General features: G+C 44.6%; 1 protein-coding gene across 5 annotated transcripts; it reads right to left on the reverse strand.

Moving 5' to 3' along the window:
• Positions 1-50,492: 50,492 nt before the first annotated feature.
• On the reverse strand, positions 50,493-117,681 carry KCNH2 (potassium voltage-gated channel subfamily H member 2). Of its 5 annotated transcripts, none has more exons than XM_027841128.1 (15): positions 117,606-117,681; positions 113,493-113,723; positions 89,234-89,398; positions 87,436-87,873; positions 86,407-86,618; positions 78,642-79,064; positions 77,328-77,715; positions 76,446-76,645; positions 73,868-74,120; positions 69,486-69,679; positions 68,245-68,344; positions 66,920-67,195; positions 66,608-66,800; positions 65,602-65,779; positions 50,493-50,634 (listed from the first exon to the last, which is right to left on the reverse strand). In XM_027841128.1, the coding sequence occupies exons 1-15, from the start codon at positions 117,679-117,681 to the stop codon at positions 50,557-50,559; spliced, it is 3,405 nt and encodes a 1,134-aa protein (XP_027696929.1). In that variant the 3' UTR covers positions 50,493-50,556. The 5 variants fall into 5 exon arrangements, 4 of the variants coding, with proteins under 4 accessions (XP_027696929.1, XP_027696928.1, XP_027696930.1 ...); XM_027841127.1 differs by lacking the exon at positions 50,493-50,634 and adding an exon at positions 62,827-63,177; XM_027841129.1 differs by lacking the exons at positions 50,493-50,634; positions 113,493-113,723; positions 117,606-117,681 and adding exons at positions 62,827-63,177; positions 100,749-100,795.
• Between the last annotated feature and the right edge of the window lie 12,495 nt (positions 117,682-130,176).

Below are 130,176 nucleotides of genomic sequence, written 5' to 3' on the forward strand. Positions count from 1 at the left end.
ACTTGGAAAAATCATGGAGCTTTTAATTACCAAAAAAAAAGCAGTTGAGAGAATATCAGTTTATACTGAACCATATGCTTATTTTGCTGTCACTACCAAATCTTCAGGAAAATTATCTTTAAAAGCATGTAAGTCATCCTTGTTGAAGAGAACTGTCAGACTGACATGATGATAGTCTACATCAGACAATGTCTTCACAGTCACTGAAGGGTATAGAGAATACAAAAACCCAGCCTTAAAATCTCTCCTCCAACAAGAAATTTCCCATGCACACATTCAAAATCATAAAATTCTTATTAAGAGATGACAACAGAGATAACTTTGGTTAACTGTCTGATCATCAATATCAAGCAAGACATAAAACAGGGAAACATGTGCTTGTCAAAGATATTTGCCACTATTAGGGAGGGTGTCTAGCAGAGAATCCAAGTCAAAGATGGATTCTTTATCAATCAACCAATCAAGAAAGAAACATTTATTAAGTGCCTACCATATGCCAGGCATTGTGCTAAGAGTTGAGGATACAAAAACAAAAAAACAAAAAAAACAGCAAAATATAATCCCTATCCTCAAGGAGCTCACAATCTAATGGGGGAGATAACATGGAAACAAAAATATACAAAGCAAGCTATATACAGGATAAATAGGAAATAGTTAAGAAAGAGGCAGGACTAGAATTGAGAGGTTGGGGAAAGCTTCCAGTAAAAGATGGGATTGAAATTCGGACTTAAAGGAAGCAAGGGATGTCAGTAGGCAGGAAGAGGAGGAAGAATATTGTAGGCATGAGGAATAATTAAGAAGAATTCCCAGAGTTGAGGGATGAGGTGTCTTGTGCATGTAACAGCCAGGAGGGGGCAGCTAAGTGGCACAGTGGATAGAGCTCCTGCCTTAGAGTCAGGAGGACCTGAGTTCAAATCCAGCCTCAGACATTTGACACTTACTAGCTATGTTACTCTGGACAAGTCACTTAACCCCAATTGCCTCACCAAAAAGAAAAAAGAAAAAAAAATTAAACAGCCAAGAGGCCAGTGTCACTGAATCAAAAAGTACATGTCAGAAAGTAAGGTGTAAGAAAATGGGAAAGTAGGAAGGGGCTAGGTTATGAAGGGCTATGAATGTCAAACAGAGCATCTTGAGATGTCTGAAAGGCAATTGGAAGTCAGCAGAGAGTTTGGAGCAGGATAAGCAAATTTGAGAATTCTTAGCATAGAGATGATAATTAAATCGATGGAAGCTGACAGGATCACCATGTGAAGTGGTGTGGAGGGAGAAGAAAAGAGGACACAGGACTGAACCCCAGGGGACATCTATGATTAGAGATCATGCTCAGGAAAATAATCCAACAACAGATACAGAGAATACAAATAAGAAAAAGAAAGATGGTCCCTGCCCTCAAGGAGCTTACAATCTAATGGGGGAAGACAATACATAAAAGGAAGCTAAAAAACCAGAGGAGGCCACAAGAGAGAACTTGGCGCAGGGGTATGATAATCAAGGAGTCAAAACTAAACACAGCAGCTGGTGGGAAATGAAGAGTTGGCTGGAAATTCTGAGTCCTCTATAAAAAGAGGTTTTGGGAGGTGTTTTTACTCTGCCCTTCAGCCCTCCAATCAGAGGAGAGAGGCAATTGAGGGTACTGAGGAGGTGTTGAGTGCCAAAACTGAAGCAATCTTGTTGATATTTCTGGTGATTACCTCATCCTGGGGGAAGTATGATGTTCGAGAAGTCAAAACCAAGCGGAGCAGCTGGATACAGATACATTTTGTAGATGAACAATAAACTGGGACCAGAATTAAAAAGGAAGAGGAGAAGAGTGGGTCAAATTGCATTTTTCAAATTGCAATTTGCCCAGAATTGAAGAAAAGGAGATGGGTCAAGTGCATTTGAGGAATTTTGAACTGTTTTTATCAGGCCCAAACTGGGCCTGATATCAAGCTGATCTTTTTAACATCAATGATATATATAACAACAATATTATATATGTGTGTGTGTTTAACATCAATGTTATCGTGCGTGTGCATATATAGCATGGAATACCATAAGTTCCAAAGAATCAAAGTCTTAAGTCACCCAAAAGGTACCAAAATTTGAGATGCATGATAAATGTTTTGGTTATAATGTATCACAAAGAATTTCATAGAAGAGTTATAAAGAATATAATCAGAGAGCTACATGACTGAATAACAATGTATGTCAGGTATCTATTGAGAATGAAGAATAATAATGGACAATTCATATTTTCCACTGGTATCCATACAAAGTCAAGATCACTAGAGAGAGATTCCCAGAATGTCAGGCAGAACTCAAATGGAGGATTTATGATACCAGATGGATAAGAATTGCACATAATAAGAAGTGTTAATGTATTGTGATCTGTTTGATTGAAGGAAGTGCTCATGCCAATGAACAAATCTGCCAAATCAAAGCAATAAATTATCATAATCTATTGTTTCTATTTTTTATTACAAACAACATAATACACAAGTTAAGGAATGACTTAAAGCATTATCACCCCTAAATACCTTTCTCTCTCTCTCTCTCTCTCTCTCTCACCCTCAAAAAATAGAGAGATACACTTCCTCATATACTCTCCAGGGCCAAGAATGGTCAATATATGGAACACTTCTTTTTGTCTTTGACCTCCTCAGAAGTATATGCCCAATAGTGGAGTCTCTGGGTCGAAGAGTATAAATGGTTTAGTTACTTTTGGGGCATAATTCCAAACTGCTTTCCAAAATAGTTTAACCAATTCACTGCTCCAACAACATATTAATGTTTCTTCTTGCAACCTAACGTTGACCACTTCCATCTTTTCTTATCTTTGCCAATTTCATAAGCTCATATTATGATCAGAGATATCTGATCCAGCTCCCTTTTAAGCTGGAAGAGACTTTAGGGACAGCTAGATTGCATAGTGGATAGAGCACCGGCCCTGAAGTCAAGAGGACCTGAGTTCAAAGACAGCCTCAGACCAAACACTTGACACTTACTAGCTGCGTGACCCTGGGCAAGTCACTTAACCCTAATTGTCTAAAAAAAAGAGAGAGACTTTAGAGACCATCTAGGTCCTCATTTTACAGGTAATAAAACTGAGGCCAAACAATATTAAGTGACTTGCCTAACGTCTCAATAGTAATAAGTATCAGAGGCAGGATTTGAACATGGGTCCTCTAACTATAGAGCCAATGCTCTCCCCTGGATTTGATAAATAGGAGAAGAACCTCAGAGCTATTTTAGTTTGCAATATTCTTGTTTAGTGATTTGGAGCATGTTTTCAAATGATCGTTGATTATAATTCTTTCTTTCAAAATTGCTTATTCACAGAACCAGACCTCAAACTACAAAGCTGTAGTTGTCAAAAACAATTTGATACTGGATAAGAAATAGATAGGTTGATCAATGAAACAGATTGAGTTTATATACAGAAGGAAATGAACACAGTAATCTACTGTTTGATAAACCCAAAGATCCCAGCTATTGGGGCAAGTACTTACTATCTGACAAAACCTAGTAGGAAAGCTGGAAAGTGGTCTGGAAAAAACTAACGTAGACTAACATCTCACACCATATACCAAGATAAACTCAAAATGGGTACATGATTTAGACATAAAGAGTGATTTCACAAGCAGATTAGTGGAGCATGGAAGATCTATTGATAAGCGAAGAAAAAATTCATGACCAAAGAGATAAAGAGGTTCATGGGAGGTAAAATGGATAATTTTGATCATATCAATTAAAAAGTTTTTGAATGCTTTTCTTCTAGTGTTATCTCTGACATCACAATTCAGTAACAAGAATTTCTTAAACATAAATCTGATTAGAGAGAGGGAAGAGAATTTTTAAGTGAGAAGTGTTTTTGGTTTGGGGTTTTTTTCATATACTGATTTAAAGATGTAGTATCTTAAATTAGTAGTCTGAAGAGATATAATATTCTCCATTTCTGCCCTTAAGTTTACAATGTTGAAGCAAAATGATGACATAGAACATGCCTTTTTCCACAATAAGCTACATAGTAATTTTTTTTAATTTGTAGTTAAATTCAGAATAATATTTCTTTTTCTTTTCTTTTTTAAGGCTGCATTCTATGGCTCCATAATCCTTGAATATTGAAGTATTTTTTTTCCTCCCCTGACTTTGACATTGTAGTTTTAATGGTTTAATTTTACAAATCCTTCGGTCTGTGAGCCTACCTATAGCACTGGACTCAAACATCTGCATTATTTCTTTGATTATCCAGCTAACTTACATCTGTTGTCAAAATGTAAACCAGTCCAAGACAGTTTTTTTTTTTTTTACTTGTTAAAGGACTTTTATTCAGTATTCATGATTATTGTCTAAGGAAGACTGGTAGAGATGTTCTGTACTGTCCTGGACCATGTAAATTATACTTGGGATGTATTTTGCTTCTACATCATAATGAATTGCTTCCCAATTCCTGCTCCCCCCCCACCCCTCTGAGACATATTTTTCTGTTGCAGTTTCCTTTTGCATTGTATTGTATTGTTTTGACAATTGTAATTTGACTCAGATCTGAAAGAGGTCCAGAATAAAATATATTTTGATATTGAAAAAAAGAAGTTTCAGTACAAACAAAACCAATGCAACCAAAATTAGAAGAAAATCAGGAAACTGGAGTGGGGGGGAATCTTTGCAGCATGTTTTTCTGACAAATGTTTCATTTCTCCACTATCTAGGGAACTGAGCCAAATTTATAAACATAAGAGCCATTCCCCAATTGATCAATAGTCAAAGGATATACACAGGTGTTTTTGGAAGAAGTAATCAAAGTTATCAATAATCATGTGAAAAAATGCTCTAAATCATTAATAATTAGAGAAATGAAATTGAAACAACTCATCAGATTGGCTAAAATGACACTAAAAAAAACATGCTGGAGGGGATGTGGGGAAATGGTACACTAATGCACTGCAGGTAGACTTATGAACTAGTCTAACCATTCTGGAAAATAATTTGGAACTATGCCCCCCAAGCTATTGAACTGTGCATACTCTTTGACCCAGCAATACAACTACTAAGTCTATATCCCAAAGAGATTAAATAAAGAAGAAAAGGACCTATATGTACAAAAATATTTATAGTAGCTCCTTTTGTGGTGAAAAAGAATTGGAAACTGAGGGGCTGCCTATCAGTTGGGGAATGGTTGAGCAAGTTATGATACATGAATGTATGCAGTCCCTGAATAATTGAGAGCTGTTTATTCAGAATGAAGTTGGCCTTGGGGTTTCTACTGGCCAGACTACTCTAGACATAAAATCCTGTCTGCACTCTGTGCACTGCCCACTCAAAAAACTACCTCCTGGGATCTCTTCTTCCTACTGCTATCCTCTGCAACCTGACCTAACACCGTTTCTACTCCCTCTCCTGTATTTCTATTCCTTCCTGTCTGCATAACATGTTTGCCTTTCTTTTTCCTATCTCTAACGTCCTTCTCTTCCAGCTTCATTTTAGGCAGTTACAGCAGCACAGTGGATAGAGTTCTTGCCCAGCATTCAAATTTAACTTTAGCCACTGACTCGCTACGTGACACCGTGCAAGTCCTTTAATTGCCACCTGCTTCAGTTTCCTCAACTGTAAAATGGGGATAATAATAGCATCTATCTCCTGTAGCACTACTAAATGAAACTCTAGTGCACATCATTCTTCCCACTTGTAATGTATACATAATTTATGAGAGCACCTGGAAATCTTCAGGCAAAAAATTAGGGAGGGTTGTTGTGAGGATCAATTGAAATGACTTTTGTAAAATGCATGACACTGCACCTGCTTCATGGTAAACACTTACTAAATGATTATTTCCTTTCTTCACTCTATGCTATGACCTCAGCCCATCCTGGGCCAGCCATCAATCACACCACTTCTCCTTTCCCTTCTGAGTTCTGACAGGGTCCTACAGACATAGGACAAGACCTCTGTCACTTTGCTAGTGTCAATTACTCCTGGGAAAAGCTCTCTCTCTTTTTACCACTTCGTGTCTCTCTCCAACTCCTCATGTCTTTTTATCTGTCTTTTTCATGGCCTCTTTCAGTCCTTGTTTATGTCTGTGTGCTTTAGGCACACAGTTTTGCTGAGTTATCACTCAGCAAGTCTGATTAACAATTAACTTACATAGTTAATGTATTAATTAATTTAGTTTATTTAGCTAACTTATTAATTTAGCTTATTTCATTAATTTAGTTAGTGCCTAGACTGCAGGGGTGGGGAACCTGTGGCCTCAAGGCCATATGTGACCCTCTAGGTCCTCAAGGGTTGAATCCAAATCCTTAAGGGGATTTGTTCTGTGAAGTTTGGATTCAGTCAAAGGGCCACACTTGAGGACCTAGAGGGCCACATATAGCCTCGAGGCCACAGGTTCCCCACCCCTGGCTCAGTTTCCCTAATTTTTTGCTTGAAGATCTCCAGGTGCTCCCACAAATTATAGGTGTGTGTTACGGGTGGTGTGGGATGAATGGCATGTGGTAGAGATGTGCTTAGTAGGGCTCCAAAAGCAGTATCCACCCACATCTGCTTATTCCCTCTGCCTTCTGCTATTACTTAGAGCAGGGGACAGGCTCATTCATTCATGATTGCTTAGCTAAATAAGTAATGACCTGAGAGTAATCTATTATTTGGCCACCAGATGGCACTCTGAATACCTGCAAGTAAACTACTCTTCCTCTCTTGAGACCTTGAGGACTGAGCAGCTTCCCAGGTTGATAGCATCATAGATGTAGAGCTGAAAAGAACCCAAGAGGTCATCTATCCAACCTTCTTGATTTATAGGTGTGGAACGGAGTCTAAAAGAGGGGAAGTGACTTGCCCAAGGTCACACAGCTGCTAAGTGCTTGAGTGGGGATTTGAACCCAGCTTCTTTTATTCCAGATCTAGAACTCTTTCCATTATTTAGTGGAGGTCTAGAGATATGATCTGGACTATATCCCCAAATATCAGTTATGTTCTTAAAGCCCCCATCCTATGTTTGGATTTTTCTTTCCTCATTCACAACCCACCTGAAGGGAAGAATTCCTGAACATACAGTTAGAGTAAAACATCCCTTCACCCCTCTTGCTAAAGGATCAGCCCAGGCCCTCCAGTCCTGTCCTCACCACCTTCATCTCTGATATGATCTCCAGGGATAATAGCCCTTCAGAGGTCTTGCTAATCCATGTTTAGTCCTACTTGTACTGATAGCAACAATCATATCTTTCCATGTGGGTCCTGGTTTTCTGCCTTCAGCCGTCTCTGGCATTTTCCCCTGAGCATTCTCTAGGTCAGTGGTGGCAAACTCAAATAGAAATGGAGGTCACTAAACCATATGTAAGGATCTCTGCAAGCTGCATATTGACTCAAAAAACAACAAATTAGCATTATCTATGTTTTATTATGTGGGCAGCTAGGTGGCACAGTGGATAAAGTACTGGGCCTGGAGTTATGAAGACTCCTCTTCCTGAACTCAAATCTGGCTTCAGACATTTACTGGCTGTGTGACCCTGGGCAAGTCACCTAATCCTGTTTGCCTCAGTTTCCTCATTTGTAAAATAAGTTAGAGAAGGAAATGGCAAACTACTCCAAGAAAACCCCAATAGGGATCATGAAGAGCCAAACACAAATGAAAAATTAAACACAAGAACTTTTACAAAGGAATGTTTACTTCTGAGAGAAATGATTATTAATAACCAATGATCTGGGGAGATCCAAAGTTCCCCCTTTTTCTATAGTCCTCATTTCAAAGTTCAGTCTCTTGAAGGACATTGAATTAACTCTCCTCAATCTCCTCAAGACCTCACCCAACCTTGCAAGGAATCTCTGATCTAAGGTGAAGTCCACTCAATCAAGCTTAGGTGGAGATAGGTCCTTGTGTATAGATTGCCCAAGACTGGGTAACTTAGAAGTAAATGATATAATTAAAGTTCAATAGAATAAGCCCAGACCCTCATTGTAATATTCTTTCTCTCATTAATTGTTAACCAATCAGAGTCGATTGCCACTCTCAGAAATGCCCCTCTTCCAAGGGCATATAAGCCATTATTGTTGGCATTCAAGAGAGCCAGTGACCTCTTTTTATTAAAATGCTATTATTATTAATAAAATGACTACCCAAAAATTATGTTTCTTGAACTTTTAAAATATAAAACTTTTTAAATTTCAAAAGTATAATCACAAATATACAAACATACTCCCCCCACAGTGGGAGGCATCATTCCCTTCCCCTTTTTTCTACCTTGGTCTCTGGGGAGGGAAAGGGGATTAAGTTCATAGCTCAGCTCCATTTCCATAAAGCAAAGTCCCAGTTCCAAGCCCAGAAACTGTTCTCAGGCTCAAATCCAGGCACCCTCATTTCTAAGAGCTTCTATGACAGGCTGGCTCACAGCACCACTCTATCTGCAATCCAGGCTCCATGGTCACCAAGGTGAAAACTCCTGGGTCCCATGGAGATCACCCCCAACACTTGAAACCGAGGACAAACAACACACAATAGAAACAAATACTGCCAGCGTCATTCCTCTGAGCCAAGGGCAAAAGAGAGGGAAACAGAGGGAGGCAAATCTCTCTCCTCTCATGGTTCAATTCATGGCATCCATGATGGGCAAAGTAGATAAAAGTCACCATGAAGAGTCCAGCCAAAAAAAGATGGCAGAGGGAAAAAGCAAATGCCTCAGTCTCACCAGTTTTAAAGACACAGGCAGCCAAAGAAAGAAGGCTACCCCCACCCATATGGTAGGGAACACTGAAAGCACCATGTTAGGCAAACTGGGCATGCTCAAAAGGCCCCTAGAGAAGCCTGGGTTACACTTCCTTCTTTTCTTATTTTCCTGGGCTTCTTTTTTGAGCCCGTTGGCCAAGGATATGCTAGAGCTAGCTCCAGTCTTTGAAAGCTAGTTGTTGAATTTTCGGTGTAAGCATCTACACTTTGGAAATCAACAAATGCTACAAATCAAGGCTTAGTTCATTGTTATGTTGATTCTCTAGACTTAAGAAAGTGCTGGAGAAAATGTTAATAACAGATTACTCTTTAAATTGTGTCCTGTATGAATTTTTTGTTTGTTTGGTTTTTTTGGCTAGGAAACGGGGTTAAATGATTTGCCCAGGGTCACACAGCTAGTAAGTGTTAAGTGTCTGAGGCTGGATTTGAACTTGGGTCCTCCTGACTCCAGGGTCAGTGCTTTATCCACTATGCTGAATTTTTTTTTTTTTTTAGAGACAATTAAATATTTACTAACACACCCCTGTCCCTTGACCTTCTGGAACAGCCCAGCATTATAAACGGAGGCTGTGTGGAATCAGTGGCAGTAACTTAAATATGAAGACTTTTCTTCCTAGGAAGAAAAATTACACCAGTGCCACATCCCTTTATGGTTTTAGGACTAAGCTAAACACATAGCTTTATTTCCATATTCCTTGAGACTTTGGGGGAGAGAACTCTCTTGGATAAATGAAGAAGTAAATGAATGATAGAATGAATGATTTTTTTAAAAAATTCAATTATTCAGACCTGCAGGTCATACCTCCCCTCTCTCACCAGAATGGTGAAGGACCTTGAGTTCAGACTCTATGAGGATCTATTTTAAAAACTGGGGACGTTTAGCCCAGGAAAGAGGAGACTCAGAGGGGATGTGATTTATAGCAGTCTTCAAGTCCTTGAAAGACTGTCATATGGATGAGAGATTAGATTTGTTCTATTAGGCCCTCTTCAGCAGAACTAGGAACAGCAGGAGTGTAGCAATGAGGCAAGTCTAGGTTTCATATGGGGGGGGGGGGGATTCCTAAAAATATGGGGTTTTTTTTAAGCCTCCTGTCTTTTTCCTTGTAGCTGCTGGAAATGATAGCTTTACAGGAGCATGTTCATAATTTTATGGAGGATATTTGCTTGAGGAAAAGAAGGTTCAAAGAAAAACCAGTAAGAGTGGTTGCCTTCTTCCTCTTTCGTAGAGGACCAAGGAGGAGAAAAACTCTGGGCAAGAGCTGGAAAGATATTTGCAACCAAAGCAGATGCCCAAATAGGTTTGGATCCTTAAGTCAGTTTTCCTGAAGCCATACAAGATTTTACTAAAGTCTTTACTAAAAATCCCTACTAAATTATTTTGTGTTAGATTTGTCACAGTGTTCTGGTCTATCAAGATCTGAGAGGATAAAGAACTAACTTTGGAGGCAGAAGACTTGAGTTAGAATCCTGCCTCTGATACTTACTAACCTTGCAATCAAGGGTGAGTCTCTCAGCTTCCCAAAGCCTCAGTTTCCTCTTCTATAAAATGGGCACAATAATACTAGTTCTACCCACTTCACAAAGTTGTTACAAGGGTAGTATTTTACAGATCTTAAAATTTGTATAGATGAGAGTTATTATTCTACAGTAAAAGTTTTGCCTGATGTTCATTAGAATGAAAATGAAGTTAGACCTGTTCTTTTTTTTTTTCCCTAGGCAATGGGGATTAAGTGACTTGCCCAGGGTTACACAACTAGTGTCAAGTGTCCGAGGCCTCATTTGACTGAGCCGGTGCTCTATCCACTGCGCCACCTAGCTGCTCCTAGACCTATTCTTAATACTTCTCTTGGCTCTTTCAGTTCTTTATCTTGTTCTTGAAAAGAATCCGTGTTCAACTCCCCTACTCACAGTTATAACAAGCAGGGGGCAGTCAGGGCTTTGTCCCAGAGTGATGACATGGGGAGGGTTGGAAGGAGGTGCCCTCTTTCCAAGGTAACTGCTGTTCCCTTGCCTTTCCTCAGGATCCTCTGTCAGCCTGTACCACTACGCTGTGTGCCAGTTCACAGGCCGCCAGTCCCAGGGTCCCATTGCCATGATGCCCTTCTCCTAAGGTCTATCTTCTCCCTCTACCCTGGAGTGGATATGGGCCAGACCCTAAGAAACCCTTCCCCTCTCCTAGCTTAAGCTCACCTGTAGTCAAGTACAAAGGCTCCTAGCTGCAGCTCCACCCTGCACTGCTCTTTTATCATCTGGACTGAGGCTCCTGATTTCTTTTTGTTGTTGTTCAGTAATGTTCCACTCTTTGTGACCCCCAAATGTACTAGAACGTTTGCCATTTCCTTTTCTGCTCATTTTACAGATGAAGAAACTGAGGTAAACAGCCTTAAGTGACTTGCCTAGGGTCACCCAGCTAGTAACTGCCTGAGGTCGTATTTGAACTCAGATCTTCCTGCGTCAAGGCCCTTTGCTCTAGCCCGCTGTGCTACCTAGTAAGGTCTTACCCACCTTGAGTAATTAGGTTTCTATCCTAGGTTACCTCTCCCTGCCCCGGCTCACTCCCATTCGAATTATACTCTGTGGATATGGATGCTACTAGTGGGTCTTTGGGTGCACTAAAGACTCAAGTGAGAATTGTTTCTATCTCGGAAGAAACTCCAGATAGTCTTTCTCTAACTAAGTCATCTTCCTGCTTCACTGGGAAAAGTCATCTTAGGTCATTGCCTGACAATAGCTTTTCTCTTCATTTAAAAATAAAGCCTCACCACTGAGTTTATTTTTAACCTTCTCTCCCTCAAAGTCAGTAGACAAAGGTCTGGAAGAGTTCTGGAAGAGGCTGCCTGGGACCACAGTGGTTGTTTAAGCACATCTTCAATATCTGTGCCCAACTCCCACAAATACCATTTCTGCAGCATAGACTCTTGCTAGAGTTCACCCAGGTCACAGTTCTGCAATCTTTTCTGAGAAGGAAACACGGGCCCCACAGAGAAGGCTCAGATTTGTCCGAGGCTCAGATAAACAACAAACCATGGCTCTTGCACTGTGGCCAAATTTGCTCTCCTCTGGGTAGCAATTTCCTCCTAAGCAACTAAGGGAAATTTCTGTCTATTTTCTCTCTCCTTCATCAGCAGACCCCCTGAGGCTCTGCTCTAAGGCATCTGTGGCTACACAGATCACTGTGTTATAATCAGGTACCCTCAGAACATTGCCTCCTGGCAAGCTGGCTTTTAATTGAGCAGAACCCTCCTGGCTCTGGAGAGTCCAGAGTTACTTTATGTGGCTTCCCTCAACCGAAAGGTCAATTTGAAGAGAGGCCAGCTTGCTTAAATGTTTGAGCAAGTCACTTCACCACTTTTTGCCTCAGTTTCCTCACCTCCAAACTAGGGATAAGAATAAATGTCGGGTTGTCATGAGGTTCAAGTGAGATGATGCATACAAAAGAGTTTTATAGATTTTTAAAATGCTATATAAATGTTAGTTATTATTCATCAAATTGAACTAAAGTGAGTATAGCAGCTGTGGTATACACCACTCCAGCCAAGGAAGCCCCACCCCTACTTTTCCATCCCTGAGGTTCCTCACATTCAAATGGCCTTGATTTTATCCCAAAGGCAGACGATTTTCCTCTTCCTTACTCTGACTCTCAGACATTGCCATTGCTGGTCTCAGCCAGCTTGCAACGCTGCCTGGCGAGCATCCTGTAATTGTCCCAGATGTGATTCCATATCTGGGCTAAAAATAGCCATGGCGTCAGCAGTCACCATTGCAGAGAATTCAATCCCAGTCTACAAACTATTGACCAGATGCTGGAAGAATGGCAGCCCTTTAAATTGGTATCATCTCTGGGAGGGGTAAAGAAGTTGGCTATCTCTGTCCGGTCTTCTGGGGCTATCTTGACTTCCCAATTCCCTTTGCAGAAGTCTCCAGTAGTCTCCAGAGTTCTTGATATGGGCCAAGTGTCTAGCTTGAGAACAATATTGTTGGGTTCCCCCCCATAATCTGAATTTGGAATCAGTAAAGGTTATTGTTGTTATTCATTGTGTCTGACTCTTCATGACCGCTTTTTTTGTGTGTGATGGTGGGGGTGGTTCTTAGCAAAGATACTGGGATGGTTTGCCATTTCTTTCTCCAGTCTTTACAGATGGCTGGAGAAAGGCAATCAGGATTAAGTGACTTGCCCAGGGTCGTACAGCTAGTAAGTATCTGAGGCCAGATTTGAACTCAGGTCTTCTAACTCCAGGCCCAACACTGTATCCACTACACCACCCTGCTGCCTTTCAGAGGAGATAGGTTCAAATCCTGTCTCCAACATTTAGTTATGTGACCATGACCAAGTCACAAGATCATAGATTTAGAGCTGAAAGGGATCTCATTTTGCAGAAGAGAAAACTGGGGCTCACGGAGGTTAAATGACTCACCCAAGATCACACAGGGAGTTAGTGATAGAAGCAGAAATTAAACCCAGGTCCATTGACTCCAAATTCAATGCTTTTTCCATTACACCAAATCACCTCCTTCTCTGAGCCTGAGTTTTCTCATCTGCAAAATGGGAGGTCACAATACCTGGAATGCCTCCTTCATAATATTATTGTGAAAATAAAATGGGATAATGAATATGTAAAGGTCTTTGCCATACTTAAAGCAGTATCTATGTATCACCAATAATAATGATTATGATGATCCACATGAAATCTTATTATCCCATATGGATTGAGTACCCAAGGTTATGCAACTTACTCCCTATGAGACAGCTAGATGGGGCAGAGGATAGATGACATATGGTCAAAAAGGTCTTCCTCAGGCACTTCTCTCAGCCTCAGTTTCTTCATCTGTAAAATCTGCCTCCCAGAATCGTTGTGAGGATCAAACAATATATATTATGTAAATTTTATGTATATATTATGTAAATTTTAAAGTGCTATATAAATGCTAGTTATTCTTATTAACTTCTCTGAACCTCAATTTCCTCATCTATAAAAAGAAAGGATTATAAAAAGCTCAAGTTCCTGTGAACTACTGGTGACATATGATTGTCATGGCATGAATAACGTGGCAATTCACCCAAAATGGAAGTGCCTTAATCAGGGAGTCTCTAGCATATGAAAGACCAAATCTGTTTTTCCTTGTTTTCCCTGAAAAACATGTTGGAAATGGGTTGGCCCAGTCATTAACTCTCTTCTTTATCTGCAAAAATTAAAAGGGACAATAGCTTAGACATAGGACAGTGCCCAGGCCTCCCTCTCTTCCCAGTGCTTTTCTAACGAGCGACACTCCCAAAGCCTTCCAGTAGACTTCAGATCGTCTCCCACTCACCATATTTGCCTCCCCTAGACAGGATTTCCTCTCCTTCTCTTGAGTCACCTGAGACAGAGATTGGATTTAAAAAAAAAAAAAAAGAACTTTACTAGCGACTAAGAATAACAAATTAAAAATAAAACTACTTTCATGGGGCAGAGCTGAAGAGTTACAGAGCCCAGACAGGAATCTCATCCTAAGATATCTCTAAACTAACCATATATGGCCAACAGAGATTCTCAGGGCTCACTAACCCCACTCCCACCCACCATCTAGGCCTGGTCTCTGTGAACAGTTAAATGCCATGCTGCTTTGGGGAGAAGGTCTGGAGTATGGTCGTCACTGCCAGCCTTCCAACCTAAGTCTTCTTCACTTTCACTTCCAACCTAGTGCCCCTTTTTATTGTTCCCATAAGTCTTAGCTTCAGGGCACTTCTTGCTCTCGGTCCATTTGCTGGGACTAACTAATAGGCCCAATTAAACCTTTCACTCTGGCTCCAGCCCAGTTTCCAACGTCACCTAAATCTTTGCAACAGATGACTCATTTGTCCCCAGGAAAGTAGCCACCCATAGACAGACTTGACAATTTGTCCAAATCTATAAATGCTTATAACAACATTCACAGCAACAAAGGAGTCATTCTGTATTGCTTTACCATCACCTTTTCCATCCACTTCACTTGATCAAAACCATTTTCCTCCTTAACTTTGGAAATCACGTCTGATCCCAATTCCTCATCCCTCCTTTCCCAGGCAAGATGCCACTAAGACATGAATCTCTCCCTCCTGCCCAGAAAGTTAACAATGCATCAATAGTCCTGGGGATGTCTGCATCTGAGGGCTTCAAAACCCATGCAATTTAAGGAATCTTTCTGAACATCACTTAGAACTGGGCTGCAGTGTATAGGCGAGGGTAGTCTTCAAAGCCTCCTCAATATAAATTCAAGGGCTCAGTATATCAAGTTCAGAGTCATTCTGAGCATGAGTTGTTCCTGAACTTTCCCCGGGGGCTGGAAGATTATACTCATACATCTTCTCAGCAAGGAATTTCTTGAAGAAACTCTCTCCTTGTATTGCAAGATTCCCTAGCAATTGAGACAAGGCTAGACTTACTTCTCCCTGTGGAAGAAGGGCCTTTGGTTGTGTGAGCCAGTTTAGGTAGTATATAGAGTCCTGGATTTGGAGTCAGAAGACCCTGATACAAATCCTACCTCCAGCTAGAGGCATCCCCATGAGCAGGTCACGTAACCACTGTAAATCTCTGTAAAATGGGAACAGAGGTACTTCACAGGATTGCTGTGCGGATCAGATAAGATATGTATGTAAAGCTAAAAGTACTACATGAATTGTTTATTATTATAACTGGATGGGCACATGGGTTGGTTGGGTTAGGTAGGACCTAAAATCAGTCAAGCAGCTCTCCGCATCTTATCACTTAGATGCTTGTCATCAAAGCTCTTACTCAATAGACTCAGGGGAGTAATCCAGTTTGAAGCTCTTGCCTGGTTGTTTCTGTACTTCCCAGTTTTTTGGTCTTGAAAGCAAAAGACTTAGTCTCCAGATGATTCTAGACACTCCCATACACTATCCTCTTCTCTCCTAGCAGATATGTCACTTAGTGATGGAGTAGGAACAATACTGGCTCACAGGCAAAGTGAAGGTGTTCAAAGATAAGTTTTCAGAGGGCAAGGTACTACTTCTGTTCCATATTCAGGGTTCTTGGGGGACCTGGGCAGAGCATGTCCAGATATTGAGGTTCCTACTTCATTGTCAACTGTGGTTTTCCTCTGTCACATCCTTGATGACGGAGCTGGAAAAGGCTGCCAGGGTTTTGGCCTCATTCAAGTTTTACTTCCTACCCCAGTTTCATTCAAGCCTAGACCTAAAATCTTGGGCAGCATTGACCCATCTACACTGCCTCCAAGCCCTTCTTTCTCACCTGCCTAATAGTTAAGGTGAGCAGTTTTAGGTGTGGCCAAACCCATTTCTCAGTTTGCTTCCCTCTTCCCACCTCCCATCCCACAGGATAATTTCTTTAGGCTGCACCAAGCTTTTTCAAATCATGATACTCGCTGTTTGGTGTCACTGTTAAAAACGCTAAAGTTCAGGTCTTCTGGATATTGTGAAGGGGTATCTTCATTATATCATAAAGTTTCCCCCTTTCTCTTTTCTCTCTCCTCTTTTTCAGTGGTTCTCATGATATGGAATGGCTGAGGTTAAGAAGACTAAGTTAGTTTTACCAGTCATGGTCTCTGCATGACATTTATCTAGATAGCACAGTGGAATAGAGAGACAGGCTTGGAGTCAGGAAGAGCTGAGTTCAAATCTGGCCAGTTGTGTGAACTTCAGCAAGTCACTTAAGTTCTGTTTGCCTCAGTTGCTTCATCTGTAAAATGGGGATAATAGCACCTACCTCCCAGAGTTGTTGGGAAGATAAATGAGATAATAATCATAAAGCACTTAGGACAGTGCCTGGCACATAGTAAGCTTTATATAAATGCTAATTATTGTCATTAGCTATTATCATTGCAAATGTCTGGTTTCCCATAATCATAACATAAATACCCCCTTTGAATGCCCAATTGTCTCCCTCCCAGCTTTCACTACTGGTGTTCCTGATTCGCTATTCTCAAGGGATAGACCTCCCTTAATAATGAGTGGCCCATTTCCTCCCTCTCTCTTAGGAGACTGAGTTTAGGGGCAGCTAGGTGGTGCAGTGGATAGAGCACTGGCCCTGAAGTCAGGAGGACCTGAGTTCAAATCCAGCCTCAGACCAAACACTTGACACTTACTAGCTGTGTGACCCTGGGCAAGTCACTTAACCCCAATTGCCTTTAAAAAAAAGTTCCTTTTTAAAAAAAAGAAGAAGACTGAGTTCACTTTGAACCTCTTCTGCCTCTAAAAATACATGCCGAATCCTCTCCCAGCAAGCCAGGATTGAGTTTCTGGTCAATTGTCAAATGATGCAGCTCTCAGGAGAAAAGTTACAGATGTCAATAGTCATTTAGTCCAAAGCTTCGACCAAAGGGTACTGCATCATTGGCACACCGTCTCTTGCTTTTAATACCATTGATCCCCCTCAGGGCATAGTGAGCAGCCTGCTCCAGAAATATACCTGGTTAAATGTAACCCTCATGCAAGCAGCTGTTTGGGGGTTCGTCCACTTTCTGGAAGGAGGGTTGGAATTTTAATTCTCATGATAAGTGAGAGTTACTGCATATATTCTTGGATATTTTCCAAAATTCCATCTGTTCAAAGCATAGTGATACATATGGATCATTTAAAATACATGTGAAGACATGCACTGTGGATGAATTTGCAGCTCTTGGTTAATTTCAGATAATCTGTGGTCAGACTCCTTCTACAACTCTATTTGTCTAGTTGTATCTTCCATCTTTTCTTTTTCCCTTCCAAAGGTTTTTAATTGTGATCAGAAAGCTATTAATTTAAGAGAATGAATGAATGAAGGAATGAATGAATGAAAAAGCGTTTATGAAGCATTCACTCTGTGCCAGGTACTGTGCTAAGTGCTAGGGATACAAATACAAAAATAAAGTCTCTTATCTCAAGGAACTTATGTTCTTACAGAAGACAACATATGTAAGAAAATGGTGGGGGCAGCTAGGTGGTACAGTGGATGGAGCTCCAGCCTTGGAGTCGGGAGGACCTGAGTTCAAATCTGGCCTCGGATCAAACGCTTGACATTTACTAGCTGTGTGACCCTGGGCAAGTCACTTAACCCTGAATTGCCTTTAAAAAAAAAAAAAGAATCCTGGGGTACGATTTAAACTCAGGTCCTTCCTAGCTCCAGGTCTAGCCCCTCTGTCTACTATACCAACTAGCTGCCTCAGTGTCAAAAAAAAAAAAAAATGGTGACCAAAGGGAGTTGTTTGGTCAGAGAAGTCATAAAACACTTGATTGAAAACAAAAACAAAAAAAAAACAAACCACAATTGATTGGCATGTCCTTTCCCAGAATGGAAGTGTTAATTTGATTATTATACCCAGAGTTAAAGATGGAAAACAGAATAAAGAGGGGGGAGGGAAGGAGCTGGGGAAGGAGGAAAGAAGTTCATAGGGTTAGAAAGGAAATACTAAGGGCCAAGGCATGGCATTAAATGGCCAGAGAGCAGGAGCATGGTATCAGTCAAGCTTTTGTTATATTTGTCATTGTTTTATTCAGTTGTTTCAGTCATGTCCAACTCTTCGTCTTGGCAAAGATACTGGAATGATTTGCTATTTTCTTCTCTAGCTCATTTTACAGATGAGGAAACTGAGACAAACAGCGTTAAGTGACTTGTCCAGGGTCACACAGCTGGTAAGTATCTGAGGCCAAATTTGAACTCAGGAAGAGTCTTCCTGACTCCAGGCCTGACATTCTGTCCACTGTGCCACCTAGCTGCTCTTTGAGTCAAGCTAGAAATGACAAAGTCTCACCATTCAGAAGCCCAGGTCCCCTCCATCTAGACCGAGGCTACCTTGTTAGGACATGATCTTCTTTCAGCTAAGCTTTTAGAACTTGTTGCCTATTAGCTGACAGCTACCCTCCAACTGTGTTCTCCCTAATAGCCAGCCTGTTATCAAAAGGTCCCCATTTCTCCCCAATCTGAGGACCCCTCTGTACCTGATCTCCATAGCAGAGTAGACTTTGCTATCCATTCCATCCCATCCTTAAGTGTGGATGGATGGATCTCCAGACCTTCATGGTCTTCCTTACCAAATTCTACCTGAAAATGTCCCTCTGAAGTAGTTAGGTATTTACTGGTCCTCAAATTCCTAGCAAAGGCATTCTCACATGTTTTTCCACTCCAGCTGCACCTTTGACTACACTGACCCCCAGTCACATTCACCTCTGGTTTCAGCATGCTTAAGGCATCATCATGATGACCATTGTAACCATAACTTGTTCAAGTATGTGGGGCAATTTACCTATGCAATATCTATGTGATCTCATTTGACCCACACAACAACCTGCGAAGTAGATACTATACAAGTGGATATTACTTAGACTCAGACTCAGTGGTTAAATGACCTGCCCAGTGTCACAGGGTCAGTAAGTGAAGAAAGCCAAATCTGAACCAAGATCTTCCTGATGCCAATCTAGTTCTCTAATCACTATTCCTCTGTTCTGTCCTGCATATCTGCTCTCCCATCCTCTGAAGCTCCAGATACCTCCCAGAATTCAAGTATCTCTGTTGTCTTCACCCTATGCTCCTCAGTTCACATATGCACTCAAGTCTGCATCAAAGCAGTTTCACATCCCACAGTCAGAGCATATTTCTCAGTATTTTCTTTGTTGCCCCTTTCTTTCCCCCATCCTCATCCCACGTTGGGCCATATCTACTATTTTAGAGCTTCAACTTGCTTCTGAAAAAGATTGTTCTCCTCCCTGGCCTACTAGGACTCAGCCTTTCCTTTACCATACTGTCTTTGAAGCATATACAACTGGTGTATCACTTTTCTATTTCTGTGGAGACTCAAAGATCCAGCAAGTTTCCACAGAGGAAGATAGATGGAGCAGAATTTGTGAGACTTTCTATTACAAGTGAGACTGCTCCAACCCTTTCTAGGACAGAGAGAGGAGAACAGAAACTATCCGACTCTGAGTGAACTTTGAGGCAGGAAACAATGTGAGAGGAGGAAGGGAACACAATCTATCTACTGCAGCATCCAGGTCTGGCTCCCTCTCTTCCTTCCACTGACCTTAGATCACACTTTTCAGGCCACCATGAGGGTAATAGATGCAAGGAGCATCTCCCATTGGGTTTGGGCTTTTAGGTTTCTGTCATAGAGATGGGAGAGGCCAGAGATATGACTGCAGTGACCAGCCACCCATGCTGCTGTTGCAACCCAGAGATACCAGCAGCCAGAAGGCAGCGGCAGCAATGAGGTCTAGAGGTTTAGGAGTGCTGGGACCCTGAGATCATGACATGCGGATCCTGCCTGAAAGAATTCGACCCAAGCCTTCTTTCAGCCCAAGACAAGGTTTATTAAAGATCCATCACATTAGCCAGCCGCTTAAGGAATCTGAGCATCTATGAGCTATCGGCTAGATTGTAAAAATATGAGCAGTGACTAGATTATAAGAATCTGAGTATCTTAATGGAGACAAGATGGACCTTATATACAGAAAGACTACGGGAAGGATCTAGGAGTGGCCAAGTAGTCTATGAGGTATTAGACTACTGGGATCTGGACCACATGGCCAAGGGAGAATGGAGCCTAGGTAGGGTGGGAAGTGGCCTGGGACCATAGGGAGGTAACACAATGGAGGGCTAGGCTAGGTCAAGGGTAACAGAATTAGGAGATTGGGCATAGCCACAATGAAAGGCCAATTGATGGAATCATGGCCTCAGGGAATGCCAGAGATTTCCTTGATCAAGTGAGAGAATTCAAGGAGAATCCCTTAGACAAATGGGATCCAAATTCTTTTTGGGGTAAGGCGCAAAGGTAACAGGAGAGAAGAGAGAAGAGTCTAACTAGCCAATACTGCTTGCTATTACAAATCCCACTGGACAGGAGAACTGTGAAGGAACAACTGCTTTATACCATCGTATCATCTCACTCACTTTCCTTTGTTTATAGTCAATGATCCTGAGGTGGGACGTGGGCACCCCCTTCCATCATTCCTTTCAACGAGCTGGAATATAAAGGGTAAGGAATCCCCAACACCACCCCTAAATGGCTTTGATGACCAAAAGGAGAAGGTTTAGAAGATGGCTAGAGACAGATGTCACCACGCAAGAGAATTTGGCCTGTTTCCTTTCATGTTATGCTCTGTATAATAAGCTATATAATCACAACATGCCAAGCCTTTGAATATATAAATGTAGGGAAGGTCACAAGCTGAGGAAGGAGAACCCAAATGGGTACTGACCATGAATTTTACATTTTAAGATTGTGGGTAATATTCTGTTTCATGCTCCATATTAATTCTAGATCTGACCAATGAAGGCTGAACCAAATTGCTTAGCACAACCAATTTATTAAGCGCTTCCTGTTCAACTGCCATTCAATTGTGAGTTCCCTGAGAGTAGGGACTGTCTTTTGTCTTTCTTTGTCTCCCCAGAACTTAGCATAGTGGCTACTATCATTGCTTAATAAATGCTTATTGACTGACTAAACTACTAGATACTCAGCATCCCGCTCTGCACGCTACAAATATTATCTCATTTGATTCTCACAAGGACCATGAGAGGTAAGTGCTATTATTCTCCCCATTTTAGAGGAAAATGAAACCAACATAGGTTAAGTGACTTGCTAACCTTCACACTGCTACTAAATGTCTAAGGCTGGATTTGAACTCGGGCCTCCCTGAACCCCAGGTTCAGCACTTTAGCCACTGCGCCACCCTAGGCATCTTATCCCTCTGAGATGCCAAAGAGAAACTGACAAGATGATTGGGGTGGTGGTTCAAGTAGAGAGCCACCTGGTGAGCAAGTCAGATATTTTTACTCCTTTGCTAGATAATTAATGCAGTGACATGCTATCTTTTTATAATATGTACTATAATAACATAATCATATATGTTACATATGATTATAATAATACACTCACACCTCCTCAGATCATTTCCTACCCCAGCTGCAGGTAACCTCCCTCCTCCTTTTCAACTTCCTTTTATCTGTTTTCTCCCCCATTGGATAGATTGTGAGCTCCAGGAGAGCAGGGACCTTCTTGGTATTATCAGTGCTTAGCACAGTGCTTGGCACATAGTAGTGAGAGAAATGATTATTTCTCTCTTATATTAATAATCAATTAATATGAGGGGGAGGGGAATCCAAGTTTTTTTTTCCCCTTTTCTATTTCCTCATTCAAAGTCCAGCCATTCAAAGGGTATTTCTGACCCTGCCCAAAGAATTCACCACACCCAGATCATCTTATCTAGGTGGAATACTTACCCCACCATAGTTCATTCTTCATGAACTGAGTGGAGGACAGATTCTTTTATATAGATTTCCCTTCCCTCTCAACCCCAGATGTGAGTGGTCTGGCTTGAGATAAGTCTCTCTTTGTCCATGAGTGACCCAATCAGAGTCACATACCCAGTCCCTCATTAGAATAGGCCCACCTCTCATTATAATATTCATTCTCTCATTAAGTTTTAACCAATCAGAGTCAATTTCTGCCTGTGGGGAACATTTACTCTTCCAAAGGCATTTAAGCATTGAGTAGCCTCCATGATTCATCTTTGGTTTACAAGAGAAAGCTAAATGACCATCATTTTATTAATTATATGCTAGCCATAGTTAATAAAACTGATTATTAATTACCCAGAAATTATTTCTCTGACTTTTTTTTTTGTAACTATAAGCATAAGGAAGACAGCACTCAAGTCACATAATCAGGTGAGGACACTCACCCTATACTCACAGTATCACAGATGTGACCAAAGCATGAGGTGTTTGTGATGTTTTCCAAGGGCTTTTACTGCCCATGAGCACGGGAAAACAAAGTGGATAGCAATAAGCAGAAAGTGAAAAACTTTAAGAATTCTGAAAAGTTATGCAAAAAAGTTTTCAGGAGTGTTCATTCAAATCTTAATAGATGTAAGCTGGCACACCCTGGGTCCATCCTTCATGCACAAGTAGGTCTTATTTTATCACTGGGACTCATACTTCTGAGATTCATTTATATCTCAAGGGAAACCCCAAGCTGTTTGTCTCTATCTATAAGTCTTTTCAAAAGGAAGGACATTTCCTGACAAAAGAGTAAAGGGAATCACATTTCATGTTCTGCTCATGCAGAAATTCTCCAACCTCCAAATGACCCTTTTCTCTTCTTGCTCACTTTTCTTTTCCCTCTTTCCTCCCTCTATTACACCCCCACCTCCAGACTTATCCAATCCATCTGACAGGAGAATGAGGTCAAATTAGGGGACATAGGTCACAAGATCCTAGCTCTAGAGCTGATTTCAACTCAGGCCTCCCTGAGCCCCAGGTTCAGCACTTTAGCCACTGCATCATCCTAGGCATTTTATCCCTCTCAGATGCCAAAGAGAAACTGATAAGATGATTGGGTTGGTGATTTGATTCAACCACCTTATTGAGCAGATGAAATGCAGAGAGATTAAGTTTTTAAGTACTTTTGAGTACTTGAGGTCACTACGGTAGCAAAGAACAGTTCTGGGGCTAGAGCCCAGGTGCCTTGACTTTAAATGTAGTGCTCTTTTCCACTGTCCCATGCTGCAGGTTAAATGGAACAGGTGGGACACACATCTGGTGCTGTTCCCCATCCACTCCCCCCCACCTCCATCTGGCAAAGTAACGTGGCATGATTTTTAGGACCCTGCCTACCCAAAACTGTCTGCTTCACAAGTCATTAGGTAAGGAGAAGATAATATTGTTTGTAGAAGGCCCCAAGGTTTTCACAGTTTGACAAAGTCCCCTCCTCCTATTATTGGGAGGAACCTCCATTTTAAGGAAGTTCCCTGCCCAGCCATCCTTCACTCCTCTCCTGACATTGCTCCTAACTCTGTAGGCTTCACCTCCTCCCTCCTACCCAAATTTTCATCACTCTTTTATATGTCGTCTTCCCCTATTGGAATTTAAACTCTTGAGGGCAGAAACCATCCTTCTTTTTGTTTGCTAGTGTATTCTTAGAGCTTAGCACAATACCTGACACATATGAAGTGCTTAATAAATGTTTGTTAACTTGTTGACCTGCTGCTGCTGCTGCTGCCAACAAATGGCAAGAAATAAGTCCCACCTCCAAGAAGATTAGAAATCATATGATCATAAATGTATGGTTAGAAGGGACTTTATACCCAACTCTATCATTTTACAGAGTAAGAAACTGTAACCAAAAACCATTGTGATTCATTCAAGGTCACACAGCACTAAGTAGCAAAGCTAGGATTTGAACCAATTTCCTCTGATCTAGCACTCTTTCCACCGCACCACAATGTCTCTCAATACCTAGACTATAAGTGGTGCAAGATTTCCTGCGGGTGCAGGAAGAACCGTAGCTAGTACCATCCCACAAAGCATCATGAGGCAAAAACTCCCACATTCTTCATTGAGATGTTGGTGTCCTGGAAGCCACAGATGCTGAAATTTTTGAAAGATCAAGGGAAAATGCCCAGTGGGATGGGCTTGAGCTGCCATCTTCTTTGGCGTCCAGCAAGAGCCCAACATCACAGAGTCTGTTCCCTAAACTCTCCTACCCTTGGGTGCTATCCCCCCACATAGTCCTCAGTACAACACTTCCATAGGGAACAAAACCGGTTCAATTGCCAAGTGTTACCTCCAGAATTACATCGTGTAGGAGGCCATAGAACCAGTGTGACTTCCTCCTTGACATCAAGGATTTCTGGTTCCACAATTGAGCAGTTAGTCTCCAACTGCCACATCCAAAATGCCTCCCCCACCACAGGGCAGAGCCACTCCTGGTTCATCATATGATACTTTGTAGAAAGCTTCTTCTTATACATATTCCACAAGACTGGAGATCCTCAAGGACCATGGGGGTTCAAATCCCCAGGAATGGCAAGATGGTATAAAGGGAAAGTCAGGGAGAACATAGAGGGCTTGGCAGAGTTAGCTGGTTGGTCAGTCAACATGCAGCACGTACTATAGGACCACAGGCCCACAAGCCTACAGACCAAATATGCAGATGTGGGCTAGAGTCTGGGCAGCGTCACTTCTGACCTGTTGCCTGGTATAGACTGCCCCTGACCACCAGTTCTGTGACACTGATGCCTCCCATTCAGTATCCCCTGGCCCTCTGCTTATTTGAGATGTCCACAGGCACCACTTCCAATTTCATTGGTAGTTTCAACCTCTAGTAGAGGCTAGATGGCCAAGTGCTGGTGCTGTGGACAACAAGCCATGTCTGTGCCGCTTTCTTCATATCCAGGGGCTTTGTCATATGCTGGCAAATGCACCATCGCCTGGAGCATTACTAAGTGGATGTGAGCATGACAGTCAGGATCTAGAAATAGAAACAGGGAGATACAATGTATGGCAGGTCACAACAATATAGTTTGGCAATATGCATTGTTCTATCACACGCAGTCACCGTAGGGTGTTAGTACAGGGATGGGCCGCTTCAGTGGAGGACACGCCAATATAGGCACAAGGCAGACTCCAAGCTATGGCATAAGGATGGGAGTATGGCACCAGGGTCACAATTTCTAGAGCTAGAAGGGACATTCTAGCCCAGCCACTTCATTTTTCAGATGAGGGAACTGAAGTCCAGAAAGGAAAAGTTTGGACACATGTAAAAAGTAGCAGAGCTGGAATTTGAACCCAGGTCCAGTGACTTTAATTCCAGAGTTCTTTCCATTGGTTACCACATAGTTCTGGTAGCATCACCATCATCAAATATTTATAGAGCCACCCCTTCGCTGTCATAGAGTTTCCAGACAGACAAAGGGGTGTCCCTGGCACCCATTACTTCCCCCCACCCCACCCATCCACATTAATAAATGTTGGTTAACTTGTTGACCTGCTGCTGCTGCTGCTGCCAACAAATGGCAAGAAATAAGTCCCACCCCCAAGAAGATTAGAAATCATATGATCATAAATGTATGGTTAGAAGGGACTTTATACCCAACTCTATCATTTTACAGAGTAAGAAACTGTAACCAAGAACCATTGTGATTCATTCAAGGTCACACAGCATTAAGTAGCAAAGCTAGGATTTGAACCAATTTCCTCTGATCTAGCACTCTTTCCACCGTACCACAATGTTTCTCAATACCTAGATACCTCAATACCTCTTGCCCACTCCAAAGTTTCTTATCTCTTCCGTATTCCTCTGGCTCCATTAGCTGTAGCATTTACAAATTCATTACTATCCCTGTACTCAGCCAATAGGGACACCCTGGCTCCTTCACACACTCACTTTGAACTTTGTAAAAATAATTTTTATTAAAAAGTAAAGCTTTGGGGCAGCTAGGTGGCATAGTGGATAGAGCACTGGCACTGGAGTCAGGAGAACCTGAGTTCAAATCTGGCCTCAGACACATAATACTTCCTAGATGTGTGACTCTGGGCAAGTCACTTAACCCCAATTGCCTCATTAAAAAAAAAAAAAAAGTAAAGCTTCAACTTAGGAACTCTGGTCAACATAATAATCAATCACAATTCCAGAGGACTGATGATGAACCATGTTACCCACCAAGATGATGGACTCAGAGAACACATTGAGGCATATGGGATGAGGAGAAAAGACAGGACATGGCTAACATAGGAATTTATTTCTTCGACATGTTTTAATGGATTTTGTTTTTTGTGCTTTCTCAATGGGGGAAGGAGAAGTGAGAGGGAAAGAATTCAAAGCTGAAAAAAAATAAAATTAAAAAAATAAAGAGAGAAAAGTAAGGCTTAAAAACATTAAATATTAAATATATTAAATATATTTTAAATAATATATTTTTAAAGGAAGTAATTAAGAAAAAACAAATATTTTCAAGCTATTTGGATAAAAAAAAATTTTCTTTTTTAACTCCTGAGCGTAGTTTTGCTATCTCTAGCCTTCTATCTGAAAAGTTAGGATGAGGTTTGGAGCTCTGATCCAAATGGGTAAACAAAAGGCTGCTTAATTTGCCAAGTTATTACCCTAGCCCATAAAAGATAACAACACACTTACATAACATCTCATTATTCTAGTTGTCTTTACATCCCCCACACCATGGTGTATTTCTTTCCCCTCAACAGCCCTTTCTTGCCTGTGGGTAAAGTTCAGAGGGGATGTATCTCAACATCCCTCCAGAGCTCTCCCTCTCCAACTTACCAAGTGAAGAAAAATGTCTTTCTGTTCTTCCCTTTCCCTGCAAATTCCTTGGTTATCAAGGCTTGGTGGCTTCTGGAGAGGGCATCCAGCAGACCAGGAATGTGCCCCACCTCCAGTGTGAATTCCTGAAGGTTCCAGGCTTATCTCTATGGCCTGGAGTTCAAGTTCCCCACGATGTTTAACCATTTCAATGCTCTCAATCAGTTAGCAAAATGAACAATTATCCCCTTACATATAAAAGCAATTTTCCCAGGACTGAGACCACTCTGAAAGTACTTTTTTTCCATACTACCATTAAGTTGGATAGCTTGTGGTCCCTAGTTATTCAATCCCTTATCAAGAGAAGAATGAGACATTCTCTCCCTTATTCTCCCATATAATGTGCCAAGAAGAGGTGCTGAGGCACCAGTGGTCAGACAGAACTTTTTCATATGATCTGAAGCTCTTGGAACAGTGTTTCCCAAGGGACTGGTTTTCAGCCAGTCACGGAATCATCAATGTAGAGCTGGAAGTCATGTTGGAGGTCATCTAGTCCCAATGTCTTACTTTACAGATGAAGATACCAAAGGGACAATGACTTGCCCAAGGTGACACAGGTAAGTGGCTGTTGTTTAGTCTTTTTCAGTCATATTGATTCTCCATGCCCCTATTTGGAGTTTTCTTGGCAAAGATACTGGAGTGGTTTGTTATTTCTTTCTCCAGCTCATTTTATGGATGAGAAAACACAGCTAGTAAGTGTCTGAGGTCAGATCTGAACTCAGAAAAACGTGTCTTCCTGACCCCAGGCCCAGCCCTCTATCCACTGCGTCCAGGTTCTCTCTGATCCTAAAGCCAGTTCAGGACACTTTAGCCAGTTTAATTTTAGATTAAAGACAACTTAGGTGTGAAGCCAAAGTTACTACTGGGAGTCCAAGTGGCAATAACTACATATTCTATGACAATTCTGCGGTACTAGCTCATCGAATCCCAAAGAGGTATAAATGTGTTCTTCAGACATGGGCAGATGTCAAAGACTGCTTTATGCCGTAAGCATGTTATTTTTCCACTCCCCACTAGGTGGCCGAATTACAACACTTAGGGTAATTCAAACTGTTCCAGCAGCTGCAGCCATCAGCCTCTTGCTTAATGGCATTGAGAACAGATTGCAAATGCCCGGGCTGTGATTTCATAACCAGACTAAATATAGCAAAACCAGCAATATATGCAACCAAAGATTCCCCCATACCAGCCAACAGATCATTCCCAACTGCAGTAAAGAGGCCAGGGCATTTCTCAGTCAAAAGGAAGGATGGTCAAGTTCAATACAAGTTCTCAGGGGTAAAAAAAAAAACAAAAACAAAAACAAAAAAACTCTTTTGAGGCTTCATCCAAGGTGCCAGTTCCATTTGCTAGTATCCCTCATATTAAACTAGGGTCAATATTACCATGGCACTTCACTGAAATTCCCAAAGTGAGTTCATTCTGAACCATGGGTACAAATTTAATTTAGTAACCCCACCCAGAACACATATAAAATCTCATAATGATTAGATTTTGAGGACTAGTGTCTCAGGGCAAATTAGATGGGATGAATAGAATACTCCTAGTCCTAGAATTTCCTGAAATTTTGTGTTAGCCTGAAGAATTTAATTTGTCTCTGGCAGGGAGAAGTCCTGACAGGAGTTTCTTCTCTAGTATCATCCTTCCGGATGCTCAGACAATCAAGCAGTCACCAAATATTTATTAAGCACCAACTGTTTGATGGTACATAATACATTTTGTATTCACAAGTTGAAATGGAGTTATCACTTACATGATCCTGATTTCAACTGTACATGCAAGGTGCTCTAACAGCAAGCAAGTATGGTAAGATAGCAAGAGTAACTCTGGGATTCAGAAGACCTGGATGCAAAGCTTGACTTTAATGCTTACTACCTGAGTGACCTTATCCCAACATCCCTGGACCTTGGTTTTCTTTGCTGCACAATGAGGGGCTGGACCAGATAGTCTCTGATGTCCCCTTAAGCCCTGGGTCAATGATCTATATAGTGAGGGGGTGGTATTCAAGGACCTCTAAGATTCCTTCACTTATCTCCCCCTGCCAGAATGTAAGCTCCTGAAGGAATATGCATTCATTAATGAACATTTATTAGGTACCTTTTGCGTACAAAGCCCTGTGCTAGGCACTGAGGTACTATTATCATTAGCAACAATAATGCTCAACCACAGTATCTTTATTCAAGGAGCAAAATATATAATAATATATGTACTATTATATTATATATATAAAACATATAAGGCCAAACAAAGATAATAAAAAGCAGAATAACTGCATGAGAGGTGCAAATAAGGTGCCCTGAGTGGTTCCAAGGAGACAAGCCTTCTTGGAAGAGTTGGCATTGAATCAGAGTTTAAAAGATGGGTAGTGCTTCTTTCTTATATACCAGTCCCAAATTCTTCTCCCTTCCCTTACTCAGAGCAGGAGATTGCCAATGCATGCCCCTTTCTTTTATGGTATCCAAAGAGAAGTTGAATGACCATCTGTCAGAAATTCTAGAGATTTGATAAAGAAGATTCACATCCTTTGGCCCAGAGATCCCACTTCCTACAATGCACACCAAAGAGGTCAAAGTCAGAAAGAAAGATTGCAATATAAACCAAAATATCCGAAGCATCACTTTTTGTGGTTGCAAAAAACCAGAAGCAAAGTAAATACCCATCAACTGGGGAATGGCTAAACAAATTGTGGTACATAAATGTAGTGAAATGTTACCACACTATAAGAAACAATGAATATTTTAAAAAATCAAAGAAGCAATAGAAGACTTATATGAACTGATGCAGAGTGAAGAAAGTATAACCAGAAAACCATACATACAATGACTGCAACAAAAATGGAAAGAGCAAAGAAAGAAATTGAACACTATGTAATTAAAATGACCAGGAGCAGTTGGTGACATAGTGGATAGAGTACTGGCCCTGAAGTCAGAAGGACTTGAGTTCAAATCCAGTCTCAGACATTTACTAGCTGTGTGACCCTGGGCAAGTCACTTAACCAATATTGTCCCTGGAAAAGAATTAAGAAAATAACTCATTTCTTCTCAAGTTGCAGGGGTGGGGAACTATGGGTATGGAATATTGCCTGATGGGTATGATATATTGTCTGATGTAGTTGACATGTTGGTTGATTTTGCTGACCTGATTTTTTTTGTTGTTCTCCTTTTTAATCTTCCTTACAAAAATGGCTCGTTAACATGCAAAGGTTGGAGAAGAAATAATGTGTTGTGTGGGAGTGTAGGGTGAAATCAGAAGTCTGGAAAGTAGGAGAGGATTCAACAATTCAATACAAGTATTTGTCAAGCACTGACTATGTGTAAGGCAGTATGCTAGGCACTGGGAATAGAAAGACAGAAAGGAAAAATAATACCTGTTCTCAAGGAGCTTGCACTCTATGAGTTTTAATGCTAGTTTTGCTACAACTTTTCACGGTTTTTTCAATTTTTTGGGGGGAGGGGGAATAGGCACTCAGGGCTAAGTGACTTGCCCATGGTCACACAGCTATAAGTATCTGAGGTTGGATTTGAATTCTGGTCCTCCTGACTCCAAGGCTGGTGCTCTATCCACTGTGCCACCTAGCTGCTCCTGCTATTAACTTTCTATGTCACCCTAGACAAATCATTGGCTTCTCTGGGTCTTGTTTGTGGTTAGGTATAAAAATCCTGATTCTTTCCAAATGCTTTTTCAATTTGCTCTTGGAGGCAGCTATGCTATCATTCAATATCCTGACTGGAATTTCCCGAATTTGACTGATTTATCATATCAAGGCTTTTGTTTCTCCTGGCTGCAGGCTTAATTTTCCTCTACAGATTCCATCACTTTTGCCAAATTATGTCTGATTGCCAGAACATAACCAACTACCCAGATTTTAACTGCTTTGAAAATGTTCCCTGAACAGCAAGAGCAAGTACCTTACAGCATATCAGTATAAAAGGGAGAAAAGCTTAAGGGTTCTGGACTGATTCTAAATATTCAAACATCAAAGAGAAGTACTTGTCTCCCAATTGATTAAATTGATTGTTTCCATAAGCCTTAATTTTATCCTGAAAATCCCATTGAAACTTTTCACCCATCCTTTGATTTAGGGATGAGAGGCTGTGATTGTAAGAATTGTAATTTTTTAAAAATTCTACAGATATCCCATTATTTCAGTCAATCAACCAACAAGCATTTCTTAAGTGCCTACTGCATTCCACGTATTGTCCTAGGCACTGAGGATACAAAGACAAAAGTTCAAAAGCTCCTGCTCTTTTTTTAATTGTATTTTATTTTTTCCCAATTACATATAAAGACAATTTTTAGCATTAGTTTTTACAAGATTTTGAGTTCTAAAGTTTTCTCCTTCCCTCCCCCACCTCCCCTCTTCCAAAAATGGTAAGTAATTTGATATAGGTTATATATGTGCAATCATGTAAAACATTTTCATATTAGTCACAGTTGTGAAAAAAGAAACAGACCAAGAGGGAAGACTCATGCAAAAAATAAAGTAAATGAAGAAAGTATGCTTCAATCTATATTCAAAGTCTATCAGTTCTTTATCTGGATACGGACAGCATTTTCCATCATGAGTCTTTTATTATTGTATTGGATCACTGTGTTGCTGAGAAAAACTGAGTCATTCATAGTTGACTATCACACAACGTTGCTGTTACTGTGTACAATGTTTTACTGGTTCCACTCGTTTCACTTTGTATCAGTTCATACAAGTCTTTCCAGTTTTGTTTTGTTTTTTCTGAAATCTACCTGCTAATTATTGCACAATAGCATTCCATTACATTCACACCACAACTTGTTCAGTCATTCTCCAATTGAGGGCATCCCCTCAGTTACCAATATTTTACCACCACGAAAAGGACTGTTACAAATAGTTTTGCACATGTAGGTCCTTTTCCCTTTTTTATGATCTCCTTGGAATACAGGCCTAGTAGTGGTATTGCTGGATCAAAGGGTATGCACAGTTTGGTTGCCCTTTGGGCATAGTTTCAAGTTGTTCTCCAGAATGGCTCACAACTCTACCAACAATGCATTAGTGTCTCAATTTTCTCATATCGTCTCCATTTATCATTTTCCTTTTTGGTCATATTGGCCAATCTGATAGGTGTGAAGTGGTACTTCAGAGTTATTTTAATTTGCATTTCTCTAACCAAAAGTGATTTAGAGCACTTCACATAAATAGCTTTGATGTCCTCATCTGAAAACTGCCTGTTAATATCCTTTGACTATCCATCAATTGGGAAATGGCTTATATTCTTACATATTTGACTCAGTTCTCTACATATGTGAGAAATGAGGCCTTTGTCAGAGATACTTGCTGTAAAGATTATTTCCCAGCTTTTTAATTTCAAACCCCTGCTCTTAAGGAGTTTGTATCCAACAGGGGAAATAATCTGCTTATGTATTGTTGCTGCAGCTGCTCAGTCATTTCAGTTGCGTCTGACTCTTCATAACCCTATCTGGGGTTTTCTTGGCAAAGATGTGGAGTGGTTTGCCATTTCCTTTTCCAGTTCATTTTACAGATGAGGAAACTGAGGCAAATAAGGTAAAGTGACTTGCCCGGGGTCACACAGCTTGTAAGTGTCTGAGGTCAGATTGAACTCAGGAAGATGAGTTTTCCTGACTCCAGGCCTGGTACTCTATCCATTGACCCACATAGTTGCCCATTATAGTAGTAGGAAATACAAATAAAAGAAAAAATGCCTTCAAGGAGCTTACTTTTTTTGGGGGGGGGGGGGGGGGGCAATTGGAGTTAAGTGACTTGCCCAGAGCCACATAGCTAGCAAGTGTTATATGTCTGAGGCTGCATTTGAACTCAGGACCTCCTGACTCCAGGACTGCTCTATCCACTACACCACCTAGCTGGCCCTAGGAATTTACTTTGTAATGGGGGATGATAACACATAAAAGGAAACTGAAAAAGGGAAGGGAGTGGGGTAAGGAGGGGAAGGTATCCACCGCAGAGCATGGCCAATCTAGACCCTCCCTCAAAATGGAAGTTCCAAGAGGAACTCTCCAGTTGGAGAAGGGTGTCTCAAGGGGTGGAGGGAGAAAGCAACTGAAGCATGCTGTCTAGTCAGCATGACTTTCTGGTTATTGTTTACTTGGATAAATGTGTTACTCAATATCTGAAATGTCTTTGTGACCAGCGTTTGATAGGGAGGAGCTAAGCTGATTGAGTAAGCTACCTGTTATCCTTCCTCCCTGTTAGAGCAACCAGGAAAATCAAGCCCCCTAAAAAAGAACACTGAACCCGTAGGCTGTGAATATCTGATCTGCAGCTGCTTTTGTTTTCTTCCGTGAACACAGGTCAGCAGTTAGCAACCCTGAGAAATGGAGATCTCTGAGGCTACCTTATGAACTCAAGACATCCTAAAGGCAGAGGCTGGCTGCCTACAGGGAAGTAAATTCCATAAAAGCACATTTCTCAGTTGAGATATCACCATCAGGAGGATCTTACCTGGCTAGCTAGGAGATCTGGATCCTTGGTCAGGTACTGCAGATCCCTGACAGATGTAAAATATCTGTTCAGCAAAGCAGCTTTTACCTTCCAGGATTGGTGGGGGAGGGGAGAGGAAGTGATAACAATGAATATAATGTACTGTTTTAAATGTCTGATGTTTTTCTGTATGTGTTCATGCATGTCTGTGACTCATTCATGTTTTAAGTATTTTCCCTGGTGAAGAAAAGAATTGTCCAATATCACACATTTAGTACCTTTTCTAGGGGCAGCTAGATGGTACAATGAATAGAGTACCAGGCCTGAAGTCAGGAAGGCTCATCTTTGTGAATTCAGTTCTGACCTCAGATACTTACTAGCTATGTGACCATGAGTAAGTCACTTCATTCTGTTTGCCTCAGTTCCCTCTGCTGTAAAATGAGCTGGAGAAGGAAATGGCAAACCACTCCAGTATCTTTGCAAAGAAAACCCAAAAGATTGGGGTCAACAATAAAAACCTTTTCTAGAATGAACCCTGTTACCATATTTTCAGAAGATGAACGAGCTATTTCTAAGTTTGGTTTTACAAATTTCCCCAGAAGGGGAATGAGCAGAGCCAAAGAAATGAGAACCTGAGGGGAGGATGGAGGGGGTGGTCCCTTCATGTGAACATATCATTCCTCTCCTTGTAGAGAGGCCCCTTGGACCCAGGACAATGGTTAACCAAAACTGGAGAAGAGCACAGAGTTCATCCACCTTCCACTAAAGACTCTTTTCAAGGAGGGCTTATCAATCCATTAATCACCACTCTTAGGGTGTGATTGTGCAACCAATTCAGAATCAATGTAACTGTAGTACCATCCAGCCCACATTTCTCCATTTTATCCACAAGAATCAAGTGAGAAACTATCAAATTCCTTTCCCAAATCTAAATGCAACTAACCCTGATTGCAGTGATCTTTTGCAAGCCACAAATACTCAGCATTTTCCTTTCATTTTCAGCTACCTCTAAGGTGTCAAAGAAATACAGGGGAATGGAAATTGAATAACCAGGGTCTTTTAACCTAAAAAAGAGTTACTTAAGGTCATTTAATGTTATGATGTAGCCAAGCACTTAAAGAACAATCAGCTGCTTTATAGGAAACAAACCAGGGTGATGACATGGGAGAAACACACTAGGCACACATGCCCAAGAAAGTGAACATGTTCCATGAACCTGCAGCATAACTTCTTAAGAGTGTGAGATCAGTAGCAATGGCCCCTAGAGAGGACAGAAATTTGGCCTTGCAACCTCCTGTGGCTATCCTGTTGATCATCAGACTCCAGGTTTCATGTGGTGGTGGGCCAGAAAGCGAATGTCCTCCCTACAGCAGTCAGAGTGGAATACTGTCATACACCATGTTGCCAGATAGTTCCCTTCCATCCTTCACCCTTCTTAGTTTGATGCTGGGGTAGGGGTGGGGAGAAATGATTGATGGGCTTTCTTCATAGGGCATTTGTTCCCTTGACTAAAGTGAAACATGCAGATATTAACAACAGTGGCTGCAGCTGATGGGAAGTTGGGATGTCAGACCTCTTTAGGAGTGTTTGGGGCTTGGCCACTTAAGAATTTTAATGACAAACTTTTTTTTTTTTATTCCATGTGCTAAAGAGTCCATTTAACCTATGTGTGTGAGTAATCCCCTTCTGAGTCACATACGGTTGATAAAAGATAACAGTCCTAAAAGAATGGGAGAGGAAGCCATTTTGATAAAAATACAAATTGTTTCTGGATAGCTTTATGTTTTGTCCCCTAGTTTAGATGAGTCAAAAAAGACCCTGGGCTTTGATAAAGTATTAACAGGAGTCTGGGAACCATGGGACTCAGGCAAGCCATGTCTGTGCCTGAAGAAAGAGACTTGGGCAGGCAACTCAGGGTTTGGAGCACCACCTGGTAGCTTACTCAAAGATCGTTTTGTGAAAAGCCCTACCCACTTATCTGACTTGCTACCTCTAATGAGACTGCCAAGTCTCCTGCGGAGAGGAAAAACATCTGTTGCTATATAAGTATACTAGCTATAGCAGTGTATGATCTCCCAAACTAGAAATACAGTCAAAAAAGTAAATGAAATTAGACTCCATGACTTGTTTTGTGGGATCGCATACTGGTTCCTAGTGATCACTGCTTTCCTTTCTAAGTGCTCAAAAACTATCCATTTAATAATTTGTTCTAGGATTTTGCTGGGATTAATGTCAGATTCACGGGTCTAAATAGTTGGTGAAATCTCTTTTCTTCTCTTTTTTGAAAATCAGAATATTTGTTCATCTCCAGTCTTTCAGCACCTGTCTCACTCTCTACAATTCCTTGAAGATTATTGAGAGTGGTTCAATAATTACATCTGAAAATTATTTTAGGATCATGAGGTGTAATTCATGCAAACCAGGAAATCTGAACTAGTTTCCAGTCTTTCTATAATTGTGTAATTTTCTGGCAGATTTTTTTTATTTGGTTTTGTGTGTGTGTGTGTGTGTGTGTGTGTGTTCCTTATTTATTTCTTCCTGACCTCTACTGAAACAATTCTGTTCTTCATTGAATCCTTAGTTCTATTTCTATTAGATATTCTTTGTTTCATGGATATTCTTAATGGATGAGTTTCTTCATCATCATCTTCATCATCTTGTTCTTTTTTTTATTTCATCTCGTATTTTTGCTAATTAGATTTTTTCTTATTAAAAAATCTTGCTCAATTTGAATTGATATTATTTGATATGTGATACTTTGCTTCCTTGTCTGCTTGTAAAACTCTTTGTTATTATTGTCTTAATATTTGAGGGTGTGTGTGTGGGTGAGTGGGTGGGTGTGTCCAGGTGAGTTGAATTTACTGTCTGCCCTAATTAGCATATTGTAAATTTTACCAGTTTGCCATACACCCCTTTTTTTCAATATTTCTAAGTAATTTCCTTGTACATCTGAAAATACAATGGTCTAATTATTCTCTTCTTCAGTTTTGGAGAAAGCAAACAAATCTTAAATTTTCTCTCCTTGACCTTATCTCCAGATTAATCGCTTTTGTTTGTATAAATTTTCAATCTTTCTATATTTGTGTGATTTTTCTGGGACTTTTTTTTTTTGCTTTTTTTCTCTCATTTCTTTCATCTTGACCTTCAATGAACCAATTCTGTTTTTCATTAAGTCTATAATTTTGTTTCTATTTCTTATGGATATTTTAATGGATCAATTTCTTTATCATCTTGAACAGAGATTTCTCAGTCATATTCAATTCCTTCTTTATTTCATCTCATAACACTTTTGCTAATTAAATTTCTTTAATTCCTTCTGTGAGTTTCTTATCCATTTTACTATCTTGAGAAAATTCTGATTTTACTTCTGGTGCTTCTGTTGATATTGTTTAAGTATACTTTCCTCCTAAAATTTCTGCCTCTGCTTCTTTTTAATCCATAATATTTTTGTAATGGCAAAACTCTTCTGTTTGCTCGTTTTTTTTCTCTTTAGCCCCAGAAGGCAGAACTAAGAGCATTAGGTAGAAGTAGTAGAGAAACAAGAACTTTCTAACAATTAAAAGCACCCAAAAGTGAGGTAGGCTACCTTCAGAGATAAGAAGTTTCCCTTACTAGAGATCTTTAAGCCAAAGTTAGGTAATATTACTGAACAGGTAGAGGTTGGGTCTCTGAAGTCCCTTCCAACTGAGAAATTCTGTGTCTGTGTTTTGTCATGTGTAAAACATCATGTTCAGCATGCTAGGCAAAGAATTAAGATATAGGGCCTCCTTCATGGATCTTACAATCTGTCAAAGTGGGGCAATACAATAGCAAGGAAGAAAATGAAATAAAAATCAATTAGTAGTGGCAGTCTTGAAAAAATAAAGAAGCTATGAAGGTTTCAGAGTCCTGATGGGTAATTTCATAAAAGCATAAAATTTTGAAGCTAAAAAGGACCTTATAAGATTATTTTATTCAAACCTCTCACTATAAAGGTGAAGAAACTATAGTTTAAGTTAAGAAATTTACTTAAAGTCATTCGGCCATTTAACGGTAGAGCCAGATCTAGAACTCAGCACTTAGAAGAAAAGTAACTTTGCAGTGACTTCCTCTATCAAGCTGCTGTTGGAATTATCACTTTAACTATTTCAATCATCTGTGGATTGACAAACACAAGTCTCAGCTGCAACTTTACCATTATGGAAGTTAGGGAACACTATGGCTCTTTTTTAAGTGGAGCTTTCTGATGGAGTCAATAATGGTTGGCCAATTGTTTTTTGAAGAATTCATGTTTAAAATGATTAGAACAACCTACACTGGAGGCAGGTGTAGCCCTCCACCCCCACTCCAATTTTCCCATTGAGACTTCAGATTCCACCCTTATCAATGAAGGTTACATGGAAGTATGGCATCAGATCTGCCCAAAGTGGTTGGAGAGGTAGATTTTCCAGGACAGAGAAAGAGAAATACATGGGTAACATCACACCAGGAAGCAGATAAAGCACACACATCTGAAGCCATCTATATTTGCCACTATGACTTCTCAAGAAGGTAAAATGCTGAGGAAAAAAAGGGGGGAGGGAAAAGCACCATCTGATTTCATCTGGCATCTCACAGCTTTAGTGGGACAGATATCACAGTAATTAATTTCCTACAAATTCACTCTACTAGCCTAGAAAGACTATCCACCTTTCAAGAACTCAATTCATAATTTAATTTGGGGGTGTGTAAAGGAAGGGAGAAAAGTCAGAAGTTGCACTCTATCCCTAGACAAAAGCCCATTATCCAGATATCTTAAGCCCCAATCCAGAAAACCAAGCACTATCTATGTAATCCACTCTTGCTTGTTCTGATGTCCTAAACTTTAGTTGGAAAGATTTATAAAAATGCTACCTCCACTACTGTCCTCAACTTAACCCAAACCCATCAATTTCCTCACAAGAAGGACTCACAGTCTCTTATAGATCCTTTCCAGGATTATTCTGATGACTTAATTTATCCCTATAAAGGATTGTGGATTTAGACCTGGAAAGGATCTCACAAGGTCATCTAGTCCAACACTTTCATTTTATGAATGAGGAAACTGAGTGTGAATTGCTAGAAGTGTATAGTGAGTCAGAGGTTTGATGAATTTCAGTAGGCTCCCTGTCCTGTTTTGTGTACCTGCCACAGAAAGACAACATATATTGACCATGTCAGATCTTCCAAAGGGACTTCATCAGCCATGATAATAGCACTCTTCCTCCTGGGACTAGTAACTCTCATTCAGTGCAAGACAATTTAATTCAACAAATATGTATTAAATATACACTGTGTCAATGTACTATGTTAGACTCTAAGTCATTTAAGTTGCAATATGATATTGGTAGTTGCTCTATAGCGATATATAGCGTAGGTTAGAATTAAATGTTACATGGCAGTGAACTTACAAAAAATGTAGGTGTTCACTAACCTTATCCCACTCCCATTCTCTAACATCAGACACTGAGAACAGGTTCAAGTCTCAGAAATGAAATTAGAGATTACAATCAGTCTCTTACTATGGTTATGACCTAGTGTAAAGAAAATACCACTCAGCCTAGAGTGTCAGTCAGTCTTGAGCTTTACCCAGAAGTTGTCTGGGTTCCCACTATTCACTAGCCCAAAGGAGAACCACTAGAGTGAAAGCTACCATATGCAGCTCAGCTCCATGACTGACCAAATGATACCCTTCTCCTCCCAGCTCCAGTGTGTTGCAGGATTAGGCTATCACTCTGGACAGATGAGGGGTGGGTTTTAAGGCATGCTGGCAGTAGGGAAATTTTCCTTGAGAGAAAAAAAGTTGCCAAGGACCCTAAACCTCTGATATAGGCATACCTGAGAGGATAAAGAGAATTCCAAAGATACTGTCCAGAAAACAATTGTCATTGACCTTGTAACAGTGTCATCATAGCCTAGCTTTTAGGTATTCTGTCTGCCCAAGACCTCAGGCAGCTTATAGCACAACCCAATGTACCAAATTGCTCCAGGAACATATGCATGACAAGATAACACAGGTTCAGGCCCACAGGAAAAGTCACCAGGGGACATCGGACCTCCACGAGTCATCCTTCTCTGCCGCAACGATCTTGTTCTTCCTCCCTCCAACACACAACCCTACCACCCCAGTATAACAGGCCAGCCTAAACACTAGTTCAGAGGCTTTATCTCCCCATGCTTTTACAGGTAACTTCAGAACTAGAGAAAAGCTGATCTCTTAAATAGGGCCATTGGCAACAGTCACTGCATTTCTGCCCCCACAGATCAACTTCCTTCTTTCTATGACTAGTAGCATAAATTATTATGAGTTCTTGAATTTATTTAATTTAATGGATAATTATGGCTTGGCCCCTCCTCCCATCTGAGCAAGAGATTCCTATTCTTTCCTAAGAGTCCATAACCTAGCAACAGGCTAAGAGAGAAATAATATCTTGCTAGAGTGGTCAGGGAAGGCTTTATAGAAGAGGAAGGATTTTAATAGAGCTTTGAATGATGTATAGGATTTAGCTAGATGGAAAGGGGAGGGCATGGCATTCAAGGAGAAAGAGGACGAGCAACAGCAGGCGGGTGAAAAAGCATAAGGCATATTTTTGGGGAAATGGGTAGATCGATTTGGCCTGAGGTTAGGTTATACATAATGTAGTAAATGTTAAAGCTGTAAAGTTAGATTGGGGCACCCAGAACTATGCAGAGATTTCAACGTAAGACTAGGTCATTTGGACTTTACTTTGCAGGCAATAGGGAGCCTTTGAGTTTTCAAGCAAGGCAAAGAATGTATCCGAGTTATATTTTAGAAAGATGAAATAGGTACCAATATATGGGATGGATCTGAGTGATCAGAGACTAGAAATAGGACACCCACATAGGAGACTTTTGAAGCAGTCCAGGCACGAGGTGATGGAACCTGTTCTAGAGTGGTAGCAAGGGGAATGGGACCATGACCCGTGTTGTTGAAGCAATTTGAATTTCTCACCACTGTGATTTCCTGTATCTTTTAAGCACCAAACAAGGATGGGAAATTTGGGGATAGAAATTGAATTGCCTGAATCATCAACCTAAAGGGACTTGCACAAGATTGCTAATGTCCCTCTATAATGGGATATTTAAAATAGAGGCAATCAGATGCTTTACAGTAACCATGCCAGACACACCAATGGGAAGTGTAGCATGGGCAGTGCGTTAGTGAGGCTGTCACACAGTGCAGTGTGGGAGTCACTCTGTAGAGCATTCACACACACACACACACACACACACACACACGCACACCCAACCCTTCACATCATTACTTTGCACTGACTGTAGCTCTCTGCAGCCTCTTTATAGTGGTTGGCAGGCCCTGGAAGTTTTCATAGCTATTCTGGCTTGTTTCCTCATTGCTCAGCCAGCAGCCTCCTCAGCAAGCTTATCAACAGCTCTGTTCCTGCTTGGCTCCATTAGTCAGGACCCCTTGCTGTCTCTGCTATGTGGTTTAGCTTCTATTTCTCTCTCCCAGCCTTCTCTATTATCGTCCTAATGGAATTACTCTGTAGCACAGGGGCACAGTCACACAAGAACTGAAGTCCTAGAAACCTATATCAAGCTTGTCCTGGAGGTCCTGAGCCACATGAGAGGTATAGTCCTCTCCTTTAGACTTGCCCCAATTATAGGAGATTGGTGATTGGGAGATATTAGGCAAGGGGAGAAAGTTTGGAAAAAATGTTTTCAGGAATATGCAAGGCAATCCACACAAGATGAATAGAAGCAATTTCCAACTGTGGGGATGGAGTTGAAATTAAATGGCATAAATTCCTAGTAGGTCAAGCCACTATGGACAGCTAGGTGGTACGGTGGATAGAAAAACAGTCCTGGAGTCAGAAAGACTTATTTTTCTGAGTTCAAATCTGGCCTCAGACACTTATTAGCCATGTGACCCTGGGCAAGTCGCTTTACCCTGTTTGCCTCAGTTTCCTCATCTGTAAAATGAGCTAGAGAAAGAAATAGCAAATCAGTCCAGTATCTTTGCCAAGAAAACTCCAAAGGGGGTCACAAAGAGTTGAACACAACTGAAAGGACTAAACAACAATAGGTCACCATGGTTCTGTGACTTCCCCCAGCAACACTTTGTACCTTGAGAATAGGAACAGAGAAACACAATGGAGATGAACTAGAGCTAGAAACTGATACGAGGTACCCCCAGTAGATGGTCAAGGGTCAAGGGAGTCTGAAGTAAGGGCGATAATACCTGAGTTAAGTGATAAAGTCATCCAGGAAAGTGAACATGAGGCCTGGGTAGCAGTAGTGATCTAAAGAGAGGGGTACAGATAAATGTGTACTTCAAACAATAGTGTTTCAATTGTCCAAAATTGACTTTGGGTTACAAAGGAGGTTAACCTTCCCCTTCTATTTCCATTGAGTGATGAGGCCATTGAAAAGAACAGCATATAATGTCTTCAGGAGAGAGCCAGGTTTCCTTTGGAGTAGATTGAAGGAGAAAAAATATGAGGAAAATATGTTTAGAATGAAGGGAATTTTGCTCACCTTAGATGGTAGGTGAGGGGGGAGCAATCAGAGAATAATGGGGGACAGCTAGGTGGTGCAGTGGATAGAGCACCAGCCCTGGAGTCAGGAGGACCTGAGTTCAAATCCGGCCTCAGACACATGACACTTACCAGCTTTGTGACCCTGGGCAAGTCACTTAACCCCGACTGCCTCACCAAAAAGAGAGAGAGAGAGAGAGAGACAGAGAGACAGAGAGAAAGAAAGAATAATGGAAAAAAGCAATAGTGGGAAGTGGGGAGTGTAGCGTAGAGTGGAGTGAGAGTTTGGAGATTGTATGATTGGAGGTTTGTGGCCAGAGTAGCCAAGGACCTACCACTAATTAATAATTGTAAAGAGGTGGAGATGAAAGGGACTAAATTATCTACTAGCCCCTTGTTGACAGCCTGCTTTGAACAAGAATGAATTATGATAAGGCTCTGAGGGTGGAAATGAGGCACCGGAAGGAAAGAGGGTGGTGCCTAGAGGATCTGATAGAAATTATGGAAGGAAAGAGTGAAAGCTTAATTAAGTGCCTCTCTTTCCAGTGTCTAATGCTCTAAGTATAGATAGTCCAAAACCTGTCATCTTTGCCATACTTAAATAGTATACCTAAAGTTAACAACTTGTACATACACGTATCATAGCCACTGACTGTCTGGCCCTTCTTCCTTCTTCTATCCCAATTAGATGTCCCATTCAACATTGCTAAAACTGGATGGAGGCAGCAAAGAGAAAGACAGCTGGGTGGCTGGCCAAGACCAAGCAAGGAAGAGTAGAGAGAATTGGTAGTTTCTGTGGAATAAATTGATAAAAAGTTCATGTGAGACTAATATGCTGTTAAACTAGATGTGAAATTGGGTGAGGTATCATACCTATCAGATTGGCCAACATGACAAAACAGGAAAATGATAAATGTTGGAGAAGATGTGGGAAAATTGGAACACTAATGCATTGTTAGTGGAATTGTGAAGTGATCCAACCATTTTGGAGTGCAATTTTAACTATACCTAAAGGGCTATAAAAATGATCATACCCTTTGACCCAGCAATACCACTTCTAGGTCTGTATCCCAAAGAGATCATAAAAATGGGGAAAAGACTCACATATTCAAAAATATTTATAGCAGCTCTTTTGTGGTGGCAAAGAACTGGAAATTGAGGGGATGCCCATCAATTGGGGAATGGCTGAACAAGTTGTGGTATATGAATGTAATGGAATACTATTGTGCTATAAGAAATGATGAGCAAGTGGACTTCAGAAAAAGCTGGAAAGACTTGTATGGACTGATGCTGAGTGAAGTGAGGAGAATGTAGTATACAGTAACAGCCACATTTTGTGCAATGACTAACTTTATTAGACTTAGCTCTTCTCAGCAATGCAAGGATCTAAGACATCTCCAAAAGTTTCATGATGGAAAATTCTATCCATATCCAGAGAAAGAACTATGGAGTTTGAATGCAAATCGAAGCACACTATTTGCTCTTTTTTTTTTTAACTTCCATTTTGTTTAGTTTTCTCTTTCTTGTGATTCCTCCTATTGGTTCTAATTCTTCTTTACAACATGACTAATGTGAAAATATGTTTACCAGGAATGTATATGTAGAGCCTATATCAGATTGCACACCATCTTGGAGATGGAAGCGTGGAGGGAGGGGGAGAAAATTTAAAATTCAAAAGCTTATGGAAGTGATTATTGAAAACTAAAAATAAATTAATTAATTTTAAAAATAAAAAATGAAATTGGGTAAGTTTAATAGGCAACTGATCTAATGTTGAGGGAAAATTGGTCCTGAATGGAGAGGGCACTGGTATAATGTTGGCTTTGCTAAGGATAGAGACAGAGATAGAGAAAGAGAGAAAGCATGCAAAACAGTCATATATGTGATCCTGGGGATAGCCCCAAAGAAGAACCTGGGAGTGGGGAGCAGGGACTCCTGTGCAAAAGCTAGGTACTCTAATTGAGAACTGTAATTGTTGTTGTTCATCATTTCAATTGGACATCTTCATGACCCCATTTAGGGTTTTCTTGGCAAAGATACTGGAGTGATTTGCCATTTCCTTCTCCAGCTCATTTTACAGATGAGGAAACCAAGGCAAACAGGATTAAGTGACTTCCCAAGGGTCACACAGCTAGTAAGTGTCTGAGGCCAGATTTGAACTTAGGAAGATGAGTCTTCCCAACTCCAGGCCTGGTACTCTATCCACTGCACTACCTAGCTGCCTACATGTGCTAGGCACTTTACAATCATTTTCTCATCCTCACAACAACCCTAGAAGGTAGGTCATTTTATTGACACTTTATAGATGAGGAAACTGAGGCAGACAGAAATTAAGTGACTTGCCCAAGTTCACACAACTAGTAAGTATCTGAGGCTAGATTTGAACCCAGGAAGATGAGTCTTCCTGACTTCAGGCCCAGCACTCAATCCACTCTATCCCCTTCACCAGCATTAACCTCTGGGTCAGACTCCTCAGACAACAAAATAAACACAACTTCCCCTCAAGCTCTCTCTCTTAGACTCCTATTTTCTACCCAGTCCCTCAGCTTTCTCTATACAAAGCTTCAAGAAGGCCACCTCCATCAGGATTGACCAGTAGGCAAGCATATACCTCTCATCTCAATGGATTTCTAGAAACCAGTTCCCCTTAGCTCACAATGTAACTAGTTTGGGGCCATACCTAAAAGGGCAATGTCTCAAGAACCTTGGGAATTCTGGGTAAACACCCCACCCCTCAGCCTAAAGGTCTAATACCCTCCCCCCCACCCAAAGCTCTTACTTCATTGGCCCTGTAGGCAGGACCAAAGACAGATTATAACAGGATGATGGTAGTCTTTTTTTAAGTTACATGAGAGATATGAGGAGAAGGCAGAGACAACTGGAGCACAGTAAGGAAACTTCTACAGAGTATAACATTCTGGACCATCTAGATCCTTATCCTAAATGATTCAAATCCAACCAAAAATTACTTTTTAACCTGCCTGGATTTTTGGTTCTGCATAGATTCCTCAGTTTATCCTAGAGGCTCTGTCTCTTTCCTTATTCTGTCCTCTCTGCATCCCCCACTAAAAAAAAATTAACCAATCAATAAGAGAAGCATCGTGATACAGTAGAAAAAATGCTGGCTATGCAGCAATGGGGCAGCTTCCTAGCATTATTGTCTCAATCCACAAAAACATCAGAGAATAGTCCATCCATCAGGGAAATAGGCCAAGAAGAAACTCTGACCTACAGAAGGAATTAGGAAAAAGACATGGTGATAGAAAGTTGATAAAGGCACACAGATAAAACCTGAATAAGTGGTTGTCTGGGGGAAGGAGTAGAAGAAAGAACTGAGGGAGTGAGTGACTTGGAAAGAGGGAGAATAACCAGAAGAAATTGGTTGTAGGGTCTAACATGAAGGAGATTTGGTTTCCCCCACCCAGTTGATGTGGTCATGGTATATAATCACATATTACCAGGTGTTAACATAGTAATGGAAAGATTAACATCCAATAATCTTTTTCCAAAATATGAACACTTTTCTCTGATAGAATTAAAGGATGTTGAGCTATTGGACAAATAAAAAAATTTGTTCATGTCCATAGTGACTTTAAATAGTCAAACCCTGGAAATAGTGTGTCAGGCTGCTTGGAAATTGGAGGCACTATGGAGAAATTGTGAAATGTGACCCTTGTACCTATGCCAGAGCCAATAGTGGGAGAAGGGAGTTTCTCTCCCATCCCCCCATCATCCATTGTGTCTAATACTAGTCCTACCAGGAACCTAGTAGCCTCCTCATATTGGAGCTGGAGAAGCAGTTCAAAAGTGTTTGAGGCACAGTTAAATGAACAGTGGTATATTCTCTAAACAAAAATGGATACAGAAAGGCAGTCACTTAAGTGAGGACTAGTGGGACTTCTGGCAGCAGAGAAGAGAGCAGGCTATTGGCTGAAAAGAAAGCTAACCCTGACAATCAAGATTCAAGCTATGGAGAAGAGTGGACCCTGGAAGCCCAATTAAATTATCTGCCTAGCAAAGATGTTTAATCCATCTTTATAAGGACTCTACAAGAAGAGAAAGGACTTGAAGGCCTTTCAGTTCCAGAGGTGTGAATTGCCTTGACTACATATGTTCCCTACATCTATGCCTCACTACCATTGTATTCTAAGTATTAAGGAGTATCATTGTACTCCTGATTCCTTCATTTTAATATGCCTTTGCTTTGAGCTAATTGTATCTACTGGTTGACTATTAATAGGAAACACACTGATTGGGGCTCAAGAGTTATAGTTTGGGAAGTAGGTACCCTCAGGGAACTCCCATAGTGCTAAGGGGCAATCACTGTCTGGGGACCCAACCTGTGAGTAGGTGTGAAAGTTAGGAGAACACCACAGAAAGGATTCCTAACTGAGAAAAGGGAGAACTTTGGGGAAGAGAGATAGGTTAAATATATTTCCTTAACTCTGATCACAACCCTAATGAAGTCTCTTGGATGAGAAGAGTACAGTAAAACTCACAATTACAGTCACCATAGTATCAAGTTAAAGTATATCTTGGTCCTGGGAAAATGCCATACCTTTCTTTGGAGAAAAGATGTCTGGAGAAAGAATCTCTGGAGAAAGAATCCCCAGACCACCCTGCCACTCCAAAATTTGTTACAGGTAGGGAGAAGAAGCATTTTAACAGAAAATTCTAGAGATCTTCAAGAAAGCCTGGAAGAGGATAATCAAGGTGATCGAGGACATTGGAGAAGAAAGGATCAATAAGAGGGATAGGATTGCTGCTCAGAGTAGATGGGAAAATGATAAACAACTGAGAAAAGGCAGTGTTGCTTACTTTTTTTGCTTCAGTTTTCTCTGCCAAGAAGAATGATCCTTGTTTTGGAAAAGACAGAACAAAAAAAGGGCTAATAGGACACTGATATCTGTGATAAGCTGGGAAACAGTAAGAGAGTCCCTCGCTGCCCTGGATAAGTTCAGGTCACCAAGCCCTGATAAACTACATCCTTAGCAATTGATACGAGTTACCAATAGGGTTGCTGAGCCATGGTCAATGATCTTTGAAAGATTATGGAGAAGACTGGAAAAGGGCAAGTATATTCCTGTGAAAGAAAGAAAGAAAGAAAGAAAGAAAGAAAGAAAGAAAGAAAGAAAGAAAGAAAGAAAGAAAGAAAGAAAGAAAGAAAGAAAGAAAGAAAGAAAGAAAGAAAGAAAGAAAGAAAGAAAGAAGGAAGGAAGGAAGGAAGGAAGGAAGGAAGGAAGGAAGGAAGGAAGGAAGGAAGGAAGGAAGAAAGGAAGGAAAGAAGGAAAGAAAGAAAGAAAGAAAGAAAGAAAGAGAATGGAATCTGCCCACAAGCTTCACTATAATCCTTTGTTTAAAAAACAAAAGTATGTATTATTAAATGAGAAAGGAAAAGAGACTGGTCCTGTGATTCTATTGCATAGTAAACCCCTGGATGAGCAAATGTTCTCTACCAATGCTGATTGGTACTCTCTTCACAACCTACAGTCATAGATACCAGTCTGACCATGCTACTCCTTGCCTCAAAAATTTTAAGTGCTTCTCTAAAGGACAAAATACAAACTCCTCAATTTGTCATTAAAGCACCCCCACAATATGGCTCCCAACAATCTTTCCCAACTTATTTCATATTCCCCTGACACACTCCACATTCCAACCAAACTGGCTTATTTGCTGTTTCTCTTACATGGCATTTCATCTCCTATCTCCAAGTCTTTGCAAAGGCTGTTGCTGATGCCTACAATGCCCTTCTTCACCTCTTGGAATCCCTAGCTTCCTTCAAGGCTCAGCTCAACAGCTCTTTTTGTGGTGGCAAAGAATTGGAAATTGAAGGGATGCCCATCAATTGGGAATTGGCTGAGCAAGTTGCGGTATATGAATGTAATGGAATACTATTGTGCTATTAGAAATGATGAGCAAGTGGACTCCAGAAAAATCTGGAAAAACTTGTATGGTCTGATGCTGAGTGAAGTGAGCAGAACCAGGAGAACATTGTACGCAGTAACAGAACTTTGTGCCATGACCAACTTTGATAGACTTAGCTCTTCTCAGCAATACAATGATCTAAGACAATTCCAAAAGACTCATGCTGGAAAATGCTATCCACATCCAGAGAAAGAACTATGGAATCTGAATGCAGATTGAAGCATACTATTTTCTCCTTTTTTTTTTGTTTTTTTCTTTCTCATAGTTTTTCCCTTTTGCTCTGATTCTTCTTTCACAACATGACCAATATGGAAATATGTTTGATATGATTGCACATGTATAGCCTATATCAAATTGCATGCCACCTTGGGGACTGGGTGGGAAATTTGGAACTCAAAACCTTATAAAAGTGAATGTTGAAATCTAAAAATAAATAAAGAAAAAAAAAGGCTCAGCTCAAGTATTACCTTCTACATAAGGTCTTTTCTGAATCTTCCTGGTCCTTCATTCTCTCCCAGGCACCACTATAAATTTCTTTGAATTTATTTTGAATATATTTTGTATTTATCCATCTATATATTATGTAAGTTCCTTGAGAGAAAGGACTATTTTATTTTTTAATCTTTATTTCCCCAGCAGCCAGCATAGTGCCTTGCACATAGTTAAGATTCTAGCCACCTTCAAAAGTTTGTTGAATTAAATAAAATGAGAAAAAGAAAAAGAGAGAAAGAGAGAGCAGAGAGACAGAGAGACAGAGAGAGAGAGAATAGTCTTAGATAGCTTCTTAACACTGAAAACTTAAGTAACTTGTACAGGATCAAACAGTCCGGATGGGTCAGAGATAAGACTTGAACCCAGCCAAGTCTTACTGGTTTGGAGGCACTCACTATTCACTATGCCATGTTGTCTGTCATAGCATTTTATTAAAGGAATGACTAATGAGCACCTACAAAAGGATATTGTGATCACACACACACACACACACACACACACAAAAAAAAAACCAAACCCCAGCATGACTTCATAAAGAACATTGTACCTAAATTTTCTTTTGTGAACAAGTTATTAGGAGGTCATGGGAATTTCTATCTCAGACATCATTTACCTAGACTTTAATCAAAGCAATTGACAAGGCTCTCATGCTACTCAATGAAAAATTGGAGAAATGTGGACTAGAAGGTATCATAATTAAGTAAACTCAAAACTGGTTGAATGATGAGACCCAAAGAGAATGTCATTAATAATTTGAGAGCCACTTAGAAGTAGATCCTTGGTGGAGTGTCCTATGAATGCGTACTTGGCCTCACACTATTAAATAGTTTTATCAGTAATTCAGATACAGGCATCAATGGCAAGTTCATCAAATTCGCACATGACATAAAGCTGGGGAGGAAATGCTAACACACTGGGTGACAGGTCGGGGTCCAAAAAGACCTTCAAAGTCTAGAACATTGGGATAAATATAAAAATATGAGATTTGATGGGCATAAATAGAAACTTACACAGGTTTGTTATTTTGTTTTGTGGTTGGTTAGTTAGTTTGTTTGTTTTTAATTGATTGCACAGCTAGACAATAGTTCCTCTGAAAAAAGATCTGGGAATTTTGGGTGAATATAGAGTCCAGGAATAAGGTAATAATAATTCTGCTATACGAAAGTTCTTCTTCCTCAGCTCCTAATGACTTTCTTTAAGCCACAACTAAAATCCCATCTTTCAGTGGAAGTCTTCCCCAAACTCTCTTAATTCTAGTGTCTTCCCTTTGTTAACTATTTCTGATTTATCCTATATGTAGTTTGCTTTGTATATGTTTCTTTACATGTTGTCTTCCCTACCAGATTGTAGGCTCCTTGAGGGCAAGGACTGTCTTTTGCCTCTTTTTGTATCCCCAGTGCTTAGCACAGCACCTGGCACATAGTAGGAGATTAAAAAAAATTTAATGATTGATTGTATTCTGCCCTGACCAAACCACATCTGGAGCATTGGCTCCAGTTCTTGGTGCCACATCTCAGAGTGATCATTGATAAGCTTATCAAGTAAGTGTGTCTAGAAGAAAACAACCAGAATGGTGAAGGTCCTTGAGTTGATATCCCATGGGAATCATATGGAGAAATTGACAATATTTAGCCCGGAGAAAAGACTTAGGAATCTAGATACCCAATGAGAATGATTTAGGGCTGGAGACTGCTATAGAACACCTGGAGGAAGGGGAACACTCCCCACATCCATTACAAGCTTTCTCTGCTTTCCTCAAATCATCAAGTATTTCAAGGACTGTCTTTGTATCTGAAAGGCTGAATGCGGAAGAAATGCTTATTAGGTCCACTGCCTTGTAGGATAAGCTACTTCTTTCCCTAAAAGGTAAGCAGGTTGTTACTAAATACTTGAATGGCCCAGGGGACTAAAGCCTGTTCACAAAAGGGCATAAAAGAGACCACCCCCATGAGATCAGCACCCTTCAGATATGGTGAATGTCCCCTGGGGACTCTCAGCTCATCACACTCTAGCCTTTGGACCAAATGACTTTCTGTATGAAGATAAGGAAAGAGAGTGGGACCCACGTGTAACCAAGACAAGTGCTTTATTTTTGTTGAATGTCCTTTCCATGCTTTGCCTTCAGTAAACTTCATTTTGCCAAATGTTCCACAAGTGTCTCATTTCATTCCAATCCTGAACCCAAGCTACCAAACCAGCCTGGGTCAGGACCGGTCTATTGTACACTGTCACATGGAACACTTATTCTGCTTGGACCAGGAGGACAGCACTAGGAGCACTAGGAGGGAATTCATAGAGGCAAATTTAGGCTTGATATAAAGACAAACTTCCTAATGGAACTATCCAAGAGTAGAATGGACTGCCTCAGGGACTGGTAGGTTCTCCCCTCACTGGAACACTTCAAGTTAAGGCTGGAGGGCCACTTGTCAGGTATGTTGTAGAAAGGGATTCTTGCTCAGGCATGGGGAACTAAATGTCCTCTGAGGTCTCTTCCAACTCTGAGACTGTGATAAAATATAGAAGTGGGGGGGGAAAAAGACATACACAGAGTCACAAGCACAATATTAATTTTGATTAATTGTTTTGGAGAGATTACTTTGGGGGGTTAGTTTATAGAAAGGTGTTGATTACATCTAAACAAAATTTATCAATGATTTTTAATAAGACAAATAATGAGGAACTTGGGAAGTTGGATTGTTTGGCCTGAAGAAGCCCAGGGAAGGACTAACTCACTATTCCCTAGTGTACCGAAGGGTTATCCTATAGAAGTTAGAAACCATATTCTCTCCAGTCCCACTCTGGACAAAATAACCTCTAATAGGAAGGAATTAAGTTAGTCATAAAGAAGAACTTCCCAGTAATGAGTTCTGACCATTGTGACAAGTGATTGAAGGAGACTTTGTATTAATTGCTCTTTCCTGGACATCTTAAAGAATGGGTATGAAGAGTAGATTTTCTTGCCTGGAGGTAGGAAGGACGACAAGACTATTTTGCCCAATCCCTCCCAACCCTGTGATTTTCTGGTTGAGCTGACTGCCAACCAATCAGCATTTACTAAGCACCAACTATATACCATCATACCATGCACTGAGTTAGGTACTGGGGTTTACAAAGACAAACACAAAGCAATCCCTGTTCTCGAGGAGCTTACCTTCTAAGGAGAGCCCCTGTAACAAGACCCAACTGGCAGTGCCCAGAAAATTGAGTTGAAATCAGCAAAAAAAAAAAAAAAGGGAAACTAGGGTGACTGGAGAAAGTGGAGGTTGTAAGGTTGATTAGAATCAATTCTACCACCTCCCTTTGTTCACAAGGGTGTCCATTGATCACTAGGGAGAAAGGATGAAAGAGTGTGAACAACTTAGCACAAGTGGGCAGCTATCACCACCAGTCTGAGCCATAGTAAGGGTTAGTCAGCTGTGGTCTTCACATAAAAAGAACAGTACACTCATTCATATGTAAGGTTTTATTTGCTCACTCAGGGAGCCTTTTATGAATGCATTGTGGACACAGCTGGTAAAAGACTGTGGGTTAGGGAGGGTGCAAAGGACATAGCTCCCTTGGGGTGCTTATAGCCTTATTGAGATCATCCATCCTTACGACAAGAAAGAACATTCAAACTGTGTGTTATCCTCCTGACATTATTTGTACCTAAGGACAGCTCAGACTCACTCAGACCCTGTTGGCAAATCCACCTTGGCCTTATTCCCTCCTCTCTTGTTCTACTATATGGGTTCTAATAATAGCTGGCATTTAGGTAGGCTTACAAAGGGCCTTCTCATGCATTACAGCCATTTTTACAAATGAGAGATCTGAAGTTGAGAGAGGTTAAGGCAACCTGCCCAAAGTCCCATGCAGAGCAAGGGGCAGAGCTGGGATTCAAACGTAAACCCTCAAATTCTAAGTCTCAAACTCCTATGCCAAAACTAGAGCTATAAATGGCAGGGACAAAGAGGTCTTAGCCCGAGACCACCCACATGAGGTTGGGAAGTAAACTTCCTGCCCGAAATAGCTCTCCCCACACCTTGTCCCACAGTTTTCACTTGGCATGAGGCAAAAGCATCCGAAACTACCACCACAGGGTCCTGCCATCAGGGTGCCCTCTCTCCCTAGATATCCATTCTTCCACAATCCCCTCAAGGTAAGGGGATTATCCCACTGTGACTTCACTTTTGGTCAGACTATTCCCAATATAGTACTTTCCTTCCCTCTCTCCTCCCACTGCCCTTACCCCTCAACTGAATTTGCCCCAGACAGAGCTAAAGCTAAAGCCCAAGCTCCAGTGACTGCCGCTGTTTCTAACAGCTGAGCGCTTGACTTCCCTGACTTCCTAGCACATCCCCCACTGCTGCCTACCCACACTACCCATTCTCTGCCTCCCATTATCCCTTCCCTAATACCTTCAATCAATCTCTAATAGTCTTTATTGAGAGCCACTATACACTGAACCCAATATCTAGGCAATGGAGAAGAATAAAATATAGAAGAGTCTGCCAACAATATCTTCTACCCTGGGGGAGGTTTATCCTGAAGGTCAAATTAAGGACAAAATAAGAACACAGAGTTTCTATTTTCCATGTTCAGGGAGAAAGAGTGGAGGATTTGAGCCGGAATTGCTGAGACACCTCCCTCTATTGCCCATGGCTCAGTTCCATCTCAAACAGTCTCTTTCCATTCTAATTCCAAAACCTAGTCCCTGCTGCAGCCAAGCTAGATTACATGCTGTTCCCCAATCTCATCTTTCCCTCTGATTCCATATATTTGTACACACTGTCCTTGGAACAGATGCCTATCCTCGCCATATCTTTGCCTGCAGAAATCCTTTCCTTCCTTTGAGGGAAAGATTGACTCAGGTGCCATTGCATCCATGACGCCTTCTTCTGCCACCAGCTAAAAGTGACCTCTGCCTCCTGGAATCTGTCATTCCAGTTTTTTTAACCTCTCCTGTGCACTAAATAAAATTCTAATTTCTATAACACCCGAAGGTAAGCTCCTTGAGATCAGGGACTGTGTCTTACCTAGCTTTATCTCCTCACTCTGCAGCACAGAACCCTGCACACAGCAAGCACTTAATAAATGTTGGTTGAATTGAATTGAATTGAATCGAATTGCCCTCAAAGGGGCTACAATCTTATGCTGTTCACATAAAACTACTACGGAGAGCAACATCAAGACACTATCCCCTTCTTGAGATTACTTTGTGTTATTTTGTGTTCACTTACCTGTGTATGTGCTGCAAATAAAATGGAAGCTCCTTGAGGGTAAAGACTGCTTCATTTTTGTCTTTGTATCCCAACCTTCACCTAGTAGGTGCTTAATAAATATTTATTGATCTGAATTTAATTGAACCAAATTGTGTGGAGCAAACAAATTCTATGGTTGAGAGAAGGCAGAGATCAGGGTTGAATGGTTTCATGATATAACCATGACCTGTGACAACCCTGTTTAACCTTGGGCAAATTACTTAACTTCTCTGAGGGGTACTTTTCCCATTTGTCCAACGTGTGTGCCAATGGTCACATTTCTTCTCACTGTGCAAACAAAGCCTAAATTCTAGTGGGCTCTACCAAGCTGGAAAGGCTTTGAGGACTGGATCCAGTGACAACTTGTGTGTTTTGTGTTTTTTGTTTTTCAAAGACCAACCTTAGTTAAGTTTTAGTAGATTCATCATTGGGCTGGTAGATGGGTGATGATATTTTTGCCAACAGCAGCTCTCAAAGGTCATCTTCTAAGTTAAAGATGGAGTTAAAATTTCTGAGGATGGAAGAAGTACCCCCAGTAATGAACTTACAGATCCTTGAAGACCTGGAGGAATTACCAGCCTCACCGGGTGGTTATGTGGCTATATCATTATTGTAAGGAGTATCCATCCATTGGGGAGTGGCTAAACAAATTATGGCTTGTGAATGTAATGAAATATTATCGCATTATAAGAAATTATGAAGGAACAGTTTCAGAGAAAAACCTGGGAAGACTTGTATGAACTGAGACAGAATGAAGTGAACAGAACCAAGAAAACAATTTATACTAGAACAACATTGCAAAGACAATTTGGAAAGTCAAGGATCAATGTGAATAATGCTACCCACCTCATGATGGAGAAATCACCAAAAACACACATTTAGGGTCATGACCAATGTGGGAATTTGTTTTGCTTAACTATGCATATTTATTCCAAGGGATTTGTTTCATTTTTTTTTTCTTTTCTTTTCAGGGGAAGAAATGATATGCTTGATAATTTAAAAAAAATTTTTTTTAATTTAAAAAAATGTTAAATGAAAGAAATTTAAAATGTCCTTTGTAAATGCTAAAACAATATAAAAACTCTGAACTACTCTTATCATTTCTACCACAGATGCTACCCCCTACCTACGTAGGTAGCATCTAGGCCTTAGTTTCCTCATTTGTTGGACTAAATGAACACTAAGATTCCAGCCAACTCCACCTCCTAAGACTTTACTGATCCTTTACTGAAACTTATCATTGATAAGAACCAGACATCCTCTTGGCAGCTGCAGCATTAGCTTCCTGTTAATTCCCAAGAGGGTTGTTTTTGTCAGTAGGTAGAGACAAGTTGGTTTGAAGTTTGTACCTCCAAACTCTTCCACCACTTTGGAGAAGACCAACCACAGGAACCACTGACATGTGGAATCATAGTGATTATGACCTCCACAGAAAGATGGTGCCATCTTTCACTAAGGCAGGCTTTGTGCTGAGACCCACAGTAGGTGGAAACATCTGTAGACTGGGGGGTCATCAATAGTCTAAGGTAGTATTGAGGAGACTATAGTGTAGAATAGTAAAGTGTTGGAATATGCATTGAGGTGCCAGAAGCTGTGGAGGGCAAGGAGAATTACAATGGTGATCCTAGCTGGGTCCTTAATGTCTCCAAGCCGCCCAATCATTAATGCTCTTTGCCTCCTCAGTTTATCTTATATTTAATTATCTGTATACAAGTTGCTTCTCTCCAAAAGAATGTAAGCTCCTTAAGGGCAAGAACGGTTCCAATTATTTTTTTTTTCTTTTTCATATCCCAGACAAGCCCAGAACTAACTTCTTGGAGACAGGTGGGTGTGTGCAGGATAGAATGGAGCCAGGGCAGGCTAGTTTTGGAGCACACTTTTCTTCCTGGGGCTTCAGGCAGAGGAAAGATGTGGAGTGCCCATTCTGGAAAAGCTCAACTCACATTCCTACCATGTTGAGGGACTCTCTCCCTTACCTGGCAGCTGGGAAGCAGGAGGTAAGGGGTAAGGGTGGCAGTCCCTGGTTGGCCACAGGGTGGGGCTACATACCTGAAGCTGCAGTTTCAACAAATGTCAAAAACATTTATTGAAGCACTATGTACTAGGTCAGGGGTGAGGAACCCGCAGCCTCGAGGCCACGTGTGGTCCTCTAGGTCCTCAACTGAAGCCCTTTGACTGAATCCAAATTTCACAGAACAAATGCCCTCAATAAAAGGATTTGTTCTGTAAAACTTGGACTCAGACAAAAGGCTCCACCCAAGGACCTGGAAGGTCACAAGTGGCCTCGAAGCCACAGGTTCCCCACCCCTGTACTAGGTTTTAGGGCAGCTGGGTGGCACAATGAATAGCACACCCAGCCTGGAGTAGGAAAACCCAAGTTCAAATCTGGCACTTACTAGCTATGTGACCTTGGGCAAGTCACTCAATCGTGTGCCTCAGTATCCTCATCTGTAAAATGCATTGGAGAAGGAAATGGCAAACCACTCCAGTATCTCTACCAAGAAAACCCCAAATGGGGTCACAGAGAGTAAGACACGACTGAAAAGACTGAACAAAAAAAAAAATACTAGGTTCTGGGGAATCACAGGATCATAGATTCTGAGCTAGAAAAGACCTTCAGATGTCATCGAATCTACCTTTCTCATTTTACCAATGAGGAAAGTGAGACCTGGAGAGTGACTTGCCCAGGGTCACACAGCTATTAAATGGAAGAGCCAAGATTTGAACCCTGGTCCTCTCACCTCAAATCCTGAGGCCTTTTCCATGGCACCATGCTGCCTGCTCCTTTCATTTTTTTCCCTCAGAAGACCCATCATTTTGCTAAGGAGCAGTGGATTCAGCCAAACCCAACACTTGGACCTGAAGGATCAAAAGACCTTGGAAGGCAGAGGGTTATTTCCATAGCACCTTTAATTTTTGAAAGTCTTCAAAATCTATCTTCTCATTTGGTCCTCACAACACCTCTGTGAGGAAATAATAAGGAAATTGACTTCAATGCTTCTCCAGGACATGGGCACTCTTTCCAAGAGAGATGGCCACAGAGCTCACACGCTTAATGACTTTCTGCAGCCACACAATGCTTTGCCCGCTTGGCTGACCCTCTGGAGATCAGCCTCTTCAAATTGAATTCCTGCCTGTCCTCAGATGCCAGACATCATTGGGATCAAACTTCAAGCCAGCCCAGGATTTGCCAAGGTTTGTGCTCCCCTGGCATACTCTTCAGGAACCCAGGGCCCCTTTAAGCCTAAGGACTTTAGAGGAGGAATAAGAACAAGGGTATATTATCGGTTATAACAATTCCGATTCTATAGTGTTTTTCCAGTTACTAAACAATTGCTTTACAAAGATTCTTGACCTGGGGTCCATGATCTTTTTTTTTAATATTCTGATACCTGTATTTCAATATAATTGATTTCCTTTATAATCCTATGTATTTTATTTCCTTCAAAAGTATTATTCCATACTTTGCATGACTACATATGTATAACCTATGTCAAATTGCCTTCTCAATAAGGGGGGGTGGGGAGGGAGGGAGAGAATTTGGAACTCAATTTTAAAAATCAATGTCAAAAATTGTTTTTGCATGTAATTAGGGAAAAATAAAATACTAAATTTTTTAAAAAAGCATTATTCTGAGAAGGGGTCCATAGGTCTCACCAGGCTGCTGAAAAGGTCCCATCACTGAAGAAGATTAAGAACGCCTGCCTTACAACAACCCTGTGGGGGAGGTATTCACACTCACACACACACACACACACTGCTCACAAAGGTCTACCATCTCACACACACAGGGATCATTAACTCCATTTGACAAAGAAACCATTCTCCAGAGAAACTAAGAGTTTCATCAAGGTTAGTGTTGGCATCTATGTGCCAGTTACTAGGGCCTTGCCTGCCAATCAGCTGGAAGACTCAAAGGCCCCTACATACAGCGACACATATTTCTGCTGCTGGTCTCTACCACCCCAGTCTCCCCTTACACATACCCCTTGGCACCCCTGCTTGCTATGCCAGATCATGAGGTTTTCTAGCTGGAAGGGACCTTAGAAATCACCTAGCCCACCCACCTCCCTCCTTTTACAAATCAGAAAACTGAGATCCAGAGTTAGATGAAACAACTTGCCCAAGATCTCCCACAAGTAGTAATTGGTACGGCTAAGATTAGAATCCAGATCCACACGGTGCTTTTTCCCCCCTACAATTATATACCTGTCAAGTATCTACATTGAGCTTCAAATTGATTTGCATAACAACAGTCATAAGCAGCTCGGCTTGCTTAGGCATCTGGCTTCCCCTTACAAGCTTGTTTCTGTGCCCCTCCTACAGAATTGTTTCAGCATTAGGCCATTAGGCCAAGAGCCTACAGGATTAGGGGGAGGGGAAGGCAGTGCTTTGTACAACCCTGTTTGTCCATGGTGCTATGGAGGCAGAAAGGTCAGCTATCACTGATCCAGACTGTCAAGTTTAGAGATTTGGATAGAGGTTGGTGAGTTATGAAGGATTCTGAAACTCCTCCTAATTCTGATAACCCACAGGAAAATAAGAAGTGGTTAGGGGGCAGTTAGGTGGCGCAGTAGATAGAGCACTCTCAGGAGGACCTGAGTTCAAATCCGACCTCAGACACATAACACTTACTAGCTGTGTGACTCTGGGCAAGTCACTTAACCCCACTGCCAAAAAAAAAAAAAAAAGTGGTTAGGTCACACCAGAGAGCAGGTGTCAGAAACAGGACTAAAACATGCTTGTGGCCTATACCAGTTACTATACCAACCTGTATCTCAGCGCTTATGGTAATAGAGTGTTGGCATGAGAAAGGACCTTAGTGATAATCCAATCCAAACCTCTTCTTAGATTGTAAATTCCCCCAGGGCAGGCACTGTGACTTGTTTTATCTATGCATCCTTAGAGCCTCTCTGGAGGTCTTGAATCTACTAGACACTTTAAACTTTTTGTTGAATTAAACAAAGAAACTGAGACCCAACCTCACACCTATCAGAATTGGTTAATATGACCAAAAAGGAAAATTATAAATGTTGGAGAAGATACGGGAAAATTGGAACATTAATGCATTGCTGCTTGAGTTGTGAACTGATCCAACCATTCTGCAGAGCAATTTGGAACTATGCTTAAAGGGCTATAAAACTGTGCATACTCTTTGATCCAGTAATACCACAACTAGGTCTGTATCCCAAAGAAATAATAAAAAAGGGAAATGCCCATAAATTGGGGAATGGCTGAACAAGTTGTGGTATATGAATATAATGGAATACTATTGTGCTATAAGAAATGATGAGCAGGCTGATTTCAGAAAACCTGGAAAGACTTACACAAATTGATGCTGAGCACAGTAAGTAGAACCAAGAGAACATTGTACACAGTAACAGCAACATTATGAGATGAGCAACTTTGATAGACTTAGCTCTTCTCAGTAATGCAATGATCTAAGACGTCTCCAAAAGACTCATGATGGAAAATGCTACCCACATCCAGAGAGAGAACTATGGAGTCTGAATGCAGATCGAAGCATATTATTTTCTTTTTTTTTCTTTCTTATGATTTTTCTGTTATTCTGATTGTTCTTTCACAACATGACTAATGTGGAAATATGTTTGATATGTACATGTATAGCCTATATCAAATTGCTTGTCATCTTGAGGAGGTGAAGGGGAAGAAGGGAGGGAGAAAAAAAATTTGGAACTCAAAATATTAACAAGTAAATGTCAAAAACTATCTTTACATGTAATCAGAAAAAAAATACTATTAAGTGGAAGAAAAAGAAAGAAAGAAACTGAGATCTAGAGAGCTGATATGATGTGTTATCCTCATTCTTCATCTAGCTGCACTACTCTGGGATTTCTTTGACTTTTCCTCCATGCCCCAGGAAGCTCATTACTGGGAAAACATCTTCTTGAGGGCAGCTAGGTGGCACAGTGGATAAAGCACCAGCCCTGAAGTCAGGAGGACCTGAGTTCAAATCTGGCCTCAGACCAAACACCTGACATTTACTAGCTGTGTGATCCTAGGCAAGTCACTTAACCCCAACTGCCTCACAAAAAAAAAAAAAAAAGAAAAAAAAAAGAAAGAAAACATCTTCTTCCTGCAAGATTTCATCAGCCTTGGTACACCACCCATCACCACCCTCTGTCTTCCTGACTGGAGGGTGGAGTCATGAACTCCGAAGTCTACTTTTAAAGAGAGAGCTGGGCTCAGAACATTGGTTTCTCATCCTGAGTACCTTCCCCACCCCCACTTTTCAGTTTCCTTTTGTGTGTGGTCTTCCCCAATTAGATTGTAAACTCCTTAAGGGCAGGGACTGTCCCCAGAGCTCAGCACAACCCCAGATACATAGTAGATGTTTAACAAATGTTGATTGATTGATTAAAAATCTTGAACCTTGCCCCACCCCCCATACTCCCAGCCCTCAATCTTTTTTAACATTGTATTTGCAACACAAATATTCTGGACCGAGAGAAAGAGAGAGAGAGAGACTGGGTGACCAGCCAGAGAAGGTGTGGTAAAAGTGGCTGAAGGGACGTGAGGTTGGTTACTGGGTGGAGCAGAGACAGAATTCAGAAATTTATCTCAGTTCAAATACTTCAAATCTTTGCTGTGTTACTTGGCAGTTGGTTAACCTCTCTGGACCTCAATTTCCTCATCTATAAAATGGACTAGATGACCTCTAAGGTTCCTTCCAGCTCTAAATACATGCCCCTGTCCTATGTATGCCTGTAAAAAGAAGAACAAAGACTTCCTCGGTGAGGTGAAGGAAGAGAATCCCACACACAAAGTCTCCAGGGCTGTCTTGCTCTGCCTATCTCGGTCACTGTCTCTTTGTCTGTCATTATTTCTATTTGGGAAACCAGCCTCTACTTCCAAAAGACAGATGTACTCAGAAGCCTGGTGCCTCTGTCCACCCCTCCAACATTTCCTTGTGAAAATACTGTCAGGATAATGTAGAGGTTAAGCCTCCTCGAACAGGGTGAAGAGAATCTTCATACTCATGGAAAGAATACCAGCCTGAGAATCAGATAATGTGAATTCTAGTCTTTACCCTGCCATTCACATAGTATACATCTCATCCTAAGTCATTTGCCCTCCCTGGTCCTCAGTTTCCTCATCTTCATAATGGGCCAAATTGACTAGAAGAATTCTAAGGTTCTCTTCAAACACTAACACTCAGGTCAGCCAGGTACTGGCTCCCTCTGATAGCCAAGTGTCTCCCCAGGTTCTGGGTCCTAAAAGAATGTTACCAGTGGAGGTTCATTTTCCTAATTATTGGGCCCTTCCATTGGGAAAGACCATGCAAGAGCTTAGAAACCTTAGCCAGTAAGAACCAACCAACTTGGGTCAACCTCACCACATGCAGGAGCCTGGCTGAGACCCTACCTCTGTACTAAGGAAGGAGCTTTCAAGTTGGCTTCTGTGGACTGAGAGGCTGAAGGACCACAGATCTCGAGTTGGAGGGGTCCTTGGAGGACATTTTGCAGAAAAGAAAATGAGGTGGCATTCCCAAGGTCACCCAGCCAGTTAAATGTCAGAGGTAAGATGTGAGCCCATGCCCTGTGACAGCACTATCTGCCTCATGCCAGGACTCAACTCCACCTACTGACTTCCCTGGCCTCCTTGAAGTCCCAACTAAAATCCCATCTTTTATGGGAAGCCTTTTCTCACCTCTCTTAATTCTAGTGCCTTCCCTCTGTTATTTCCCATTTATCCCACATATAGCTTACTTTGTGTACATGTGTTTGCATGTTGCCTTCCCCTGCTCCTTGAGGGCAGGGACTGTCTTTGCCTCTTTTGGTATCCCCAACACTTAGTGCCGGTACCTGGAACATAGGAAGTGCTTAATAAATGTTTGTTGAGTGACTGAGAGTGTAATGGGAAGAAATATTCTGACCCCATTAGTGCCAGCAGAGAGGATAGCTGGTGAATTGGACAGGAGCTCCCTAACCACCACTGACATTAGACCATGTCCCTGCAGAGCAGGTTTTCAGCAACATCCTCAGTAAAAACCTTCAATTTAAGTGTTGTAGTAGAGTGTTGGGTCTGCAAAGGACCGGAGTGCAAATTCTGACTCTGCCACTTACTACATGCGGACCCCCTTGGGCATTTAACCTTAAAGGCCTGTTTTCTTCTCTGTGAAATTGGGGTGAGGGAGGGGGCTGGAATTGGATTCAATAATCATTAAGGTCCCTTCAAGCTCTAAATGATCCTGTGAATTGTTTATCCAGTAGTGCAAAAGGACAACACTGAGCCATCCACAGTTCCTTTTAATGAACAAAGGAAAATTTGTTGAGGCAGCTAGATGGGATTAGGGTTCTTCAAGTGTCTCGAATTTGGGAATCATTTTCTGGCCAGGGTCAGGCATCAGTAAATAGTCAGGGTCAAGGGTTTAATCTGTGTCCATTGGCAGAATTAGGTCAGTCTCTGAGGAGAGTTAGGGTTTCAGCCTGTGTTCGGGCTTAAGGGCTAGTACATGGCAGGGATTAGAGGTAAATCAGGACATCCATTAGGAATCTACTAGTAGGTAGGTAGGATTAGCGAATTAGCCAGTGGCTGGGTTAGGACGTAAATCTCTCATTGGAATTAGGAATCAATGCAGGGTAGAAATGAAGAGTCATTCAGTGGTCAGTTAGCGGTTAGTCACTGGCTAGAGTTAGGAGTGATTCTCTGGACAAGTAAGGAATCAAACAGCAGATAAGGTTGAGGAGCCAGGATTACAGGCTCAGCACATGAAGAGTTAGAATCAGTCCCTAGCTGAGGCTGTGGCCTGGGCCCAGGCTAGCAATCAGCCAATGCCTAGGGTTAGGGGTCAGTTGGTGGCCACAGAACAGATAAAAGCTATCTGGTCAATGAGAGAGTAGTGCCCGTGACCTTAGTTTCATTAGCACCCTTCTCTAGTCACTGAGTTGTCAAGATTACATGAAAGTCTTCAACCCAATAAAGACGGGAAAAGTGGGGGACATTGTCAGGAATCACAACTATCTTCCAGGGGTATCAGCACTACAAGAGAGCAAGTCTTGCCTCATTCCCACCGGAACCATAAGCAGGATGCTGGCCCAGGCAGCAAGGCTAGAGACATAGCCTCCGTGTGACACTCCCAGTTTGAAGTCCTGAGAATCTATATGGATATACAGCCATGCAGACCTAATGCCCTGCAACATCACTGGTTTCTCCTCAGGATAATTATTTATTATTCATATTCATCAGCATCTTCATTAATGATTCATAATGATCCTTAATTATTATCCTTAACAATAAGAGCAGTAAATAGCAGTAGAGTCCTTGAGGTGCCTGAGGCCCCAGGGTCATGTCCCTCCCGGGCAGTTAGACCAGCTAATGCCCCCAGGGCAGCCGGGGGGAGGGTGGGGAAGGACCAGAGACCCTCTGTCCAATGCCCCCCCGAGGGGGCACAGCCTGGCCCCCGGGGGGCCCCCCCCCCCCCCCGGGGGGGGGGGGGGGGGGGAGGTGGGGCAAGGGGAACCTGGTGGGAGGAAAATACCCCGAGCATTGAGGGAAAGAAACTTGACCCCATTGCTCCCCTCAACTCCCCCCATTCTGAACATTCCCCAGTCTCCTCCCCAGGGGAGTGAAGACTGTATAGGGGAGAGGGCCACAGGGGCCTGGGCTGAGCCACATGTCCACCTAGCTGGCCCACTAACTGCCCGGATCTGAGCCATGTCTGTGCAGGGGCTGGGAGGTCAGGGCCCCCAGCTGCCCGGGCAGGGAGAGGCGTCGGGCAGGGCCGTCGTGGGGGAGCTCTGAAGCCCCTGGAGGGAGCTCCTCACACGCCAGGAACTGGGAAACCTGTAGAAAACAAAGAGAGGGATGGGAGATGGAAAGAGGAGTCAGAGGGACCAGGAAAAAGATTTCGGAGGAAGAAAGAGAAAAGTCTAGGAACAGAGTCAGGACCAGAGAGGAGGCTAGGGAAAGGAGGGGAATGAGGGCAGTGAGTGAAAGGAAAAGTCGGCAAGACCAAATACAGGAGGGCTGGGAAGCAGAAGGGAGAGTCTGGGCCAAGAGGGAACCAGGTGTGAGGATAAGAAACCATCAGCAGGGTGGGTATCCCTGAAGGGGTACCAGTAGACAGAAGAAAGATGAATGACAGTTTCAAGATTGTCAGGAAGGAAAAGTCTGTCTGGGGTGTCCTAAGGAGTTTTTCCTCTATCCTCCAGGACTAGAGAGAATCAGAATGGTATAAAAACGAAAGGTCGAAACTCTGGGCCTCTGGGCAAAAAGGCCCTAAATTGTGCATACTCTTTAACCCAGCGATATCACATACGCCGAAAGGTCAAAGATAGAGGGAAAGGATTCATATATACAATAAATATTCAAAGCAGCATTTTTTGTTGCTGCGCATAACTGGGAACAAAGTATAGGTGCCCATCAAATGACTGAAAATAAAACGATGGTATATGAGCCTCTGGAAACTAAACGCACAGCTTCCCCCAAGGTCTTGGAGGCAGGATGCTTGAGAGCGGAGGTCTCTCAGAATGGAGAAACTGGGTTGAGGCTACAGCTGATCCTAGACTAGGGTAAGGAGACACCTCCCCAAGCTCCAAACAGAGATCGGGAAGGGAGACTAGGACGCACACTCCTACACTCCCTTCTCTGAACAAGAGACAAAGCAGAGAGTCCAGAAATGGATCCCATCTCCCAACCCAGGTCCACTGGGAGATCAGAGGGGCCGAAGAGAACCAGGGAGAGCAGAAGGAGGAGCACTCTGTGTGTGCTGACAGGTTTGTTGGCGAGATCTCTGCGGGGGAGGCCAAAAGTGGAGACTGTCACATTTGCTGATGTGGGCTCTGGTGTCGGCAAACAGGAGCAGGCAGCATATGGGAGGGGAGGGAGTGGGTGCCAGCCAGGACTGGAGGTTGGGGAGGAAGGAGGCAAGGAAATGGGCAAAGGCTGCCTCAGGCTTCCAGGTCAAAGGGATGCACAGGGACTGGCCAGGGGCAACCTGACTCAAGTGAAGGCCTCCAGGAGCGGTGCTGGAGCAGATGGGAGAGTTTACAGCGCCATCATTCAATGGGGGAAGGGAAGACAATGGCCTTGTAAATATTACACACACACACAGAACAAATCAAGGCAGACCCACAATGTGTCCAATGCCTCAGAGGGAATCAGGAGTAAAAACCAGCATAGTTTTGTAAGGGACAATTTTCTATTAGATTAATCCAACCTCCTCCCTGTTGGCTGGTCAGAGGGAGAGGGATAAGTGACATATGACATACTGGCCAGTGATGGGGGGCGGGGATTATGAGCTAGGCCAGGGCAGCTGAGGTTCTATTGGTGCCTTCTCTCCATCCCTACCCACTGCACACACCTAAATTCTCTTTTCATTGGCCAGCCCTTCACACTGCTAAGATGAGAACCAGGGTGAATGAGTGAAGAACGAATGAATGAATGAATGAATGAGTGAATGAATGAATGAATGAATGAATGAATGAACAATGAACGAACACATGAACTATCAAAAACCTGAACTAGTTTAGCCCAGTAGCAAACAAACAAAAAAAAATCAGTCAAACCAGTCACTCAGGTGCAAGACTGGTTTTCTGAATTTTTGTTTTTGTTTTGTTTTGTTTGTTTTCTGAATTTCACCCAACCTTTTGCCTCCCCCTAATTCCTCCAGCCCCTTTCCTCTCCTCCTCCTACTCCTCCACTCCTTCCCTTTTTGCTCTTCCTTTCTGCCTTCTTCCATCTACGTCCTCTGCTGCTAAGAGCTCCCACAGCTGCCACTCATGCTGCTAATGAGGTTAATGAGCTTGCTAAGCCTCGGGCAAATGCATTCAGTAGGTGTGGGCTTGGTTGAGGGACAAGGGCCCGAGGAGTGTGAGATCATAGTATTATAGATTTATAGGCCTTCTAATCCATCCCCTTCACTTTACAAATAAAGAAATTGAGGCCAGGGAGGTTCAGTGATTTGCCCAAGGCTACAGAAGCAGTAAGGAGCAGAGCTGAGGTTCAATCCCTGGGGATCCAAATTCAAGTCCAACACTTTCCGCAGGACCAGGCAGCTTTTAATAAAAAATAAAAAAATAAAAAAAAGAGTGCGGGGCGGGAGCAGGGGAATGCCCTTGGGGCTCAAAACTTTTTGATGTTAGCAACCAAAAATTGATAATAGTAATAAGAAAGGAACTGCTGAGTTGAGTGGGAGGGAGGGTGGCCACCGGGTTTGGGGAGACGGTTTAGGCAGGACCCAAGTGGGGACGACCTGCTGCAACTTACCTGAGAAAGCGAGTCAAGGGTGAGAGTGGGGATGGGACTGACAGGCAACAAGGGGGAGTCGGAAGAGAGACCAGGTGCAGGGGGAGTCACGGTGCTGTAGGCTGGGGGCACCAGCGTCATCTGTCTCTGTAGCAGCTGCAGGACAGCCGCCATGTCAGTGCTGAGGCGGGTCTCCAGCCTATGGGGTTGATGGGGAGAGTGGAAAAATGGGCAATGTGGAAGGAGGGGGCCACCTGCTTCAGGAGACTGGATGGAGGGGAGGAGGAGGAAGCGGGTTCAGGGTCCGCGTTTCAGAGAGATGGGGCACTCACTCCCTAAAGACGGGCTGGCTGAGGACCAAGCTCCCTCCAAAGGAGATTCCTGAACTCAATGCAGAGATGAGGAGCGCCTGTGCAGGTCAGCCTAGAAAGGGTCTGTCCCACTTCAGCCCTGCTCTCCCTCCCCCAGGATCTACATCCTGTTTGTTCACAGAAAGGGAACTCAAGTGCAAACACACACACACACACACACACACACCCCTTCCCAAGCACAGAGTAGAATCCCCCACTACTATCCCTAGACAGGTCAAACACCTACCCGTACAAACACATATACCCAAATGTACATATATACATACACACATACAACTATGCATAGAAACACATACAGAAATAAAAGCATGTATAATGGATGTACTGACCTCCCGAGAGGTTATTGTGAAGAGTTTCCTACATCTTTAAATGTGAGTTGTTATCACAAAAGCCCCCACATATAGCCCTATTTATCCTCCCCCCCCCCCCCCCCCCCCCCCCCCCCGACAAATACAGGCCCCCACAATGTGCAGCCCCGTGACCTGCTTGTTGAGAAGGGAAGTACAGTGGAGGCTGAGAGGAGCTGCAGGGGATGGAGGGGATGGGGGGGATGGGGCTGGAGGCAGAGGGTGCTCCTGGCTGAGGACAGGACAGCGGTGCTGAGGAGGGGGCTGTCTCTGGTCCAGAGCGGGGTCACAGAAGAGGGCTAAGAATACCTGTTGAGCTGTCTCTGTAGGGCATCGAGCCTGCTGTCCACATCGCCTCGGGGCCGGCGGCCAGGGCTGGCCAGTGGTATGTTGAGGAGCCCAGTGGTAGGGGTTGGGGTTGGACATCTTGGCAGTTCCTGGTATTGGCGACTCCGACTGTCCCCCCAGAAACTAAAGATGTTGGATACCCCTGAGAAGGCACCTGGAGCCAGAGGGACAGGATGAGGGGCAAAGAGTAGGGTAGAGGCCTGGGCCTACCCAATAAAGACAAGAACCAAGTAGGTGACCCCCTCCAGCCCCTTCCCACCCCCCACGCCATACCTGACAAGGGATTACAGGTGTCACTGCCTTTCTCAGCCTCTTCAGCCACAGGTTCCCCACCCAGCAGGTCCCTGGAAGGCTGGGGACTGGGGAAGGGCACCAGACGGAGTGGGCTGGAACCAGGGCCTGGGGTCTCATCTTCCTCACTGCTCTCTGGGGTGGAGGGGCCACTGGAAGGGCTCTCGTCCCATGGGCCCCCTGACCGCGTTCGGCTGCCAGCTCCTGTGCCTTCTCGGCCCACACCTACCACTGACCCCTCTCCTGACTGCTCTGCATCTGTGGCAAATGGAGAATAGGGGTAACTCAACAGAGGGGAAGGATGAGGACGTTGAATTCTGGGGCAGGAGTGTAAGACCAGGGGGCATGGAGGAAGCAGTTAAAAACAAGGGTTTGGAGTCTGGGAAGTAACCATGGCAAGAATAGGGCCAAGCTCCCTGGGTCCCTCAACCCTCCCACTCCCAACCTCTCTCCCACCCCTACCCCACTCCCCCCACCCTCCTACCTACAGCACTTACAGTCTGCTTGTCACACAATCTACCACTTGACCACACAGTGTCTTGCAATCATTCGCTGTTGTTCCCTGTGTGGGAGTCTTGTGTCCCCAACTAGAGTGTAAGCTCCTGGAGGGCAGGGCCCATGGCTTCTCCTCTTGTATCCCCCACAGCATAGCCTACCACAGGGCTGGGCACACAGTAGGCGCTCAATAAAGACTAGTTAACTTGATATGACCCTCCAGAACCTAACCCCCCCATCCCATCCTACTCCTTGGCCTCACATCCTGGGACCTGGCTCCCTCACCCACCTCCACCCAGCCTCCCCCATCCTGTCCTAGTTCAGTTCAAGTCAACAAGCACCTACTATGCATCCAGCCCTGGGGGGGATACAGAAGGAGTACAAGACACGGTCCCTGCCCTCAGGGAGCTTACAGTCTAGCTGAGAAGACAGGACTCACACACATAAAAACCACAGTGAACAATATCAGACAGTGTATAATTAAAAGTTAATTGTGCAATACAGACTATAAGAGCTGTAGGATTCAGAGATCAGTAGAGACCAGTATAGGCCAGAATGGCTAGGGAGGACTTCATGAAAGAGGTGAGGCCTTGCACTTGATAGACCTCAGAGGATGACAGACTTTGGATGGGTAGAGGGGGCCATTCCAGGCAAGGAGTACATGAACAAAAGTGAAAAGACAAGAATACACGGGATGCGTGGATAGTCCTGCCCAAAGCGCCTCACCCCTGGTGTCCCAAAGCCCAGGATACCCCTAACACAGAGACCCCTACTTCCTTCTAATCCCTGCCAGCTCCCCCTCCATCACTCACCCTTGTCTGTTCGGCGGCGGAAGGACAACTTGCGTCTGCGCAGCCGGTTGAAGCCACCATCTAGTTCAGTGCTGCCCGGGGAACCAGGGATCATATTGGTCTGGAATGAAGAGCCACGTCAGGCTCTTCTCTCCTGCCCCTCCTACCCTCATCCCCAGAAACTGGTCTTGCTGGAGGGAGATGGGGAAACAGAAGGAGGGTAGAAGGGGCCAGAGGTCATACTCCAATCACACACACTCAGGTCTCTCCAGGTCAAGCGAGAAATCAATGAATGAAGGTGCTAAGGGGCCATCTGAGGATACTGGGAAGAGGAGATGTTCTGAGGTTAAGGGATCCCAGTGGGAGAAGGACTTGGAGTTTTGGAGTTAGAAAGTAGCTAGGTGATGCAGAGGGGGAAAGTGTCTGACTTAAGAGTTCAAATTCTCCTTCAAGACACTTACCAGCTGTCTGACCCTAAGCAAGTTACTTAACCTCTCTCAGCCTCAGTTTCCTTATTTGTAAAATGGGGATAATAATTACACCTACCTCACAGAGTTGTTGTGAGGACCAGCTGAGATAACATGTTCAGTGCTTTGAAACCCTTAATATACTATATAAATACTAGCTATTATCATCATTATTATTATTATTAGAAGTGACCTCTAAACCAGTATAATCATCAAGGCCAGAATCTTCGTTGCAGTAACAGTTACAAGGAACTAATACTCATATAACCCTTTATAATTCTCCAAAGCCTTACATATCCATTTTCTCATTTGATCCTAAATAATACCCCTGTGAGACAAGTGAGGGGATACAACTTCTGAGAGGTGAGCGCAAGAGCAATTATTATTCTATCTGACAATTAAGGAAACAGAAGCCCATAGAAATCAAGGGTATGGCCCAATGTTGACCAGTGACTCAGTAGCCAAGGAGTAGGCTTCAGGTGTATGAGGGGCTAGACACCCAACTAGGAACCAGAAGACCCAGTCGATTTCCAGCTCTGTCCCTTATTAACTATATAACTTTGAGAGAGTCACCTCTGGGCCTCAGTTTTCTCAACTGTAAAACAGGGACAGGTAACACCTGTCCTACCTGCCTCCTAGGAGCAGAAGGAATTGTAGAAACTCTAAGGAACCGTACAAATTCAAGGTGGCATAATTATTGTCATGTGTCTTGGGGATTGAGGCCAAGGCTTGGGAGAAGTCATGAAGCAATGTCAGAGTCAGTTCAGGACGTAGCTCTGGGTGCAGGTCACTCACATCACGCAGGTTGAAGGTGATCTCCAAGCTGGACCAAAAGTGGTCAGAGAACTCAGGGTACATGTCCAGTACCTCAAGAAGGTCGTCACGCTGGATCTTGTGCAGATCACAGTAAGTGAGAGCCCGGACATCACCGTTAGACTTGCCTGGCCGTGCATACAGGTTTAGAGGCTCACCAAAGATGTCATTCTTCCCTAGAAGAAGGGAGAGTGTTATTAGCCCAGAATGAACGGACCTGCTCTAGCTGCAGCCCACACAGACCACCAGGGGGCAGCAAACACGCTCCTTCCTCAGTTAATCCCAGCCAACGCCTGCCACCCTGCTAATAGCACCCCAACATCAGGCTAGCCCTCAAACCCCACCAACATCACATTACGCATGTACCATGCTCAGGCTGTTGGCCTTTCCCTAGAAAAACAAAATGCCTCTCCACCTCCTACTTCAGCATACATTATACAGTGGAAAGAATATCGAGCTTGGAGGTCTGCATCCAAGTATCAGTCAGTTCTGAAAAGACTGAATTTCCTCAGATATGAAACAGTTAGCATTTGTATGTCATCATCAAAGGTTTGCGAGGTGTTTGATGTTATGTCTTAGTCCCTCACAACACCACAGTGATACAGGTGCTCTTATTATCCCCATTTTACAGATGAGGAAACTGAGGCACAGAGCATTAAGTGACTTGTCCAGAGTCACATAGCTTTACGTATCTGAGGCAGGATTTGAACTCAGATCTTCCTGACTCCAAGTCAGGAGCTCTAGTGGAAATACTATGCCATGTAGGTACCTAATAATCCCTACTATGCCTCCCTCACAGGACTGCTATGAGAATTAGATAATATAAGTAAAAATACCTGTCAAATATAATAATAATCTTTATTATTATCATCATCATTATCTTATTTTTTTCTTATCTTTTAAGCGGAGTTCAGACAGAAACATCCCTGAGAAAAGTCATTCTTCTACTATATTTCCTTTATATTCAATGTTCTATGGCATGCGAGGCTGAAATAATTGCTTTCTATAGTTGAATCAGAGTATTAGGACATGAGCTCATCTTCTGTGCCTCGCTGAAAACATTCTTAGTACAGCTCAGATTGCAAGCAGGATAACAGGGGTAATTTTATCTCCTCCTGCTTTTACATTAGTTTGATCTCCTTGGCCAGGTCTATTTTAAAAGCTTTTCATTCCATGGAATGTGAAAATTACGAATGTTTGGGATGGCAACATCTATGAAAATGCTGTTCTTGAGTTTTTATGAGCCACTGTTACATCCTGGTATTTGTGGGCAACAGTTCAGTCTGTGATAATGGCACAGTTTGTTGGTTGAGTTCTCCGGGATATTTTGAGGTCTTCGTTGTTTGTCTGCCCAGAAAATAATCAGTTCTGATGTAGAATTCTAGCCTAGAGGTCATGTCTTGCTAGGAATTCAGTAGGTATTATACTTTTAAGTCCCACAGTGATATATTGAAATCAGTACCATTTCCTTGTGTAATTTACACTGATCATTAAGTCTATTGTTAATAATAATAGCTAGCATTCACATAGACTTTAAGGTTTGTGAAATGCTTTACATATTATCTCATAGTACCCTCACAACAACCCTGGGAGAGTAGGAGCTATTATCATATCCATTTTACAGGTGAGCAAACTGATTAAGACAGATTAAGTAATTTGCCCGGCTGGAGGTGGAGGGGTAAGAGGAGAGGAACTAGGTGGTGCAGTAGATAGAGGGCTAAGCCTGGAGTCAGGAAGACTTATCTTCCTGAGTTCAAATCTGGCCTCAGATACTTGGTAGCTGTGTGACCCTGGGCAAGTCACTTTACCCTGTTTGCCTCAGTTCCTCATCTGTAAAATGAGCTAGAGAAGGAAATGGCAAACCATTCCAGCATCTTTGCCAAGAAAACCCCAAATGGGGTTACTAAGAGTTACATGACTGAAATGACTGAAGGACAACACATAGCTAGTAGGTTGTCTGAGGTAGGATTTGAACTCAAATCTTTCTGGCTTCAGATTCAAAGTTCTCTAATCACTGTGCCACCTGGCTGCCTAGACTTCTTAATGATAACCCTTTCGTGGTTTCTGGTGGCAACGACCTGGTCTTGAATTGCTACAACAAAGCTCTCTTTTCCTCCCAACAAATCCACATACTTCAGCCATTTGTTTGATTCTTCTTTGCCAATATATGGTTGGCTTAGTTCACGTGGATGCTACCTATGAGTGGCCTTTTGATACTGCTCTTGGATCGTGGTCATTTCATGAGTTTCATCTGGAGATAAATCACTTTTCATTACATTCAGCAGATCCAATGCTGGTGTACCTGTCATCAGACTTTATTGCTGATCAAAAAATTGTCTGCTTATTCTAAAAGTTTGTAGGCTTCTGACCTATTTATCATGTGTTCTTGTAATTATCTCATTCTCATCTTTTCATATAATTATTAGATTTTTGTTGGGTTGTTTGGTGGTTTTAGTTGTTTCTGACTCTGCATGACCCCATTTGGGGTTTTCTTGGCAAAGATACTGGAGTGGTTTGCCATTTACTTCTCCAGCTCATTTTACAGATGAGGAAACTGAGGCAAAAAGGATTAGATGACTTGCTCAGGGTCACACAGCTAGTAAATGTCTGAGGCCAGATTTGAACTCATGAAAATGAGTTTTCCTGACTCCAGTCCCAGCACTCTATCCACTGAGCTACCTAGCTGCCCTAATTATTATATTAAATTATATGTATGTGAATACATATGTGTGTGTATATATGTGTGTATAATTGTTGCTGTTATTGCCTGTGCTACAAGTTGTTCTCTAGTCATCTGGATGGGCTGAGCTATTCATATCTCACACCCAGCCCCAGCTGCCAGGGCCACGAAGCAAGGTAGGGTCACTCAAACTGTGCTCCATGTGGAAAGAGCCCATCACATTGACCTTTCTACACTCCAACCAAACCAATCAGACTGATGCTTCCCACATCACAACTACCTGCTTTCCTGTTCTTTCTACTTCTGTCAGGACCATCCCTGGGATCATAGGACCCAGGGCAAATTATATTGTCCCTACAGGTGAAATCAAGTTTATAGACACAAAGAAGCATGCAAAGTTAGAGCTGGAAGGGACCTTAAAATTATTCTAACCCAACCCCCTCATTTTACATAGAGGAAACAGGCCCAAAACAGTGAGCGCAGTATGGTAAAAGAAGCGCTAGTCCTAGAATTAGATGATTTCAATGTGTGTCCCAGCTCTCACCCATACTAACTATGTCACCTTCAAACAGATCACTTAATCTCTTTGAGCACCAGTTTCCTCATTAGTAAAATAGAGATGATATAACTGGTTTTACCTCATGGGATTGTGAAGAAAGTGTTTTGTTGTAAATGATCATCATAATCTCCTGTTTGATAAACCCAAAGACTCCAGCTTCTGGGATAAGAACTCACTACCTGACAAAAACTGCTGGGAAAAATGGAAAACAGTATGGCAGAGACTAGGTATAGACCAACATCTTACAACATATACCAAGATGAGGTCAAAATAGGTCAGATAGCAGAGTGGGTTAAAAACCAAAATCCTACAATGTGTTGTTTACAAGAAGAGCGTTTTTTAAACCTTAAAGGGCGGGAATTCATATGGTATTACGAATAGAATGCTAGACTTGGAGTCAAGAATATCCAAGTTCAACATTGAGCAAATCATTTAACTGTTCTTTGCCTCAGTTTCCTCATCCATACTAGGAAGGGGGTTGGACTCGATGTCCTCCATCTATAAATCTATGATCCTATACAAAAGCAAGTTGTGATTAGAATTGCCCAAGATCACACAGCTAGTAAGGTGTCAGAGCTGAAACTTGAAGATGAGACTCGAATTTAGGTCTTGATGGCTGGAGGGAAGATGGGGTGATGTATGAGTTTCAGATCTTTTTCAGCGCCAGGTATCAGTTCCCAGAAGAGGCCTCTAGGGCCCAGTTCCCAAAGCAGTGCAAAGCCCTGGACAATCTGTGCCCTCAAGATGCTTCTAACCTCTGCTCACCACCCATTGGGTCACATACTGACCACTCTCACATACTAGTCAAAGGGACTGAGGAGAAACAGAGCATTCCATGCACAGAAGCCAACCCCAGGATGCTCTAGGAGGGACAGAGTCCGCTCAAGCTTGGCCTGGTGCTGGCATGATGCTAGAGCTTACTGATGGGAATCACTCTCCATGAGGGACCAAGGCCCCCAGGAATCCAGACTGCCATTCTAGCTCCAGACCTACTTCCTTGCTTCCTAAACCCATTCCCTGCCCCGACCCCTGATGCTGCTGATGAAACTCCTGCCCTCCACCACCCTCTTTTCATCTTCTTTCCCCAGACCTTCGCCCATGGAGCCCCACCCTCAAGGCCCATACCCAGGATGGCCACAACCACGTCACCACGTAGGATTTCGATGGAGCCTCGAGAAATGAAGTAGAGAGCAGTGAGCAGGTCCCCGGCATGTACGAGTGTGTCCCCAGGGGGCGCATGAGTGGTCTTGAATTTCATGGCCAGTGCCCGCAGGCAGCCCTTGGTGGCCCCTCGGAAGGGTTTGCAGTGCTGTAGCAAGGAACGATTCAGGTGCAGGCAGATGTCGGCCTGGAGACACTCAGGGAAGCCTTTCAGCACCTGGGGCCGGGGATGAAGCAGGGGAGGAAGACAGTGCCAAACAGATACCTCAGCCAGGGCACTGCCCCCTAGAGAGGCTCTTTTTCCACCCCCCTGATTAGCCCTCCCCTCACAGCCCTCATCCTCAGGCTCCCCACCACCTATACCCCTTTCACAGAATCACAGGTCATCAGAGTTGGAATCAGCACATCTAACTTCTGCCTGTACCTGAACAGGAATTTCCCCTGCACGTCTCTGAAAAGAGGTTCTCAAGTCACTACCTAAAGACTTCCAGGGATAGGGAAGGCAGCCTATTACACTTTTACTGAATCACAGAGTTAGAGCTGGAAGAAACCTCAGAGGCTTTTGGATTGCTCTCATCATTAAGAAGTTTTTGGGGCAGCTAGGTGGTGCAGTGGATAGAGCACTAGCCCTGGAGTCAGGAGGACCTGAGTTCAAATCTGGCCTCAGACCAGATACTTGACACTAACTAGCTGTTTGACCCTGGGCAAGTTACTTAACCCCAATTGAAAAAAAAAAAAAAAAAAAAAAAAAAAAAGCTTTTCCTTATACCAAGTCACTACTAAGAATTAAGGTTCTGTCCTCTGGAGACCAGCAGAACAAATCTCCCACGTGCCATCCCTTCAGATATTTAGGGACAGCTATGATGTCCCATTCAAGTTCCACTTTCATATTTATAGCTACTTTCCTCTCAATCTTATCTATTTGTATTAATTCCTTATATTTATATATGTTATATATTTACATATAACAGATACTTGATGCAAAGATTTTTTTCCCGATCAATACCTTTTTTTCTTATCCCAGCTGCATTGATTTTATTCATGAAAAACTTTTCCAATTCTTGTAATGGAAATCATCTATTTTATCTTTGGTGACTTCCCCTCTAACCCTTGTTCTGCTAAGAATCTTCTCCCCAGCCATAATTGTGAAAGGACCTCATCATGTTCCCTTCTAATTTTTTAATGGTGTGAGCTTTTATATTTAGGCCACATATCTATCCTGAGCTGATTGTAGTTTATGATGTAATGTGATGATCTGCATGTTCCCTTCCTCTCTTGTCACTCTTCTACCCTTCCCTCTTTGGGTTAGTCAGCCTCCACAACATAAGCTAAGCACATTCCCATGGCATGCTAAGCAAAAAGGACAACATCCCAGAATCATCATCACTGCTGTTTCCTCAAATCGTGGTCCAGCCTGAAAAAGTGCCAAAAGTGTAGATGCCCTCCCAGGACACCATCTAAAATAACCAGTCACCCTCTAAGGAAAATCTAATCTCAATTATGTGCTGCCACTGACCTCTCCTTCCAAGATTTTATATTACTGGCTCCCAAGTCAAAGATCCCCTAGACTTCCATTTGTGAAGAAAAGACTCCCTTGAAAAAGGGAAGGCCTAAGCATGGTGGGTTGCAGCCAAAAACCCAAGGAACCTGGAATTCCCACCAAGCTGACCAAGCCAAAAACAGGGAAAATACAAAGTTGAAAATTTCACAGGCTCCTGAGTGGCAGCCTATGGGACTAGAAATGAGGGATGAGGCAAGAAGAAAAAGGCCAAGATCTCTGAGGCCACAGAAATAGGAAAGGAGCAAAAGAGGGTCAGAAGTCAAAGATCAGAGTGTAGAAAAAAAGAGATGAGAGGAAAAACCAGGTTCATCTTAGGATGAGCCATTGGAGGCTCAGGGGAAAGGGTCACGCTTCTGCCCTACGAGTTGACAAGAGGAGCTAAGAAGAGAGCATAAGGACCTCTGGCTTAGCCATGCTCTTCAAGGTTGATAAGGGCAACTATCCATGGGCCTTGTCCAAGGCTCAGCATTGGCAAAGGCTTCAAGGCCCCTCTGGATGACAAGAAAAAGAGGTCAGAGCTTACACTACTAAGAATTTCTGCCTATATCTTTGCTTCTCAATAGAAACAAAGTAGAATCCCAGTGGGATTTAAGCTGCTTGAAAATTTCATTTTGTCTTTGCATCACAATTGCTGACCATGGTACCCAGCATACAAAAGGCATTTAATAAATGCTTGGCAAATTTCTATCTCTCCCTATCCTCCATCACTCTCCCTCCCTAGCCATACTCACAATGCACTAGATAGAATGAAGGGTATCAAGCCATTAGGCCTTCTAAATCCTGGTCTCCCTAGCCTTTCCACCCCTTGTGTCTCTTCCAATTCCCACGTTTCTGGTCTAAGATCTATCCAAACACCCCTCCTGCTTCTCTACCTCTGATCTCTACAGGTCAATTATTTGATCCTGACCCACATCCTTCTCACTTTTCATATCTCCAGAGCCCCGTTCCCATGAGCCATAGTATCCTCCCTGTCTTCCTCACCGCATTCATGTCAATGCCATTGGTATAGGACCATGCATGTTGGAAGTACTCCTCCAGGCGCTGTCGTAGGGGGTTGGGGATCTGGTGAAAGCGGATGAACTCACGCACTCGAAGCATCTGGGTGTGGTATCGGGCAGTGCCTGAGTATAGTCGTTGTATGATGGCTGACACATTGCCAAAGATGCTGGCATACATCAGAGCTGGGGGACAGAGGGGCAAGAGCATCAGTCAACAGGGAAACTTCCTTTGTCAGTGAGAACCCTCCATATGGTGCGCTCTCACTCTCTCTCTCTCTCTCTCTCTCTTTCTTCTTCTTTCTCTCTGTCTCTCTCTGACTCTCTCTTTCTCTCTCTCTCCTCTCTCCTCTCTTTTCTGCCTCTTTCCCTTCTCTCTCTCCTCTCTTCTTCTTCTTTTCTCTCTCTCTTCCTCTCTTTCTCTCTGTCTCCCTCTCTCTTTCTCCCTCCCTCCTTCCCTCCCCTCCAAAAAAACACCTGGCCTTAAACACCAAGGCCCTTCCAGGCTCTGCCCTTATCCCTTCGGGCATAGGCCAGCTTTTCTGCCCTCCCAAATCATTGTCCTTTCTGTTTGTTCCTCTGCTCAATAGAGCCAAGCCCTCTCATTTCTAAGCCCTGTGTAAACCCAACCCAAAGTCCAATTGGCCCTCTAACTCCCTACAGTTTCCCATCTCTATTCTTAAATCGTCCTCTCTTCCTTCTGAGGCTTTCCCTCAGAAAACGCCTCTAGTCACCTGTCCCTCATCTCTGAACAATTTCCACCCATCTCTCCATCCCTAAGCCCCAACCCCACTGCCCATTTCTGGGCCCCTCAAGCCTCCTTCCTCCCATTACCCCCTCTTCCCCCACCTCCAAGGCTGGCACTCACAGCCAATTAGCATGACGCATATGGAGAAGATCTTCTCAGAATTGGTGTTGGGGGAGACATTGCCAAAACCCACACTGGTTAGACTGCTGAAGGTGAAGTAGAGGGCAGTGACATACTTGTCCTTGATGGAAGGACCCCCTGAGCCACTGCCATTATAAGGCTTGCCGATCTGGTCGCCCAGGTTGTGTAGCCAGCCAATGCGGGAGTCCATGAATGGCTGTTCCATGTTGCCGATGGCATACCAGATGCAGGCCAGCCAGTGTGCGATGAGGGCGAAGGTGCACATGAGCAGGAAGAGTACAGCAGCCCCATACTCTGAATAGCGGTCCAGCTTCCTTGCCACTCGCACCAGCCGCAGCAGTCGTGCTGTCTTCAGCAGCCCGATCAGCTGCGAGGCACGGGGCCGGGGGGAAGCGTAGGGTTAGCTCCAGAGGCCCAGTAGGAAGGGGAAGTAAGATAAGGATGAGGCCCAGGGCGGGGGGGGGCGCGGGGAATGAGACACCCTGGAATGGGGCATAATGGGATTGACTAAAAGGGCTGGGGTGCTATAGGGCACTAAGGGGAGACCATGCTAGAAGGGGTAACAAGCATCCAGACTATAAATCCCGGAGCCTTCTAATTTCATTCTCCTTGTTCCCATCCTCCAAGCCTTACCCTCTTCCCTCTGCCTCCTCATCCCTCTCTCCCTCCATCTCTCTTTCCTCTTATGCATCTATCCCCACCTCTTTTCTTCCATCCATGACCCATCTTTCCTACTCCTCCATCCCTCTCCTTTCTATTTCCTCCACCCTTTCTCTCTCTCTATCTTTCCTTCTTCTTCCTCTATTCCTTTCTCCCTCTACTCACTCAATTCTTCTCTCTGTTCTCTCCCTCTTTCCATCTCATCCTCTCTTTCCATTCCTCCCTTCAAAGTTCCCTTCCTCTTTTGATTCCTTTCTCCTTTCCTCCCTTCATGGTTTTCTCCATTTCTCTCTTAATCCTCCTCATCTTTCTCTTTCTTTATCCCTCTCTTTTTCCTTCATCCCTTTCTCCCTCTCTTCCTTTCCATTTCTCTCTATATATGCCTCCCCTATCCTGCTTCTCTCATCCTTCTCTCCCTCTTTCTCTCCCTCTTTTCATCATTCTACTTCTATATCCTTAAATTCATCTTTCTCTCATCATTTCTCTTAATCCTTCTCTCATTCCCCTCCATCCCTCACTTCCTCCTTTTCTCTCTCTATCCTCTCAATGCATGCCTCTCTCCTTACATCCCACTTTTCTCCCTCTATCCTTCCATTCCTCTCCCTCCCTCCCTCCCACTCTCCCTGTCCCCACCTCCTCAGAGCCGGAGCCAAAGATGAGTAGGTCAAAGGGGATGGCTGCCACCATGTCGATGAGGAACCAGCCCTTGAAATAGTGGACGGCGATTCGGCCAGGGTGGCTGACCACCTCCTCGTTGGCGTTGACATAGGTGGTTCGGAAGTTGATGAGGATGTCCACAATGAACATGATATCCACAATGAGGTCCACCACCGCCAAGGGCTGACAAGCATAGCCACAGTCAGGGGCCGGCGGGGCCTCCTCACTCAGCAGGAAGGCCGCTGAGTAGGGTGTGAAGACGGCAGTGTAGATGACCAGCAGGAGGATGAGCCAGTCCCACACAGCCTTGAAAGGACTGTAGTGCAAAATAGTCCAGCGGTGAATCCTCGGTGCCTGCAGCTTGTACTCAGGTAACACATCTGCACCCAGGGACAGGACCTGGGAGAGGGTAAGCAAAGAGAGGGAGTGGGTGTGAAGGAGCAGGGTCCCAGAGGCAGGAGTACCAGAAGAGTCCCAAGAGGCAAAACCTTCAGGAACGGCTATCAAGTGAGGAGATTCAATAGAAATGGGAAGGCACCAGCTGGACAGGAAGGTCAGAAAGTCTAACCTAGCTCTTTGAATGTCATACAGTGTGAGAACTACAGCTCCCATCATTCAGTGCAGTACATCGAAGGGACTCCTTCTCCAGGAATGACACAAGAGCCACAGGTCACCAAGGCATAAGTTCATATGATGTAAATATGGAAGAGACCATCAAGCATAAATCTGTCATTTTACTGATGAGGAAACTAAGGTTCAGCAAGGTGAATTAGCCAGGCTAAGGGCACAAAAGGTGGTCAGAGCCCAAACCAGGATTTACACCCAGGCCCTCTGACTCCAAATCTAATGCTCTTGCCACTACACCAAGCTGTTTCGGGCTACAGGGTAACCCCAAAGACTACATTCTCAATGTGTGCATCAAAATGCTCAAGTTCCATTGTATTGGGTGGCAAGAATAATAAAGCTCTAGAACAAAATACAAGCCTAGATCCTATCATGTCCAGTCTTGCAGGGGCCAGAAACGGGGGCCCGTGTCAGACACTGCTGGTATCTGCTGGGTGCCCTTCAAACCAGCAATCGATGTGCCCCAGTCACCCCAGTTAGCCAGCCCCCTTTGCTAACCCAAGAAAGTGAAGCCACAAACATAGACTAGCCCCAATCCAGAGGACGTGAAGGTACAGTTATAGCCATTAGCCATGGTCCCTATATATGCTCAGATAGAATATGTGGGTGCAGATCCTACGACCTGGCATAGGAGCACATACCTGAGGAAACAGTCAGTCATCTGCATGTCTTCCATCCAGGGGTACACACACACACACACACACACTGTATACACAAAAACATAAACATTTGTGTGCCTTCAGAGAGGAAATTCCGAGAATAGTTCATATAGTACAGGGAGGTACAAGGTGAGGGGCAAGGTAAGAGATAGGGAATGAAGTCTAGGACAGCCACTGAGAAAGACTAGGCAAACCTCCACATAGCTGCGGCAGTGACATCCACCCCCCCCCCAGGCTACATACCAAGGCTGCCCTTCTCCCTCACCTCTCTGGGGTTTGGGAAAGGAAGACAGTGCAAAACCACAAAGCCACCCCACCCTCCACTTCCAGCATATTACAGTGCCCCTAGCATCAGATTCACCTGAGATTTAATTACTCCAAGATTCTGACATCAGAGTACCCTGTTTACCCTCTAACCACAAAGGTTTTTGCCTATCTCTCTTGGTTCCCATCCCTTTGTTCGTCAGTTTCCCTGGTCACTCCTCATAGGTGGCAGCAGGAAGATGAAGAAGTAGAGGAGGAGAGAGGGCATGGCCCAGCCAGGCTACCCAGTCAAAGCAACACAGTGACTCAGAATGCTAGGCCCACACTCACTGGCACCCTGAAACCTCCCCAAATTAGGGATGAGGGCAGTGGAGCAAACATAAAAAAGAAGGAAGGTGCGCCTACGTATCTGGGGCAGAGTTACTCATAAGATACCAAAACCGGCAAGCCGGTTTTTGAGTCTTTTGCTTAAAGAGGAAAGGTGGGGAGACAGGCTTCAGTCCTTCCCAAAATCCCAAGTCCTCAGTCTCCTCCAGTTAATTAAAGAACATCATTTTTCCATATTCCCAGCAGCCTAAAGAAAACAGCTGTAGGAATAGCTAATAGCCTAAGCCAGGCTCTCTTGGGCGGGGGGTTGGGAGAGCAGGGGGAACAGGAAGGGGACAGATGATTGAGAGGAATGAGAGAAGAGATGTCAGAGTCCCTGAGACTGCCAGACAGTGTCATGGGGATAGAGAAAAGAACTCAAAGCATTCTCTAGAGCTAGGGACTTTCCCACTTCTCTCTGACTCCATGCTCTCAGACACCCTGGCCCTCTCCACAGATAGTGTAAGCCACAAATTCAGGGGGCTAGGATATACAAAAGTGGAAGGTTTTCAGTGAAATGGGATCTGAGGGCAATCAGATGACAGAAGGATTATAGAAAGCTTCTTAATCTGAGGTCCACACACCTCCAAGGAATCTACCAATAGATGTCAGGGGGGTTATGAACTTGAATGGGAAAAAAGTACATCTTTATTTTCACTGTTTTGATTTCTTTATAATATCATTTTCAAAAAAATTTGTGCATTTAGAAACATTGTTGTGAGAAGGGTCCATAGCCTTTTCCAGAATGCCAAAAGGGTCCATGACACTCACAAAAAGCTTAAGAGATGTCTAATTTACAGAATAAGGGAGAATTGGCCAAGGCCCTTGTGGCAAGCATGAGGAACACAAGGGGTCAGTGTAGGCACCTAGACTGAGATTCCTGTGATTGACTACCCTGGCCCTCCCACCACAGATCCTGTAGGACACAGCACTCAAAAAGAACTCTGACCTCTCCACTTTGACTTCATTCACAGTGGCCCTTAATTACAACCTTACAGCCATCATCATTCCCGCCAGCTCGTCCATTACTCTCAACCCTGCCGCCATAATATAAACACACACTCACACAAGACACACAGTAGACAGCCAGCTGTGTTGGAAAGATCCCTGGACCAAGAAACTTGGGTCTGAGGCTGAGATCACACCTACGTATGTGTGACCTATGGCAATTCATTTCACTTTCCTGAGACTTTCTGCATCTGTCAAACAAACAGGGTCAGCTGCCTCAGCTACCTCACACAAATGTCGTAAAGAGAATATGGGAGGATGTATTGAAAAGCAATAAATTAGCCCAAAATGCAACATGTTATTCACCATTATTGCCCATCCCAGCTCCTTTTAGCCATCCCAGCTCTTTCTGCCTTGCTATCACTCTCTGACCATCCCAGAATCGTGAATGGTTAAGAGCTTGGAAATCATTTAGCCCAGGGGTTTATGGATAGATTTTAGGGGATCAGTGAACTTGTTTTTTAAAACAAGACATTTTGATAATTGTATTTCAGTATGACTTGGTTCCCCTTGTATTTTATTGTTCTTTCCATGGTACCTTCTGTATTTTATTTTGTGCATCTAAAAACCTGATTCAGAGGAGTCCATGGGCTTTACCCAGCTGCCAAAGGTATCCATGACACTAAAAACAGTTATGAGCCTCAGATCGAGCCCAACCTGCTTGCTTTTATAGATCAGGAAATTGAAGCCCCAGCATCTGGTGGCTTGCTTTCAGCCTTTGTTATTAGGTAACAGTAGACCAGAGAATAAAGTCCAGATCACCTGGCTCCCAGAACAGGGCTCTTCCCACCAGACCTCACTGTTTTGATGATCTCAGCCCCTGTGCAGGGTTCTGCATGATGTGAGGTCTGGGGAGGTGGAGAAGGGAAGCTCCCCCCATCCCATCCCCACAAGAGAGTGTTCATGAAGCAGGCAGATTGGGGACCCAAGGCACAGTCAAGAACCCAAGGATCTCTACCACTCAGAATCCCTGGGGATGTATGGAGGGATCCATGCCTGACTCAGGAGCAAGCTAAACCCAATCTTGCCTCTTAGGTCTTAGGCCGTGTGCAAGGCTGGCTAGGGTTCTGGCCTTCAGTTCAGTCTTGGATTTCTCCATCCCACCCACCCCAACCCTACTTGGACTGAGTGAGAAGGGCTAAGTCATCTGCCCCCCCCATAGTGTCACAGCTGCTCCTGACACATTTCCTGGCTATCCCTAAAGGGTCAGATGTCTGAGCAACAAACACATCACCAAGGGCCTGCCCTGGCCAGAGGTGCTCTGGTGGCTGTTGCCCCTATTCTAGGGGGTGAAATTATGGCTAGAGAAGGCACCTTGGGCCTAATTAACCCAGGGGCTCTATTGCTTACTGTCAAGACCCTGTCCCATTAAGATTCTTTCATTTGGGGCAGCTAGGTGGCACAGTGGATAGAACTCCGGCCTTGGAGTCAGGAAGACCTGAGTTCGAATTCGACCTCAGACATTTGACACTTACTAGCTGGGTGACTATGGGCAAGTCACTTAACCCCAATTGCCTCACCAAAAAGAAAAAAAAAAAGATTCTTTCATTCGCCTGATCTTCTGGTCCCCCAGACACACAGGACCCAGCGTCCAACTTCCCCAGTTCCCCTAAAGCACTATCCCAATGTATACCTTGTCTTCCTACTACTCTCAAAGCCTATTCTGACCGATATACATTCTACTCTAGAGCCGGGAGAGACTGTGGGCACAGGACACTGCTCAAACCTCCCTGACGCAAGGAGAAGAAGACCAGAAGACCTGTCTGGGATCAGGCCCTCCCCATACACAGCCAAGCAAGAGCTCCAAACCGGGGCTATTGTTCTCCCTTTCCGTGGTGGGGCAATATCTGGGCCTACCAAGTGCTACTTAGAATCTATCTCTGTCTCCCGATAATGAGCTCTTTTCACCTCTCTGGCCCTTGTATCTCCCAGTCTTGTGGTCCCTGGATCATAAGAGCCAAAAGACACCCAGTCAGAAACTCTATTGAGATATGCAACTCAGGGGGTGGGAGTAAGAAGACGGTAGCTTCATGGGGAGGAGCACAGAGGCCCTTCATACAACATATCTGGACTCTATTGCCAGCTAGGATCCCAAGGCAGAGAGAAGTAACCCCGTGTCAGACATATGGGCCCATCCTTCTCCCTCTTTAGTGCCTCTGATCCCTTCCATCTTGGAAGATTGGTCATCATGGTGGGGCAGGGGGAAGGGGGTCTGTGTAAGGGGGAATTCCTTGAATTTAGAGACTTAGGGAATACCCTACAACCCCAGCCAAAAGATGGAAAAGAAAGGAGGATCAGCCTATCACTCCTCTAAACCATCCTATTTTCTCATCCTCTCACATCATCCAGTTTTCCCAGTACTCTTCCCTGGGACCATCATTGGGCTCCCTGCTCTCTCATCCCACTTTAGCCCCATGCATCCCTAATGATCTGCCTCAGTGCCCATCCATTTCGGGGAAGGGAGAGGTGTGGGTCACCTACCTCCTGGGCCACGAGGCTGGAGATGCGCACAGCACGCCGCACCCGGGCATTCCTGGGCCTGGGCAGTAGAGCCCCGGCCTCTGCCCCTGCCCCACTCAACTTCCTGGCTGTGGACATGGTGGGTTCTATATCCCCCTCCCCCCAGCCCACCAGTCCAAAGGCCTGGGCTTGCTCCCCTACGGCACCTCAGGAACCCCTGGGTCAGGTGGGGTGAGGGGCAGCAAGGAATGGGCACCAGGGGCTGGCAGGCTGGCTCCAAGAGCTGACCCTGGCATGGATCCAGGGGGTTAAGGGGGATCTGGGCTTTGTCCCCCACAGCTGGCTCACCCTGGCAGCAGGCACAGGCAACAGTGGTCAGCCCCGCTCATGCCATCCGGTACCCGCCGAGCCCCAGCCCCCCAGTGCCGGCTCAGCTGCCAGGGCTCTGCACTCCGCCCGCTGCCCGCCCAACAGCAGCAGATGGAGCCTCTGCTCCAGCTCCTCCTCCCCTCCCTCAGTCTCTCCCCCCTCCCCCCTGCTATGTTGGGCTCCCCCTCACACCCGCCCCCTCCCGCCCCCATGTGCCCTGACAGCCACCCCCTCCCTCTCCCCCCCCAAGGTCCCAGCTCTCCGGCTGAGCTGCTCCTGCTGCAGATGCTCCTGCAGCCCTCTCCCCTCCCCCCAGCTGCCTGCCCGGCCTGTCACTGCAGATTAATGGTCTCCCCTGCACCCCCTCCTCCCCAGTCCGGCCTGAGCACAGAGCAGGAGACAGAGACTCCCACAGTGACACACACAGATGGACACACACACATTCGCACACACCAGTGCGTGCATCCCACAGACATATAGGCACCCATAAAAATAATAATGTACGCAGATACACACATATAAGGGAGTGCGGAATTTGGGAAAAGAAGGTTGGGACTTGAGGTGGGAAAAGAAGTGGAAGAGGGGGTGGAAATAGCCAGGTGAGACTGAAGAAGGAGGAGGAAAGCCGTGCTGAGGAAAGAGCCATGGGGGGAGGGAGGGGGCTGTCCCTGGCTGAGACCCAGAGGCCGGGTCAGGAGGAGGACCCAGAATGGGACTCTGGCGAAGCAATGGAGAAGAGAGCTGCTCCAGCCTCAGATGCCCTCTATGCCCAGGAGGGAACAAAGAGCTAGAGGGAATGGGGAACCCACAGGCAAAAGGAGGGGACACGAAGCTGCCCAGGACTTCTCACCTAATCCCAGCCTAGGGAGGATTGGCACCCAGACATTCCTGCTCCTGGTCCTGCCCTCATCTGATCCCCACCCTCCTCTCCCCTCTGCTGAAATGGTCCATCTGGCCTAGATGTGAAGGAGTTATGGGCAGGGGAATGGTGGGGGTATGGGGGGAAACAGGGCGGGGGAGAGACTGTAGCAATATAGAAAGTGGGTGACAGACAGATGGGCAGGAAGTCAGAGACTACAGAGCCTGAACCCAACCAGGAAATCAGTACTAGCACTGCCCAGGGAGTATGAAGGAACCCTGCTTTAAGCCCTTCCTGTTGATGTTTTAGGGGATCCATGCCCTTCTCATTTCTCCTCAATCCATTCCATAGGCTTCTGGCTCCCTCTTCTCCATTCCCACAAGTATGGGGCACAAAAGAACCAGTCTACCCCGTTCCATGACCTCAGGGCATTCCCCCTACCAACAGCCCCTCACTTAGCCTAGAAGAGCCAGACATTCCCCCACCTTGATTATAGCAGGCTTCCCTAGGCGGAGATCTCTAAGGTATCTGCTTGCTCACAGTCCTCCACTTCCACTCCCCAAGGTAGGGCTGGATCCTGACTTCCTCTGGCCCCACACCTCTCCAGCCTTCTTGGCCTTACCCAGGATTCTGCTTTTCTCTCCCCTGGACTCCTGTGGCTGGTTCCTCTCCTACTCCCAACTCTCTCTTTAGGCCACCAGGTCTACAAGGTCATCCCTCTTCCTGGATCACTTCACCCCTCTGCCAGGCCCTACATATGGAATGTTCTCTGGCCTCCCTCACATTCGGTCTAATCTACTGGATTTTCTCATTATTCCCCTAAAGCCGTTTCCTCTCCCAGCTCTGACTGACCTTTTGCCCCAGACCATCCCTGCCAATGTGCCTAATGTATCAGTCTCAGGCAACAAATTCCAACCCCCTGCCTTCTTTACTCTGGAGACATTCTCTCAGAAGAGAACTCCACTCACTCCTCAACATGACTTCTCTAGAAAGGCATGCCTTAACTCTTTAGCCATATGTCCATCTTTCTTCTCTCAACCAGGCCTCTCAGTGGCCACACATCTTTCACACACATCTCAGTGGCGAGCCCAAACCCCTTCAGCAAGGAAAAGGGAAGAGAATGAGCCCTTACCTGGGTGACTTTTTCAGTGACGTTATGGGTCCTTTCCTTGATCTTTGGGGCAATGATCTCGCGGTCACTAGCAGGTGAGGCCAGGAAAGGATCACCCTTCAAGTCCACGAAGTTCAGGGTGATCTGAGGAATCTTGCTGATGGTGCGGTAACGGACGAGGTCCGAGTCTGAGGTGGAGTTCAGGAGACTGCTGCGTAGGGGGTGCATGGCCCCTGGGTTGGGCAGGGGAAGGAAGAGAGCGGTCAAGGGGTCAGGCAGCAAGGGCATGGGAGACAGCTGGGTCAGGAATATGGGGAAACAGCTGAGTTGGAAACATAGACGGATAGATGAGTCCAGATTATAGAGGGACAATTGGGTCAGCAATATGACGGGACAGTTAGAAGGTCAAACACATAAGGTCAACAACTGACTTGGAATACCAGTGGACAGGCAGATAACAGTAAAAACAGAACAGGTAGGTCAGGAAAGTGAGTAGGGTAGGTGTATCTAAGGCAAAGGCTCAGAATAAGGGACCCAAAAGATGGGCCACTCAATGAAAAGTGGGCAGCAGCTGGACCTGAAGAATGCTACAACCGCTGCACCCCTCAGATTCAAGTTCTAGAGATCCAGATGCCAGGAAAGGTCTTTTGAGTTGGAGAAGGTAATGGGATGGGCATTTAATGGGATGAATGGACACTTAATGGGATTAAATAAGTGGCTAATGGGATTTCCCATCTCACTGGCATGGAAGGGGAATCTGTGGGGATGGAGCAAACAAGAGAGCAGGAATGGAAAGAGTGAGGGGGAGGATGGGCAACAGATGGAGAAGGGGCTGGGACAAAGGGAGGCAGGAACCCCATCTGTGGCCACAGACACACAGAGCTCCCAGACTTCCTGCCGTTCTGTACTCCTGAGCAGCAGTGAGCCCCAGATCATCCTTTTCATTATCCTAGCCCCTCTCCTGATGGGAGCTGTTCCTCTTTGCCTGTTCCCCCAGCCTAGGGATGGATTCCCCACCCCAGCCTTTGGGACCCCAGCCAGCCCCCTCACCAGTGCTGGCGTGGCGGGGGGGTGGGGGCATCGTGCCTGCCCTCATGGCCTCAATGTCATCGGCAGAAGATGCTCGTCGGACGCTGGCACAGCTCTCACGAGAGCGGGTCCGGGCCAGACTGCAACTGGAGCCTGAGGCATCAGGGTTGAGGTTCTGGGTCTGAGGTGAGGAGTGGGTAAGAGGTACACTACTGGGGGAGCCAGGCCCCACCAGAGCACGACGCTCCTCAGCCAGGCCAGGAGGCCCTGACACATGGTTATCTAGTGAAGATGTCACCTCATCGAGGGCTAGAGACTCGCTGCTAGGAGGGGCTGGAGTCAGGTCCACATCCACCACCACTGCCCCTGGAGCCCTGGGACCACCAGGCCGGAGGGATGGTTCCCGAGCCGTCAGGGCTAGAAGTGCCGGAAGCTTCAGTCGAAAGGTCCGGCCACGACCTGTGGAAGGTGAAACAAGCAGATGGTCAGAATCACAGTACCCACAGGACCCCCGGGAGTCCCCCCCCCCCCCCCAGGCCCTTCTTCACACCCAACCCCAGCCAGAGAGACAGTGTCCCAGCTGCTGCCTCGGGCCACTCATGGAACCACAGAATTTCAGAGTTAGAAGGCACCTAAGAGATAATCTAACCTGACCCTTACCCAAGGGCACCCGTCATCCCCCAAAGGGGAAACTGAGGCAATCACTGCAACACAGCAAAGAGAGAGGAGAAGGTTGGAAAGAGGAAGAACAATCCCAGCACAATAATAATTAGAAAGTCAATAGAGCAGAGTGGACAGTGCTGAACTTGGAGCCAGGAAGTCCTGGATTCAAATTTGACTTCTGACACTTACTAGTTGCATAGCCCCAAACAGGTCAGTCAATCTGTCAAATAATGTGAACTCAGATAGCTCCCTAGTATTCATCTACTAAGTCACAGATCAGTTGTGATCTGCCTTAATAGAAAGATTTCACATGATGGCTGTTCCCTAAGCCAATGAAATCCCAAATCCTTTGAGTATTTGTATGATCTCCTAAAAATAAACAATTAATTCCCCAAACACTTTCCCGTTAGGCAGCTTGTTTGATCATCACAACACCTTCTGTGAGATAGAGAGGGTAGAGGTTATTATCCCCATTTATGGTCCCCATTTCCCAGATGGGAAAGCCGAGTTTCAAAGTAGTCAAATGACTCCCTTACAGTCATACAGCCAGTCAGTGGCAGAGCTGGGTCTAGAACCCAAGTCTCCTGACTCCTGGTTTGATGCCCTTAGAAGTCTTTAAGGAAAAGGAGGGATATGCTTAAAGGAAAACAGAGACACCAACCTAAGTAAAGACAGCTCACTAGCTGGCCCATCACAGGTCAGCAAAGGGACCTCCCATAAGGCTTCCTCACCCTGACTCCACCGAGTCCAGTGATAAGTCCATCTGACAACTGGCCCAGCACCCAAGGATCTAGAGCTGAGAAGGGCTGAGATCATCTAGTCAAACTCCTTTCATTTTATATATGAGGAAACCAAGGCCCAGAAGAGCTTAGTGACTTGCCCAAGGCCACACAAGCAATGGCACAGCTAAGACTTCAGCCAAGCCCTCTCACTCCCCATCCAGTGCCCTTTCCAAGGAAACCTGCCTGAACCAAACGGCACCTAATGTGATTTCTTCTCACCTTCTACAACAAATGCTGACCTGCCCCCAGCACCTTCTCCTTCCTGCTGTGATCCCCAGGGTGGAAAATGCTGAAGGCAATTGCATGGGGGTGAGCAGTGCACTGTACAGACCCAGGACATCCCAGGGAGGTAGGCAAAGAAGATGAGCACCTACCTGGGGCCAGCCAGCTGGTGGGAGGGCCACGGTGGTTGGTGTCACAGGCCAGGGACCCCGCCAGCTCTGTCTCCATCACCACTTCAAAGTTGAGGATGAACATGATGACAGCCCCATCCTCGTTCTTCACAGGAACTACGTCCACCAGGCACAGGAAGCAGCTGCCTAAGGGGCAGACCCAGGGCATTGCGAAGGGCAGGGGTGAGTGACCCCCTCCCCTGAATGGCAGTCACTAGCACCCTGTGCTTAGGAGTCAGGCACCAAGATAAGCAAGAGAAATGCCCCAAAGCTAAAAGGGTCTCAGCAGCATCCGCCCTTTTCTGTCTCTCTACCTCCATCCGTCCATCGCCCTTCTCAGTTCATCTGTTTTGCTGCCCATCTCTCTCCTGTCCAGTCTGTCTCTTGGCCTCTATTATCTGCCTTTTTTCTCATTCCTCCCTTGCTTTGTCTTTGTTTCTGTATCTTTGTTTATATGTCTCTTTATGTCGTGAGCTCCTGGAAGGCAGGGTCTTTTGCCTCTTTTTGTATCCCCAGCACTTAGCACAGTGCCTGGCACATAGTAGGTGCTTAATATATGTTTATTGATTGATCTCTCACTCCATCTCTATATTTCACTCAGGCTCAGGCTCAATAGCTGTGTTCAGTCACTGAAGCCCTTACAACAGGTAAACTAAAGCTGGTAAAGGAGAAAATTATTCACCCCCTCACATTTACCAACATAACTAGGGCTTTCTCCACATTCCATGCCCCCAAAATGATTCATTTCATTATCCTGACTTTATGTTAATCTGGCTTGTCAGGAATGATCACATTACCACATCTGGTGTCTCCCACTGGTCCTCCCTTACAGTACCTAGTAAAGCATCATGCACCCTTTGCATGGGTCCATATTAATTGATAAATCAGTGAAGGGTATTGTGGGATAGTACATAGAGAGATGACCTCATCATGGCCTCTGACACCAAGTGACACTGGGACAGTCACTAACCCTCTGAGCTTCAGGCAATGCTCTAAAACCCTTAAGCTACAGAAGAGTTGCTGATCTACATGGGTGGAGAGAATATCCTCTCCCAAGAATTCCCAACAAAATCATGGTCAGTATTGATGATATCAATCAGCTCAGTATTGATAATAGCAAAAGTGATGGAGATAACTGCAATTATGATGATAATGGTAGTCATACTGGTAGCGATGATTGGGAGTGGTGTTGATGGTGACAGTATTACAGACTGTAGTAGTAGTGATGACTGTGGACACTGTGCCCCACTATGTACACAGACCCTTCTCCCATATTCAGATCCCCTTTTAACTTCCTGCTCTTATCTCCCACCCTCCTGCAGCCCACTCCCTTACTTTAGTGCCTGGCTCCAAATTCACAAAGACTGAGGTGAGAATCCTTTGAAATCACATGGCAAGGGCTGACCAGTCCTAAGCAGGTCACTGTTCAAGGACTATAAGAAGCCTTGGTTTAACCAGGTCCCTGAGCTAAGCAGCACTTTCTGTTTATCTCTCTGCCATACAACCCTGACGGAAGAAGAATTCACTTCAGGATCAGTGTAAAAGGACCAGATAGGAATGAGCAGTGTTTCCTCCACCCTACTCCTTTGAAATTGGGGGGAGTAAATGAAGAAGGATAAAGACACTAATCAGATTGGGCCTTCTGATAGTTGTGGGTTAATCCTATGGAATGAGATCCATTGAAGCCAAGTTGGGGAGTGGAGAGCAGAGAAAAGATGCTAGAGATAAGGAGGATGGGCCAAAGGAGTGGAGTGGCTGGCTACGGGTAGCATCCCCACCAAAAAAACCTCCCACTCACCCTGTATCCCTGGCCTTCAGGGCCACCCCAGGAGTAACAGATCAGGATGCCTCTTCCTTCTATCTGCTTCTGCCCCAAACCTGTCCCAAACCCCCGATTTCTTAGCCCCCACCGTACCTAAAGCACAGCTGTGGAGTTGGGAGGCTCTGGGGGCTGGGCCAGGAGATTGCCTGGAACTCCGACAGTCTGCCTAGAGTTTATGCCCAAATATGGCTGTGGCCAGCCGCAGCTGGAGTGGGGACTGGCCCTGGCCAGTGGCCCAACAGAATGGCCAGAGACCCAGGGGACCTCCAACCCACAGGTTCTAGAGACCCTTGAAATCACACATATTGATTGCCCTAGCAACCTGGGCTCAGAGACTCCTCAAGTCTGGAACTGAGAACCCTTTGACAGGTTATCTGGAAAATCACATCTCCCCACCCTAATCATAGAGGTCCAGATCCTGTGAACCCTACACAGCCCAGACAGTTCAATATGAGAACCCAGAGCCTAGAAATGAGAACCCTCCAGATGTCTCTAGCTCAAAGCTCCAGCTCTCTCAGTTCTCCCCAACCTCATGGCAGTAGGGACCCCAAACATGAGCCACCATAGCTAACCAGCCTTGCTCCTTTCTCACCCCTACATCCCAGGGCGCCCTGGCTCTGGTGGTTTGACTGAATTAGTTGAAGGAAAATATTTCCTGAATGTGTCCAAAGTTCTGGTTATTCCAAAAATGTAAGCTGGAGCAGTGCCTGATGGCTGAGGGAGATAGAGTTTAGGAGGAAAAAGAATCGGCAGCTCTAAAGGGGAAGGGAGGGAAAGAGTGTCTTTATCTTTTTTCTCTTCTTTCTGCCCAGCATCTCCAAGATGCCCCCCACCCACCAGCCCCCGATGATGGGTCAGTTAAGACCTACCTGGGGCCGTGCCAATGCCTACAGTCAGCTCCCTCCCATCTGTGAGCCAGACAAGACAGGCCGTTCTGCAAACAAGGTCTCTGAGTTGAAGCTAGGGCAGGTGGGAGGGGGAGGGGTGTGCCTAGGGTCCCTGGGGACTGAAGTAGGGGCAGCAGCAGCTATGCCTGCCAGACAAAAAAGGCAGGACATGGGGACGGCCAAGATCTGGGCACCGCAGGCAACTTCCAACTATGTCCAACGGCAAGGCCTGGGAGCACTGAGGGAGGTGGAAACCAGGGAAGCTAGATGCATTACCTAAAAATCAGTAGAAGCTATGGGCTCAATGAGTGTCACTGGGGGTGGATACAGTGTCTGCAAGTCAATGGGCTCAGTGTCTCAAGAAGCAATGGACTGAGGACTAAATAGGGATTTAGGAATCAGTGAGCATGATGTGCTCAACATTGAAGACTCAATGAGGGATGTGGGCTGAAGATCCAGTGGCTGGGTGGGAGGGGTGGGGGTGGCAGTGATAACATAAAGGTCTGGGAAGTCATTAAGGGTGATGGACTTAGTATCCAGGGATCAATGGAAGTGATGGTTTCATTGGGAGTCAATGTGACTGATGGGTTCAGTCTCAGTGACAGACTTGAGAGTCCAGGGATCAATAAGGGTAAGAGGCTGATAGTCTTTGGAGTCAGTGAAAGGGATGTATTTAGTATATGGGGTCAGGGAGGGTAATAGATTCAGTGTCAAGAGGTCAGTAAGGATTAATAGCTAAAGGCGTAACTAGGTCACATAGTAAATAGAGTGCTGGACCTGGAATCAGCAGACCCAAGTTCAAACCCTGACTCAGATATTTACTAGCTGTGAGTCACTTAATCTCTCTCAGCCTCAGTTTCCTCATCTGTCAAATGGGAATAATAATACCATTTACTTTACAGGGTTGTTGTGAGAATCTAATGAAATAAAATCTATAAAGCACCCTGAAAACATTAAAGCATTATACAAATTTTGGATGTTATCATGGACTTGGAGGATAAGGGGGTGATGGGCTCTTGAAGGTGGATCAAGTATTTTCATGCCATTTGGGGGGAGGAACTAAGGGTCAGTGGAGGTGATGGGCTATGGGTCCCAATGTCAGTAGGGGTGATGACACCAAAGTCTAGTGGTAAGTATGGGTGACGTCCATTAGTGCCACAAAGTCCTTGATTGAGACGTCATTGGAGGTGGGAAGTCGAGGGCTCGTGTCAGGGTCAGTGGAAGTGTCTGAGGTTCAATAGAAGTAATGAACTCAGTGACAAGAATTCAGTGAGGATTATGGCCTGAAGATCCAGGGGAAAGTGGGAGTGTTAGACCCAGTGAAGGTGAGGGGTTCAGTGCCTGTGGTTCAGTGGGGGTAATGGCCAGTTGGGTAAGAACAGAATCTCAAAATTGGAAAGGATCATAAAGATGATGTAATCCATTCTGTGTCTGACTAGGAATAGTAGCCCCAAAAGTTTGAAGATTTCCAGTGATGAGGAACACAGTACCTCAATCATCCCATTATACTTTGGGGCAGCTCTAATTGTTCAAAAAAAATTTTTTTTTTGCTTTCATTAATCCTAAATCTGTCACCCACCAATTTCCAGTCAGTATAGGTAACTGCTGACATGAAAGCTCCGTCTACTGATGCAGGTCAGCAACCTGTCTATAATTTAGGGTCTCAGAGTTGTTTGAGAGCTAACCCTAATTCCAACTTGCCATGGTCATACAATATTGCATTGGAGGCAGAACGTGAGCCATAGATTTCCTGACTGGCTCTCTATCAAGTAGGCTGACAGAATACATGGAAAATTGAGGAAGGAGCAAACACTAACAATTAGGAAGATCTCAGAAGGCTTCTTAGAGGAGGTGGCATCCAAGCTGAGCCTTGAAAGAAGTAAAGAAGTCTAAGAAGTGAAGATGAGAGGGAAGGGTATTCCAGATATGAAAACAATATGCATTCCAGTGATGAAAATAATGATTTGTACTGGTTTTAAATAAGGTTTCAAGGTACTTGGAACTATGCTAAGAAAGTGGTAAAAAAAAAAAAAATCCACTTCCTTTGACCTAGAAAGGCCACTGCTAAGCACAGACCCCCAAAGCAGAACAACAAAAAGAAAGTTTCCATATACACCACAATATTTATATCAGCACTTTTTGTAGTAGCAAAGAACAAAGTAGATGCTCATCAATTGAGGAAATAGCTAAACAAATTATGGTCCATCAAATGCAATGGAATATTACAGTACTGTAAGAAATTACGAGAATGAAAAATACAGAAAAGCATAAGAAGAGTTCTTTGAACTGACACAAAGTGAAGCAAGCAGGAAAACAATATACGCAACCCCTACAGCAATGTAAATTAAAAGAAAAACAAGGGGCAGCTAGGTGGCGCAGTATGTAGAGCTCCGGCCTTGGAATCAGGAGGACCTGAGTTCAAATCCAGCCTCAGACCCTTGACACTTACTAGCTGTGTGACTCTGGGCAAGTCACTTAACCCTGATTGCCTCACCAAAAAAATTTAAAAAAAAAAAGAATTATGAAAAAAAAGAACAAACAACACAAAATTGACTGCAGCAGAATTATGGTGACCAAGCTCTGCCCCAAAGAAGGTAAACGAGAATGTACCTCCTTCCTTTCTCAGCAGAGGTGGACACCTTTGAGTATGGAACACTGTGTACAATATTGGACTGGGCTGATGTGCTGGTTAGTTTCGGTGAGTTTTTTTAATTCTTTATTACAAGGGATGGATCTCTGAGAGGGGTGGAGTATATTGGAAAACAAAGATGATGTGAAAAATAGAGCAATAAAAATCTGAATTAGATATGTGTGTGAATGTGTATGTGGTTGCAAGGTATAGCAATGCCCCAAGCCCCAGCTCCTGCATCCCATCTCTCCTGGGCCTTCATTCCTACTCCTTTTCTTCCTCACATCGCCTAGCCCCATATGGCTCCAGTCAGCCTGGCTCCCCTGGGAAGTGGAGGAAACAGAGTCGAGGATGGGATCACAGTAAATGCAGAGGAGCACCAGGCCCTGGCAAGGCCCGGGCTGGCACACTGCCACCTGGGCTGGAACCTCCCCAGAACTCAGAGCTGTAGTACCACTGAGAACCACTTCATGGCAGCCTCAGTCCAATAATCTCGAGATCTTCTCGGGAGAATAGAGGGGTGGGGGATGGACACTAGACAAGGACCAGGACTAGACATCAGGAAGAAGCAGGAATAAATATAGGGTCAGGGACCATGTGCTCCCCTGCTACCCAGGCACCAGAGGAGAACTGGCTCAGGGGGCACTGTGGTGGCCAGCTGAGCACAGACCAAGAGCTCTCTGTGGGACCCAATACCATCTGGTTCCTGGAATGCCCCAGAGCAGGGGACCTTAGGCATTCTTACCCATCTCTTCTCTGGCACAAGGTACGCAGATGGTAACAAAGTGAAAACTAAAAGACTCGGTGTCCAAAGGCCTGGGCTCAGCAGCTCTAAGATCTACCACACTACCTAGCTGACCCACTTTTGAGGAAGGGCCATGAGAGCCTCTCACAACCAGAAAATTTTTCTTCCAAAAACCAAAGGGACAGACAGGGTTTAAATACAAGAAAACCCAATATGCTCTCAACAAAAAGAACAAAGGGGCACAGCTCCAGAAACAGATCTCCTCCCCCTACTCACCCCCCTCACCATACACAACCCAGCTAGGAACCCTCTGGCCATGGTTTCTCGGTTACAAATTCACAGCCTCAATAAATTTGGTCACTCAACCCAGCTGCCCTTACATCTATCCCTTCCCCTATCATTCCTATAACTGAAGGCATCATCCTTTCCCAGAAGGCAGGCTCCAGAATTGGAGACAGAATTGGAAAAGGAGAAGCAAAAGAAAGGAGTAGGGATGGTAACAAAGGTTAGGATTAACAGGAACTCACAAGAATAATTCACTTACATAGCACTCAACAGTTTACAAAAGGCTGTCCTCACACCAAGCCTATGGAGTGGATAATGCACTGCCCTCTGGACATTGAGACCATTAACCTCCATGACCCACCAAGCCCATTACTCTCACTGATGCCCACTTTTACAAAGGAGGAAACTGAGACCCAGAGGACAAATCTGCCCAAGACCAACGACATAGTAGCAGGTTCAAATCCTAGATCTACGTGATCCTAGGCAAGTCACCTCATATCTACAGGCCTCAGTTTCCTCATCTGCAAAAAAAGGGGGTTGGACAAGATGATCCCTAAGAGCGCTTTCCAGCTCTAAATCCTGTAATACTGTTTGCTCTGAACCTCAGTCTCCTGACTTCTAGTCCAAGGTTTTTTCCTCAAACCACCCAAGAGGTAGGGAAGAAGATGAGGATAGACATAGAGATGGGAGCAACAATGAGGATTAAATGTAGAGAAGGGGATGGAGAGATCACTTGGGACCAGAGGGCAACAAGGTAGGCAAGTGCCTCTGGCATGACTTGAAGTGGGTTATTTTTGTTTTTTGGTAGAAGTAGGGGCAGACCAAATATGCTTCTGTAACATTCCTTTTTTTAAATGCACGTATTTTAATGCCAGACACCCCCAGTCTCCATAGCACACAGGTATTTATTTTGTGATCTTAAATCTCACATGTCACCGTAAAGGCTTAGAGCCTCTGGTGGACAGTAATACACGGAAGATCAAATTTTCCAATCTCGCCTTAGGCACACAAATCCCTAACCCTGGCTCTAAGGGAATGGGTTAAGCAAAAATGGGAAAGGAAAAATAGGATAAGAACAGAAGCAGGTAAGGGGAGAGAGAGCGAGGTGGGGAGGGGGGCGAGGAGGAAGGGGGCAAGAAAGAGAAGAGAGATGGTTAAACAGAAGTGGGGAGACACGGGAGAAATCAGCAAGAGTCGGCAAACACAATCCAGTTGCAGAAAGTGTCTGAGCTGCAGGCTCCCAAATACTATGTGTTAATTCATCAGCACATAATCTGTCGTTTTCATTTAATGCCAACACACACACACACACACACACAGAGCCATCCACCCTGCAGCTGCTCATTTCCCCAAACCCTGATTCCCTTTCAGCGCCTCCGGGCCCTGCTGCATCAGTTGGGCCTCGCCCAGCCGGGGACAACTCTTAGGGAAGCAAGCGATGCTCCACTGTACCGTATGTGTATTCCACAACCTTCAGAGCCGGGGGAGGGCAGGGTCAATAATGATTCTAGGGTTTGCAGGGGCAGATGGCAAGGGTGACCTTGAGAACGGAAGTAAATAGAGGAGGTAGGGGAAGCAAGACAGCAATTTGGGTCTTAAATGTTTGCTGAACTGAATTTCCCCCAGGGGAAGCAGCATGGTATGATGGGAAGAGCACTGAGCTTGGAGACAGGAGGTCTGAGTTCAAGTCCCAGCTGTGACACTGTCTTGCTATGTGACCTTGGCCAAGTTATTTACCTCTCTCTCTAGGCTGCAGTTTCCTCATTTGTAAGAGGCAGGGAAGGGAGAAAATCATCCCGCCCTATCTACCCCACAGGTTCATTGTGAAGATTTAATAAGATGAAGGCCAGGAAAATACTTGGGAAAACATCAGCTCCTATATAAATAGAAGAAAGTATTACCCCTGCTGGTATTACCCAAGGGAAGGTCACTGTTCTTGCCCCTTGCCCCACTCCAGTCCCTCCTAGGTAGGAGGGATGATCCTGGGGACAATCCTAGAGCCAGGCTGAGACTGGAGAGCAGGGGCTCAACCCCGGTCCCTGTCCGCCCCCAGCAAAAGATGCTGTCTCCGGCTCAGGGCTAGCTGTGTGGTGTCAGGTTATATTTAGCTTGGTGGCGGCGACAGGAAGAGGCAGCAGAAACAGCAGCTCCTGGTCTGAGGCCATAGTGTTGCTGACATCCCACTTACAGCAGAGGCAAGTGTGGAGAAGGAGGTGAGAGATGGGGGAAGGTCAAAGAGGTTCTGGGGCCCCAAGGTCAGCAATGAATAAGAAAAGTTCTAGGATATGGGCAACTAGAGAATCCCAGGGGTTAGTGGGGACCAGAAAGGCCCAAGGTCTCTCTTGAGTACTTGAAGGCAGAGGTCAGAGAGAAAACGACAGCCTTTCACGGTGTCAAGAGCTCATACCCCACTGCCGAGTAAGGTCAGAGACCTGGAGGGGTGTAGAGAGGACCGAAAGCGAGATAGAGAAGGATGAGGCGACAGAGACTTAGCAATCCAAAGGCCATGAGCATCCCACTCCTCAATTTCCATACATCTTTTAAACTTGTGATACACCTGTGAGCTTGCCACCACACTAGCTCATGAAGAACCTTTCTCTTGCTATAGACTAATCTCTCTATCCAACCTTAAGCCCCCAAACACATTTTCTGTGTTGCCATTTTTCACACCACTCTAGCACAGACTTTCATCACTTCACACCTGGATTACAATAATGACTGCCAACTGGTCTCCCCGACTCCCTTCCCTTCCCCCCAACAATCCTTTCTGCATACCGCTGCCAAAACAATCTTCCTAAAACTGCTGTGTCCTCACACCACCACCCCTTGCTCAAAAACTACAACATTTCCCTTTCCTACCACACCGAATACAAATTCCTCGAGGCTCTTGATAATTCAATGGGAAAATTCAATGACTTGGAGTCAGGAGATCTGGGTTTGAATCTTAGCTCCAAAGGTTTCTGGGCTTGGAATCAGGAAGATGTTAGTTCAAACCATGCCTCAGACACTAGGTGTGTGGACCCTGGGCAGGTCATTCAACCTTTGTCAGCCTCATCTGTAAAATAAGAGGGTAGGACTTGATGACCCCCCAAATTTCTTCTAGCTTTTTTTTTTAAGAGACAGCTACATAACACAGAAAAGCACTAGCCTTGGAACCAAGAAGACCTGAGATCAAAAACTGCCTCAGACACTTATTACCTATGTGATCCTGGACAAGTCATCTAACCCCTCTGTGTCTCAGTTTCCTCACCTGTAAAATAAGAAAATTGAACTGGGTGACCTGTCCCTTCCAGCTCTAAGTCAATGATCCTAGGATCTCAGATAAAAATCTATTAGTTGGGTGACCATGCACAAGTCACGCAACCTCTCTGAGCCTCAGTTTCTTCAAGTGTAAAATGAGAATAAAAAATACACTACTTATGTCATAGGATTGTGACAAGAAAAGAAATGTGTCAGGATTAAAACTCTTGTATAAACATGTATAAACAAAAAAAGTATTACCTACTAAACCTTACTTTCTGCTTCTCCCAGGTCCCACTCTCTACTAGAGTCAAGCCAGTTTCCTCACTCTCCTCCAAATTCAATATGGTCATCTCCACCTCTGTGCTTTCAATCCTATTTTTCCTCCCTTCTGCTCTATTCAAATACTTTTCATCCTTCAAAGTCCAGCTTATATCCCACCTTCTGCTTAAAACTTTCCCTAACCACCCCAGTTCATACCGATCTCTCTTTTCTACCTATTGTATTTCCCATTTGGACCACACAACTTGTCACTAGTAGAATATGGAATGCTTAGCAGACAATCAATATTTACTTGCTGATTGACTGAGTGATCAGCATAGCCCCTGAATTGTAGTCCTCAGTCAGTACAATAACACATTCCTGCAACTGAATCTCAAGGATTAAATACTGCTATTTTTTTAATTCAGAGAAGATACCTGTTTTTTAAAAAAAAGAAAGAAAGAAAGAAAAGAAAAGAAAAAAACTTCTATCCACTTGATTCTTTTTTTTTTAAGGCAATTGGGGTTAAGTGACTTGCCCAGGGTCACACAGCTAGTAAGTGTCAAGTCAGGTCCTCCTGACTTCAGGGCCAGTGCTCTATCCACTGCGCTACCTAGCTGCCCCTATCCACTTGATTCAAGAAGACAGCCTGAGCCCCCAGTAGAACATACAAGTCAGCCTGATGATAAACTCAATGACTTAGAACAATTCTCCCCGATCTTCACTCGCCTCTTTGGTTTGTTATTGTTATAGAGTCATTTCAGTCATTACAACTCTTTGTGACCCCATTTGGGGTTTTCTAGGAAAAGATACTGGAGTGGTTTGCCATTTCCTTTTCCAGCTCATTTTACAGATGAGGAAACTGAGGCAAATAGGGTTAAATGACTTGCCCAGGGTCATACAGCTAGTAAATGTCTGAGGCCAGATTTGAAATCACATCCTCCCCCCCCCCCCGCTGTCCCCCCACACTTAAAAATCCTCATTTGATCCGACCATCCCCACTAGCTACCATACTATACGTCTCTCTCCTTCATGGCTAAACCCTCTGAGAAAAGCAGCCCATAATCAGTGACCCCACTTCTCCCTTCACTTTCTTCTAATCCCCCTGCAATCTGGCTTCTGACCTCATTCAGCTTCTCCAAAATTACCTGAGATCTGTTAATTTCCAAATCCAATGGCCTTTTCTCAGTCCCTAGCCTCATTGACCTTTGCAGATCCTCTGCAGCATCTGACCTTGTCTCCTTTTGGAATCTCTCCTCTCTAGGTTTTTGTGACACTGCTCTCTTGTGGTTCTTTTCCTATTTGCCCAACTGTTCGGTCTCAGTCTCCTTTGCTGGATCTTTATCTCCATTATTCCCACTGATCTTAGCTGTCTCTCCAAGGCTCTGGCCTGCTCCCCCCCCACCCCCATTCCCTTTCTCCTCAATACTATCTCACTTGGTGATCTCATCAGCTCCCATGGGTTCAATTATCATCTCTATGCAGATGATTCCCAGATCTTTATATTCAGCCCTAGCATCTCCGTTGAGCCTCTTGGATAGCTCAAACTAAATGTCCCACAGGCATCCCAAATTCAATTTTTCCAAAACAGAGCTCATTATCTTTCCCCACAAAATTCTCCAGGTTACCATCCTCCGAAGCATTTAGGCTCACAATGTTGGTGTCATCCTTCACTCCTCACTCTCACTTTCCTCAAGCAGTCAATATGTTGCTGAATCTCGTTTCTACCCACACCACGTCTCTCACATACATCCTCTTCTCTCCACTTATACAACCACAACCCTAATTCAGGTCCTCATCACCTCTTGCCTCTACTACTGCAGAGGTCTTCTAACTGGTCTCCCTCCCTCAGGTCTTTGTCCATTCCCATAGTATACTTCTCAATTGCTGAGGTGATTTTTCTTAAATGCAGATCTGACCATGTCACCCCTCCCCCCACCCCTCCACTCAATGTACTCCATCCACTACCTATTATCTCCAGGACCAAATACAAAGTTTTCTATTTGGCATCTAAAGCTCTCCATAATTTGCCCCCTTCCTACCCTTCCAGGCTTCTCGCACCTTACCTCCCTCTACAATCCAACTACACTGACCTACTTGAGTTCCTTGAACCAAACAAGCCATTTCCCATCTCCAAGTCTTTGCACTAGCTGTCCCTCATTCCTGGAATGCCTTCCTCCTTACTTCTGCCTCTTAGTTTTCCTGGGTTCCTTCAAGACAGCTCAAATCCCACCTTCTGTAGGAAGCCTTCCTCTTTCAGATTACCTTCATCCACCTATATATCTCTTGCATGTATACATAGTTATTTACATTTTTCTCTCCCATTAAAATGTGAGTTCCTTGAGGGGCAGAGCCTGTTTCTTGCCTTTCTTTGTATCAGTCCATAGCACATAGTGAGCACTTAATAAATCCTTCTTTGATGCATTGATCAGTTATGCTAATCTATTCCTGTTTTTCTTTTTGTTGTCTTTTAAAAATATTTATATGGGTTGGCCTCCTAAGAGGGGGAGGGGAGGGATAATGGGAGAAATATCAGTAAAAACTTATTTAGAAACACAAATCCTTGTTGGCTGAGACCTACTAGAGTTGTAAGATCAAATGATACAATGGATGTAAATAACCAACTCACATTTCCACAGAGCTTTAAGTACTATCCTCACAGCAATCCCTGTGAAATTGGTATTGCTAGTATTATCCCCCTTATAGAGATAATAAACGAATGAATGAATTATTTATTAAGCGCTTGCTACGTGCAAAGCACTGTGCTGAGTGCTGGGAATACAAATAAACAAGTAAGACAGTCCTTGCTAGGTGGCACAGTGGATAGAGCACCGGCCCTGAAGTCAGGAGGACCTGAGTTCAAATCCGGCCTCAGACCAAACACTTGACACTTACTAGCTGTGTGACCCTGGGCAAGTCACTTAACCCCAACTGCCTTAAAAAAAAAAAAAAAAAAAAGACAGTCCTTGCACTCACAACACATTTGGAAGTAACTTGCCCAGTGTCATCCAGCAAATAAGTCTTTGAGTCAGGAGTTGAACCCTGACTCAGCTAGGTGTCCCAGTGCATGAAGTGCTGAGCCTAGCATCAGGAAGAGCTAAGTTCAATCCAGCCTCAAACGCATACTAGCTGTTTGACCCTGGAGAAGTCACTTCACCTCTGTCTGCCTCAGTTTCCTCAACTATAAAGTGGACACAGCATACTCCTCCCAAGTTTGTTGTGAGGATCAAATATAACAATATTTATAAAGCATTTAGCACAGTGCCTGGCACATAGTAGGCACTTAATAAATGCTCATCTCAAAATGTCATTAAAAACACAGATCTCGGGAAGTAAAATAGATCATTCTGATTCCATGAAGTTAAAAAAGGTTTTGTACAAACAAAACTAATGCAGTCAAAATTAGGAGGAAAACAGGAAACCAGGGGGAAATTTTTCAGCCAGTTTCTCAGATAAAGACCTCATTTCTCAAATGTATAGGGAACTGAGACAATTTATAAAAATAAGAGCCATTCCCCAGTTGATAAATGATCAAAGAATATGAACAGGCAGTTTTCAGAAGAAGAAATCAAAGGTATCAAGAGTCCCATGAAAAAAATATTCTAAATCATTACTGATTAGAGAAATGCAAATTAAAACAACTCTGAGATACTACCTCATACCTATCAGGTTAGCTAACACAACACAAAAGGAAAAGACAAATGCTGGAGGGGATGTGGAAAAATTGAAACACTGATATACTGTTGGTGAAGTTGTGAACTAGTCTAACCATTCTGGAGAACAACTTGGAACTACACCCAAAGGGCTATAAAACTGTGCATACCCTTCGACCCAGCACTACCACTACTAGGTCTGCATCCCAAAGAAATTTTTTTTAAAAATAGAAAAAAGACCTACTTTCCTAAAAATATTTATAGCAGCTCTTTTTGTGGTGGCAAAGAATTAGAAATCAAGGGAATACCCATCAATTGTGCAATGACTGAACAAATTGTGGTATGTGATTATGATGGAATACTATTATGCTGTAAGAAATGATGAGCAGGATGATTTCAGAAAAACCTGGGAAGACTTATACGAACTCATGCAAAGTGAAGTGAGCAGAACCAAGAGAATATCGTATGATGATCAACTGTGAAACACTTAGCTATTCTGATCAAAACAATGATCCAAGACAATTCCAAAGACCCATGATGAAAAATACTATCCACCTGCAGAGAGAGAACTGATAATCTCTGAATACAAAGTAAAGCATGCTTTTTTTAACATTCTTTATTTTTATTGTTTTATTTTGTGTCTTCTTTTGCAACATGACTAATATAGAAATATGTTTTGTATAACCTCACATGGATAATCAATATCAAACTGCTTCCCTTCTCAAAGATGGAAAAGGGTTGTAAAAGGGAGGGAGAGAATTTAGAACTCAACATTTTTAAAAATCAGTGTTAAAAATTTTTTTACATATAATTGTGAAATATTTAATGAAATAAATTTTTTTAGAAACACAGATTTCCCAACACAATGTCCAAAGCATTTTACATAATACCACGCTACAAATATATATGTGTATATAATACATATGTATATATTATATATGTATATGAGAAAGCACCTTGAAAAGATTGACATAGTTAATCCACAAATATTTATTGAATACCAATTTTGTGTAAGACACTGTATATTCTCTTGAAGCATTATTATTGTTGTTGTTATTGTTGTTACTGTTTTATTATTATTATTGAGACTGTGGGCAGCTAGGTAAAGAAAGAAGCTTGTGGGGAGAGAATGGAAGGAGGGGCAGCTAGATGGCATAGTAGATACAGTACCAGTCCTGGAGTGAGAAGGACTGAGAAGTTCAAACTCAGCCTCAGACATTTACCAGCTGTGTGACGCTGGGCAAGTTACTTAAACCCAATTGCTTCCCCCCAAAATTGGAAGGCGGGGCAGGTAGGTGGCACAGTGGATGGAGCTCTGGCCTTGGAGTCAGGAGGACCTGAGTTCAAATCCAGCCTCAGACACTTGACACTTACTAGTTGTGTGACCCTGGGCAAGTAAGTTACTTAACCCAGACTGCCTCACCAAAAAAAGCAAAAAAAAAATTAAAAAATGGAAGGCAAGAAGGGTGTGAGCTATCATACAGTTGGGGGTGGCGGCAGAGAAGGCAAAGAGAAATATAAACCCAAATGAATGGTGATGGACTGGAATCAGATGTCCAGCATGAAATATCTGACGATAGGCACCTTTCTGCTACTGTACCTACTCACCCCCAAGTCGCAAGTTAATCACTGTAATGCTAATTCCTAACACAAAACATTCTACTTTTATAATGGATTGGTAAACAATATAGAGGGGATGCCCTTATGATAACTTTTCATCAGCCACTGATTTAGGTCAAGTTGGTAGATGGAGTGACCAATGAGTTTCAGTAATCTACTAGACTACAAGCTCCATGAGGGCAGGACCCATGGCTTGGCTAAACTTTATATTACATATATATGGTATTTTGTACTTTTACTTTACTTCCATTAATGTATTCAAAGCCTTCTGTGAGGGTATTTCCCCGCTTTTCAGATAGGGAAAAAGACTGAGAGGGTTAAGCGTCTTGTCATCAAGTCTAATCCCCTCATTTTACAGATGAGGAAAATGAGGGACAAAAAGGTTAAATGATTTGTCCAGGATCATACAGCTAGTAAGTGTCAAAATCGGGATTTGAACCCAGGTCTTCCTGATTCCAAGTGCTCTATCCACTACACCATGCTGTCTCTTGGGCCTAGATATAGGGTTCTACCTGGTGGCATTGTTAAAGGTTAGACTAAAGTTCTCCTGAAACCTCATGACACCTTTCATGGCATCACTCTGCCTCCCCCTCTAAATGAGGGAAAGGGATACAAGAAAGAATTGGGATAAGGCATCCCAGTCAAAAAAAAAAACTCCTTTAAGAGGGGCCTCATTTCCAAAATAATCTATGTACCTCTTTCCCCAGCAAAAGTAGCCTATCACACCAGTCCAGTTACACGTTGACTGACCTCCAAAGAACTCATGAAAGTCTTATATGAACTGATATAAAGTGAAATGAGCAGAAGCAGGAGAACACTGTACATAGTAACAATATCATATGGAGATCAACTGTGAATGATGTAGCTATTCTGATCAATACAATAATCTAAGATAATTCCGAAGGACTTATGATGAAAAATACCATCTATCCCCAGAGAAAGAACTGATAGAGTCTGAATACAGATCAAAATATATTTTTTTCTTTCTTTCTTTTTCCTTTTTTTTTTTAACAACATGGCTAATATTGAATATGTTTTGCATGACTTCACATGTATAATCGATATCACATTTGTTGCCTTCTCAATGGGTAGGGGAGGGGTTGGAGGGAGGAATTGGAGAGAGGGATAGAATTCAGAACTCAAAAAAATTTTAAGAAATATTTAAAATAACTACATAATAAATTTTTAAAAGAAAAAAAAGAACTCTTTTTTTGCTTTTTGGTGAGGCAGTCGGGGTTAAGTGACTTGCCCAGGGTCACACAGCTAATGTCAAGTGTCCGAGGCCAGATTTGAACTCAGGTCCTCCTGACTCCAAGGCCGAGTTTCTATTCACTGCACCACCTAGCTGTCCCTCAAAAAAAGAACTCTTGAAGAATATCCTCCTTCCGCTTTGTCCCATTCACCCCAACTCTACCACCGGAGAAAAGGCTGGTGAACAGGCTCCATATCCCCACCATCTCCTTGGCCTCACAGTGAGCCATAGCCCAAACATCACAGAAACAATAAGCAGAATTTTCCCAGCCCTCTCTTCATCTTGACCTTGCTCTTTCCTCCTTAGAAAACACTCCCCATGACCCCTGTTGCTTCTAGGTCTGCCGCAAACCTGACACATCTGCCTGTTGGCCACAGAATTACATAAGCTGGAAAGAAACACAGAATTGTCAGAGGGAGCATGGTATAGTGGGAGGAGCCCCTGACCAAGAGTGAGGAGACCTTCATGGCAATCCCCTTTCTGCTGTTAAGTGGCTGTGTCACCTGGGCAGGTCCTATGCACTTCAGAGGTTCTCCCAGACTATCAGTAATGTTTCTTCCAGTTCTAACACTCTGTGGTTTAAAGGACTTTGCAGATTCACACCCTCATAGGACACATGAGGATCCTGAGGTACAGAGAAGTTAGATGATTTGCCCGAAGTCACACTGCAAGTTAGGGGTAGAGATGGCATCTGAACTTGCCCCCTCCCTATCCCTCCAGGCTTCCCATACCTGATGCCCCTCCACATCCTCTACAATCTGGCTATGCTGGCCTAATGCTGATGACTTTGTGCAACTCTGCCTCACTTAAATCCAATTCATGTGCAAGTCAAGACATCACTCTGTGATTCCACTGGTCGTCTTCGAAAACAGACAAACAAAGCCTGCATAATTACAGTTCCTTGAACTAGACGCGTCACCTCACATCTTGATTTCAAGTTTAATATTCTTCCCCATTATACAACAAAGCCTCCTTCAAAGTGGAATAGGTACCTTCTGGGTACCAAACCCCTGGGAGAAGGAGGTGAGAAGAGGTCAAAAGGAAATCCAGAAGAGGGAAAAAATGCTGTTTCTGACCTAAAACTCTTTACAATCCAGTGAGGCCAGGACAGAAAATCAGAACCATTTAAGTATAATATAACCAAATCACAAGAGCAGAAAAGTCTCTAAGGGGTGGAGAAAAGACCAAAAGAGGACTTTCAGGCTGAAGTAGCTAGGCCAATCCCTTCTCTCCTCCCATTCCACTAGGTGCCCCCAACACCTCCTTCCCCCAGGCATCCAGTGTTCCATTATTGTCCCAGGTTCTTCTCTCTGAAAGGCAGCACCAGACAAGTTCCTTCACAAAGCATTATAGTATATAAGAAAGAACAGTAGAACTGAAGACTGGGTCTGTGATGCTGGTTGCATCACTACTCTCTTGTATGGCTCTGGGTAATTAACTCACTTAACCCTGAAGCTCTAAGACAAGGTGGTATAGTGGGAAACGTGCGGGATTAAAGTCAGGGGGGGCTGGATTTGAATCCTGACTCTGTCATTCATTTTGAATAAACCTCCTAACCTCTCTGTGTCTCAGTTTCTTCATCTGTAAAATGAGACGGTTGGAGTAAATGTCATCTAAGGTCACTTCCAGCTCTAAATCTACAATCCTCTCCTACTCTAGGAAATCTGTATTTTACAAGAGGTCCCTAGGAAGAAAGCAGTACTAAACCCCAAAGAATGAATCTCAAATTGCAGAATTTCAGACATCCAAAGTCGGGCTGAAACAGTACATGGAATCAGGAAAAGGATCCTGGCTCCGATATTGCAGCTACCAGCTCCAGCATGCTCCCCCAACATTCCAGCCCCCACTCTTTGTCCTCCATCACCAATGCCTTGCTATCCCACCCTCCTCCACTCCTATCTTCTTCCCCAGTACATCCCAAGGCCATGGTCAGACTCCCAGCTCCCTGGCTCCTACATCCCTAGCCTGGGCTTCATTCTGCACAAATATTTACATAGCTTTTCTCTGGGGGATACGGAAGACACAACATCCAGGAGCCTCCCTCCGGACACTCTCCAGATCTCACAGGAGGAAGGAAAGAGAGGGGAGGAGAAGACATCCCCAAAATCAGGTCATGTCTGCCACACCCCCTCTAGTGAAATGGTATAGAGGAAAAAGCCTGGGAGCCCCCAAGAAAGGCAGAATCACCCACCCTGTTCAGGAACAGGGAAGCTCACAAGCTTTCTGCCTGTCCTCACTAACCCTTCCCAACATCTTTCCAACCCTTTGGCTTTTACAGGCTTGGACTGCAGAAGGGAACCTTAGAGCTGCAGAGGGAAGCAGTCCTCATGTGCCTTAACCCAAATCAGAGTCTGCAGGGCACTGTGTTGTTTTTTTGTGTTGTTGTTTTTGTTTTTGTTGTTGTTGTTATTGTTTTTGACATTCAGGACCTTCATTACTCACCCACCCTGCTGAGTCCAACAGCCTGAAATGGATTGGGGAAAATCACCAGATTCCAAACCCTGTCCTGAGGCAGAATAACACAGCCCAGTCCCTCAGTCAGTCCAGCAGTCAACAAGCATTTATTAACTGCTCACAAAGCAACAACAAATAAGTTCGGGGGATACAAAGAAATGCAAAAACCAGTTGCCCTCAAGGAGCATTCATTCTCACAGGGAGACATCCTCTAAATATCTAGGTACACACAAGAAAAATTCCTAGTAAACAAAGAGAATCTGAAAGACATTAACAATAGAAGGTGGGAAACAGTAGAAGGAAAACAAAGAGTCACAGACGAGGGGGCAGGGCATTCCAGGAATTAAGGGTCAGCCAGTGCAAAGGCATGGGGATGAGAGACGGATGATGTGTCCAATGAACATAGCTATCTATGGAGGTTTCTCCACTTTTCTTAGCAAGTCATTCCAAGTCCTTCAGTCTCATAAGTTCTGCTTTGTGTCCAACAATCTCTCCTCAAATTTTTTTTTTTTTACCTATTTTTCTTCTCAGGAGAGACAGAAAAGGTATCTTGGTCACTCGGCATCATCTGAATGATAACCTTTCCCCGCCACAAAACCTCTTTTCTCGTGTACTGCTCCAAAGTAAAGGTTCTCAGCCCCTTCAACTTTATTCCAGCCTACAGCCCATTGGGATCATATGGGGTGGCAGGATTGACCTACCCAGAGGATGTTTAATGTGGTGGAGAAACAGAGGGTCTGACCCCAGAGAGAAACTAGCCCTGGAGGAGGGAAGTGAGAAACTGTGGCTGCAACTCAATATACCATGGTGGAGGTCTGGGTTAAGGAGGCTAAAAAGAAAAGGAATGAGGGGGACAGAGAAAACTGGGGTGGGGGAGGAAACAGGTAAAGAGTTGAAAAATGGATCTAGGAGCTCCGTTAATGAAGAATGGGAGAACAAGTACAGAGAACTGACTGGAGAAAGGATCCCCTCCCACTGCACTAGCTGCCCCAGGGAGGGAGGGAGGAAGGGGATGGGGGCAGGGGCAGAAGGGTAGGTGAGGATTGGAGTTCAAGCCCTAAATCACCTACCCTCCCCATCAGCCCCAGCTCAGCCCCTCTCCTTTACACCCCGGCAGCTGAAGCTGCTGCAGTGGGGGCCCTCTGACCCTGTTCCCATGGCAACGGGCCTGCAGCTGGAGCCGAGAAACCGACAGGATCTCCTCCAGAGACACCCCCATCTCCACCCACGCACAGGCTCCTGGGGACAAGGGGACAGGGAGACTACAGAGACAGACGGAGACTCAGGGAGCCAGAGGCAGACAAAGGAAGAAGGCAACTTGAGGATAAGGAAGATGGCAGCAGGTCCAGGAGGCATGAGAGGATGGACAGATGTAAGAAGAAAGAAAAGATAAAGAAGGGAAGGATCCCAAATACAAAGGAAAGTGAAAAGAGGCACTGCAAGTGCCGACAGGAGACACAGACCCAGGGATGAAGAGACAGGGACCCAGAGGGGGAGGGGAGACACAGACCCAGGGATGAAGAGACAGGGACTCAGAGGAGGGGGGGAGACAGACTCAGGGATGCAGAGACACAGGCATCCCCGAGAGGGGGAGGGGAGGCACAGATGCAGAGACAAGGACCCAGAGGGGGAGGGGAGACACAGGCACCCAGAGGGGGAGGGGAGACACAGAAAGGCAAGGGATACAGAGGCACAGGGTTAGTGAGAAAAGGGGAAACAGGGACAAAGACACAAAGTTAGAGTTATCAAGAAGCAAAGGGACAAAGACAAAATCACTGAGAGAAAGAACGGGATCCAAAGACTTTTGATCCTCTGAGCAAAAGGCAGAAACAAAGAACTACCTGATCAACAAGAGGAGGCAGAGGGACAGGGATACAGACCAAGACCTAGAAACCAGGAGGCGGCCAGAGAGATAAATTAGGGACAAAGATACATGGTCAACAAGAGACGGACAGGGTCATGGAAAGACAAAGACACAGAGACAGCCATGCCTGGAGACAGAGAAACTGATAAGAAGAAACCGTTGAGATGAGATCATGCTCTGGAAGTGAGAGACAAAAAACCTTGAAAACACAACCTACTGGGAACACGGCCTTCTAGGAGTGAGTCAGACACAGGCCGGGCTCACCAACCAAAGATGAGCCACCTCCACCTTCCTCTGCCCCCAGAGGAATAAGCTCAAGGACAGACCAGACATGGCAGGATCCATCCATCCTGGGCCAGCTCCCTTCTAGGACAGCCATAGAAACAAAGAGAACCTCCAAGATTGATCCCAGAGTGGGCCAGATCCTCCCCGCCTTTCCCTTATCTAAGCCCCTGGCCTGGAGGCTTCCCTGCAGGACAGCTGGTGTTGAGGACCCCATCTACCAAGTCATTCATTTCAGTATACCAGCTGAATTCTGAGTCTCACATACATAACACCTTCTCTATCTGGACCCAGGTGAACATAGACCTTTGAGTAGATACACTCAATGGGAAACACACACAAATCTGTATACAGTCAATAGCAGCACACACCTCTCCATTGCAGCTTGGGAGACATCAAGAAAACTACAACCAGCATGGGTCCTATTTTTGATTGTCCCTGATTCCAACTTGACATTCCTTAACAGGTATGAAAAGTCCAACTTACAGTGCCTAGCACATAGTAGGCACTTAATAAATATTTGTTGACCGACTGGCTATAGCCATATAACCTCAACTCCATAATGTCCCAGGCCTTCAATTACTTAGAGGTCCAGGTGCCCAAGCCCAATACTTCCAGCCCTCATCTCTACCCCTCTACCACCATGGCCCCAGCCCCAGCCCCACCCCCTCCACCCTGCCTGGGGCAGCTGATTCATGGGGCTGTCTGGCTCAAGGCCCTGATACTGCGCAGAGCTGAAGCTGGAGACACGGACACTGCACAGCTGTCGATGGCGGCGCCTGCCAGCTAGTGGCCCCTCCTCCTCCCCAAATCCTCCTGCCCCTGCTTCTTCTCAACCACGAGGCCTGGAGAGCAAGGCCTTGACTACCCTCAGATGGAGCCCCCCAAAACAATTAAGATAAGGAAGAAGAGATGGTAGGAGTGCCTCAAAATTCCCACACCTGCCTCTCATTCCCAGGCTTGTATATATCCACCAGGCACTCTAAGACAAGGATATAAGGAATTAGACATTTTAAGGGCAAGAAAAGTGGGAAACTGAGAAAATCTTTCCTCATCCTAGGACTAGGATAGAGGGCCCAAGAAAGAAACCAGGGGTGGAGAGCCCTATGGGAGAGGTTGGCTGGCAGGAGACACCTGATCCTTAGGGAAACTAGGTGAGAGCCACAGAGGGGCCAGGAAGTGAGAGCAGGTGTGGGGTTTATCTGGGTCAGAGTTCCATTTGGAATAGCAACCCGGTCTAATGGAAAAAGCACTAGAGCAGAGACAGGAGTCCCAGATTATGGCTTTTCCCCCTTTCCTCTGAGATTCCTTAAGTCCACATTGATACTTCCCTACAGAACTTTTACAAGTGGGCTGGCTGGGGCTATACGTAGCCCAAATCAGAGATGAATTGGCTGAGGCAGGAAGGGGGTCTTTCAACCATGCCTCCATAACATTACAGACTGGAGAAAGAACCCCATCATGTATAATGAGTTTTGTCTGTAAAAATATGGTAGTACAAAAATCAAAACACATGCCAAAACATGACTACAGACATCAAAAGCCTGACAGAGCCCAGACCACTAAGCCCAAGGCTCTAAAAGGGTTTCATCCATGTGTATTCATCAATATTGATACTGACAAGATATCAATTGCCCCATGTACTACTCTGCTACCGACTGGGATCAAATTCAGTGGAAACAACATTGGATTTGGAATCAAGAGGACCTCCGTTTCAAGGTCTTCAACTTACTTGCTATATAAGGTCCTTTCTGAAACTCAGTCTCCTTATCTATAAAATGAAGGAAACAGTTCGACTAGATGATCCCAAAGATCCTAGGATTCCAAGTTTCTAAATCCTATGATGTTCCATGACAAGTACCTACAAGATCAAATATACTAACTAAAATGGTTTTGATCATGGAAACAGTCATGTCTAATCATAATCCTAATAGTGCTCTAAGGTGGTCAAAGTAATTTACATATATTAGTTTATGCTCACAACAACCCTAACATATGAGAGCTATTATTATCCGCATGTTACCAATAACAAAACTGAGGCAGAGAGAAGTTAAGTGATTTGCCCAGTGTCATGCAGCTAGCAAATATCTGAGATAGGATTTAAACACAGGTCTTCCTAATTCCAGGTCTAGCATTCTCTCTGTACCTCAGCACCTACCTCTGTACATATACACGTGATCACACAGGTAAAACCATCCCTACAAGGGTATGAGCCCAGAGAAAAATCACAATTCATGAAGTATCTTGTCTTCTTCATGGTTAAAATGTACACCTAGGGCCACCTCAAATAGGAAAAGAAGTCATGCAACCTGAGGAGTATATGCTTGGATACGGTGCATGACGTGTAGTAAGAAATGCTGGTTGCATGATACCTGGGGAAAGGCTACAAGTTATGTGTATTTATGGAAGTCTGTCTTCTTTTTAGCAATAGTGTGCAGCTCTCCTTCTGGCCTGCCTTCTCCCCCCCCCACCCCCCCACCAAAACTGCCTTCCTGAGTCACAAGCTAATGGCTAATACTACCTGGTTCACAAAGCAGTCCTGGGGTGAAGCCATACACAGGATGCTGATGGCCACCACCCCAGCCTGGCTGCTGGGTGGAAAGATCTCCTCTCTTTTTCCCCAACCCAGACTCCCATGCTGTTTATCTGGTCTCCGGAAGTAAGGAGCAGTTAAGCCTGGAGGCTGCAACTGAGCAGAGACACCTGGTGCCAGAGTGGACAGGGCCCCAGCACTAGAGCAGGATGAAGATGTAGATACTGGTGGGAGGAAATCAGGGGCTTTGTCGGGGGAGAAGCTGAAGACGGAAGGTGGAACTGAACAATAAGGAGGAATCCTATGCACCCCTTCCTCTCCTTCGATAACATTTTTCCTAGGTTCTCAATGGAGAGAAGAGCTAGGAAGTGCTAGGACCTAGCCAGATATTGCCCAACCCCTAGCCCTGAATTGTAAAGGGCCCACAGCTACCCAAAGCCACAAATGAAATTAAAAGTTGAGAAGGAAAAAGGTTGGGACCTAGTCCTAAGGAAACCCTACCTCTACCTTAAACCAGAGGCACAAAGCAGCCCTGCTAACAGAACACAATCTTATCTTCTGAGATTCCCCTTAGTGACAACCCCAACTCCCCTTTCCAGACCATGCCATAAGGTGATTTTCATTTCAGTGCAAAGTCTCACTCCACTCACCTTCCCGACCCTCCCAGGTTCCATCCTGCTCACCCTACCCTCACACCCCGGCCGTGACCCTTACCATCCTTCCGGTAGAAAGCAATCTCCACTTTTCGCTCCTCGGCCCCCAGCAGAGCCTGAGCAATCTGGGCAGCAGCCCGGCGCTGGGTTCTGGGGCCATGCAGGAAGTCACAGGTGCAGGGGCGCTGCATCACCTCTGCGCGAGAATAGCCACACAGCTCACAGAAGCCATCATTGCAGTAGATGACAGCACAGTTTTCCACCCGGGCATTAGCAATGATGAACTTTCGGCCTGGGTCGAAAAAGAAGTACATGAAAAAATGGGGGGATGGCTCAGCCCTTGTGGAAACCCTTGCCCGTTTCCCAAGACTCATTCACACAACAGAAGCCCCACCTGTGGAGCAACTGTAGAAAAGGTGATATGGGATAGAAAGAGCACTGACTTGGGGGTCAGAAGACCTGGGCCCTGTCATTCATCACCTATGTGACTGTGGGCAAGTCATTTCCCCTACTGCAGCTTCAGATTCCTCATCTGTAAAATGAAGGGATGATAAGAGACACTCTCTAAGGTTCCTTTCAGCTCTGATAATTGGATAATCCATTCCTAAACATTCTGCCTTAGGAGGTAAAATTCTCCAAAATTCCCTTTTGTAGGGAGAGAAGAAAGGAGATATGGTCACTTAGATGCAGAGATCCTTCCCAGGCAACCTTTAGAAACAGGGGTTCTGGGAGTCTTAGCATCAGCCCTAAAGGGCCCAATCCTAGTTACCCCACCACCCTAGGGGCCCCCATTCCCTGACTGCCCATGTCCACAGGTTGGCACCACAGCTTCTCTGGGCAGCAAGCCAATCTCTCCACCCCCTCCTGCTCCTTGCCCTGGGCTGAGGCCAGCCTGGGCGGGTGTTAGCAACGTGTGTCAGCAGCCTCGTCAAAAGCATAACATCAGGCTGGAGAAGGCCATGAGAGGGTGCCCCCCACCCCCACCCCAGGAGGCTGTGCTTCATCCACCACCTCCTCCTTCCCAGACTACCTAATTGGGGAAGGGGGATGCAAAAGAGCCGTTTCCCTCCCACTGCCCACTTTTTGGCTGAATGGTTCCTGCTTCTTACTACCCACCCCTCACTATTCAAATACCAGCACTGCAGCTCCAAGGGGCATCCCTTTCCCTGGCGATTCCCTCATAGCAAAGGAATTTCTCCCTGGGGATCCCCCAACTCTCCCTCTGCATATGCTGGGCCCTTCCTACTGAAGCCCACTCATTGTCAGCACTGCCAGTCTCCCTCAAACAGGGGAACATTGCAAACCACCCCCACCCCAATAGCTAACACACCAAAGGAGTTAAATCTGAGGTTGGGGAAGGGGAAAGGCTTGAGATTAAAGACCTGGGAGAAACTATGAGGTCATAGACAGGGGGGAGTAGGGCGGGCATTGAAATGAGCTTCGGGATTGGATCTCTAGGACTTACAAGAGCGCAAATAATAAGGCTAGTATAGAGCAATGGAAATGAAGGGAGGGAGGGAGGGGGTGAGCCGGGCCCTGTCAAGGTCAGATTGGCCCAAGGGAGCAGGAACATGTATTCAGGGCATTCCTTTAGGGACTGTTTTGGGGGTACTTTCCAAAACCCAGGCTTCCCACTATAGAAGGGAAGCCCCTTTGAGCCCGTTCCAGCTAGGGACATGTCACACACATTACTCCACCTCCACCCCTTGAAAAGCCAGGCTGGTCAGAGAAAAGGATAGCCTACTATCCCTGGAGGTGCCAGGGAAGACGCTCTCAGGGATAAGTGCTTTTTATAAACAGAGGTTTCCAGCCAAGCTAGTCTTTAATGCTAAGTGTGCAGCATAAAGGGCTTTCTCCCTTTCTCCCTGTCTGCCCCCTTCCTCAGTCAGCCCCTGGGGCTGCTGCAGTGAGGATAGACCCTGGTTGTAACCCCTCTCAACCCTGCAGAAGTGTCACTCCACCCCATCCCCCTCCTAATTGTGGCCCTGGAATGAGGCAATGAGAGTTCCTCCCCAGCAGCAAACCCCAAGGTCCCACCAGTTCATCCTCTCACATGACAGAGAACCTAAGGGTCTCGTGGCTTCTAATTGTTCCCAGAAGAACAGCCCAAAGGAGACTACCTGGAAATGACAGGGATTCTTCTTCCCTTAAGGCTATCCTGCTCTCTCACTTCCAAGAAGCCTATTCCTGTCAGAGCTGGAATAACTTTGGGTCAGTTTCCTCAGATAGTCCTCATTTTCTTCCCTGCCCCTCTCCTCCTCTCCCCTCAATGACAAGGTCTAGTCCCACTGCAAGAATCTCAGTATCTCATCTAAGGACCCCTAAGTCCAACCGTGGCTCAGCCAAAGCCCAGTAGAAAAACAAAACAGACATGGGAATACCCAGCACCAGCTACCCATTACACAGCTGAAAAAGGTGATCCCCAGAACCTGGAGAAGACTGAGAGTTTTCATTACCCTTTTCCTACCTCCTGGGAGGGACCTTAGAGTTCAACTAGCCAAACTTCCTCATTTTAAAGCTAAAAATCAGAGAGGGAACATAACTTTCCCAATGTCATATAGCCAGTTTTAGGGTTGTTGCTTGTAATGGTTTGAGCCCAAATTCACTTCCAACACCATGATGAGGGAGAGGTACTAATTTAGGATTGCAGAAGCTGCCTGGTCCTTCCTTAGACCAAAGGTCCAGATATCCCAAACCTGAAAACTTGAAAAGAAAAAAACTTCTAAAAAGGATGTGAGGCAGGCACACTGCTGGTTACTGGCAAAGCTGGAACTAAAACCCAGTTCTCCTGACTTCCGGGTCCAGTACCTTGCCCCCGAATTGTTGTCCTCCATCCCTCTTTCCTCCACCCAGAGATCATCCTGTTCCTTTATCTCTGGGCAAGGCTTCTTTTCCCTTCCCTGCCCCCATCCCTACAGGACAGACACCCCCGCTGATACAAGCACTCAGTGTGCCTGTCCTGCCCTGCTCGAAGGGTCATGAGCTAAGAATGTCATACTCTCCCAGTTGTTCTCACTGTCACAGGTTTTCACACCAATGGTATCAGCAGCACATATTTGTCCACACAAACACACTGATTTTTGACTGAAGTCTCTTCTGGCCAGCAAGATTCAAACCCTCCTCCCACCTTCCCCCCCCCCCCCCCCCCCGCCCCCCCCCAGCAGGCCCCCCCCCCCAAGACCCAGGATCTCACACTTAGCCCATCCCAACACTCACATGTCAATTGCAGGGCAAGCACCCTAATCCCTCCCAGGGAAGCTGTTGTGCCTGACAAACCTAGCATAGTCTGTGAGTGGCCCTTGAACCATGACACAAATGTTCTACACATTCAGGGTTACATACATAGCTTCTGCACACCCTGGATGTCTTCACTCAATGCACTTGGAGCCTCACACTCACTCACAACACAGGAAGGATCACTAAATACTCCAGGTCATTCTCACTTACCCACTCTCAGGGTTGCTTATACCTTTTATACTCAATTACACACCTCTGTATAATTAGATCATATCTATGATCTCTGAACACCAGGAGGCTCTCACACCTGCACACAGATATACATCCTTTACACTAAGGGTTACACAAAACACACAGAGAATCTCTCTCAGTGTCTCTGTCTATCTTTCTCTCTCTCTCTCTCTCTCACAGACACACACACACACACACACACCACCACCACCACCACCACCACCACCACCACCACCACCACCATGCACGGACCTAGATACACATCCCACAGGTTTAGAATAATCCCTAAGAACCCCAATACTACAGATCTCTCACATAATCAGACTGCACAGTTAAGTTCTGTCACAGCACTCTTAGGGTCACACACACAGTCCCCAACCGGCGAAAGACACACAACCCCTACCCCACCCCCACACATATGCGGCTTTGCACCAAACTTGGCACACACCCAATCCCATCCTCTTGTTCTCCATTCAAAGCCCCCCTCCCAGCTGGCATAGCCTTCTGCCCCCATTTTACACATTTCCTTGCACACTCCCTAATGAACACCTCGGGCACGCCCCCTTACATCCCCCATCCACACTCCAGCACCCCCTTGCACAATCCGGGGCCACTGCCCCCTCCCCCCGCCCAACCTCTCCACACATACACAGCTTCGTAGCCCCCTCAGCGCGCCCCCGCCCTATCCCGCCCACCCCGCACTCACTCTGGCCCTCAAACTTGCGAATGATGGTGTCCAGGAAGGTATTCTGCGGCGCGACGTGGCCCCTCCGGACCGGCATCCTGAGCCCATGGGGCGGGCCGGGCGGGGCCGGCGCTGCGGCTCCTCGGCCCCCTGCGCCCTACCCCACCCTTGGCCGGCCCGGCCCGGCCCCGGACACCAAGCTCCGGCCGGCCCGGCCCGGCCCGGCCCGGGCTCAGGGTTCGGGCGCCCTTCGCCCAAGCCAAGGACGGGCTGGGCGAGGCCGGGTCTCCGAGCGTGTGGCGGGGGCCCAGCCTGGAGCCGCCCGGGCTCCGGAGGCCAACCCGCCCGCACGCACACCTGTCCGCTCCCGGCACCCGCCCGCCCGCCTGCCTTGCCCGCCCCGCAGCAGGAGCCCGCCCTGCTTCCCGGCTGTCTGGCCAGGCGTGGAGGGCACACCAGCTCCCGGCCGGCTACACGGACAGCTGGCTCCCGCGCTGGAGGCGCCGATGGCTCGAGGCTGCGTCTCCGGCTGCTGCTCCGGACTTGGAGGGGTTAACGTGCTGCGCCCCCCCACACACACACCCTCCACCTCCCTCCTCAATCCCCCACCCTCGCCTCTCCTCCCGCCGCACGCCCGCAGCTCCCATTGGCTGAGCCAGGCAGAGCGCTCCCCCCGCCACCTCCCATCGCCACCATCCCCGCTCCCTCCCCTCGCCATACTTAGGAACCCTGGAGACTCAGTGCGCAGGGAAAGGGGGAGGAGACCCGCTAACTGGGAGGACTAGGGGACAGGTGCGAGAGGATCGCCACATGGTGCGGGGTCCCGGGGCTGGGCTAGGGGTGGGGCAATAGAGGGGGATGGTGAGAGATAGGGCGGAAAGGGGATAGGGACCTGAACCAGTCTGTACTTTCTTTGTGGTGCTGAACACATAGTAGGGACGGAATAAATAAGACTTAATGATTTGAAGGGCCAGAGGGGAAGGTTATGGAGAGAGAGAAGAAGGGGCTAGGTCGTTCGAGAAGCCGTGGAGGTGAAAATTGGGACCAAAAGCCGTCCGAAGATGTCAGTGGCTTGGAGAAAGCAAATAGCCAAGAGGTAATGGAACAGGAGCAGGGTTTAGTGTCTCAAGTGGAGAAGGACTGAAGGAGTAGATGCCCTGCCCTTCCCCTCCATCCCAGCAGTGGCCCTCCCAGCCCCAAGACGCACAGAACTGAGTACACCCTGAGACTGCTGGTCATCAGAGGCCTACAAGACGCAGAGCTGTGATGGGGGAAGGGACAGAGTCCAACTGACCTAGGTTGCAGCCTAGAGAAATAATAGATAAGGGGAGAATGGAGCTGGTTTAAAGAATGGCGTTCCATTTGGGGAACACATATGCCTACCCCTGATTCCTTCCTGGAAGTAGCGGATGACTGAACCTCACCTCTGTACCTTCACCAATACCCCCTGCCTCAGGGCCCCAGTAATAGCCCAGCCCAGAGGGAGAACCCCAGTCTCCCTCTCTTCTCTCCTCAAGCCCCTCCCCCTAAGCCAGCCAGCTGGTTCCCTCCAGCTGCAGCTCCCTTATTTAGGCAAGGAGGCAGGGAGGATGCTGAAGGGCAGAATGTCTACATGCCTAGCCTGTGGTCTGAGTGGGGGGCTGTCAAAGTGGGAAGGCATGCTGGCCACTGCACTGGCTAGAGCAGGGGGCCCTGATGGAGGGCCAGAGCATGGTAAGCCTGGAGTGTTGACAGCTGAGCAGAGCTCTGGGAGAGGGGAGGAGGAGTCAGCAGCTGAGGACATCCAGGCCCCCTCCCCTAGAGCAGAGATCCAGAACCTGTCTGGGATGGATGGGGCCATATGGGGGGCCCTGAGGGCTTGCAGCTGCCTCTGTCCTTGGAAAGAGAGAGGGCCAAAGGACAAAGGGAGCCCCAGATCCCAAAATTCCCAGCTAGTCACCAGGCAGGACTGCATTGAGAAGAAAGGGGGAGGAGAAAGAAAGGAGGCATGAAGGAGAAAAGCCTAAAAAGAAATAATTATGAGTCCCCTTTTCCAGGCTCTCTCCCTACCAAATCACCCTTTGGGATTGGATGGGTAGTAGTTTAGGGAGACTGAAATGGAATGAAGAGGGAGGAGGAAGGTCTAGCCAACTAGTGCTTTTTTAAAAAAAGATTCAAATTGTTCTCTTCACTGCACTGAAAACCAGAATCAATGCAAATGTAGTGAGATTGCACCCCCACACATACAAACCCTCCCACTTCAGGTTGCCTTTTACCCTTTTGTGACTTCCTGTTCCTTCCAAGGCTACTTTTGATGATCCTTTAAACCTCATTTCACCCAAATGAAGGGAATGAAGGTGGAGGAGAGTTCATAGTGTTATGTGTCATAGTCCTTACATCCCATTAGGGCCAGACTGAATCCTCAGGCCAAACTCAGAGTGGGCAGAGAAAGGATAGACAGCTGAGTCCAGATTATTCAGCTGATTGAAATCCTTCTCTGTCCAGGCCTGTGGAGAGATTGAGAGAGAAACCACTCCAACTTGTACTTGAGGGTAGTAATGGGAAGAGAAGAATGCTGCCTCAAGCAGGATAGAAAGGTTTCTGAGCCTTGACTAGTTCCTAAGGGACCTGAGGAGAGAGAGAACTAGGCTCTGAAGACAAGGTAGAAACTAATTTACAATGAGACTTCCTGTCCCCACCCTGGTAATGTCGCAAGCGAGAGACCCCCATCTCTTCTTAGAAAAGAGTGAGGCAGAGAAACCCTACTCTAATGCTGATCCCCTAGAAATACACTGGACAAAGAAAACTGAAGGGAAAGTTGCAGGGAAATTTTGCCCCCTGCTCCCAAACCAGGTTAGAAAAAGACCCCTTGACTTACAATCTAAGGAGATGGGGAGGGGGGGTGGAGAAAGGAGAGACAAAGACAGACAGAAACAGAGGCAGAGAAGAAGCTTCCACTGGCTCCATATACTTTTGCTTGGAAAAGCCTGAGGGCCTCTCCAGTTGGCCTCCCCCACAGACATGGCCTAAGGCCATAGGATGATACCAGCTCTTCCCAGGAGACACCTTCGCTGGGACACAATCCAACTGACACCAGAAGATGAAAGGAAACAGATGGTTTTTATTGAGACACCTTTCCCCTCCCATTTCTCTACCAACTTCCTCCCATCTTCCCTGATCCTAGGTTGTTACTGTTCAGTTTTTCAGTCATGTCTGACTCTTCATGACCCCATTTTCTTAGCAGAGATACTGGAGTGGTTTGCCATTTCCTTCTCCAGCTCATTTTACAGACGAGGAAACTGAGGCAAATAGGGTTAAGTGATTTGCCCAGGGTCACAGCTAGTAAGTGTGTGAGGCACTTGAACTCAGGAAGATGATACTTCCTGACTCCAGGGCCAGTACTATCCACTGTACCACCTAGTTTCCCAAGTATAAAAAGGAAAAGATATGGATCAAATCTTAATTCCAAAAACTGGAAAGTGGATAAGAGAAAAGAGATATTTGAGCCTCAACACACATATTCTTCTTTCCCTAGTCCTAAGAGTCTATAATGGAAGAAAGTTACAAAGAAGATGTCCCTCCCCCAGCTGCCTCCAAGAAGAGATGGACGGGCAGTGAAGTCCTAGACCACACAGTGATTATAACAAGAACTACCTCTCAGTCACCAAAAATAAAAAATCTAAAAAGATAAGAAAGAAACCATCCCTGACACTGGCCTCACCTCAATATTGACTATCCTGGGGGAGTGATGGGGAGAGGAAGGGAAAAAACACTGAGAAGCCTTTCTGTTTCCCTGTTCTTGAACCCCAAGGGAGAGAAGAGGCAGTCATACTGAAGGCCCCCTGAAGAGAATGAAAACAAGTTACAGTCAAGGAGGATCCCCAAAGACAGTTATAGTCAGAGGGGAAGAGCAAACACACAGTCAGGTGGGACTAGGAGAAACAGCTTGTGGGGAAACTGATGCTCAAAAACCATGAGGGAGAACGAGAGAGAGCAAAATCTCTATTCCAAATACCCTAAAGTCTGAGAAGGGGATGAGACTGTGTCTGAGGGCCGATTCTCTGTACAAGTGGATCTTGAGAAGTGAAAAATTAAGATGGAGGTAGGAAGGAGATAGAAACTGCCTATAGCATCTCCCTAAGAGCTTGAGTTCTCTAGACTCACCCCTCATTCATACGGAGGCTAAGGACTCATTTTGCTTTTCGCCTTTCTTCAGTTTAGTTGCATGCATGCTGCTGCCTTCTATCATCCTCATTCCAGAAGCAATCCCTGAGCCCAATCCTACCAGGCTGACCTCTATCACTGCTAAGTAGATCTCCCTAATGTGGTCATGGGACCATATGCTGAGAAGTCATAGTTCACCTAGTCTAAACCCCTCATTTTACAGATCCAGAAACTAAGGCCTAGAGAGGTTAAGTGAGTTCCCTCACTTCATACGGATAGCCTTAGACACAAAAACCCCTGCTTCCCAATTCATCAATCTCCTCAATTCCCATGGCCTGTGCCCTCACTCCACCTCAACCACAAAGAGGAATGATCATTGATTCCTCTGTCTCTACCTACATCACAAACCACCCGGTTCATACCATCATCACCTCTTTCCTGAACTATTACAATAGCTGCCTAATTCATCTCTCAGACCCTCATCTGTCCCGTCTCCAATCCATCTCCCACACAGAGCTGCCAAATTGATATTCCTAAAACAGATCTGACTTTGTTAATCACCTGTTCAAAAATGTCCTTCCATAAAAAAAGTTTATTTATACAAGTTTTTGTTTTTCCCATGATCAAATGCCCTACTGCTAAAATAATGAATCCCTGGATGGTGGTCAGGAAAAAGAGCACCCCAGTTCTGTTTCATCTGTTTTGTCTTGTTTTTAACCTATCCTGTCCCAGCATAGTGATATAAAAAGAATAGTGGACTTGGAGACAGAGGGCTTGAGTTCCAAATTCCAATTCTGCATAACCTTGGGCAAGGCTTTTCATCTCTTTGAACTCAATTTCTTCATTTGGATGGTAGGGATCATAATACCTTTTCACAGGTTATAAGGAAAATGCAATGCTATATAAATGAGAACTGTTATTATTCTCCCTAGCCTGTTTTTTGATACTAAGGATGAGTTCTCTGATCTTTGGAGAGAAATGAAAAGGGCTTCAGAATGGAAAGAATCAGTAAGTGCTTACTGAGTCCCTGCTGTGGGTTTAACCCTATATTAAGCCCTTTAGGGGATACTGAAAAAAGGGGAGGGGGAAACACAGTCCCTGACATTCAGGAGCTCATAGTCTGAATTGAGAAACAAACAAACAAACAAAAAAAAAACCCTGAATATATATGGAACAGTTACAAAATAATTAAGTGATAAACCATGTGGTAACACTGATTGTAAATTCAGTGAGAATTCAAAGAATGGAAAGAAAATATCTCATTAAGACTAAGAGAAGTCAAGGAAGTCTTTATGGAAGAAATAGGCCATTAAGGATAAGTAGGATTTACAAAGAGGGGGAGGGAAGTCATTGGTGGTGCAGAAACAGTTTGAACTAAGGTTAGGAGGCAATAACCATCTCCTCCTCCACCCAGAACAAGGTCCCAGTTAGCAAGCCAGTGTTAAACAGAGGCTCGGGAAGAAGTTGTGAGACCTGCTATAGACTGTCTTTCCCTGAGACATTGGACCACCACTCCATCTGGTTTCGTGACTGGAGTTGGCCTCTCTGAGGGCTTCAATAGGAGGGATATGTATGAAGATCCCAAGCTATAAAGAATTAGGCCAGGAAAGTCAGCTGGTCACAAAGCAAGTGGGGTGGGACGAGGTCAGGAAGGGCAGGAAGGTGTGCCAAGGCTGAAGGTTCCCAGATTTGCTCCAGTTTGCTGCCTCTGTCCAAGGTTCTGAACACCCCATTCATGCCCAGTTGGGCAAGAAACAAAGGGAAGGAATCCCAGACCAGAAGTATCAGAGCCACCAGGAGGGTAGAGTAAATTGGGGAGACCACTCCAGGCCCAACTTTGGAGGGAAATTCTGCTCTCTAGAACTGGGCAAATGGTTCAGCGAGGTTGTGGCAGAAAGAAAAGGAAATAGTTCTACTGGCAGGTGCTAAAAAAACAAACTGAAGTTATATACATATATATGTATGTGTATATATGTATACATGTAAATATATACACACATATATAAGCCTATATAGACACACATATATGTGTATATACACAAATATCACTTCAGTTATATATGTGTGTATGCATATATGTATATCTATATGTAGCCAAAATCGCTTTCATCATCATTGTCACTATGACAAATCAGATTTCCTTTAGGTTTCCCTCTTCTCCTTCAAAGCTATCTCTGAAGCTCATTTTAACCCAATTTCACCCACGTTTCCCATTACAGTGCCTCCTCATGACATGGAGGTGACACTGAATTCTCAAACGGGATCTCATTTAAGCACACATTCTAACATGTCTGTAGAAGCTTTGAGTATGCATCTAAAGATGGACCCTGCATATGTTCTGAGGGGCTATTTACCACCAGTAATTTTCTTTTTCTTTTTTTCCTTTTTTTATGACTAACTCATGAAAAGTGTCAACTATAGTGCAGAGGGGACTGCAGTTTCAGTTTGTGGAGGTATTTCTTACCTACACTGATGAAACCATGAATCCTTGAAGTGCTGGAATAGGTCATCGGTACAGACCTTTGGGAGGAGGAAGAATAAGCACAGAGCATGATTTTGATCAGGCTCCTAAACCCTGTAGGGTTACACACATCTCTCCTTCCAAAAACATTACTGTTTCTGACTCCCAGGCAATGTTCTTTTGACTACACAAAATCAGGGAGCCAAGGTCTAAGTGTACAGGAAACCGAACAAGATGGGAAGAGGGTTAGAGTTCAGTAGAACCAGAAACATAGGACCCAAGTGCACAGGGAGGTTGAAGGTTAGATGCTGGGGGTCAAAGCCGGCTGTTAGCCCCCTAGGATTTTGGTTTGCTCCACCTACTAGTAGCTCCTGCTTGAAGCCTGAGGCAGATCTTAAAGTTTACAATGACAAGGACAAGAGCACAAAAGCAATCATCTGCCTCACGGCAGTGAAGTCCTGGGTTCTCCATTACTAGTCGTCAGGGAAAAGAACTGCCAGGCCTACTGTTGCTGCCTCTACAAATTCATTAAGTAGCCAACAAATATATCAAGCAAAGTCCTATGCATGGTATTGTAGGGGTCACAAAGAAGTATAGGGCACAGTTTCTTTAAGGAGTTTACAATTATACACATTCAAGATAAATTTTAATGTCAAATTTACATAGCTCTTCAAAATTTAAAAAGCCCTTTCTTCTCAACGACCCTATGAGGAGGAATTTGGAAATATTACTAAATCCATTTTACAGGTGAGGACATTGAGGCTCAGAAACATCATTGGATCCTAGATTTAGAGCTGGAAGGGTCCTCAGAGGCTATCTTCGTCCAGCCCCCCTCATTTTACAGATGAGGAAGCTGCAGTGTACGAACCTACTAAGTACCAGTGCTGGTATTCAAAACTATGACAAAGTCCTAGAATTTTATGGTTGGGAAAGGACCTCAAAGTCATTTAGTACAGCTTGAACTTGAACATGAAATCCTTTCTACAGTGCCCTCTAGCTTTAAAATGAATGTTCTTTTGACCACTGCTGCCTCCTCTGTCAACCACAGGAAAGCTATCACAAGACAGTAGATGATTAAAGTGTCAAATGAGTAGAAGACCCCAAATGCAACGAAGTCAAAGGAAGTAAAAATCACTTTAGAGATGAGTACTCTGAGATCATAAATTCATAGATTTAGAGCTGGAAGAGACCTTGGAAGCCACCTAGTCCAACCCAATATACAGATGAAGAAACTAAGGTACTGGGGCAGCTAGGCGGCGCAGAGGATAGGGCATTGGCCCTGGAGTCAGGAGGACCTGAGTTCAAATCCGGCCTCAGACACTTGACACTTACTAGCTGTGTGACCCTGGGCAAGTCACTTAATCCCATTACCTAGCCAAAAAAGAAACTAAGGTTCAAAGAGGTTTAGTGACTTTCACAGGGCCACACAGCTAGCATGAATCAGGAATAAGACTTCCTAACTCCAAATTCTAGCTCTCTATTCACTATTCCACAATGCCTTAGGCTTCAGAGAAGAGGGAAACAGCTTGAGCAGAGCCCTGAAGGATAATTAGGATTTGGCAAAACAGGGAGGTAGCTGAGTATTCAATGGATTCATTTTAGGAGTGAAACCCAGCAATGAGCCTTCTTACATGGGAGCTGGTGGAAATGTATAGATGGGAATAATATAGTTAATATATTAATTACAAAAACAATAGCAACAAACATTTATTTGACTCTTTAGGGTTTTCGATGTGTTCTCTATATATTACCTTTTTTTGATGCTCACAATAACCTTATGAGGTAGGTGCTGTCATTATTCCTATTTTGCACATGAAAAAGTTGAGGCAGACAAAGATTAAGTGACTTGTCTACAGTCACATAGGAAGTAAGTTTTAAGGTATGGTGTGAACTCTGTTCTTCCTTTTTCTAAGGCTAGCATGCTATCCAGTATGCCACATAGGAACCCCAATACCCATAGCACCTATGTTCTGGATCCCTAAGCCAGGACTCCTATTTCATCTGCTCCATTCTCTACCCCGCCCCTAACCTAAACACCAGTCTGTAGGGATAGGGAAATGAAATAAGTTCAACTGGTACAATTCAGACAGCACCTGGCTGGATCTGACCACAATTATCATCACTGATTTCCCCAATTCTATAATATGATGTGTATGGAGTCTGCATGAGGAGGCCACAGACCTCCATGAATACCACTACCCATCAAAATGATGAGCCAAAGGGAGGAGACCCAGACCCCCTCCCCACCAGCACCTCTGCCTCCCAGGCTTAACCTAATCTCTCTCCTGCAGACATAACTTTGCCCCTCCCCAATTCTCTTTCTGTCACAAAAAAGCATAGCCTGTTTTCCAGACATTAATGAGCCACCATTCACCAGTTCCCTTCTTAGTCTCCTGCATCCTTAAATGCCTTGGAGGAAAATGTGGGGCTTTAGATGCTCCTTGGATAATAGGACTTATCCAAGAAGAACCTTCCCTGCCCTGGACAGAGCACTGACCACACTCCCTTCTGCCTTTGAGTATCACAGCACCATGATGCCCACAAAGGCAGTGCCCTGGATTTACAGTCTGAGGACCAGAGTTTGAATCCTGCTTTAGCTGCTTATTATCCGTGCGACTTTGAACAAGCCACTTCCCCTCCTTGGGCCACAAGTTCCTGGTCTATGAAATGGCTGTTAAAAGAGTTAATCTCTAAGGCCTCTTCCAACTCTACAGCGTAGGACTTTTGCAGACTAAGTTCCCACAGGGACTGGTGTTGGCCTAGCTTCATGAAAGGTTAGGATCCAAGCAGAAGTCCAAGAGGGCAACTGGGAAAGCCGAGTACGGCACTGTTAATACCACACGTTTACAGAGCCCCTGCGGTGTTTGTGGCACCATGCTAAGTGCTGGGAACATAGGAATATAGACATGGTTCCTGCCCTCAGAGAGCTTATAGTCTAGGTGAAGAATTATCTTGAAAAGGTAAAAATACAATGCAAGCATTGGGAGGCACCCCTCCCTTCAAAGGCTACAGCCCCCATTCCCATGTCTTCTTGCCCAGAAATAGAGAAGGTTCTGTTTCACAATGCCCTAACCCACCCACCCCACCTTCCCCCAATGGAAGCCCCTAGGAGGTGGGGGAAGGGGCTGTTCCCTGGCTAATTGCCCAGTGATGGTTGCTAAGGAGCTTCCCTGGCCAGCCGCACTTGATGCACAGCGGAAGCCCCGTGCTCCCTGGAGGCCCTAGCACCAAGGCAACCACACCAGGAAACTGGGCCAACCTGAGCAAGGGAAGAGGGTGGGGAGTGGGAAGGCCAGTGACAGGGGTAGGGGCAGATAAAGCAGGAAAAGATTTTCTCTGACCTCAGAGTCTAAAACCAACCTACCATCTGATACCTGGGAATACAAATGCCTACAGCAAAATATTCAGGTGGAGATCACTGCTTTTACAGTTGGAAAGGACCTTAGAGATCATCTCATCTTAACCTCTCTATTTTACGGATGAGGAAACTCAAGCCCAGAAAAGGGAAGGGATTTGCCTACTACAGTCACACAGGTAGTCAGTAACTGGAATTCAAACCCAGGTCCATTCCATATTTAATGATATTCTCACTGTGCTACATAACTGATCTATCATTAGAGGACCACTCGATAGAATACCTAGAGAATAATTTGGCCTGTCACATGGAATCTTTCATATCATACAGCCTGATCTTAGGAAATGCCTATCCTTCCTTTTAGAACCCAGAGTTTATAAAACATTGTTAAAGTGTTGCGACATCCCCACATCCAACATAGGGAGCTCTGCATCCAACCTAGCCCTAAAGGCACGGAATCCCTAGGAGCAAAAGTATTAGTGAAGGTCAGGAACCCTCCTTCCCTCCCCTCTGCCCTATTCCCTTCACCACCAGCACACACAATCCTAGGGAGATGTTTCATCCTGAACAGATATTTACTTCTCTAGTCCTCAGTTTCCTCATCTGAAAAATGAAGGTATTAGACTAAATTATATAGATATATGTACATATATATGTATATGTGTGTATATACATATTTCCCTTCAAGTTTGAAATCCTGGGTCTCTCATTTCACTCTGGAAGGAAAAAAACAAAACTCAAATGCAGCTAAATCTCAGAGCAAAGCAGGATCTGACTTTTTAGGGCAGATTGGCCCCAGGAGTCAGTCCTGGCCTGTTCACATCTAGACAAACCATTTGGGGTTCCCAAAAGCTCTGTAGGACCATCCCTTTGGCACAAGGGGTGGGGCTTGGAGCCCTCAAAGATTAACGGCCTCAAATAACATTCATACAAGATTCAGGGGGTCCCTAGAGTGTGACAAACCAAAGTAATCACCTGGTCCTGAACTTTCACACCATATAGCCTGGTGGGAAAAGGAGGAGACAACCTGCAGGGGGAAAAAGCAGTTCCACTGGGTAAAATACAATTTGGCTTCAGAATGTAAGATCCACCCCCTTCCCTCCTAAATCCCCTGTGACAGTGGGTCCCTGCTGTGCACACTCTAGCATTGCGTCATAGTGAAGTGTCAGACTGGAAGTCGGCAAGACCTGTGTTCACATTCCTTCTCAGGTACTTCCTGACTGCGTGACTGGACTAAAGCATCTCATTTTCCTCACCTACCCCTTCTGGCTCTAAACCTACGATCTGTGATCCGAAAGTTTATCATAAGCAGATATTACCTGCTAGAGAATTGCTAGATGAAAGAGCCCCCGTAGGGGCCAAGAGCTTTGGTCTCTAGCAGAAGGGTCATCTCTAGGATCCCTGGAACAAATTTAGCTGTGCCCCTGAGGCTTTTGCTAGGCTCCCTAGTAAGTCACAATCTCCAGTTTTTTGGTTAAGCTCTCTAACCTTCTGCCGCCCCCTTGTGGATTGACTAAGTAGGGCCTGAACTAAGTCCGTGCTTCCCCCACGGCATCCCAGCACACAAGCCCTTTTCTGGTCAACAAGGCCCATAATCTGCCTCCTTCCCTTCAGCACCTTTTCCACACATTGCCTCAAACTCCTCCCTCCAAACCCACCCTTTCCCTTTGCTCTGTTTTTTGGGGAGCTTAACAAACCCACTCCAGCCTCCTAACCAAGGGAGGAAGGGGGACCTGCTCAGAGGAAGGCCCCCTCCTCCTCCTCCTCCTTCTACCCACCCCACTACTCCCTACTTCCCTTCCCTCCTTTCCCCTCAACTAGCCACCCCGCCCGCCCGCCTGAGCCACTGCAGCAGGAAGGAAACAACTCATAGACAGGAGGGTGGGGCACTTCCAGCTCACACTGAACAGCCCCGGCTTGGGGCTGTAAGGATCTAGAGCCTTCCTCTTCATCACCATCCCCACCCCCACCCCCGGGGGGACCCAAGACCCAGGGCACCTTTCAGAGCCCAGTCATCCCTTGGCTTCATCCCCTCCCCATCCCTTCCATATACTGGTTTCGGGAACCAAGAAGGAAAAAAACCGTAAAAGGCAGGAAGAGGGTGGGCAGGGCAGGGTCTAGACAAGGAATGGGAAATGAGAGTCACAGGATTTCAAACTTGAAGGAAAATATGTATATACCCACATACACATATGTACACACATATATCTATATAATTGAGTCTAATACCTTCATTTTTCAGATTAGGAGACTGAGGACCAGAGAAGTAAGGGATTTAGTCAGTATCACAAAGGGAACAAACGGCAGGGCCTGGATTCAAACGCACTCCCTCTGATTCCAAATTTAGTGATCTATTTTACACCCCTCCCTCCAAATCTTTGATTCAGTGATATATCCCTCCAAATCTTTGATTCAGTGACATAGGCCTCCTTGACCCTCTGATAAGACACCCCATCTCTTGACTCTGGGCATTTTACTGACTTCCTCGGCTTCCCTGAAGCCTCAGCTAAAAACTCATCTTCTACGAGAAGGCTTTTCAAGTCCCTCTTAATTCTAGTGCCTTCCCTCTGTTGATTATTTCTATTTTATATATATATATATATATATATATATATATATATATATATATATAT

The sequence above is a fragment of the Vombatus ursinus genome, unplaced genomic scaffold (assembly GCF_900497805.2).
Source record: "Vombatus ursinus unplaced genomic scaffold, bare-nosed wombat genome assembly UNPS02014852.1, whole genome shotgun sequence".
In the NCBI taxonomy this organism is placed as follows: domain Eukaryota; kingdom Metazoa; phylum Chordata; class Mammalia; order Diprotodontia; family Vombatidae; genus Vombatus; species Vombatus ursinus.

Bases quoted from the DNA above. Each gene is read 5' to 3' on its own strand.
- KCNH2 (XM_027841127.1), bottom strand. From the start codon at position 117,681: ATGCCGGTCCGGAGGGGCCACGTCGCGCCGCAGAATACCTTCCTGGAC. The intron at 113,724-117,605 runs GTGAGTGCGGGG...TTTTCGACCCAG, and splicing joins TCGCAAGTTTGAGGGCCAGA to GCCGAAAGTTCATCATTGCT. The intron at 69,680-73,867 runs GTATGGGCCTTG...CCCTTCTTCTAG, and splicing joins CGTGGTTGTGGCCATCCTGG to GGAAGAATGACATCTTTGGT.